Raw genomic sequence first — 115,788 nt, 5'->3', positions numbered from 1 at the left:
CGAGAAGTCATTTCAAGTTCCAAGATGCCGTAATTTCAGTGATTCTGCTATGCTATGTAAATAACGTTTGCATTGTTTGACGGACAACCCTTACTCGAATGAGATCTCAAGTCATCATTTCTCTTGTGACATTCAGTAGCTCAATATCAGTGATAAGTTTGTTTTAAGGTTTTTTTTAAATATCAATTTTTTAATTTATCATATTTATTTACTGATAGGCCTAGAGGAAATTTCTCACGCACGGGCAGTAGCCTATGTGAAAGGGATTTAATATTTATTGACTATGTCAGTATATTATTACATAACTATGGCATAACTTTAAAATTTGTACTGACAAGTATTGTAACACAGTATTTTACTTACTGAAATAAACATTATTTTGATTTTATTTGATAAACTACCTCCATGTGAAGTTGTATTTAGTGGTTCCCGTGCGATTAAGTAGTATACAAACACACATCCACCATCTCATATTTACATATTTAGATAATAAATTGAGAAATAAAGAAAAGATAAGTTAATTGATTATATTTGCTCTTAAAAAATGACAAGCTGTTTGCCCGTTCTACGTATGGGAATATTGTAGCATTAATTCTTTTTGTCTATGATTGTAGAAAGTTGAAACCGTATATTCAGAACAGGAGTTGGTTTGCATATTTAGTGTGCAATTTTCCAGATATGCTGGCAAAACTACTGTATAGGAATACATACAAACCTTCGCAAATACAATATCTGATAGTTTCAAAGCCAAAACGAATGCTTCGCAATTAAATGTCACCCGATCGTGTTAGTCCATATTTTATATCTATATATATATATATAATATATAATTCCGTAAGTCAAATTTTTGTAAAGAAATTGTGAGTGACTGGATGGCCGTAGAAGGATGGGAGGGGTCTTATTTTAAAGGTCTTGACGTGAATTTTGAGGGAAAACTATTCATTTTTCTTATTTTTTTACCATAAATTCGCAACAGAATAAAACTTTTCCCATTAAAACAACATGGGGTTTAATTTGTTTACATCTTTTGAAATTAAAACAGCTGTGCCACAGATTTGAAAACAGTGATCAATACACACATTTGGTTTACTTTTAGCCAGTCAACTATGAAATGAATACTATAATAAAACTGAAATATTGAAGATTAGTCGGAAAAACGTCTGCATTCTTTGTTTATATTTAAATCATATACTCAAGTTTCATTTTTTCATGCTTTTACGTTATTGTCGTGTTAAAGGAATAAACGACATAGAATAAATATTCTGTATAAATAATCAAAGAGTCGAAATTAAATCTAACTTCTGTTTTGTTTTTATTTTTAAATCATATGTTCAAGTTTATTTTAAATGATGTTGTTTTCTTTATATTTCTACACATTTTAAGGTTAAGGTTGTGTAAATATATACAACTAAAATAACCTATAAATGTTACTGGTTCTAAAATTGTGTATTTGCATTCCTTCGTAAGTAAATTTTTTTAGTGCAGTGAATATACAACGTAGAGTAATCATATTCGATCATACTTTTATAAAATCACCAGGGATTCAAGATGTTTTGGTATGTAGGCTGCTGGATATATATTCTTTTCATTATAAGTACTGTAATTATGAACGCCAGGGGAATACCACAAAGGCGGGGAACTGTTCATAGGAATGACAGTGCGCGTAAAAGAGCAAGAGTAGATAATGACGAACTTAATCAAGATATGTTACAACCCCTTTTTAGGAGACCCAGAGAGAAATGTAAATATTCATGATGCAGGATTACTGGACCAAGAGTGCATTCAATGTAGTGCTCTTCATTTTAGAGAAGAACTAACGAATAATCATTTTATTACATGTTGCCATAACGGACTTATTAACCTTCCTCAGTCAAAAACTAATGTAGAACTTAAAAGTTTGTTTGAAGAGAGCCCACAACTGTATAAATTCATTCGACAATGCAACAGTGCAATGGCTTTTGCTTATTTTTCAGCCAGTAAGAAAGATATTCCAGGAAAAGGACCATACTGTTTCAAAATTCAAGGACAGATTTATCGTTCAATCTCAGATTTGCTGCCTCAACATGATGAAGACCCCGTGTATGGCCAATTGTACATTATTGACACATCAATAGCAACAGAAATTCGTCAAAGGCGTCGAGAAAATAGTGACTTAAAACCTGAAATATTGTCAAAACTAGCTGAAATTCTATTAGAAAATCCATTTGCACAAATTTACAAAAGAGCTTCGGAAGAAATGGTTGTACAAGGTGACAGTGAATTAGAACTTAGGTTTGTAGACAGGATAAATATGGATCGTCGTAGGTATAATAAGCCTACTGCAGATGAAATTGCAGGCGTCTTCAATTCATCTGAAGGCGTACCTCCAATGAATTTTTAAAATTCCAAACAGGGAAGCTTTTATTTATCCTCATTAACCACAAGACCAAAGCTACCTTAGTAAACCAGTATTTATTCACAAACAATGATATGTTTGCTGCCTTTTCATGTTAAACCACTGGAGTGATTCAAATTATTTATTGAAAATGACATCAACTCGGGTTGAAAGTTTCAATAACAAAGGTGCTTTTGTCTTTTCCACGAACCACTGAGAAATAAGGACATTAATGCGTTACCAACAGACATACAAACAAAAATACAGAATTGGATTAGGGGATTTACTACGCTTTAACCAAAGCAAATTACAAACAAAATAATTATTAGAAAGTTTTGTAAGTGTCATCAAATGTTATGATAATCGTTTTTAGGCCTAATCAAACTGTAAAATTGGTGTAAATCCGTTTATATAGTCTATATCGTCTATAGTTATCCGTCTATATAGTACTTACGACCAATTCAAACTGTCCTTCTAATCAAACTGTATTATAGGTGGCAATCCAATCCGTTGGCAAATATATAAATAAATAAATACACAGGCTACAAAACATGAAACATGTAACGTTTACAATGTACATCTTTAAAAACTCACTATGGTTTGCTCAAAAAAAAAAACTTTCACTTTATGTGGTGCAGTACCGAGGCTATTAATCTCCCTAGATTTTTTTTAAGTTTTCGAAAATCAATGTTATTTCCCCTCAATAGCATTATTTGTAAGCAACTTTTAATGTTAACATATTAATGACAGTTTGAAGAAACCACCTTTACCCAAACAAAGGGTTCTTATTTAAAAGATTACGCATCTCTAAATGATAATCGGTACATATATCTAGCAAACATTCGGAGGAAATGTGACAAAAAACGCACAAATCTGGGGTTTTGGACGTTTGTAGTTTTACTTCCTAAGTAGGAAAAGTACCGATATTGTTGTCGAAATGTAAGTAAGTAAAACCAAGAGTGACACATTGGAAAAGCGAATTGCGAGTTTAGCTACATCTGTAAGTTAAGCCTCTGTTACGATCACAGCGAAATTAGTAAGATCTTCCAAGATCGCAGCAACATCCACGATCACCCACTGCAGTTGTGATTTTTTACTTTGCACTTTACACAACTGTCCTTGAAGCGCCGTCAATGAGTGGAATCCTTTTTTGTAAGCTATTGGTGACGATGATTAAAAAAATGTAAGTTTCCCAGCACTAAACAACACTGATTTCCCCGGTTATCAAAACTCAAGAACAATCGTTGCACTTGCGATTAATTAAACCGGTTAAGGCACAACGTTTTTAATCTCACTTGGTTTGGATGTGTCACGATTACTAGTTCTAGTAGTCGTGGGATGTGCTAACAAAACTTGATCGGAAATGGTTGCGGTATTTGTAAACAACTTTTAATGTAAACAAATCAGTGACAGCTAGAGGTAAGAACTAATCCAAACAGGTGATTGTTATTTCATAAAATGTAATAGTAAACATTGGGAGAAAATTTTACTAAATCGAACAAAATTGGGTTTTTGATGGTTCGTTGTTTTGTTTTCAAAGAATCGGGGCCATGTTTTTAGAGCCAAAGACACTCTCACCAATCCAGTAAATACAGAAAAAAAGATTAGAACCTTGATCAGTACTCTAGTTTTCTAGGAGTAGGCCGCATAAAATGACATTTTGGCGTCACAGACGGAATGACAGAGTGGACAAACAGACAGACAGACAGAAATTGAGATAGGACTCGTTTCGGCTTTCTTAGGTTATGAAATGTAAAAATAACAAAAAACTGCATGATTCTAGGCAATGTACAGACAAAAACTGTAATTCTAATTATATAGATACAAATTCAAGAAAATCTTTTTGATTAAGTTACCACACATAACTTGAGTCTATGCTAGCAGCTGGAAACTAGAGATGCTAAAATAGCTCTTTAGTCGAATATTGATCTTTTCCAGGTGGTACATATTACTATAACAAGAATAGGAATTGTTTATAAACCATTAACACCGATTTGAACAAAACATTGTAAAATCCATTATCAAACAATGGGTCGCTAGTGGCACTCACACTACTACCAGGGTCGCTTCTGGCACGATTTTTGCTGGGTCGCTTCTGGCACGGTCGCTTCCGGCACGTAATCGCCCAAACGGACGGGCAGGGTCATTATCGGCCGGTCCCGCCCGACCCTTTATAATCCGATTAGTGACACTTCCGTGAACGCTATAGTTCCATAATTGTCAATAACAAAGTTAAAAGCCGATGTATAAATTTAGTCTTTTACATTAATAACGTCGATTTAACAAACATTTCCGTTTTTGTCCCATCAAAATCGGACAATGTTTACGGTTTTTGGATTTTGGGATCTACACTACTTTGTTTTTTGTTTATAGCTCACAAACCGTAAACATTGTCCGATTTTGATGGGACAAAAACGGAAATGTTTGTTAAGTCGACGTTATTAATGTAAAAGACATCGGTTTTTAACTTTGTAAATGACAATTATGGAACTAGAGCGTTCACGGAAGTGTCACTAATCGGATTATAAAGGGTCGGGCGGGACCGGCCGATAATGACCCTGCCCGTCCGTCTGGGCTGCCTCAACTTAGGGTGGCGAGACCTATAGTTGTTGAAGTTTGAAGCATTGCAATTTTACTTATTTTCTCCCAATCCTTAAACTTCATTGGTCCGTTACTAGTGCTGTAAAATAAAAAATAAACAATACGGTAAAGTAAGTAAACAATGCGGCAATGTTTTCTATTCTAAGAACTGAATTGAAAAGGCTAGTTTTAAAAACGGGCGTAGGTAAAAGTAATTACTTATTAGTTAACAGCCAACAATCAATGTAAACAGCCAATGAGGTGTTAAAATTTGTATTTAGTTTATTTCATCGGCTTAGTTTAGTTAAACAACTAAGCCCGGTTTTGAAGTGCATTTATGTCATCTGTGTGTTTTTGTGTTGTGTGCGTGCATTATACCTGAGCACATTGATTATGAATAATTTTCTCAAATCATAGTTAGTGGTTAATTTTATAACTTACGCTTTATGTTATTGATTATTGAGTGGGGAACAAGTAGTAAAATTTTCAAATAGGTAAATTGTTCTAATTGTTCGTATTAGTTGACATTGAAATGAGAAAAATCGAAGACGTTACCGATCGTAAAAAACCCCAACATTTGCAACATTATTATTGCATGGATTAAAAATTAATAACTTAATATATGATTAAGTAACGAAATTACTGCCCTGCAGTCAGGAATAGGTACTTAAAAGAGCGAATTGTATGAGAATAAAACAGCGACTTATAAATACTTTGTTGATAAAAGTGGACGAATGTTGATCAAAGACTAAAGTTTGACAAACAAATATACTTAGTTTTAGTATTAATGGTTTTAAAAATGTTTAGATATATTTATTGTTGATCTGTGTGTTCCCAATTTTCTCTTCTACTCTAAATCCGTGTGTCTTAAGGGCAAAGGATGCAAAACTGATACAGAACATGTTTTGCCTACTCTTCCCCTTAGTTTCATGACAAAACTTGTGCTGAACTTCCTTTTAGATCTTACATTTTATCAGCAGAAGAACGATGGATAAATTATTTATTAGAAAACTATAACTTGTATTGTATTGCATAATACACAATACAATACCTTAGATCTACAAACGATTCTATACCGGACCTTTTATAATAATTCTTCTATTTAAAATCAAATGTTGAACAAAATAACATATTGCAACACTTATTCCATGTCCTTTCATTTAAATCACATAAACTATCTTTAGAGATTAATCGATCTTAACTGATCTCTTCTTTGTTTTAAATTATGATTCAGCTTATGTGTATTTCGACTGAAGTATCGATGAAAGATGAACGTTCTATGTTGATGTTACTTCTTAAGTTGTAGAAATATACAAATATCATATTACAAAAAAGCTTGATTTCACCCCAACCCTTCCTTGATTTCTTTGTCAGCCAACCTCTCAGGTTGTCATCGACCTTCCTCTTTTCCTAGTCCCCTGAGGGTTGCACCCGACTAATGGTGTAGTTTGGCCTTCTTAGCGTATGGCCAATCCAGCCAAACTTGCTTTTCTTTATGGCCTCTTTTACTGTACTTCGATTTGTAACTCTCGGAAATTCTTCGTTGGTAATTCTTTTGAGGCCAATGAATGTACGGAGCCAGATGGGTCCTGTTTTTCTTTATCAAGGTTGTTGCTCCTCTTCCCTATCACTTGCTAGATGGGCTTGCCACCGGCAAGAGTTGGGTGTACTGTACTAGAATTGGGAGAGTGTACTAGAGAAAACCAATCGGCGTAGCTTTCATACTGATTACGATCAGCTGTTTCTTCAGCTGTTTAAGCAATACCAAAATTATAAAAGTTCAATAATCAAGGATTGCTGGATTGCTAGGCCCACTTTCAATCTATCAAAAAGCTATTTCTCAGAATCGAGCCGGTGATCTTACGGTTGTCAGGTGAGCACATTTACTCAGCCATAACTACAGGCGGACCTTGTTAAGGATTACTGTAAAGCCCACGTGGTAGTTACACAGACGTTATGCTAATTTTATCGATTGTTCTGATTAATCTGATAAATAAATCGCCACAATTACTTTAACAATCTGTGGGCGGTGTGCTAAACCAGCTGAAACACGGTCTGAACCAACTTGAGATGTTACTGAAGCTATAACATGTTATCGTTAGAGTTGATCTGCCTGAACTGTGGAATGACTTTGGACAAAAGGAATTGCTTTAGGTTTAACCAATTCGTCGGTAGATGTTTGTAGATTGTTCTTTTGGATAAGGAATCTAAGTACCTATAAGCATTAAGCCATTATGAGATTATCTTCTACCCTCTAAGATTATGTAGCTTATTCGCTTATAAGCAGAACAACACAAATCGGTTTGAAATATGCATGCAATTGAGTGAATACCACGTTTAGTCTAGTAATTGTGGTGTAGGATGATTACACGTTTGAACAATGTTGCTAGCAACGATTTTTTAATACCTTTTGATTTCGTTTCGTTGTTTAAGCTTGGCTGACTTAAAAAGAGTTCACCGAGTCGACAAAAACTCAATTATCAACGCACTCTGCCGCTCATTCCAACAACGTCTTCTGTATTTCAATTCTAAAACTGTCAACATGTAAATAGAATACCTAGTTCTACCGATTCTAAATCCGTACACCCCTTCCTTTTTGACAGATAGTTTCATCTAATCGCTACATAGGATTTTTTTTAATTCAACTCGAAGCAGTTTCATTTTGTATTCGTTCCACGGTCGAATACAGTTTAATTATTAACGATCGGCGAGTGGCTGGGGCGTTTGTGGGCTGACTACTTTCCAAAATCAGCGGCGCCCCAAGCTCAAACACCCCCTTACATACACGGCCGTTGAACTGGTACACGGGGGCCGCCGGTCAAGGTTGAATTCCATCGGAATTACAATCTGAGAATACAAATTTATGAGTTTTGTGGTGTAGTTATAGAGTGTCTCTAATGTATTTCAATATTTTGGAACAAGTGTTCACAAATATTTCTCAAAATTGCAAAGGTTTGCAATGATTTCTCAAAACTCTAAGGATTTACAACGAATTCTCAAATGCAAAGATACGCAAAGATTCCTTAAAGCCAAAAGGATTTTCAACTATTACATGAAGAACATAAAAGGTATATTCTTGCTGCTTTAAAATTATACTTACAGAATAATACAGTTCTAAAACTTATCTTTTTATGAGATTTTGAATTATATAGGTAGTCATTTTTAAAGTGCATCAGCAGATTATAATGCAGTATGCAGTTTATGCTGTACAGTACTAGCGATAAGACAAGCTCATGTTGGAGTCTGTATAGTCTGGAGTTTTTGAAAGGACTGATGTAACAAACCCACAAAATAATCATGGTTGATTTCAAGCAAACAGGTATTCCAAGAAATCAAATTTTGTAACACGATAATTATTTATGCTTAATCAACATATTCCTGCTGCACTCTGATTGCTATTGTAACATCTGTGAGTGTTTTATATCCGTTACGCCCAGAGTGTTTATGCCCATAGCCACTTGCTCTCTTGTTTAATTATCAATTTAATGGATGGAGAGGTTTAATTGGTTGAAACTTAATACGATAGTCAAGAATTTACATCCCCCCACATTATTGTTCTTCAAGAATATGACGTGTTGATGTTAAATCTATAGTCATAAGTGGGAAATATGTGTTTTAGCTCAGTATTAAATGGTTTCAGTGACAGCGAACTCCATGTCACGCCCGCGCTATGAGTCAATACCGTTTGTTATTGTTTTGTTGTGTCGTTTTCGTGTTCAGATATTAGTCCAGTCATTGAGTAGTGGAGGTTCAACAAAATTAATTCAAAAGGTTTTTCAACGGATTTCATTAGATGTATACCTCCACACAACACAAAAAAAAGTCTACCAAAATCTGACTTGGGGAAGTACCTGAATTATGGTACTTAAATTAAAATAATAATTGCTCCGTGAAAAAAAACAGATAAAAATATTATTGCTATATATAGGGTGTAGTATATCGATTTTAACGTTTTGAAGGGTGGGGAAACTAAATATGCAACTTAAAATGTGATTTGACGTCATTTGACACCACAAAATGGCCGCCAAAAATTTTTCAAGGAGGAAAAACTAAAATAAAACTCACATTTAGATATAGGGTGCAGTATATCGAATTCAATGTTCACAAGGGTGGCAAAACCAAATATACAACTTAAAATATGATTGTATCTAATTTAAAAGCATAAGTTCGAAGTCACCAAAATATGCCCCATGGAGGAAAGTTGAAAAACCTACCTTTAGAAATAAATTTCTTGATCAGCATTGTACGTGTTATTAAATTTACGGAAAATTAATTAAAGAAATGTCGTTTGAAATAGCCTATCTTTAGAACTAGGTTTTAGTTTTCCATCATACTTCAATACTTTTATAAAATACCAGTAAACTAATATGCAACTTAAAATGAGATTTTACATTATGAGACGGTAAGACGGGGTACCGGGGCACATGGATTATTTTTACATAGGATACTGTATTAAAATAATGGTATAATAGTGTAGAAGTAATTTGATTTCAATGAACACACTGTTTAATATAAAAACTGCCGACAATTCATACTGCTAATAAAATACTGTTAAAATTCACAGAAGTGTTAAAAAATAGTCCCACATATCTATCATTTGTCACCTTTTTAGAAATTGTTACTTTGAAATAAATTACTCTGTTACTTATTTTCACTGAAATCAAGGGTTTGCCCATTTGTGCATGTGATGTGACCCCTTTACACTGACCACATGTAAATGCAGTGAATTCCTTAAGATCATGGTATTTGTTCATAACGGATAGTTTTCCTATTCCATAGGGTCTCCATTTGGTATTACATCCGCAAAGAGCGTGTATGAAGAGTAAGAGCGTCTAAGGTTAGGACCAAGTACCCTTTTTTCCCTTTTCAAACGTGTGTTCATTGAATTTGATTTTTTAATATTTTAAAATACCATTATTATTCCCTAAGTAAAAATAATCCATGTGCCCCGGTATGACATCTTACACCACCGTCTCATGATGTAAAATCTTATTTAATGTTGCATATTTACAGTAGTTTACTGGCAATTGTAAAAGTTAAAATCGCCTTACTACAACATATTTCTAAAGGCAAGTTTTTTTTACTTTTCCCTCCATGGAGCGTATTTTGATGATTTCCATCTTACGACCTTACATTTTATACAATCATATTTTAAGTCGTATATTTGGTTTTGCCACCCTTGTGAACATTGAATTCGATATACTGCACCCTATATCTAAATGTGAGTTTTATTTTAGTTTTTCCTCCTTGAAAAATATTTTGGCGGCCATTTTGTGGTGTCAAATGACGTCAAATCACATTTTAAGTTGCATATTTAGTTTCCCCACTCTTCAAAACGTTAAAAACGATATACTACACCCTATATGTAGCAATAATATTTTTATCTGTTTTTTTTTCACGGAGCAATTATTATTTTAATTTAAATACCATAATTCAGGTACTTCCCCAAGTCAGATTTTGGTAGACTTTTTTTTGTGTTGTGTGAAGGTATAAAACTAATGAAATCCGTTGAAAAACCTTTTGAATTAATTTTGTTGAACCTCCACTATATATTTCTCTTTAATTACCGGACTATATCTGTCAATGTCCTCAAAACCCATGAACCTACCGCAATGTAATATAAACAAGATTATTTACGAGTTTCGAACGACAACCCACTCGTGGTTGGCAGGCCTACCTAACGTTTGCAACACCGTGGACACAGGGCATGAAGATTGGTCTGTATTGTTTTATAACATCTGTCTCGCCAAATATATCAACGAGTAAAATTTGTTAGGATTACAGGTAATTCGTTAAAAAGGGTAATGTTTTCCGTCACTTAAAACACTTTACACTTTGAATAGTGCAAGTCTGAAATGAGACTTGTTGAAAAATTGTAAACACTTTATACGTATTTCAGTATAGTATCATTTGGAGTGCATACTGATGAGAAATTTTCTCTTCTTTAAGACCATTTTTACAATTTGGGTTTCATTATCTTAAAATTAGTTTGGCATTTAAAATGCCACCAGAGAACAACTACTTGATTGTATTTGTAATAAGATTGCTCTGTCTAGTTATAACAGTTTTAAAATAATTGGGAAAAAACAGAAAAAAGTAAAGTACAACTACCTCTTATCGGATGGAGCCAGCCTGTAAACCTGTTTAAACTCTTTCATAAGCATCATAAACCCAAAAGTATAGTTGATCTATAATTAATCACAACTCGTAAAATATGTCCTAAAAGAGACATTCAGTCAAAATCAGAGTACCTACTAGAACATCACCAACCACGAAACAGACATTTGATAATTTGAGGGCAACTTGATGAATAACGTAAAAACGACATTGTCTATTTTATTCTTAAGCCTGCGTCATATAAATTTCCGTTTATAAATAACTACACCTGAATCGATCTTTATCAATTTTTTACCAAAACTAATTGTTTAGAAATGTTGATAACTACACTGTTATGAAGTAAAACTGTACACAAAAAGTTAATTCTGTGTACTGCTAGGTACACAATTAGGTTACATTAATCGGGTAAATTAATTAATTCATTAGTATAGGTACAAACTTCTCTATTCTCACCCCACGCTGTAAATAAAACATGCGATTGGAATCTCTTCCATTTGTTTTGATTTTCTGTTTAGCCAATAATTCGATGTTATTTATTCACCAACATAGCAACCCATAAAAAGGCCCATGTTAATTTATTTGTGTTTTAAATTAATTCATTGGGTTTATTTTTGAGCCTATTTTAATTAAAGGGGTTCTGTACATATACAGGAAATGATTTTTCTAATTGTATGAGTAGATTTTCCCTGCTATGCACACGAGCGGAGGAAACCCGTTTTCAAAGAAGCATGTTTGCCTATTAATATTATTGGATAACCATAGTCATATCTTTCTTGTTTCTTCCATTGATGTATAACTACATCGATGGTACCTTCTGATTGTGTCTCTGATCAGCTGTCAATTTCTTATTTCTACACAATGTAATATGCGGTATTCTATCTTTTATCATAAAAATTTGTGTTTGTTACACCAAAATGTGGTTTCTTATTGGAGAATTTGAAATGGTGACAAGAATATGATGAATATACGAATACCGAAATTAGTACGTGTACAATATTCCGTGGACCTCTCCTCTCAAACGTTCAATATCTTATCAGATAACGCTGAGCTAACAGGATAATTTGACTCGTCCAGTAAATTAATCCTCGAGGTAATTGACTCACAGACGACCTTGACGACCTAATAGCCAGTCGATGTAAGGGACATTCCGACAAAATAGACTAAAAGTTCGCATTATTGAGCGATGTTTCGGCACAAAATCGGCCTTGTGACCGAAGGACGTGATCGTATCTTACACCAATTACACACTATTTCTTAACACTTTGTGCTCCAATTAACAGGTGCTTCCTGAACAGTTTATCAGGACATAAAGTATCATTATGTAAATTAGTCAACACCTCGGGCAAATATGTCTTTGTCACTGACTAAATTAGGTAGGCATTTTAATCTGCTGAGACATGTACATGAGAGAAACCAATGATTATGAGAACCTGCTTTTTTAATACATATAGGCCCGCAGAGATGTGGATCTAAGGTTCTCTTAAAAGATATGTATTTAGGTACAATTTGTTGAAATTTGGTTGCATATTTCAAGCTTAAAAGCAATAAATTTGGTTCCTTTCCGTTTTGCTGCTGCTAAAAGTATAAGTTTCTTATTTTTGTCTATTGTGGGTTGCACAGAGATGTTCTTTCGTGATGTTTAAAATGGTGATGGAGCTCATTGAGGCGTTCTAGAACTTTGACCTCTACAGCCTTAGATGTTTCTGGGAGTCTATTCATCGGCTGCTTCCTGAATTCGCGAATTTACGTGAGTGAAGCCCAAATTCCCGATTCTTCTAGATTCCTCCAAGGTAAAATTTGGTTTAGAAAGGCCAGCTGTGAAATGTATAAGCTGTATACCAACAGTTTCAACTTAAACACGAGAAAATCTTATTACCATAGATAAAATGATAAAACCTATATACTCCTTAAGTAGATTTCTCATCCTAATGGAACAGCTGGAGCCAATTTTATTGTAAGTCCTGCCTGGTGCACTGTAGGAATATTAGAGATCGACGACTGTAGGGGTCGTATATTGTTTACAAATTGTTTTTTGTTATTTCATCCATTTAAAACCTCATTTAGAAAAAAAATAAACAAAATAAACAACTCGTCCCCTTGTTATACAAACAAACAGCAAAGTACAAAATCATAAAATTAACCCTGAAATAATAGTAACAAAATTCCCTCAACACTATAGCTACCAGTGTCACTGGACATGAACTAGACACGATGAACGAGGTCAAATTACAATGGGATGAGAAGTCTACTTTTGTTGGTTAGTCTGTCTTTACTGAGCAAAGAATTTCACAATTGCTCTGGGTCGCATGAATTAACTAATAATATAAAGTTACTAAAGTAACTGGTAACCTATAACTAAGGTAACTAAGGTAACTTAAGGTAACTAATAATTTATGGCCTTTTGTCGGTCAAAACGATCAGTTTGGAGTACAACTACACCTGTTTGTATTGTTGTTGGAACAGGGCCGGATTTCCCAATAGGCCCGGTAGGCCCGGGCCTATGGGCTCGAGCTCCCAAAGGGCGCACGGCCGAGAGGAAAATCTTTTTGAATATCTAAAAATAAAAGTAAATAATTGATAAAAAAACTCTGGCTAATAAATCATTCTGATTCTTAAGTTTATAGGAAGAAATAATTGTTGGAGAATTTAAACTAATTTTCAGAATTATGCATCAATTTTATTACAACATTGGTAACGAACATTGGTTATACGAATAGGATGTAGGGTTGACGAGCGCCCGAGCGGTACCACAGAAAACATACTTCTGTGACGGTACGCATCGTTGCTACCAGGGCCGGGGATAGTAGCATTGACTATATAACACTACTAGTAGTGTTATATAGTCAATGATAGTAGCTAGTTGCTACTGCACTGCCACTATGCTGGCTCGGCGCTACTGATCGGAGTGAGGGGCGCATGCATGCTAGACACTGTTACCTCCCTCACCTCACAAAAAATTAACTAATCTTTTTATTAGTTAACATCAATCTGCAATATAAAGTTAAAATATATAATACGATGTGTTGAATATTAAAAAATAAACCATGAATGTATCTTTTAAATCAACGAAAAAATATTAATCTCAATTGGAATAGGTTTTAGAAAAAATCAATACCCTCCAAAGCACCATTAATGCTGTCATCTTATCCTCAGACCTAAGGATCGGTATGGTTGGCCGGAATATTGCACTGTTTTGCTTTGGAAATTTAACCTAGATGCAGTACCACCATAGATTAAATATAACTCAAGTAGACTTCTATCACATTGTTAATTCAAAAGTATTTTCATGTATAGTTCATGTTGGTGACACTGTACGTTAGTTTTGTTTGACGTAATTTTGTTTCTATTATTTTAGGGTTAGTTCTATGTATGTTTTAATTTCTTGTAATATAACCAGGAGACGATCTATTGTTTATGATTAGATCGTTTTATTTTGGATAAACTAGGTTTAAATAACAAGAATTGTTTTCAGCTAATCCATAATGATGACAAATCTACTAAAAGAGTATGTTTAATCTATGGTATTACGTACTGCATGGAGTTCATGTTTTTGGACCTGAAATTGGAATCAATGGCCATGTTTTTTGCAGTAATGCTCGGTCGGTTGAGTTTTTTGTTTTAGCCCCACAGGCCACAAACGTGAGCATTTACTTAAAGCATAAAACTGCTAAAGGTGTATAAGACGGCATTTTGTTAAGGCTAAACAAGTCAATTCTTCAAAAAACTTGCAATGATAAAATTCCGACGAGGAGTGGTATTCTTAGGCCTATGGGCATGATATAGTTTTTAATAAAGGTTTGAAGGAAAGTAGGCCTAACTGTGACCAGACTAGGGGGCGGAAAATTATTTGGGCCTAGGGGCGCCAAAATACTAGATCTGGCCCTGTGTTGGAAAACACCACACCATCAGGTTAGAATGACTTCCTGATTATCCCTCATGGGGAAATTCATAAGAAGATAATACAATAGGTACACGAAAACACATGACACAATAAACGCGCACATAATGAAACATTGTTTTACTGGTCGACCAGAGACTGACGTTTTAACACGAGACGCGAAACCGGTGGAAGGTAAGTCACGGAAAGTAAGTCACGATTAAATTGTTAAAAGTTCGTTTTGAAAGAAAGATATTGGTCTGGCACTGAGCAAAGGCTCCCTGCTCTTTGTGAACATTGCAAAAATATTTCAATAAATATCGTCGTACATAAAGTCATAGTCGGCCATTTATTAGAATTTTACGAGATTTCCTCCATTATACATTGCTGATTTTATAGTAACGGTGGGTCGCCGTTAAGGTGCCACCCCGAAAACCCCCACCAAACAAAATTTGAGTCGGCAGGTTGACGAGGGACTTAACCGTCTAGTTGCTGCCCCGACAACGTGCCACCACGTCAACCTGACCTGACATCGCGACAACCACACAAATCCATCCGAGGTGGCAGGTTGTCATTCTGCAGTTAATCTGCACATTCCCAACTAGGCGCCACCCCGACAACGAGCCACAACGAAAACCTGCCTCCGTCACTCCACCAGTTTTTTTTTGTTTTTCATCAGAGGTGGGTTGTTGCATATGGTTTATGGTAAATGGGTTTTGTGTCTACTCCAAAGTAGGCAACCGTCTCCCCACCACCACACACAGCAGCGTAAACTGCTAATAAATTACTGCAGGCATTCACGACAATATTTATTGAAATTTTTTTTGCATCGTCCTTAAAGAAAAATTATCTTTGTGCTCAATAATTACAGACCAATCTTTCTTTCATAGGAAATCCCCCTCACAAATATGTATAAATCCACGATTAATGATTGTGTTTAACTTCTTCAAACTTGATATAGACTTCAGAAATAATAATGAGAGAGCTATCTAGACCAAGTGCTACGCGGACTTTAAATTTTGCACGCTTCTTGGTGTTGGCCTTTCACGCCCTCCTCATGTTTTTTTATTGGAATAAGGTCAAACGTGGCTTACTGTACTTTGGTAGGTTAAATCTGAACTGTTTAGAAACGTGCTATAAACTTCTCTCGACGATTCTCTCAAACTTAACTTTGAAAGCTGGGGAACCTGTATGTTTACACAGCAATGACTATTATAGAATTTTACTTGTCAACACCAGAACAGGATGTAGATTATTTCCAACTAATGTATGGCAGTGTGCTACCACTGGCAAGTCCACCACAAAATTAGGTGTACCAATTTTGTTTTTAAGATTGCCTCGATTTTGTCGTAATTGTGCTAAAAATGTGTGGAATGTCTTCGCTTTTACATTAGAATACATATTTCTATTAATACTAATCATTCATTTTCTTATATACTTATTAGAAAATGAGGGAAATTTTTTGTGGGAAAAAATTAAGTTACCCTATTTTTTGTGGCAAACCTGTTGCATTAGTCATGTTTTCTTTCTGTCACGAGTGTCGTCTGTCGTCTGCTGTACTCTACAGACTATTATTCTAACTGACGCAAAATCTAAAAACATGCGTATTTAAAGACACTGTTTTTGTTTGAAATCAAATCTCCTCGAGTCTGATTCAATTCAAGGCCTTTGCCTTCACTACTCTTTCTAGGTTATCTGTATTACCAAATTGTAAATAATTGTTCTAATTATTTGTCAGTCAGTACCACGATTACTAGCAATTCTCTAATAGGTTAGATGGTTTAGTCCATGTTTAGCTGCTACTTATAAAAATGTATTTTCCAAATTCCAAGTTGTAATTTTTTTTGCTTATGTAAGAATGAAGTTGTTTATATTCACAAGTAAGTAAACATGTCATTTCTTTGTTTAGTTTTAATTTATCTTAGATAAACACTAAGATTTTGATGATACCTAAACAGCAATACTTACTTTTTAATGCTCTTGTAACATATCATAAATTTGTCATAAGATTAGGCTATCCTCGATTGTCTGAGTAGCTCTGCTATTCAGTTAAAGTTTGTAAGTTGCTTGTCTGATGTCTAAGGACCGATTAGGGGCGAGGTAACAACCCCAGGTTATGCGTGACTTTAACTGTCACTGAAGGAAGCCATCCTAGAACCATGCTTAGTATTTTTAGTTTTGAGTTAAATACCAGCATCGAACTTAACTATTAGATCCAATTGATGGCAGCGACCTAGCCTATAGATTGGTAGTGAAATCTTGTCTTGATTGTCAGTCAGGTCCGTATTTCCCCAACCGCGGACACGGTGTTTGGCGGGGCATCAAATGAATTTTTACTAGTGTACATGTTGCTCGAATTCGAGCAATTGCAACGTATTACAGGAGTTATTTTAAAACGAATAACAGTCATATTTACAATTAGTTTAAAAGAGTCAACTCAAAGATTACCGGTGTGTAACTCAGACCATGTTTATCTTCGTTATTGATAAACCTAAAGCATTCCGGCCGGTTTTCTCCTTCTCAAAATGCCTCGCTGTACAGGCAACACAGGTCATTGATAGAGGGCCAATTGAGAACGAAAAGTCGTTTTGGGATAGTGTTAGGGCGCATTTGTAACCCAATAGTTGAGATTGTCCAGGGTCAGGTGCTGACTGTGATGAGTTAAGCCTATTACGCACCACTGTTCAGTAGCTGCGGTCGCTATCACGATTACGCCTCCTGTCTATGTTTCGTTGTCGTCGCATCGAAGGCATTTAAAAGAAAAAACAACAAATAAACAAATTATAGCTACACAAAACAACAATACGGTAAATGCACAACTTTAAGTTACAATCGTGCTAACACGATCCGTCATAGCGACACAAAACAACGATAAATACACAAATTTAAGATACAACCATACTTAACACGATCCGTCTTGGGGGTTATGTTTACACAAAATCAAATAGTAAATAAATAAATAACAGCAATTAAATTATACAGCTGTTCAAAATGTAAACAATTATGTTCTTCATAAGGATTACATGGGAACTTTTAAAGCCACTGGGACAGAGCCCAAGGGACTTTTTCAAAAATGTAAGGCCAGTTTGCAAATCTACGCGACACGCTCTTTCCAATGAGACATCAATGGATAAAATCGGTTAAGAAATGGCGGAGGAGTTCAACCGGCAAAGTTTCATGTACCCTAGCGTATTAATTATATAGATTCCTGAAAAATTAACTCCAACAATAATATGTCAGAGTGTTTGATTTTTAAACTGAGCCTTTATTCTTGTATAATCGCCAAAAACGTTCGCGAAAATTCCACGACTGTAAATCACAACAGGTATGCTGCAATAGCTGCAGACCATGATAGAGATGTTCACAATTCCTCCGCGATCACAGAAAATTTCCACCATTTCACTGCTACCGCAGGAGACTACGATTTTATTGTGACTGAGTACGAATTCGTTCATATTAAATTAGACTATATATAAAAGTTTTGTGCCGATGATTTTGCCGTGGTTGCAGGAGTTGTTTCACAAAACGTAACAACAATTCATATTTTTTAAATAAATATTTTTGAAGAAAACCCTATTTTGATACAATTTGGTTTTGGCCAGAAGTCTGAAGTGAAGGTCAACAATTTCACCTGACTTGAAGTAAACAAGTTTGAACAATAGAAGCCTAATATTAGCCTACTATTGAAATATAATTATGGAATTATTTATTACCGTAGCTAGTCCCTTTAGGTCTATTTTCCAATTGAATCTTTGAATTCAAATGGTCGAGTTTAGCGAGATGAATCAATCACTTGTACATTTCTAAATCCTCTATGCTCAAAACACCAAAGAATTAGGCTAGTGGGGCCTGTTATGTGAGCTGCCGGGGCCTCGTTGATTCTAAAAACGGCCCTGTTGTCAGTTGTATATAGTCTGCAACTCACGACTTTACTTGTCTATAGCAGAACTATTGAAATAAAAGGGCCACCTAAGATATGAACAATGGACGTCTCATATGGATCATCTGTTCATTTCACCCTTGATCAGGCAGATTCAGGTGTTTTACTGCTTCCTGTTTATCCTCACTGTGTGTCCACCAGAAACGTTGATTATTTCATAAGTTGTGAGGGGTAAAAAATTGCAAAAATAAGTAGGCTAATAGTTTAGTAAAATAGTAGTTTAAAATATCTAGCCAGATACATTTAACTGCTTCCTTGGAATTGGTTATAGTCTGTGTGATTGAACCTGTCTCCTGTACCTTCCTCTATCTGGAACTGGCTTGGGTCTCTAGGCCAGCCCCAGGTAGAGAAATGATTACAAGATGTGTTCCATCCTACAGACTACAGGTTAGTTATCATTCAACGATACCTAAACCTGACCTGAAGTCAGCACAGAGTTTACGCTATGAAGTATTTCACAGAGAAATAGGTACGGAGGAAACTTGCTTATGGGACTACCGTGCGCTTTCAGCTCTGATATGTGGTGTGGGAAATATTATAGTTCGGCCGCTTAGAAAGCGACCTCCCCTACCATTGGTTAGCATTAACTTAGCGCGCAAGTCGCTTTCTAAGGGGCCAAAACTATAGGACACGCAAGGAAGAGCCGGAGCGGCAAGCACTGTGCAGAAATGCACTATCCTACAGGGCACAGGTTATTTATCCTTCCTCTATGGTGAGTGTTGTATAACATTAGGGTTAGAGGGGCGATGTCCTAGACACTAGTCGCTTGTGCTAGACACCACTTAATTGTACAATCGAATGTCTCCTATGTACCTTATTTCTTTATGAGTATTCCAATTGTTCAGTGGCATGCCTACCTTTATACAATCAGTAAACAAAAACATGCAAAAAAAAAACTTCTCACTATATAATGCGTCGAAACGTCGCCTCTGACCATTGAAAACACTGGCCAATCAATGTACAACCATGTTAAATTTTGGTTGTGTGCTGCGCTTACGAATAGTGGACTTTATCAGGCATGATTTAGTTACTCTACCATATTAAACAAGCTTTTAATACTGGCAATAATTTATTCTATAAGTTAGCTCTCATATTTGTTCATATAAATTTATCTCAAACACAATTGCTATTTATTACAGATTATTATTGATTTGAGAAAATGAACACGGACGACAGAGAGCAGTTGATTCCAAGGAGAAGATCGACCCGTACTGAGGGAATAAACGATGTGGTAAGCCAAACTTTTGCTTTGTTTTCGCTCCATTAAAATAGTTGGATTTTTACTGAAATTGGGTTCACCAAGATGAGCCGAGCTTTCGCTATCGTTATAGAAGAATGTGTTGACAAAGATATAGCAATCCAAAAACTCACACTCTTGCCACGATCACGGAAGACAATGATGATGTCTACAAAAACGTGGAAGATGTTCTAGATTTGGCTATGATCACAGAAGATTATGACATTTCCACACTTCTTGATCATACATCATATCAATTAGTTTTGTTTTTACTTTACAATTTTTTTCTTAGCTCTTGAAACTGCCCTAACGTTATGTTTCAATAATCAAATAATAAATTTAAATGTTTTCATTTAAACAAACTTATTTTAGCTGTGACAAGTGTCAAGTGTTTTATTGTGACAATTGTCAGCTGTTGTGTTTACCACTTCAATGGATTTTTTTAATGAATTATTTCATAGCTTAAGAGGGTTCCACCTGCCGGCTGGTTACCACGTAAACATGGTCCTACAAAAAAGAACCTCGTGGCATTATTAAAGTGTTTATCGAGTCGAAATAAACTGTAAAATATTCACAAAGATCCAAACTATGCCCTGGATAAACTAAAACTTTGTCATTTTTTTTACTATTTAAAAAAATCATATCATTTTGAAAATTTGTAATATAGTCTTTTTCGCAAGTGATTCAGCTTAATGGTTAAACATTAATTTATCCCCATCTATTGCAAGCTCTGGTATGTTAAGAGTACAAAAGCACACAATCATTGGAAACAAATTAGTTTTAGATTGTTAAAAGCTTGTACCGTAGAGGCATGTTTAGAATAATTAGCATGTTTAGCCATTATCTTCAATTTACCCCTCCTTATTTGATTTGTACTCCTTTTAAAGGCACTCAACACAGAAATATACAATAAATATACATTTTAGAGAAAAACAATGCTTTCTCTATAAATTTATTGTTTTGTCAACAACCCCACGACATACAATAGGCACTAAACTACTTTTTATATTTTTTTTATTTTCATGCAAGTACAATATTTAAGCAGTACCAACATTGTACAATTTATTTAGCAAATGTATTTAATGTAAATTTTTAACTTACTCACCTAATATGTAAAAACTGATTTGTAAACTAGATTATCTATTCAATAAGCTATAATGACTAAAAGTCAATAGTGTACCAAAATATAACAAAGGAATCAACAATGAATCATTGGAAATAATATTTGGATTTCTTGGTATTAGCTTTATTAGAGTACATCCTATCAATTATGTTTTAGAACGTTTGAAATAAGCTGGAAAGTTTATTTATTATTTACATTTGAAAATGTTTACTTCATTAAGTAATCAGTCAATTGCTTGATGGGTTTGAGTAGTTCTTAAGATTTCGTAAGAATGCATGATGTTAGTTGTGGCTGTCATTTGTGTCTTCATGATGATTGCAAGATTATTACGGTAAATACTTTCATTTTCGAGTTAATTGTTTTCAGTTGATTAGTAAAGTTTTATTTTAAATATTCAGCGTAGTTGGCATTCATATTTAATATGTTTTAATCATTGTATCTCAATATTTATAAACTGTAGAATTCCAATGATATATTTTTGAATGCTTTAATTTTGAGAGAAAGTATTTTTTCAAAGCAATTTATTAGTGTCATTCTCTTTTGAAAAGAGTTTATTTATTCCAGATATTTGTACCAATAAATTTTAATAGTAATTATTGCAAAAAAGTCCCTTCAACCAAAAAAACTTTTTTTATAAAAATACAAAGGATCTGTCTGCTGTCTAAAATCTTGATACAAAAACAGCAATGACATAGTAGGACTAAGTTACCCAAATGTACAAAATAAAATTTAACTGGCATTTCTCTGGTTCCTTTATGCTATACAATACTATGAAAATATTCATACTTTATCACAATAATATTTTTTTTCTTTCTACGCCAGTGGCATTTTACAGGAGAGGTCCCCGAATTGAACCCATCCCTCCCGCACCGAAGTCGGAGATGCTAACCACTATGCTAGCAACATAAACCTAAAAAAAATTGAATAATTAATTCATAACAGGATATTTAAACAAAGCTAAAATAAAATTCTCAATAGGAAGAATAAGTATGACAATAGGAAGTAAGTAAGACCAAGTAACATGCATAAATTATAGGCCTAATGTCTTAACTAGTCAAAAAACTAGTGATTTTCCACACTGTGAAAATTTATAGTCAGGATTTTTTCAAGTGTAAAATGGTTCTAATTGAAATTTACTTGTCATTTTTGCAAAACATTTTGACCTCAATTTCAAGTGAACACTTTAAAATAAGTGGACAAGCCAAAATTATATTGATATCATTTTTGAAAACAATGAGCATGTTATCCTTGATAAACCTGGTGATATTAGTTATTATTTGTTTTATTATCATATAGGGCCTATTTACTTTATCTTTTTTGCAAATCTAAATCTAAAAATCTAAATTTTGTGGTCAAATAACTGACAAATACAATATCAATATTTATTTTGTCTTCTATCTGAGACAAAAACTTTTTTCTGGTTATTACACCTATTAACATTTTGTAGAATTTTTTTCCTAACTTTTAAAATTGAATTAGGCTAACTAATTTCTAAAGTCTAAACATCACTGAAAATATTGTTAACTGGCAGGATTCTTTGTGAAATATTTGTATACCCTAGGAAAGAAACCTAAATACAAGTCTCAGAATCTAGTCATTTAGAAAAATAAAGTTAAATATTAGCAGACATTAAAATAATTTCTAAGCTAATAATTTAGCGGGGAGCGAGATGTCCGGGGGTAGAGCACAGGGCTTCAGAGCCCGAGGTCGTGGGTTCTTATCCCACCAATCACCAATATAATTTATCTATGTTATAATGCCACGACCCTCTAAGCCTGATGTACAGTAATGTGTGAAATACAGTAGTTACGGGCTGAAACCTATCATCCTAGGATGTGAAAGGGGGATAAAAAGCTATAATTCACTAAAGCTGGAACTAGTTAGTATGATATTTCAGTGTATCTAACAATTTTGTCAATTACAGAAAATGTATTCATATTTTTAAAATTTTTTTACACAGGTACAGTTAACCTTACATTTCTCGTCCGTCTTTGTGTGAATCGCCCAGCAAAGCAAGAGGTGTGCTGGTACAGTACTTTTTTCCTTTTTTCTCTTTACAGTACAGGAGTACAGGAGGTACAGTACTGGAGTGAACTGTACTGATAAAATGTAGTGGCAGGTACCGGTACCAGAATCCAAACCGACATCATCGCTGTTTTGGATCTGTCACGACACTAACTCACCTAACTAGATGAACTGCCTATTTCAGTGTTGAACACATCTCATTTTTGTTTCAGGATCCAGTAAGTTACCTCAAACAAAATGAAGGTGCCGTTCCTATCGGTTCACTTAACGTCCTCAGTTCTCAGTTTGAGGTAAGTACCAATGTTTTTGGTTGAAAATGTCTGCCGGGTTCAGCTAGTATATACATACTGTAAAGAAAAATAAAAAGAATATTTCCTATATTCTTTTTGTAACGAAAAATAAAAACAATAAAAGATAATAGCTCTTTACTTGTTACTTCATTTCATCAACCAAAATCACCTCACACCTTTATGTAATGCAATTTGGCTATTCCATACAGGTGTGAGTATAACAAAAAGTTGCCCCCTGGTGGGGTTTTAATGAATTTCATTTACACTTTTAATTGAACTACTGAGGACATTACAATCACAGAGCTGCGCAGTGGAAATAAAGATGTTAAGTGTGGGCCCTGTAATTAAATATCCCAGAAGTCCGATTTATGGACCGTGAGAGATCTGATATCTTGTCCTCCTTCACACCTTCTTCAGCTTAATTCTAACACTTCTTAAAACTAATAGATGTGTCTATTTGAACACTCCATGAATTGAAATGTGCTGTTCTGATGAAAGATTGTGATATGAATTGATACTCTGTAAAACTGTAAAAATGGCAAATAATAATATTGAAATATTGATTGAAAATATTTGTGAAACTGTTTGTTCAGGAAATATTTATCAAAAGTATGACTTCAAGATGATATATATATACTGGATTCGGTTAAGCCGATTACTCATGAATTCAACAACTTGATATTAAATATTATGAACTGAACTTATAAAAATTGCACTGTCAAAATATATTTACAAAATGTGATCGTCAACACTCATTGTGTATACTTTGTATACTTCTTTCAGTTAAGCCATTTACCTCTTTAATTTATACCAGATTGATACTAATAATACTAGCTGAAACACAGGTGAATGAAAAGATGGATTTTTGTAAAAATGCTGTATAATGAGATGATAATTGCAAATGAGCTGTGATACAATAATTAACAAAATTTATACAATGTGATAACCTTTTGTGTGCACAATTTAACAATATTTTGAAAGAGAGAGTGAGAGAGTTGATTGCAAGATTGAATGTTCAAATTGGCGGTTTGTTCATTTTTAAAACTGCAGAGTCTCGGGAAAACCTAGCCTTGATGATTTTATTTATTTGTTTTGGATCACCAGACTCCCCAAAGATGTTCGTAATTATCAAACTGGCCAGTTTACAATTTAATCAAACAGGGACTATTATGTAGGTTTGTGATCTACATCACTCCTTGCTGATCAGTGCAACGGGGCCAATCGACTGCTGAGTCGATTATTTGATAATTTTTTTATTTAGTATTTAATATTTATGAATTTAATGGGAGTCTATCCTCATGACCCTTTATCAACCCTAGCCTTCGACCGAGCACTCTGTTACCCCCATTTACGTTACACAATCAAACTCTCACTATTTAAAAAATGTAATACTGTTCAACAATTATTCTACACATGAAATACAAACGTTTTAAATAATAATACTGATGATGATAGAATCTGACTTTACATAGAATACAAAAATAATAATATCACAGACAAACATTGCTCTTTAAATTAATATGCCATTTCAATTCAATTTAATAAATAATTTTCATTTGACTAGGTTCACTATTATAACTTAAATTCTTTGTATGACATGACCAAATTTAATAAAACATTTTATCCTGAATCGTGACCATGTGCTCTAAGTAGACCAAATGAAACATGAAAATCTCAGACCAAACAAAACATGATTCATAACTTGTAAAACGAGTGGTACATGTGAAAAAATGTGGCAGATTGGCAAGACTATTTTAATACTAATACACAAATAACACAAACATTTACTTACGTACACATGTCGACACATACACATTCATTCCGACGAAGATTCACGCGTACCGAACATTTAAAAACTGACTCGTGGTAATTTGTGACTTTTTGTCTGACCGAGCGGAACATCACGACACGGTTTTTTCTGGTGTAGGACTTATTAATTCTTGTTTTTTCGAGCTGGCGTTTAATGATTCAATTGAAAATACCTTCACGACGACCCGCTATTCGCTAGAAACTGACATTTGCTATCGATATGATGCATGTACGAATTTTCATCACGAACGCGAACAATCAATCCGGCATCTCAACTGTCTCGACTTAATACTAATAAAACACACCCCCAAATGCAATTCGGCGAAATTTTGACAATTGCGATCGTTTGATGCACGTACAATTTCCGCCCGAACGCTAATTTCCGAGCTACGAATTAAGATATTAATAAATTCGTCCTACACCAGCGACAAAACGCGACTTCACATGTTGACTACGCGAGTACTGAGCCACGAGTGACGACGAGACGTTTGCACGCGACACGGTTCGAGTGTAGTGTTCCTCCGCGTTACGTCATGTTGGACTGACTTGTCCATTGCCTGGCGCGGATTTTAAATCTTTGAATTTTAAAATCGGCACAGAAATCTCCCCTGCCAAAAAAATTGGCCCGAGCGACCTTCAGGTCCGCACGAAGGCCTTTTCCATCCCGGGACAATTTCGACCCGGCGCGACGACGCTTGACGTGGCAACAGACGCTTCATTCATACGACACATTTTTTTGTTGATTTTTTTTCCATTGATTTACATTTAATACATTTAACACGAAACAATTTTACACATAAACATTTGAAATTTGAATAACAAAAATATAAACTCTGAAACTTTAACAATAATAAAAATTTTGCTTTGAGGTCGGTATTTGAGAAATAAAAATTGTTGTCAACTGACACCTTGCATCATAAACCAGACTGCATCAACCCATCAACAATTTGAATGGTGTAAACGCGCACGCTTAACACACTGTAGAATTATCTATCTAGCATTCAGCGTTGAGTAGATGTCAACAATCAGTTCATTGACCCGTAGCGCAGTCGACAGTCAGCTGTTGCCGATGGAGTGGGCGGGGGCGGGGGACATTGTTGTGGTGAACGGCCCGATGTCTGCCTGTCTGTGCGGGTAGGTTCTACTCTCGCCCCACCACAGCTGGAACGTGACCTCTGTTGGCCAGCCTTCATGTCGCTCACAGTGGTTACATAACATGACTCAGATGATTCATTGTTTCTCAAAATATGTAATTATGAAAATGTTTAAAACAATTGACCTCAGTTTGACTCTATTTACTCAAAATTGAAAACTATTGCACATGTAAATATAAATGTAAATATAAATATAAATAATCTCTGTACGAATATGACACAAATAAATAAACAAGTAAACAAACACAGAAATATCAATGTGGATCAATTGGATAATTGCCTTAGAGATAACAACTGATACCCTTATCAATGCCAACCTGCCTTGGTAGTAATGCCAATCTGCTTCCTTGTTACCAGACCTCTCAAATTAGTGCTACCACTTTTTGTAAAGAAAAATAAAAAGAATATTTCCTATATTCTTTTTGTAACGAAAAATAAAAACAATAAAAGATAATAGCTCTTTACTTGTTACTTCATTTCATCAACCAAAATCACCTCACACCTTTATGTAATGCAATTTGGCTATTCCATACAGGTGTGAGTATAACAAAAAGTTGCCCCCTGGTGGGGTTTTAATGAATTTCATTTACACTTTTAATTGAACTACTGAGGACATTACAATCACAGAGCTGCGCAGTGGAAATAAAGATGTTAAGTGTGGGCCCTGTAATTAAATATCCCAGAAGTCCGATTTATGGACCGTGAGAGATCTGATATCTTGTCCTCCTTCACACCTTCTTCAGCTTAATTCTAACACTTCTTAAAACTAATAGATGTGTCTATTTGAACACTCCATGAATTGAAATGTGCTGTTCTGATGAAAGATTGTGATATGAATTGATACTCTGTAAAACTGTAAAAATGGCAAATAATAATATTGAAATATTGATTGAAAATATTTGTGAAACTGTTTGTTCAGGAAATATTTATCAAAAGTATGACTTCAAGATGATATATATATACTGGATTCGGTTAAGCCGATTACTCATGAATTCAACAACTTGATATTAAATATTATGAACTGAACTTATAAAAATTGCACTGTCAAAATATATTTACAAAATGTGATCGTCAACACTCATTGTGTATACTTTGTATACTTCTTTCAGTTAAGCCATTTACCTCTTTAATTTATACCAGATTGATACTAATAATACTAGCTGAAACACAGGTGAATGAAAAGATGGATTTTTGTAAAAATGCTGTATAATGAGATGATAATTGCAAATGAGCTGTGATACAATAATTAACAAAATTTATACAATGTGATAACCTTTTGTGTGCACAATTTAACAATATTTTGAAAGAGAGAGTGAGAGAGTTGATTGCAAGATTGAATGTTCAAATTGGCGGTTTGTTCATTTTTAAAACTGCAGAGTCTCGGGAAAACCTAGCCTTGATGATTTTATTTATTTGTTTTGGATCACCAGACTCCCCAAAGATGTTCGTAATTATCAAACTGGCCAGTTTACAATTTAATCAAACAGGGACTATTATGTAGGTTTGTGATCTACATCACTCCTTGCTGATCAGTGCAACGGGGCCAATCGACTGCTGAGTCGATTATTTGATAATTTTTTTATTTAGTATTTAATATTTATGAATTTAATGGGAGTCTATCCTCATGACCCTTTATCAACCCTAGCCTTCGACCGAGCACTCTGTTACCCCCATTTACGTTACACAATCAAACTCTCACTATTTAAAAAATGTAATACTGTTCAACAATTATTCTACACATGAAATACAAACGTTTTAAATAATAATACTGATGATGATAGAATCTGACTTTACATAGAATACAAAAATAATAATATCACAGACAAACATTGCTCTTTAAATTAATATGCCATTTCAATTCAATTTAATAAATAATTTTCATTTGACTAGGTTCACTATTATAACTTAAATTCTTTGTATGACATGACCAAATTTAATAAAACATTTTATCCTGAATCGTGACCATGTGCTCTAAGTAGACCAAATGAAACATGAAAATCTCAGACCAAACAAAACATGATTCATAACTTGTAAAACGAGTGGTACATGTGAAAAAATGTGGCAGATTGGCAAGACTATTTTAATACTAATACACAAATAACACAAACATTTACTTACGTACACATGTCGACACATACACATTCATTCCGACGAAGATTCACGCGTACCGAACATTTAAAAACTGACTCGTGGTAATTTGTGACTTTTTGTCTGACCGAGCGGAACATCACGACACGGTTTTTTCTGGTGTAGGACTTATTAATTCTTGTTTTTTCGAGCTGGCGTTTAATGATTCAATTGAAAATACCTTCACGACGACCCGCTATTCGCTAGAAACTGACATTTGCTATCGATATGATGCATGTACGAATTTTCATCACGAACGCGAACAATCAATCCGGCATCTCAACTGTCTCGACTTAATACTAATAAAACACACCCCCAAATGCAATTCGGCGAAATTTTGACAATTGCGATCGTTTGATGCACGTACAATTTCCGCCCGAACGCTAATTTCCGAGCTACGAATTAAGATATTAATAAATTCGTCCTACACCAGCGACAAAACGCGACTTCACATGTTGACTACGCGAGTACTGAGCCACGAGTGACGACGAGACGTTTGCACGCGACACGGTTCGAGTGTAGTGTTCCTCCGCGTTACGTCATGTTGGACTGACTTGTCCATTGCCTGGCGCGGATTTTAAATCTTTGAATTTTAAAATCGGCACAATACAATTTGATTTACTGTACTCAAACGACTGAGTTAAATGAGATTTAAGCTATTAAGAAATTAATGCTCGTTAAAGATAGATTTTATGCTGTCAACGGCTTTTGTTACACTCTGACCAAGGGTGCCCCCCCCCCCCAAGGCTTATGATGCAAATTTCCCCCCAAAACTGGCTAAGACATAATCCCCCAAACCACAAAATCAGTCGTAGAGTTCTGGGTCCACCATCCTACCGTCCACCCCCGACTACCATACAATCTGTGAGTTGTTTTTTTGGTGATTTTTCAGCTTTTGACTCAATTTGTGTATTAATCATTTTATGTTTAGGTTGTTCTCATCTGATAACAGGACCTAATACCAAATGCTAAAATTGTCATAAAAACTTACTGTTTCCAATCATAATTGGAAACATCCATAATAATCATTCAAGTAACAAGAACAATATAATTTTATAACTTGTGGTCCACTTATGTTTTCAGAGCTTGGACTATGACATATGTGAGAACAAATTGTTGATGAACGAGGCTGTGGTTCGAGGCTATGCGTTTGTCACTCATAAAAGCCTCGCTCGATGGCTCATCTTCCTCATGATTGGTGTGTGCACTGCGTTCGTCGGGATCTTCATCAATATCTCCATTGAGCAGCTGTCAGACATCAAGTACTCTACGATTAAAAGCTGTATCCTTTCTGTGCAACGGTAGAATATGGTAGCAACAAGCTATCTCTCTGAGGAGTCACAGAGAAGTAAGGTACAGAGGAAACACACTTATTGGACAACTGTGCGCTTTCAGCATTTTTATGTGCTGGGAATACAGGGTGTTGAAAAAGTCTTGACACACCTCTCTTAATCATTTTTGGGCCTGTTAAGACTTTTTTAACACCCTGTATGCTTTTGACAAGCAAGTAAAGCCCAAGCGGCGAGCACTGTGTGGAAATTTCTATCACACAGGGCGCAGGGTCTTCCTCCATCTTGAGCGGTTGTGTTGGATTTAGCTCTGGACACTATGGAGTGTATCCTCTGTTCCTTACTTCTTTGTGGAGGAGTGTCATAGCTGAAACTATGAATATTGGAAATAATATGGAATAAATTTATGAAAAACCCAAGAGACGATGGTTAGGGATACTGGGCTGACCTACCTTAAAAAAATCCAGGCCTTGATAGAACTTTACAAAAAATACTTACTCTAAATCTCCAATATTAAAAAAAGTATGTTTATCTAATGATGGTTTCTTAATTCTTTACTTATTTTCTTTCTACTTCTTACTTCTTTCTACTTTCTACCCATGGTCAGGATTTTTTTGGTTGGACATATAGTCTTTGTATTTTTGTTATGTGCCGATAACAAGGTCAAGGTCATATTGCCCCAGGCATCTAGCTTTGCATACTATAAATAATTTTATTAAATTTTATTTAATACTTCTCTCATAGGAAAACTGCAGAAGATAATTCTTATTTATCGTTAATTACACTAATAACAATTCAAACTGATCGACAAAAGCAATATAATTGATCAAGCTCTAATGTACTAGAACATTATCATCCTTTCTGACGAGTTTGTAATCTCTTATCTCACATCCTGTGATGATTATAAATTCTTAGTCACCCATGAAAATGTGTCACCCAATGGACTTCAACAGGAAGGTTAAAATAAATGTTGTACGATAGTAACTGTGTTTGCATTAATCATCTACATTGAGCCAGCAGAGCTAAACAACAGTGAAAAAACTGTCCATTAAAATAATTACTTAAAAAATAAAACCGTCTAAAACATAGACTCTGTAGGGTAGAAATTTGAAAACGGACAATTTTTAGTGCACAAGTGTCTTATTTATTTTCAACTGAAGTATTGCATCACACACGGTAAAGATACGTATCAATTAGAGAAAATAATCTAATTGGTATGTATCTGTTTCCCTGCTCTACAGAACATTAAACAAATTACGATCTCAGATTATTAAAAAGTTGCTACTGTATTTGTTATTCATATGTCAATATTAGTCAGTGAATGAGAATGAGATTTTTATTTGCCAGTTAATATTCCATACAAATACTTTGGCACGTAAAATTAGTCATACATAACATGAATTGAGGGTGCGCTCTACCTCAGCTCGGAAATCTCAGCTCGGGCTTCAGTTGCTATGTTGCACCATTGGACAGCGCCACGAGAAGCGCTTGCAGAGGTTACCAAGATTCCTGTTTTCGAATTAACCAATAATGATAGCTACGCACTCCAAACGGCTTATAGTAGTTCAAAGACCAATCTATAGTTCTGCGTTTTTCAAATAATTTTTTTTAATAAGTTAGGGCTAGTTAAAATGACCTTTTTTGTCTTACAAATCAAGTTTATAAGGTGTGTATTTAAAATAACTGAAATAATGAAACACAAAACTATAGCAAATTTCTTCCTCTTTAATATGAGACCTTGAATTTGATTCTACCTTCATTGTAGCAGGTGAAAACAGATATCTTGCAAACACTTGCATTCGGCGGCGCGTCAGGGGTAAAGCTTAAAATCCAGTGGAGTCAGTGTCCTTGACATATAATCTTCTATTGAGTATAACGGCTGATTACAAAGATAGTTATTTATTTTAATCTCAAAATCCTTGTCACTAAGTAATCTTATGGCTATTGGTAACTTGTTATTCTTACTACTTAAAATTAATGGTCTTTTATCAGTCTTAGCAAGTCTAACATAAGGGAGACTTATTAGTCAGTGGTGATGTCTGATCGTAAAATGTCTTATTTCTACAAATATCTCATTTTTAATTAACAGCTACAGTTGAGTATTCCGTATAAAGAATGCACAAATTAAAAGTTAGTTCCTTAACACGAGACCAGTTTTAGATTCCTGCTCCGCCAAAGAATGCATGTACAAGCCATACTTTGTGTGGGTCGGGATCAATGCAGCATCTGTACTTGTTGGATCTCTTCTGGTCACTTTTTGTGAGGTTAGCAGCTCAGTTTGATATGTTCCTCACTATTGGTTTAAGTCCTTTCTTTTCTTAGTATAAAAGAGGTTAGTTTCATCTTGAATTTGTCTGTCCACATGGGTGTGCATTGAACATATTAACTAACCAAGAAGTGAGATGTACAGTTCAAGAATGAACCTCCCTAAACAGTTATTTTAATGTGGTGGCACCCATGTAATGGCCAGGAACCCATCCATGACATCGCTGCTTTAGATTTATGGTCAGTGGCACTACTGAGTGAGCCGCCACGCCAACTCGCCTAAAGTTGTATCTGTCGCTTTTCAGCAGTGTAGTCAAAACCAAAACACACGGTTAACAAATTGATACTGCATGATATCATTGAAGTATTCTTGTATTATAGATTTACAATTGGATTTGGCTTTAAAATATAAAAACTGCTAATTTATTATTTGATAAATGGCTACGTCAACGATTTGTAATCAAATTTTAAATAAAAGTCATATTAAAAATATTCTACTCACTTTTTTTAACAGATTTTAAATTCTTATAATACAATTTAGAGAAGGATGTAATTAAAAAATTACCCAATTTTCAAACATTTTTTTTAGCTGTTTATTTTTCTGCTTGTATTGTAAATGTGTGTGTTGCAGCCTATTGCACTGGGAAGCGGAATACCGCAAGTGAAATGTTACCTGAACGGAATAAAAATGCCACGGATCGTCAGAATAAAAACTCTATTTGTCAAAACGATTGGAGTAATTTCCACAGTGGTCGGAGGTCTGTGTGCAGGAAAGGTATGTAAAAACAATTAAACTAGGGTGGTCTACCGCTCCGTTACACTTTAGACGCATAAATGAGCGAAGCATTATTTAAAGACTGTCAATGGCTAAAGCAGCTAACAACCTACAATATGTTCCCTTTCAACAGATTCACCGTTTGTTTGCCCGATATTATTTAAGTTCTAAAAGAATGACAAATTTATCTGATAGTTCATTTAAGAATAATAATTGATAAAAGGTTATTAGACATATGTATTTGACATTTCGTTTAAACTGTCAAGAGCTTCATTCTTCTTTGCCCAAGATCCGTGTCTGTTAATTGACATCAATCGGTCTAGTGAAAATGGTGGATACAGAAGCAGGCCTTCAAATGTCTTAACTCTTGATAGGCCTACGTAGGACAAACCTAAGCCATATTCTGAAGATCCAATGTCCACAACAATCGATATGGCCAAAGACGCCTTGACGTTGGACAATGATGACTTTTAAGTTTTCGGGCAGTAATTTTAATTATAGGTTTTAATTGTAGGTAAGACAGATGCTATTTCATTAATATCTTGCTCAACATTAATGATGTTACCTTTGTAGTGAAACTGTCCATCCTGACCATTTGCTTGTACTTTGTAAATGCGCATAGCGGGATGTACTCGTGCAATCAACATTTTGTTCTACAATCGTCAAGTCAGTTAATTCGTTCGGGACACTTGCACTTGACACATCCATATTATTTAACGCCATGAATTTAATTGCATTTGAACGACAACGCGAACAAATCGGTGATTGGTTTGAAGCTGTTAGTTGTTGGCGATGACAGTTAGTGCAAGTGTCAAATTTTAGCGCATCTAATTCATGTTGGAATTGATTAGCTAACTGCCTATCATTATCAGCTTCTTCCGCCACTGCTTCATCTGGTTCTTCTTGTTCACGACGCCACTCTCTTACAATATTTGCATTATTGGTGCGACGACCAATATTACGACGTGGCCTTTGAGGCATGCTCAAAACAAATATAGCAAAACTGTTACTTCCATTGATAAACTGTTACATTCCAACATTACCCTAGGATGAAAGTAAACATTGAAATGTAAACAAAAGTTACAAACAATTAACATATGTTTATCTTATTTAAATGAAACGAGATAAACCCATATGTCATAAACCCAATATAATTTTTCTTTCAACTTACATTAAAATAACAAGCGAAATTGCGTGACCCGTAAAATAAAATCCAGAAGGAAATTTGCAAATATGTTTCACCAAAACATTTTGCTCAGTATTCTTTAGCTGTTGGCAAAATTTCATATCAATTGGTCAAGCCATTACATTCTAATGCTCTTACAAAGAAGTTACAGAAGTTAAAGAAGTGAGGGAAAGTGAGCTTCGCTCAATTTCGGGATAGCGATATGTCTTTTTTTGGTTTACGTTTACACTTATCGGCTCTAACTGAGTATTCGTTAGGAGCATCTAACCATGACTCTCCATGAGTAATCAGGTGCTATCTATTACAATATCCACCAACCCCTGAAGCCAGCATTATTGACCAGTGTTGAATGCACCTAAGGTCTTCCCTACATGTTCAAGGAACAACAGGAGAAGTTTCAAATGTTCTAATCATGATAGACTACATAATAGTTTATCTAAATTTTAGCATTTAACACATTGACTGCTGATGGTAATACTGCTGTTGGCTGTGGCCTGAAGTGGGAACAGGCTGTGTGAATGAGTGCGCAAAAATGTTCGGTTTCATTCAATAGAAGAGCCACAATATAAAATGCCTTACAGTGTTTGTAGACCTAGTTCTATAAGAAAATAACAAAAAGCAGTAATAAACAAAATTGCAAATAGGCTTTAAGTATTACCAAATTCAGATTAAATACCTATTTACAAGCCATTCACTAGTATAATTTTTAACCTCAAAATGCGAGCAGATCCTGTCCTTCTTTACTCCCTTCACAGAATTTAGGTGGTTTTAGGTGAAGAAATCTATTTCCTCCACATGATCCTACAAAAACAATCACTCAACATCTGAGGTTTGCCAAATTGTCTATCAGCTGCAATATATACATTAATAAAAAAGTAGCGGGGGAACTTCCCCTCAAACTGCCAAAATTTTGTGAACGTACCATAACATGGATGGCTAGGCCAAACTAATCGATAGAATTGTTATTGATCCGCCTGTCCCCAGTGGCGGGCCAGTATGGCTTGCTTGGCCAAGGCCTCCCAATTATCAATTAAATTGAGATGGGGACGCCACCTATGTGCATATTTTTTACCCAAATAGGAGTGTAGAATGGTGTTAGATGACCTGTGTAGCGTTGTTACCGACTAAGATCAGCTGTTTCATTATCCAGGATCATTTATTTAAAGCCCAATGATCAGGGACAGCTGGATCCAGTTTCGAACCATCCCACCAGAGACATTGGCGCAAAAAATGTGTTAATGAACATAATTCGTCTATTAAATAGGTTTTGGCACTTGGGAATTGATTTTAAAGGATTTAAAAGTCCTCACTTAAAGATTTAAGTCAGGATGTTGATCCGTCTCTCCCAGCAATGTATACAATACGCTATTAACAATTATTTTGCAAAGGTATAAAGTCCAAGTTTACCTAAGAGAATTTGAGTCCAGAGGCTAATAGAGATATACAATAAAAGATCATAAAACATAACATTGATATCTCCTGAAGAAAGGTGTGTTTTCTATTCATTAAAACCTCTTCAATCCTGTTCTGTTGAAGAAAAATGTTTATAGCCCTGGTTTAACAGGAAGGACCGATGATTCACTCTGGGGCTGTGGTGGCAGCAGGTATCTCTCAAGGCAAGAGCACTACCTTTAGCTTCCTCGACCTCTCCATCTTGACCTATTTCCGAGAGGACCATGAGAAGAGAGACTTTGTGTCAGGCGGGGCAGCTGCGGGAGTGGCCTCCGCCTTTGGGGCTCCAGTCGGAGGGGTTTTGTTCTCATTGGAGGAAGGTGCAAGTTTCTGGAACCAGAGTCTTACTTGGAGAATATTTTTCGCTTCCATTATTTCCACTTTCACTCTCAACATCGTTTTGAGTGCTTATCATGGGCATCCTGGTAAAACATAGTTTTAATTAGTGTCTATCACTTTTCCTATGACTTGCTTGCTAGATTTGATTTCAAAGATAAATTTTGTGCTAAATAAACAAAATACACATAGAATAATACATTTTAACTTTACCAATGTTTTTGTTATTTTTATTTTCTAATGAGACATTTTTTAGTTATGTTGGCATCGTCAGACACATCACAAAAACTGAAGGTTTGATTCTAACAAACAGAGAAATCACATGTTTTCAGTTAAAGAAGTCTTAAAATCCCCACAGTTTATAGACAATACATCTATGACTGCATACTAATTTCTAAAAATGAGGCAGTAAGTTCTAAATCTTCCATATGCTACAAGTACAATACAAGACATAAAAATGAAATAATCCCAAATCATCATAGATTAAAATTTTACGAGAAAAAACCAACATATTCAGGAAAGAAATTCTTTATGTATTTACCAAAAAATATAAAGTCTGAAAAGAATATTGAAAATTTTAAGAAGAAACTCAAAGAATTCATAATAAGCAAACCAATTTATTCTTTAGATGAGTTTTTCCACCTTTGTTCACAAAAGAACTAAAAGTATATTTCATGACAAATTATGTTAATAGTTAAGGTTCGGAGACTGATGTATTTTTAATGTAATTGTTTGACACTATTTATGTGTACCTATGTGCATGAAATAAATAAAGAATTTTTGATTTGATTTGAAGAGAATAACAGTAATGACAATGCTCTTATGAAAAAGACCACCTCTTTGAAATAAGTTTAAATTTAATCTCTTTAAATTCCTCAACAAATATTTTTAGTTTTGTTCTGACACTACATTAATATGGTGGATTGGAATTATTTTCTTCTCAATTTAAATTTCTATGTATGGAAAGATAATAAGAGTTTATTGCAAGGAGCTTAGAAAATCTCAATATAAACCTAAAGTAATGTTATTTAGAATATCTAGTTTGTGATCCTGACAAGAAGTGTTATTTCAGTTGATCACAAGCTGGCCTCCATGTTTAAGTGTTTCTTTTGCCCAAAGTTACATCAATTACAGAGATTTCATTGTGAATATACGAGTTTGTAACTTTCACACTATCATTATGTGTTTTCAGGGGACTTAACTTTTGCTGGTCTTCTCAACTTTGGGGAATTTACAAAGCTATCCTATGAAATATTTGAGCTGCCATTCTTTCTAATGATGGGAGCTTTTGGAGGACTTACAGGTGCCCTGTTTAACCACATAAACTACAAAATCACAGTGTTTAGAATGAGGTATAATTTTATTTATTTTTTATTGCATGTGGATTTTTTTTATACAATTTTAATAATATTTAATCCATTGTAACCATGTATTTTCCTTGAGATTGTTTTATTCAGTATTCAAGTACTGAAGTCCCATACGTTTTTAAATTTACTAATCTTTGTTTTGTTGCTTAGTTCTCCATATTTAAATCCCAAAGTACAAATGAACTTTTAATAAAACTACAAGTCACGCCCACATAAACAATATAGGCCCTACTTAAAATGTTCATCATGACGAGAAACCTTGCGCAAACTATCCATTATTTCATAAATTGTCCTTCAAGGTCGTAATTCCTTTCTAAAGGGAACTTTCCATATACCTAATGTTAAAAGTTAAAAGTACCTCAGCTGTACTTATTTGCAAGCTATTCTTTTATAATTTACTAGCTGTAACCCGCGGGCTTTGCCCCGTTTAACTTCTTAATTTTCAAGATGATCTCGTTCGCATGGCTCAATCACGTCCTGGTTGAAGTTCGTTCGCTACGCTCACTCACCTTTACGTTGGAGCTCGTTCGCTATGCTCACTCACCTTTAGGTTGGAGCTCGTTCGCTGCGCTCACTTGCCTTCAGGTTAGCTCGTTCGCTACGCTCACTTGCCTTCAGGTTAGCTCGTTCGCTACGCTAACTCGCCTCCAGGTTGAAGTTCGTTCGCTACGCTCACTCACCTTTTGGTTGCAAATTAGCTGTTGTCATAAATGTAAAAGAAATAATAGTGCTACACTCTGTTGGTAATCCTTGTAACTTTAATGCTATTGAACATCATAGAACAGAACCAACTTGTTTAATTGAAACAGCTGTTAATATTCATTAATTCCATTTCTCATAAGGTTAACATGGGAAACTCCAGAGCCACTGGGGCGGAGCCGATTGGACGGATCGCGAAATTGATGGTGTATAAACCTATTCCATGACATTCTACACGTATGTACCAAGTTTCGTGGCAATCGGTTCAGCGGTGTCTGAGTTTATCACTGCCAAACAAATATATATACAAACATCCTCTTTTATACTTATAGAAGACTAGCTATACCCGCGGGCTTTGCCCCGCTTAACTTCATAAGTATTCGCATGGCTCAATCACGTCCTGGTTGAAGTTCGTTCGCTAAGCTCACTCACCTTCAGGATGGAAATCGTTCGCTGCGCTCACTTGTTTTCAGGTTAGCTCGTTTGCTACGCTTACTCGCCTCCAGGTTGATGTTCGTTCGCTACGCTCACTCACCTTTTGGTTGCAAATTAGCTGTTGTCATACATTTAAAAAGTCATCCCTTTTATTGTTTATAATACAGTACTTTTTTAAAGGTTTTTATGTTTTAATATTTAACATTGGAGAATTTAAACGTTGTTAAGTGCACAGGTGTGCTTCGATTGGGGTTTAATACATTTGGACTTATTCAAAAGTAAAATAGTTTTCTGTGCTGCAATCTGTAGAAACACTGTGGCACTATTTCAAATCATGACTAATGCTAATACAGAATGTTGTAGTTATTCAAACGTACAAAACAGTTGGTGAAAGTAAACATCTGCTTTTAAATTATATTTATTTGTAAACATTCTAGATCAAAAAGTCTGACATTGGCCCACTTAAAACCCTCTGGGGCAGAGCCCTTTTGACGGATCTGCACCAAACTTCACTCGAACCATCCTTGAAAGATGCTTAATAATGCCTGAAAGTTTCATTACAATCTGTCGAGCGGTTTCGGAGTCCATAACGTATATACACATATATATACATACATTGTTCCTCTTTTATAGATAGTACCTGGGGACCGAGCTTTGCTCGGGGAAATCATTATTCCACTCTGAAAGCAGTCTTAGTACTGTATTGGAGACACATAGATCCATTCCCAAACTCCACACGGCTCGCCTTTACTACGTCCTACACCATTTCCTACGTCATGGACCTGTTTCCCTCCATTTCCATAGCACTTTAGGATTGTAGATACCTTAATCTAATCGTTATTAACAGTTCCCACACTCCGGACAGCTCGTCTTTACTACGTCCTACACCATTTCCTACGTCATTGACCTGTTTCCCTCCCTACCCATAGCATTTCAGAATTGCAGATACCTTAATCTAATCGTCATAAACAGTTCCCACACTACGGACAGCTCGCCTTGACTACTTCCTTCGCCACTTCCTACGTCGCGGACCTGTTTTCCTCCCTTCCCATAGCATTTTAGGATTATAGATACCTTAATCTAATCGTCATAAACAGTTCCCACACTCCGGACAGCTTGCCTTTGACTACATCCTTCACCACTTCCTACGTCGCGGACCTGTTTTCCTCCCTTCCCATAGCATTTTAGGATTGTAGAAACCTTAATCTAATCGTCATAAACAGTTACCACACTCCGGACTACTCGCCTTGACTACTTCCTTCACCACTCCCTACATCGCGGACCTGTTTTCCTCCCTTTCCATAGCATTTTTGGATTGCAAATACTTTAATCTAATCGTCATAAACCGTTCCCACACTCCGGACTACTCGCCTTGACTACTTCCTTCACCACTCCCTACATCGCGGACCTGTTTTCCTGCCTTTCCATAGCATTTTTGGATTGCAAATACTTTAATCTAATCGTCATAAACAGTTCCCACGCTCCAGACAGCTCACCTTGACTACTTCCTTCACCACTTCCTTCGTCACGGACCTGTTTCCCTCCCTTCCCATAGCATTTTAGGATTGCCCATACCCTTATCTAATCTTCATATACAGTTCCCACGCTCCGGACTACTCGCCTTGACTACTTCCTTCACCACTTCCTACGTCGCGGACCTGTTTTCCTCCCTTCCCATAGCATTTTAGGATTGTAGAAACCTTAATCTAATCGTCATAAACAGTTCCCACACTCCGGACAGCTCGCCTTGACTACTTCCTTCACCACTTCCTACGTCACGGACCTGTTTCCCTCCCTTCCCATAGCATTTTAGGATTGCCCATACCTTTATCTAATCGTCATAAACAGTTCCCACACTCCGGACTACTCGCCTTGACTACTTCCTTCACCACTTCCTACGTCGCGGACCTGTTTCCCTCCCTTCCCATAGCATTTTAGGATTGCAGATAACCTGATCTTATCGTAATAAACAGTCCCCACACTCCGGACTGCTCGCCTTTACTACTTCCTTCATCACTTCCTATGTCACGGACCTGTTTCCCTCCCTTCCCATAGCATTTTAGGATTGCCCATACCCTTATCCAATCATCATAAACAGTTCCCACACTCCGGACAGCTCGCCTTGACTACTTCCTTAACACCTTCCTTCGTCACGGACCTGTTTCCCTCCCTTCCCATAGCTATTTAGGATTGCCCATACCCTTATCTAATCGTCATGAACAGTTCCCACGCTCCGGACTACTCGCCTTGACTACTTCCTTCACCACTTCCTACGTCACGGACCTGTTTCCCTCCCTTCCCATAGCATTTTAGGATTGCCCATACCCTTATCTAATCGTCATAAACAGTTCCCACACTCCGGACCGCTCGCCTTGACTACTTCCTTCACCACTTCCTACGTCACGGACCTGTTTCCCTCCCTTCCCATCGCATTTTATAATTGCCCATACCCTTATCTAATCGTCATAAACAGATCCCAGACTTCTCACTGCTACCCTTGACTACAATATATCGAGTAATCTTCAGTATAATCTTTGCTAAATGATGTTTTTCCTTTTGTACTGTTATTTGTAATTTGCTAGTATACTGTGGGTAGTTGGCTTATTATGAACACATGCTACAACTTCAAGTCTTTTGTTTACTTTTTCCTTGTTATTTAATTCAGCCAACAAGGTTACCTAGCAACCCATAAGACTAATGTTAAAAAAATGTGATTTTCAGTTTCATTTTTCTACGTAATTAGATTTTTGTTGGCAGTTCTAACTGCAGTAAACTCGTTTTTAGGCCAGAATTAAACTATTTACAACATTGAAGAAAATCGTCGGAACCGTTTTCGAGATCTTTGTGCAAGCAAGCATACATACATACATACAAGCAAACATTGCTCGTATTAGAGTAAAGGATAGATTACCTTATTAAAATCAGGTGTGATTATTTATTTGTATTAGTGGTATTACTGTATTATGTTTGGTTTATTTCAGCTTAACCTAACCAATCAATAGTTTTATTAATACTTATGAATTCAAACGGGGTGAAGCCCCGTGGGTAATAGCTAGTTGAAGTACTGAAAGGTTTAATAGCTGATAAAAGGTATTTTAAATATTGGGTTTATTTGTAGAGTTTGTTAAATCTTATTTCCAATTGTATTTTTGTAACTACAGTAGATACTTACTAATCCAGCATCTTCGGGACTTTGGCGGTGCCGGATTATTGAAAATGCTGGATTATCATAAACTACATCTCCCTCTACTCCCATACTCCCATTGAACTGTTTGGAACACCCTGTATTATGATGTCCCCGCAGGGGGCTCACGCTTGCGTGGGTACGTGGCCTGGCGACCACGCGGACCCCAGCTCTCCAGTGGGGAGGCAATTGCCCGGTGTCAGAACTGGCACTTCAGGTAAACCATAGTTATGGCCGACTGGAAAGGCCAGCCCCCTTGAAAATTAATAAGGGGAGAGTCCCCAGTGACATTCCCTCCATTCAGGGTGGAGGGGTGTTTAGCTCTCAGTGATGCCGTTAATTCCGCCTCTCCTCACCTACCTGTAACTGTGGTTCTTGGGCTTGTCCTGCCTGTTGTGTTCGACTGACATTATGTGAGACATATCTTCGACTCTGGAAGTAGCCTCGTCCTGGGAGGTGAAAATCTAGACCCCAAAGGGGAGGCAACTGCTCGGTGTTGGTATCGGCATTTCAAGTAGGCCACAGTCATGGACGACTGGGCTGGTCCCAGTGACATTCCTCCATCCAGGATGGCGGGGTGTTTAGCTCTCGGAGAGATGGAAGTGCGCCATCAATCTCCCACCTACCTGTGTCTGTGGTTCTATGGGTTTCGGCCCGCTTGTTGTGTACGACCAGCATTCAGTGTGGCAAATCCTCGACTTTGGAAGTAGCCTTTCCTGGAGGTGAAATCGGGCGAGTACCCGTAGCTCACGGGGACACTCTAGGGGACGTAACTTTCCGCAGTGTGAGGGTAACGGTTGTAGGCACTTCTCCAGCCAATCCCTGTCTCTGAGCACGGAAGGTATGGTTATCTGGAGTGTGGGGGGTTCTCCCTGGAACCTCAATTGAGTTAAGGGTGTCGCCACCTTTGGTGGATAGGTTCATCCGGGTGGGTCCCACTTCTATACCTGCCTCCTTTTGGGAAACCTTGATGACTTGGCAGTGATGTTGGGTCTGATGGGCAAACGAAGTAGATCGGGTGCTGGGTCCGAGCCCGCCAGGGGTATACGGGGATCTATCGCTCTGGCTATCTCTGGTTTCCCAGCAACTGGGTAAGGCCTCGATCGGGTAGTGGTGTAAATGGGAGGTTGGGGTTCGCTGACGGTCCCCTTCCTTCTGATGGCGGGTTCTGCCTGTCAGGGATTAGATAGGTCCCGAGTGTTGCTTACACTATTGCACGTCCAGGGCACTCCTTTTAGTCCAAAGGGCTTTGGCCTTGTTGGAACTTAATTGGGGTGGGCGTGGGAATAAAGTAGCCGGTATCCCTGGTTAGGATTGAGGGGCAACCCTCTCTCCGATGGGTTATTTGCCGTCTGGCAGCCGGTGAGTGTGATGACCTTAAGTCATCCTCCGATGGTGTCGCGAAGGTTGGGGCGTTAGTTCCAATCGGCATCAGAGGTCCCGGGTTGAGTAATAGGTACCGGGTGTGTTGGGGAGTTTCGGCTCTTCTGACAAAGAACATAATGTAATGTATGTATGTATGTATGTAATGTATTATGATATTGGTGTGCAGGTATATCAGGCCTCGGTGGCTGAAGGTGATGGAGGCTCTGTCTGTCGCGGCTCTCAGTGCCACTGTAGCATTGCTGATGATGTTTTGGATCAGCGACTGTAAATCTCTGGGGACTGATCCAACAACCACACCAGTGCAGGTAGGGTGGAACTCGGGGAAGCAGAGGGGAAGTTGTAAGATAGGGGAAGGGACAGAGAAGAGGGAGGGGCAGAGTCGGGGAGGAGGCAGAGAGATTAAGGAATAAAGAGGGGAAGGGAAAGAGCGGAGAGAGAATATAATAGAGTAGAGAGGGTGGAGAGCAAGAGAGGAAAGGAGCTGAGAGGGGAAGGGAGCAGAGAGGGAATAGAGTGGAGAGGGAAAAGTGACAGATAGGAAGGGAGCAGAGAAGGGAAGGGGGCAGAGATGGTGTTAGGGAAATGAGAAGAATTTTTATATAGTTCCTTTAAAGGAGTTTGTTTAATCTATGATAGTGACTTTGTTGCTTTTCCTTCTGCAGTAGTGTCTAACACCTGACTTGTGTACACAGCTCTACTGTGGGGACGGAGAGTACAACACCATAGCCTCCCTGTGGCTCCAGGTGCCTGAAGCTACTGTCAGATCCCTCTTCCATGATCCCAACGGTGAGTTGATAGTCTTCTGCCATTCTAGAGAAAAACTAAACTTAAGTAAGTAAATTCTTAGTATAGAAACAGAAATCACTTCAATTTGATCACTCTGAAATTTTAAAGAACAATCAAAATACGCCTTAACATTTGTATGGTGTGTACATTAGACACTGAAGTAGACACTAAACTTGGACACATGTGTGGCAAATTCTTTTACTATGTAACCTGTAAATCTAGTTTATAGTGATATCTAAGGAACTCAATTCAACAGCCTTTACGCCATCAACATTCAATAATAAGATGAAAATCTACTTGCATATTTGCCAGACAATTCAAATATAGATAAGTTCAGGTAGAGTTTCTCCTACCTACACAAAATAATCTATGTAAAACGTCTGGTAAATACATGAGTAGATTTCCATTTTAGTATTGAATTGTCTATGTCTAGTTCAACCACATAATGCAGGGTTTTTTAGAGGAAGAAATCTATCCCCTCCATAACTTGATCCTACCATTAAAACATAGCTTAACAGCTGAGATTTGTCAAAACGTCAATCAGCTACAACATACATTAAGCAGAAAAACGTCGTGGGAGGACTTCCTCTCAAATTGCCTAAATATTTTGAACGGAGTATAGCTCAATCCATAGTTAAAGCTATCAACTTCCTCAAACATAAACTTACCACCACCAAAAAATTAACATAAAATAAATACGTTCAGATGCACTTTAGTTGGATACAAATATTTTGTGTTGAATGTTAGATTTTCCCGCAGGTGCCCACAATATGAGTTCCCTGGCCTACTTTGCCGTCGTCTACTATATCCTGTCTATCTGGACCTACGGTCTGAGTGTGTCTGGAGGGTTGTTCATCCCTTGCCTGGTCACGGGGGCTGCTTGGGGACGATTGGTTGGACTTAGTCTGGAAACGTTCTTCCCTGACTGCGTAAGTTAGAAAACCAGTGTTACATTTCCCAAAGATAATTTTACATTGGAACAATTTCCGTACTTATATGTTTTAAGGATGCAAATATGTACTGCACACTATTTAATTAGCCGATTGTTCCCAAAATGTGCAGTGGAAATTTGAATCAATGCGTGATGTTAAGACTTCACATCTTATGAATTAAGCTACTATTTTTAATCAACTTCGTTATGATGTACAAACTCGCCCAGTACTTTGTGTGAAACCTCATAGAAACAAACTTGGGAGACAAATACCAAACAATCAATTAAGAAATTTATTACACAATAATTACCAATACATAGCTTACAAAAGTGCAAAAACCATAAATGGTTTGTCTGCACTAAAAATATTGTTTCTTATATACAAGATGAAACCATTGACTTTTGGATACTGAAGTAGACATCCCATCTATATAGACCAGCTGTCACCAATTTGTGCTTTAGGTATGTTGTAATAAAGAAGTAAATAACGTAGTTGTGTCGTGTGAGCCAGTCACAGAATGTGGTAGAGGCTAAAATTCTATTTTCTACCTTATTTTTTGTTGCTGACCAAGTTAATGGGTCATAACAGTTGCTATAGTTCACAATAAGTCATTTCATTATTTTGACCTGGTAAAAAAGTTTGTGTATTCAACATAAATTAGTAATTTATACCAGCACAATCTGTCGGTAGCTCGTATCAATTATAACAGTTTTCATTAAAAAATAAAAACTGGTGACAACTCTAACATGGGGATAGAATTTATAGTTGTATCAATAGTCAAAGATTAAGGTCCTACAAAAAATGAATTAGACCTCCAAAATAATACAAGTTGTGCAGGACCAGTGATTAACTGCAGTGATCTCTCTTCATGCGTTTGGTAGTGAATCTCAGCAGTAAGTTTGTACTGGAGTTGGGTTCCTAATGTTATTCTCTTTGCATTATTCCAGTTTTATTTCATTAAACTCCACATTTCGGATTTAAACTTATGGGTTTTGAATTCAAATGTAATCTCAAAGTTATTCATTCTGTTGGTTGTGTGTTACAGTCATGGTGTATGGACCCAGGCAAGTACGCGCTGGTCGGTGCTGCGGCGCAACTCGGTGGAGTCGTCAGAATGACCATCAGTCTTACCGTCATCATGATAGAAGCCACAGGAAACATCAGCTTCGGCCTGCCTCTGATGATCACACTCATCATGGCTAAGTGGGTCGGCGACTACTTCAATGAGGTGTGCACTGGAATTTATTCATGACTGTATTCTAAGAATTGATTGAGGTAAAGTTCTGATGGTTCATGGTTGAATTTCAAAAAGTCACCATTGATCTATAGGAGTCCATAATTGAGTTCTAAGAATTCATGGTTAAATTCTAAGAGTAAAAAATATACAAGCTCATTATATTTCAGGATCTTTAGAGTTCACTTACCTTGATTTAGGTTCATAAAAGGTTTACCCTCTATCAATTCAATTCTGAGATTATACAATTGATAAACTGTCAGAAATCAATAGTCATAGAATTTTCAGAATATACTCACAGTATAATTTGTAGAATGTATCATCAATAAAATTAGTTTATTATTATTTTATATTTATTCCCGATGGCATATTTCCAACATACATGAAATTACAAAAAGTGCGATGATATAGTGAAGTGAACGTATTATAACATTAACCAGAGATAACAATAAATAACAAAGCTAGACATATCAAGATTTAACAAAAAACCTGGTAAATATTAAATAACAATAATTTAACTAACAATTCAGTGAGTTCAAAATCAATGGAAATCTGAGAACTTACTTTAGATATTGTCATGGATTTATTCTTATTACTCTTTGCCTTTTTAAAGTTTTGTTTGTTTAATTTGCTAAAAGTGTATTGAGAGTATCGTATAATCTTCAAATGTAGCTTAAAGATTCGCTTAACACAAGATCTTCATAGTCGATGTTTCTCTTTTTCTTGAAAACTCACCCTGAACACTACTTAAAAAATGGTTTGATCAATATTTAGGCTTTCTTTAATGTTTTATGATCACAATGTGAAAAATTGACAATATTTTAATTTTGACAGAAAACTATTGTAAAAATCCCTTTATTTAGTAAAAGTGAGACATACAAGCTATCTCTAACTTAGGTGCTAGGTAAAATAAAGTGACACCCTTGATTCGTAGAAAAGTTCTCCTACATAATTGTAGTTAGTTAGTTAGTTAACTGTTTAACCAAGCAAACTTAAGGTAAAATTTTTTGTAAATTATAGATATTTTCCACTTTTCCAGTCACATCAATATCATAGGAGGCCTATCAATAATTAAGGTAGAAATTGAACTTTGAAAACTGCAAACTCTTTGAGTGGTTCATTCAACTATGGTCTTTTGAATACAACTTTAACCCTAGTTGGTCCTTATAGACAGTCTCCTTTCCTTTAGTACCCAAAAAAGAACGCATAAGGACCCCCCTTCAAAGGCCTAGGGTGCTAGACCACAGCCCAGAACATTAAGGCCTGGCCTGGTAGGCAATGTCACAGCTAAATCCATTGGTAATTGACAGAATTTGGACCAGGAAACTCAGTGATTGTAGTCGCATTCTCCACCACTAGGTCAAGCTGCTGATAATTCCTAAAACCAATCATAATACTTTAAAATATCAATGCGTGTAACAATCCCGCAGGGTATCTACGACATTCACATCCAGTTGTCCGGTGTGCCACTTCTGGCGTGGGAACCTCCTCCGCTGAACTACCAGGTGCAGGCGAGCGCCATCATGAGCCACCCACCGTGTGTACTACGGACAGTGGAGAGTGTGCGGCACATCGTGAGCGTGCTACAGCGCGACACGTTCAACGGCTTCCCAGTCATCGACCCGCACTCCAAGAGCTCCAACACTATGGTGAGTTGAGATAACGTGTTGCAAAGTATGTGAAAGGGTGTATTTCGGGGATGGAAGGCTGGGCTTTACTTTAATTTTGTAGAAAGAATCAGTGAAAATCTAGTAGGGTATTTAGTTTTGAGATTAGTTAAGAACTGTTACGTAAACCAAGATGTTAGGAGGAGAAGTAGGAGGAAGGTGATGATAACATAAAGTGAGGAAGGATATCAAACCAAGAAGGTGTTTGAAGTAGGGGTGGAAAAGATAGTAATTTTAGTAATACAAAGAAAGGGTAACTAACTAGCCTAACCAACTTCGAGTCAGGGAAAAAGTGAATTTCAGCATCATGGGTGTAGGCTAATTAGTCTGCTAGTTTAGACAAACAACAATGGAAACTTAACCAATGGCTAGTGTGTAGAACCATCACAGTATTTGGTACTTCTATCAAAGTCAAAGGTAGTATTGAAAGTCTGATCTTACTTATTGGTACAAGCCAACCCAGCAGGGCGAATGAAAACCTCTACGCTGTATTATTTTTGCAGGACGGAATCAGATCTTCAGGCCGTCTAAGAGGATTGATTCTGCGATCACAACTGATCGTGCTTCTGCAAAACAAACTGTTCAACATCGCATCCAGTGATTGGGAGAATGGCAGAATCAGTATGAAAATATTCCGCAAGGCCTACCCAAGATATGGCACAATAGATGTGAGTATCTGTTGCTTACGCACAGTCTTTGTTGATGTTTGTGTAAAATATGTATGACAAGATGGTCTGGTAGTTATCATGTAGTTTTGTAGAGACAGTTCTTGAATTCAGAGAAATTTACCTGGCTTGAGAGACTGTTCTATGTTTTCTATTCTTAGATAAATGGACCTTATGGCAAAAAAATAGCAGTCTTGGCGTTAACACATATTTATAAGCTATTAGTCACATGTAGGATTTGATTAACCCTGTAGGCCTACTTCATATCAGGAGTTTAGATCTTTAACTAGACCAGCTGTGCTCCGAGGATAGTGGTGGTGTACTATTAAACAACCCACTTTGCAGTCATGGCAGCGAGTTCTCAGTCTAAGTGATTAATTTGACCTCTTCTAGTTCTTGTACTGCATTTTCTTTACAATTCCTATAACTTTTTTTCCGTTTAGGTCTGAATTCCATGTACGTTAGCCAACCTTTCTGTGAACATTGGAAAACTAACTCTGCACATCTAAAATACAATTATGAATATCTCGATAAGAGGGTAGCTGGCTAGACTCTACTTCATTATGACTTTAGTGAAATTACAAACAAACTACAGTAAACCATATTATGTTATTCTTTTGCAGGAAATAACGCTCACAGAAGAAGAACTAAGCTACACATTGGATCTGAGGCCATTTATGAACCCTTCTCCGTATACAATTCCTGTGGTAAGTACATTAAACAATTAATGAGCTTTTGCGACTTTAAAAGAGCTGTGGCTATAAAAAGGATAATCTGTAATTACTTTTGTGTAAGCATGCCTCACTAATGTGATTCATAAATAGCTTTTTCAAAGTTTTGACTTAATTATTATCACAGAAGTCTGATCTACAACTTATCTTGATTTAGAAAATTTTCTAACTGATCCTCCATTTCTAATTCAGACTGCCTCGCTGCCCCGTGTGTTCCGGTTGTTTAGAGCTTTGGGTTTACGTCATCTGATCGTTGTCAATGATTTCAACGAGGTAGGAATTTTAGATATCCTACATAATAATAATCCTACATAGTAATAAGTTTAGGTTTACCTAATTCTCAATGACAAACTATAATAATTGCAAACAACTGTAAGTTTCAAAACTGCTCCATTATATTTCATTTCCTTATAAAACGGGATTAGCCAAAATTTCCTGACAGTAAAACTGGTTTCTGCAGAATAATTTTGATATTGGCTGCTACCAATTCTTAAATCGCAATCACAAATACACAATAAAGAAAATTATAAGGTTCTTTGTATGTCAATGTAACCAAAATATTTTGACAAAATGAATGTATAATATGGAAAATAACTTATTCTTATAAAATGAGCCCCAACTAGGTAGGTACCGAGAACCAAGAGTCCACATTGGTCAGGAACTAGTATTGGTACCGAGTCCAGTACCGACACATGACTATTTGCTAGATATCAAACACCATTAGCTGGTAGGTTTTGTCCTCTGTTGGTACTTTCTAGGTCGTCATGCAGACCTTATACATTTTCAAAGCTGACGATAGCTCTGATTGTTAAGGTTAACTTAAAAAGTGTAACAAAACTATTTAAACCAATTTCCTACTTATTTATTTTTAGTTAACTGTATTGTTTATAATAAACATTATATATTGACTTATTTGATGATGATGATGCATTTCAGGTGGTAGGAATGGTTACCAGGAAAGATTTAGCGAGGTATCGTGTTTGGAGACACTTTGGCAGAACCGGAGTTGAGGAATTAAAAATCTCTTGAGACAAAAATCTCATTCATTAAGGTTACGCTCAATCGAGTTAGTTTTTACTTGAGTATTGTAAAGTTTGATTATAGCTGTGTGTATGTGTGTGCGCATACGCTTTACTATAAGCCTTGTTTGTCTTGCCGGTTGATATTTTATCAAATAAACTTTTGTACTTTTAGGTTAAGAAATTTAGTTTCAGATTTTTCTGAATTAAGTAAAAATTGGATATGGCACATCTTTTAACTTGTTGATGTTTCATATGGCTGTAAGAATAAATTTTATTGTAAGTTTTTAAACTCCCATTACGAGATAATAAACCACTGGCCTTTCTTATACACCTAATGCTCAGGTCAGAATATTAGAATGTTACGCTTGGTCTGTACAAAGGGTTTTGACTTAAGTACTGAAGCCAGTAAGTTGGCAAATTTACCTAACTATAACTAGAATTTTATTTTAAAAGTTTGCAATTTGACACAGTTGAGAATAAGCACTTCTTAAACAATTTATGGAATGAATATCTCTACCAAACAATGTTGTAAATGACAAACTTAGAGGTTGAGATTTTTAATTAACAATAAACAAATAAAATTTTCAACTGCATGGAGTTTCTCGTTTTAAAAAATTTCTTGGGTTGGCGATTGAATGTGCAGAAAACTGGCTGTGTTGGCATCGGCCCGGCCAAAAACTTTTAGATTAATGGGGCATTTTCCATTGTTGGTGAGTGAAACACAATTTTAACAACTTTTCACAATCTGGAATCTGACTCTGTCTTCAGATGGAAAGGAGCATAGAACATAAAGACTGTAGTTATTAATATAGAGTCCATAACCTGAAGTGTCATATAACTTGTGTGTATAATAATGAAAGATGTCCGAAATGATCCTGTTCACAACAGATTCTTAATAGTTTTTCAAATTGTCTAGTGTATTTCAATGTATTTATCTGTGTTGTTTTACATTCCAATCATCACTCGTATATTTTATAAAACTATTGTGCTGTTACTCATATTATCTTCATTGTGGATGTAGCCTCCGGATTGCCAAATAATATTAAAAAGGTTTAAATACCTGCTATTAAGCAATCCATTTAATTGCAGTTGCAACTAGTTTCGACTCCTATGTGGAGTCATCATCAGGCGGTACAAGGACTTCTTCTTTCTTCATATGAAGAGCGTCATATTTAACAAGTAAAAATAAATAAACATTTACACACGACACAAAACACGTTACGGACACGAAACATTTACTGATCAGTTACGACAACAGACGACGCTAACCCGACGGAGTTTAAGTCCAGACTAGTATTAGTAGTTTAAGTTTCGACAGTACTAGGTATATTTAATTATTTAGGTGCCTTAATTGTTATGGTGTTTGTTTAAAAAAAAAAAATAAGTATTGAATATATTGATTAATTGTTTATCAAGGAAAATATTTTTCTAAAGAATCATACACCCCTAGTCTGGACTTAAACTCCGTCGGGTTAGCGTCGTCTGTTGTCGTAACTGATCAGTAAATGTTTCGTGTCCGTAACGTGTTTTGTGTCGTGTGTAAATGTTTATTTATTTTTACTTGTTAAATATGACGCTCTTCATATGAAGAAAGAAGAAGTCCTTGTACCGCCTGATGATGACTCCACATAGGAGTCGAAACTAGTTGCAACTGCAATTAAATGGATTGCTTAATAGCAGGTATTTAAACCTTTTTAATACTCATATTATGTTTCGACAGTACTAGGTATATTTAATTATTTAGGTGCCTTAATTGTTATGGTGTTTGTTTAAAAAAAAAAAAATAAGTATTGAATATATATTGATTAATTGTTTATCAAGGAAAATATTTTTCTAAAGAATCATACACCCCTAGTTTTATCACCACAAAGCTGTGATAATTATCATAACATGAATCACATATTCTATTACTCAAACAGTAATGTTAAAATATTAGTATATTTTATATTGTAAAGTGTATTTTTGCATGTAAAATATGTTAATAATAAAATTATTTTATTTATTTGATGAAAAGGTGGTTTACTTTTAGACTACCCTTGAAACCTTGAATGCAACCACTAGAAACCGTGGACTAAGAAGTAGTTCTTAATTGACAGTTTCTATAGTGGTTGCATTCACCAGCTATCAATTCTGTCCTGTACGTGTACAGTAAGCGCAAGCAGTCTGGGCCACGGTTCCATCTCCACTAGCCCTCTTGTGTACATGCAAGGCCCCATAGCTTGGTACATGTCACCCATCCCCTCCACCTCGCCTAGCAATGAAGACAGCTGAACAAGCCCAGAGCCAAGTGGGCCAGATGTTTTTGGAAATGAGCAATAAACACTCCCCCCTACACCCCAGGCTCTAGCGCGGCCATGCCCAGACTAAATTGTAACTACTGTACATTATACTGATCAAAAATTGATCAAATGTCAGAATCTGGTTTTGGGCATTTATGTTGAGTAAGGTTCTGAATTTAAAAAATAAAAAGGTCCATTTTCAACAGAACAAAAATCTTAACATTTTTACCGTTTAAAATTTGTTTCCAACTTCCAACCCAACAATCAAAATCTCCCCTGCTTACTGGTAAGCCTACTTATGTTCTTGTAAGATAATTCAAGATTTATTTAGCCGTTCATTATTATTTACAATAGGCCAAGTCACTAAAACTAACAAAAAAAGTTGCCATTCCTTTTGACTCTCAAGCTTAAGTCCATCATAAAGCACACCAGAAAGCCCAAAAGCACACCACTAAATAAATGGAATTGCCACTACAATGAATGATAAGGTAACATTATATCGTTACAATATTTTCCCTTATTATAATAATGCCTGCAGATTTTGAATATATTAATATGTTGTATCCCATTATTTAATAAAATGTAGAGAGGCGTATGGAATTGTTGGAGGATACCATTTAATAATAGCAATATATTTTTTTATCAAATAAGCAACTTGATATGTCAATTTAATTCACTCAATGTTTGTTTTAGATTAACTAAAATCTATGCTCCGTTTGATAAAAATCCAAATTATTGTTATGTTAGCTTTTTGGTGGTTAGTGATGGTTAAATGCTGCGAGCAGCCCCCAGAAATTAAGAAACGTGTTTTACGAGAAAAACACAGTGATTATTTTTTTTTTCTTCTAAATGTCACAAATGTGATGGCCTTGATTAGAATTCATGAGGCCCCAATGTTCACTTTTTGTGGTTGTCCGTCTTTTTCTTAGTTTATTTGATATTAATCAGGAGAATGGTGTTGACACTTTAATTTTGTTATTTACATACATAAATGTTGACAATGAGCTATGATTTGTTCTGATATTTTTGTTAATAATAAAGAAAGGATCTCTTTAAGGAAAATAACACAGTGATTTAATGAATTAAAGTGCCAATGAACTAAATAAGTAATCACGGCCACCTTTATAAAGGTAGCCGTGACTAAGTACTATGTAAAGGTCGACAACCAAATGGTTGTTACAGTCAAATAAATAAATAAAAAAAACCCCATCGATGAAATGCAAAAGCTGCATGTTCAATCAACTTGAGTGCCTGAACGCGCCCTATAAGAAAACCGATGAACGAAACGGCTCACGGAAGATTTCTCAGGTGCCGTTTGACGTCACTAACTGCTGACGTCACTTTGAGGGAACACAAATACCGCAACTATACGCTTTAGGCTGCGTTTACATTGGAGGCACGCTTGGGCAAGTAAAATGGTGGCGCACGCTTGGCCAAGCTTGCCCTTTGAAACAAAATTGTAGCAGATTACTGGAAACCGGTGGCGACTTGACCAGTGGTGGTTACAGTGCTCGCCACTAGCAAGCGCACGCTGGGACAAGCTTGCGCTTCTCAAATCACGAAACAAAAATATTTGTTTCTACAAGCAAGCGTGCCTCAGTTTGTTGTGGTTCACCGACACAGTAGCATCGGTTGTGTCTGTTGGTAAAGTGTTTATAGTTGTTCAGCATGGATACGGAGGTGTTGATTGATGCTGTTCGCGCAAGAAGACCAATTATATAGGATAAATTAGTTTCAGGCTACAACCAGGGGTTCCCATTGCCTAATTAATGATTGTAATCCATGTATTTTTCCACCAGATTTTAGTGATTAATTTGATTTCTTGAACAGTGGAAAATAACACAGTTATAGTTTGTTTTTATTCACAACATAATGTAATAACACACACCCTGGTTTTAATCATAAAGAAAAATAATTTCAATTACTTTATGACTTGTAATGCAATTATCTGTCAAAATTAAATTGTTTTCTCCTAAACTTAATTGCCTTCATTATGTACTACAATATACCCTACCAATAAGGTAAATAATTCATTAACAATAATGGTAGCACGAGTGTAAATATATTTGATTAAATTACGCAAGTCGTAGGCTTATTTGAATTGTTAGCAATAACTACTACAATAATACTGTACATATAATGCTTTTCAATATTTGGTGTTATTCTCTCTAAAATTTAGTAAAATGTTTCTGGCATCATTCTAAAATATTCATAAAACTTATCTGGCTGTTGCAGAAGATCAACAAAAATCCGGGCATACTCCCTTCCTTCTTCTTGATCCATAAAAAAATTATTTACCCATTCCCCCCTTACTCGTTCAGAGTCTAATAATAAAAACTTTAAAACTCCATTCTCTAGCACAATATCCTCATCGTCTGACATGTCAATTTTGACTGTACTGTCCTGCTGAGACTAGTGGCACTTGCGCTTGGTTGCTCGTAGTATAACCACAACTTCGGGCACGGCACGCTTGCGCAAGCGTGCGCTACCATTTTACTTGCCCAAGCGTGCTTCCAATGTAAACGCAGCCTTAGAGCCACCGGCCTCAGTGGTGCAGTGGATAGCGTGGCGGGCTGACAATCCGAATGTACCGGGTTCGAATCCCGCCGTTAGCACTAACTCTTTGTCAACAATTTTTTTCATATCAGCAAGTTTGGTTGGTTTGGTTAGGTTATGACAGTTTAATTTTATAATTTAAAAATTATAAAATTGAATTTTAGGCATTTATAATTTTATTTTATGAACAAAACTATTTTTTTGATTAGTAAACCTTCATTCGATTTTTCCATTATTAGCACGTTTGGTTAGTTTGGTTAGGTTATCACAGTTTAATTTAATAATAGAAAAATTATAAAATTGTCTGTTTCTTCAGACGCAGCAGTTGGTGACGTCAGCAGTTAGTGACATCAAACGGCACCTGAGAAATCTTCCGTGTGCCCCACCGAACAAATGAACAGCATAGTGAAAGTGAGCCGGCCGGCTGATTTTTACTTTTTTTTTTATTTGAGGCTATGTTTGATTGTTTACATATCTTCATTGTTTACAGTTAATTTTTTTTTTTTTTTTTTTTTTTTTTTTTTTTTTTTTTAAGATTTTATTAACCGATCAGCATTACATTGCTATACAGGTTAGGTATAATACAAGAAAGACAAAAATAACATTATTAATTACATTAACATAGGTAGAGGTCAGCTATGGCTAGCCCCTCAGGCACTTATTGTCACTGTTTTAGCGGGTCGGACTGTAAAGGCACTGTCCACCAATGAAACACAAATGGAAAAAAAATGGTTATAACAAAACATCTTGAGGCAATCTGGGTTTTAGTCGGAGTCTCTGGATTTCAGAAGGTTGGCCTGTGTTATAAAAACCAATGCTGCTGGTTAATGGAAGTTTTGTAAATAATTTTGATGTAAATTTCTTGATGAAATCTTCTATAGGTTTTATTCCCAGTTCTAAATGTATTTGGCGGGTTCGAAAATACCAGGGACATTTTAGAATTATCCTTAAAACTTTATTTTGAAATGTTTGCAGTTTCCGAATCAGTGCCGGATTTACCACTAGGCCGATTAGGCCGCGGCCTAGGGCCGCAAGCAAGAGGGGGCCGCAGAAGATTGCACAACAATTTTTTTAGATAAACAAATAATTTTTTTAACCATTAGTTTGCCGCGATCACAGGTGACCATAATAATGTTTCCATGATTGCGGCCCACAGAAGATGTTCACGATTTTGCCGCGGCCGTGGGTGTCGATGATGATGTCCCTGTGATTGCGGCCCGCGGGAGATGTTCACGATTTTGCCGCGGCCGTGGGTGTCGATGATGATGTCCCCGTGATTGCGGCATGCGGGAGATGTTAACGATTTTGCCGCAGCCGTGGGTGTTGATGATGATGTCCCTGTGATTGCGGCCCACGGGAGATGTTAAGGGGATACGCCACTATCTCTGGGCCATATTTTTTATTTATTTTACATTTTCCAAAAGTTGCATTTTTAGATAGGTTATTTAGTTGTGAACATTTACCTAAAAAATGTTTCCAATCTGACAACTCCTAGTATAAAATAAATAAAATATAAAACGCCGCAACCAGTAATTTGAAAAAAATATGGACTATTTATTTTTTTTGTTCCTGATATTTACATTTTTGATTTTGTATCATAATTATGTATTATGAAGGTTTAAAGTAGGGTACATTTATTTAAAACAAAATAAGTACTTTGGTATTTTTATATATAATATAAAATAATAAACTAGTGTTGTCATGGGGATTTTAGTTCTGCCAATCACCTGTTACATCACCTGCGATTATCTCAATACCGTGTTTTTTAGGTTGTTATTGTACAAAAGTTAGAATAACTCCGTTAGTACTATACTTATAGTATTCAAATTTTCACCAGACCTTCTTTATAAAGTAATAAGGGATTGTGTGTATAAAAACCCCTATAGCATTACATTTACTAAAACTATTTATGTTTACGCTTAATTTTTAAATTTTTTTAGCTTTTTTATATTTTGAATAAAGTGTCCTATAAATCTTGTTTTGTTAGTTACCATAACGATTATACACAGAATGACTCATTATTTAATCCTGAATCAGGAAATAAATAGAATATGTCATTCAGTTCAGTAGTTAAAAAGTTATTCTCAATACCGAATCCCTAAAAATTTGGGTGAAAAAAACTAAAACCGCATATACATTTAGTAAATAAGTCATAAATTCAATTTTTTTGGACCTAAATCTTCTAAATAAGTCGAGTATAAACAAAATATACTAATTAGGTTGACAAAAAAAAAAAAAAATAAAGTAGGAGATAATGGCGTATCCCCTTAACGATTTTACTGCGGTCACGGGTGACGGTGATAATATCCCTTTGTTGCAGCCCGTGGGGATGTTCATGATTTTGCCACGCTCTCGTATACCTATGATTGCTTTGACTTGATTTAGGAGAGATGTCCACGATTTCATCCACGATCACGGGTGTCAATGATGATGTCCCCTTGATGCATAAGAGATATTCACGATTATTTCCGCGATTGCAAGGAATTTCCACCACAGGGGGAGGGGGAGGGCCGCTCAAGTAATTTGGCCTAGGGCCTCAAGTACCCTAAATCCGGCACTGTTCCGAATCGAGCTTGATGAAGCAGTTCCCCATACTGGGCAGGCGTATAACAATAGTGGACGTAGAAGTGTTTTGTATAAAAGGGTTCCATTCTTCATAGACATAAATGATTTTTTGTTGATTAAAGGAAATAATTTTGATAATCTGCCAATACAGTTTACAGTTTACAGTTTACAGTTTTGTTTACAGTTAATAATTTTATTGTTTTGGTTTTGTGTAGTTTATTAATACTTATATTGCAAACGCACTAAGGCTAACGCCAAAGCTTGAGGAATTCTATTTTATAGGAAATCACAGCTTACTTATTTCGAGAAAGTCCAAGGATTAGGCCTATGAGATGATGTTAGTTCTATGTGAATGTTTACCTTGCAAAGTTTATAAATAAAATACTAAGTTTAAGTTGTACTAATTAATTTTTTACTATTTTGTTATTATTCATGGTCAACAGAGATGAACCTTTAGTTCTAGGGTAGTTAATTTACTTTGGGTTACGGTTACTTAATCAAGAAAAATAAATTTAGAAATGCATCTTCAAGGAAACACTGGAAGTTTGGAGGTGAGAATTAGGCTTATTTGTTTTTACATTAAGTTTGTTAGGCTTATAAAAATTTGTCGGAAGTTGAAGTGGGCAGACTTTTGTATCTGTTGGCACAAACAACCGAATGAAAATATTGATTGTTTCATTCGATATATCAATCGATATTTTCATTCAGTTGTTTGTGCCAACAGACAGAAGTCTACCTGTTGAAGCCATCCTTTACTTTGCTGTTAAATTCCTTAAAAATTGTATTTACAGTATTCAAGTACCGGTAGGAATTTGTAATTCGTTAATAGCCTACTAAGTTAAAAATCCTTGAGTCTACAGGTCTATGTTTAGTAAGGCCTATAAGCTTAACCTCTTCCCAGACTATTGGCGGATACATCTGCTAATATTTTGTGCGTAGCGGATGGTAGGCGGCGGTCTATTTGGGCTCCGTGGACACATTTTATGAATATAGCTTATTAAGACAGTTAACGTATACTTAAGTTAGCCGATTGTCTATTACAACATTAACTTAAAATCTTCATAACAATTTCCATTTATTTTGTAGCCTATAGGCTATCCTTACTTTCCTGTTAAGGGGAACAATCATTATTATAGATGATTTCTTTTCGATAGGCTATCAATATTTTTGTTTTCCTTTACGATCCATATTCCATCTGTTTTAATATCTTCGAACGCATTTAAATTACAGATATAGGCCCTAGGCCTACAGACAAACAGACATAGCAAATATGTCTAAGTTATACTTGGTTCAATAACCGAGTTATTGAGTAGCCTATAAGCTTGTATAAGAGAATAGGATTAAGAACTAACTTATTCTGGTTTAGGCAAAAATAATATTTATTTCTGAGGTGTTGCCTTCCCGATTACTTAACAATTTTTAATTTAACCTCTAGATTAAAAAAAATAATAGCCTATATATTGGATTAAGAAATGAAACTATTCTAAACTAACCTAACATAACTAATTACCCTAACAAACTTGCTGTAGGCTTGGTTACCGTTTCAAAATTCCGTTTGATAACAGAAGAGGCATATGGGGAATAGGCTATCAAACGGAATTTTGAAATGTTACAGCAAGTTTGGTTAGTTTAGAACAGTTTTATTTCAACGTAGGGTAATTTTTTTTAATTGTTTGCTGATACTGAACAAAATTTATTTGCCGTATTCGTCAGCTAATAAGTTTCAATTTTGTAATATCAATATAGGCCTACGGTAGGCCTATCGAATAAAAAAATAAAATATCAATATCTCGAAACTAAATCATCAATAATAATGAATGTTCCCTTTTACAGGAAAGTACCGGCTATCTTCAACCAGTGTATGGTATACTAACTTAGGAATGTTTTCCTTTAAGAATGAATAATTATTTTCTTTTCCCTGCTGGCAGCACTGTTTGACTGAGTCTCTCAGCTACAAAAGGTGTTTCTCGTCGTATTTGTGGCAATTGCACTCCAAGTTGACCATACCCGCTATAACACTGTATATTGAATTTTGTGTTTACAGTTTTTCTTTTCTGTGATTATAAAGATAAGCCCTAAGTAAGATAATTGCTATATGCCTACTATTTTGTTACGATTTCATGGTTGATATACAGATAGTGACTTAGGTAGGTAACTTATATTTCTGCAATGTGCTCTGTTGATAGGCGGATATATCCGCAAAACATATTTTTTTGGCCCTCTGGGAATGATTTTCACTAAATGTTACCGATGTTTTAGCAACTTCAGAAACAGACAGTGATTATTATCCACCCAGGGTCGTTGTATGTTAGGATCGGAAGAGCGTCTGATTCTAGTCCGCATACAGAGGTTCATGCAATAGCTCGAAAAAGATATCCAGAAGGATTGAGACACCATGACCCAATGCTTCCTCCGTTAGCTCCATTGGTAAGTAGAAGCCTGTAAGTATCTACCATCTACTTTAAGGAGGTCACAACCCAATGTTTCAAGCAAATAAAATTACTACGCTAAGTAATGTAATGATTATAGTTTTTATTTTTAAAAAAAGTTGAATAACATCGAGTTGGATATGTTAAAGTTAAGTTAAAAGCGACAACCTTTTTTTACAACACTGCTCGTAAACTAAGTTAGCCCTGTACCTATAGACCTAACTTACTTGCCACCCTGGCTTGATATTAAAAAAACTGTGAACAAATTTACTTTCCTGGCGACTTTTCATACCACCTACCGTTGCTTGTTCACAATCAATAACTAGGAATAGTCTTCATGATGTTGAATGAATTTGTTAAGTTATGAAAAAGAGTTACATAGAAAAATTTGAAACAGAAAAAGGAATGTAAGGTATAGGTGACTTCTATCCATGGGAAGGAACACACAGTGAATATGACCTTAGCATCAAATTCATTAGCCCTGTGTCAATATTTCTTTGTCATTCAGAAACACACTCATATGTCAGCTTCATGGTAAATCTGTTTGTATCTACAGTAGACCCACTCTTACCCGGACTCTTTGGGACCAAGGCCAGTGAGGATAGCGGTTTTCCACCCCCTAAATTTTTTTGAATCTCTCAATAACCAACTGAAATATTTTACTTAAAAGTGCATTGTATTTCGAAACTTATCAATCCCAGGTCTCCTATTTTCCCACAAAAAATTTGTTTCATTACCACCCACTTGCTGCCGATTCAGTCCGGATTAACCGATGTGCTGGTAAAAATTGTCCCATTTAAATATATGTCACTTCTGCCCAGTGTAGTGCAGTTAAAAGATGACTGGATAAGAAAGAGGATACTGTATATGATATTTTGTCTGAATCATCGGTGAAAGTTCATTTTTGAAGGGAAAAAGCAACTTTGCTTTAGAATTTGTTAAGGAGAAAGGAAGACACAACTAACCTACTTGAATAAAGAGTCCCAGGAGGTTAAAAGAACAAAGTAGGTAACACAATTTAACTGATATTTCGCCCCTTTCAGGGGCTTCTTCAGAGGTAGGATGATGAATAATCAGTTAAATTGTGTTACTTTTCTGTGTTTTTAACCTCCTGGAAATTTATTCAGAGGAGTTAGTTGTGTATCCTTCCTTTCTCCATAACAAGGTCAAAATTTATATAATTTCATATAGTTGTGTGGTTAAGTATAATGGTCATCAGTGGCCTGGTGATCAGAAAGTCACCGATTAGATTCTGGAAATGTCAGATGTTTTTTGATGGCTCTAACTGGACCTAGCTGGTATTGGTCATGGGCTTTCATTAAATAAATGGTACTGGATAAAGAACCAACTAATTTTAGTGAGTAATAAAGCTGTAATTTTATTCATTCAACACTCGATATAAATCTAATCTAACCAGTCAAAACCTAAATGTGATCCACTAGATTTGTTTACTTCCTGTCATACCTAGCTAATAAGTTCATAATCATTACTTCCTATGATCAATATTCTGCAGTCCATGGAGGTGCTGCAGGAGATGGAGGAGTGTCGTCTGCAAGTGTCACACACTCTGCAGTCTTGTCTACAGTCTGACGGAAGGAGAAGGTACGCAACTCCTCCACAGCAGATTGCTGCGTTCAACCGCAGAGCCAAGCCTGAAGTGGGCAACTCCGTTCCTGGCACAGAGCTGACTCAGAGCGAGGCCAATACCGTCATCGGTAATGAGGTAAGGTTTACTGCAGTGTTTAAATTGTGAATAAGAAATTTTGGACCTTTTCCGTTAATTCACTACCACTTTGTTTTTCCACATCTGAAATTTTATAGACTAATTATCTCCACATATCCTCTTTTGGGTTAGTTTTGTTGGGTTAAGTTGGATTAGGTTAGGTTAGTGAATCATAACCTAAACCTGAGATTGAGTATTGTTTCGTAAACTTATAGGTAACAGTAACTACAGAAAAGGTGCAAATGCTTTTTCCTCTAAGTCAAGCATACGTTAAGAGGAAAATCTATGCCTATCTCTACTACACTTACTTTGGAATTCAATGCCTAAGTTTTTTATCAGGACACAAATAGGCTATCATTTTTTAATTACAAATTATCAAAAACACTAAAAACTTGTATTCGAGTAGATTGTTTTCTGAAAGTTTTCTTGAAAGCAACCTAACAGTGCCAGTGTCAGGCCTATCTATTTGATATTCCTGGATAGCGATTTAACTTGCATACTTTACCTGTGGACATCTCAATGGAAACTCTAAAATATAACTTCTGGCCTAATAGAACATTTTCTGTATTGGGGAACTCTCTCCAATAAAAGCTGTCAACTATGATTAGCTATACCAGTACTCAGTTAGTGCAGCCATTAACTTCATAGTGAGGAGAGAGCTGATCTAGTGGTAGAACATGGGACTTCGGTCCCCGATGTCTCAGGTCCAAGTCCTGCCAATGACCTAAATGATCTAAGTCAATGACATAGTTTTGATCTAAGTGATGATGTCACGACCCTCTATTAAACCTTTTTAAGATGAATTGTTTGTTTAGTATGGTTGTTTTTGGCTGTGTCTAAATTCCTTGTTAATCACATTTGACTGGTTTTCAGGTTCTTCGTTTAAACCCATCTCTAGACTACAACATCCACTTCCCTATTAGGAGGGGGGAGTTGAACATCCATGGAGGGGTTGGGGGATCTCTGTCGTCCGTTCTAACTGACCTTCAGGAAATATGGAGCTGGGTTATCATCCATAAACTGAACATACCTCTCACAAATCTCAAGGTACGTACCCTGAATGTTGGTAGTGGATTGCAAACAATGAATCTTGCTTGATGCAAACAATTTATATGGCAAGGCAATATCTCTGTGTTTGTTTCTAGATGCAAACAATTTATATGGCAAGGCAATGTCTCTGTGGCCTTGCTTATAGTCATCATATAAGTCTAAAACTTCAAAAACATAGTCTATCCAACAAATTTTGATATTTAACAGATAGGGTCGGATATCAAATTTGGGCAACCGAATCCGACCCGATTTTTCGGATATCCGCACACCTCTAGTTTTTCTCACAATCAAAAAATATACTTCTATAACACAAATTGTTGTGCTATGTTCAGCAAGATAAATCAAAGATAGATTTTTCAATGGAGCTTGAGACCAGCTAAGGATTGTGATTTTCAATGTGAATGTAGGAAATCTCTCAGACTTTTCAAACATGTTACTGAGAGTGCAGTTTGTTAGGTGTGGAAATGATCATATTACGAGAGGACATTTACTACAGAATTTGAAACAGAATTTAGAGGTTCTACCTCAAATGAAGCTGGATAAAAAGCATAATACTAAACTAAAATCATAAAATTTGTTGGTACTAACTAACTTTATTAATTACTTTTGTAGGGTTTATTATTTTTCAATTTTGACGATAACGCATATTATAATATTTCCAATTTTTCATGTTTCCTATTTTTAGTCCTGTATTATTATTACTTGATTTAAGTTCAAATATTATATTGATGTCGACAATTAGTGATATTTGGTACATTTTCATTTCTGTTTACCACATTGTATTTCTTTGTTTCATGTAGCATTACCGGGCAGTGTTAGTAGTACCTGACATTTACAATCGCCTCTACCTTAGGGAACTGATGACGTTGCTTCTGAATAAAATGGGCTTTGGAAGCTGTTTTCTTCTACAGGTATGTGATACCATATACTGTACATTAAGGATGTGTGGTTTCCATTTTTTTATGGCTTAACCGGTTCAGTTCTTGGCCAAAAACTGTTCCGGTAATAATAAATTACTAAGAACGCATTTGCAAAGGAAACGCAACCACAACACGCTCATTTATTGAGGGTGTTGCAGAGACTTTCTGAAGGCGCTTTTTTACTGTGTACACCTCCAAAATTGGTAAAATCGGTTTATCCTCATTTATCCATTATGATCCTGGTCCTATCTATACCAGATTTATACAGTTGTAAAATGGAGATATCCGTTGGAATAAGTAAATAAATAAATAATAGTTTAATAAATAAAAGTTTTTTGATGGTTTGAAATTGGTCCATAATTAGACATTTAATAGTCAATATTTTTATTTCACATAAGCGTAGCCGCTTAATCAATCAAAATTGTTTGTTAAATAGTCCTGGGCCCCGCTGTTCCTGATCATTGGGCTTTCAATAAATAATCCTGACTGATGAACCAGCTGATCGTAGTCAGTAACAAAGCTACACAGATCATCTCACAACACTCTACACTCATCCTTCACTCATGTTTGGGTTAATATACGCACGCAGGTGGTGTCTCTAACAATTTATAATTGATATAACACCTGATCTTTGTCAGTTTGAACCTATAGCTCATCCATACCTCTAGACAGTAGAGGAACAGCTGTATGTTTAATATATTTTTTACAGAAACTAATATTCCTTGAATTTTTCTGTGGTGTTCAGGACCATGTGGCCGCTACGTTCGGTGCAGGCTTACCTTGTGCTTGTGTCATTGATTGTGGACATCAGAAAACGTCAGTATCCTGTGTGGAAGATGGAATCTGCCATCCTGCTACCAGGTGTGCTGTTAGATTTCAGATTGTGATTTTACTAAAACTGTGTTAGGTTATTTTTGCTTATCAATTGATTACCTTTGGTAATGGTAATACTAAGGGGAGGGAGGGGGTAGGAGTGTGTGAACCAAGGAAGACGAGGGGCAAACCTCCGAAATATGCTGGGGGAGGTGGAAGCGGAATGAAATTTAATGAAAATCATTAACATCATCAAAAGAATAGAAATAAATATAACAGCTGATTATAAACAAACAAACACCAAAGAGGTTTTTAATTTATGACTGGAGGACAATTAGATGCTATCGTTACAACTAGAGTTAGAGTGTAATTGTAAACCGTCGACACTGTTGATTTTATTGGGTTGGAAAGCCGAGTAAAGCTCGGTCATTTCATAAAGTATACAGGAATTGTCCATTCTAATAAAAATATTCGACCGTCTTAATATTCTACTACAGTAGACTCCCTCTTATCTGGACTCCTCGGGACCAAGGTCATTCTGGATAAAGTTTTTCCCGGTTGAACCAACGACCCCAAAAACAGTATTTGACTTAAAATTAGGAGAGCATTGTATTTAGACACGTAATCACTGGTCTCAAATCTTTCCCATGAGAACAGTCGTTTCAGTACCACCCACTTCCTGCCGATCTAGTCTGGTTAAACCGATGTGCTGATAAAAATTCTCCGGTTAAAGAGATGCCATTTCTGCCGAGTGTAGTCCGGTTAAAAGGTGTTCGGATAAGAGGGAGTCTACTGTACTACCTTTTTGCCACTACTCTCTTAATCTAAATTTACATTGTAGCTTACATTTGAATATAAATAGTACTCTATTTTCAGGGTCAGGATAGGCTACGGAGGAGGAGACATTACGCAGCTGTTTCACTGGTTGCTGCAGAAATGTGCGTTCCCATACAAGGGATGCGACCCGGCCACCAACCCACTGGACGCAGCATTGCTGCAGAACTTGAAGCACGACGCTTGTCATGTCAATCTGGATGTGTGTGGATGTACTGAGCGACAGTTTGTAATACCTCCAGGTCTCTCTTACACCATTCAGGTACACGTTGTGTTTTATGTCTAGAAACTAGATGTAGATAAAGCCCAACTACCCACTAAAAGTTTTTTTTTTTTTTACAGTATACATTCCTGTAGATTAAGTAGTGGTTTTTGTTACTTCCCATCCATCCTAGGACCCTAGGCTTTAGCTTAGAACCGTTTTACATATTACTTCAGGCTAGGCCTAGTTGGTTGCTGAACTAGTATATTGCTAAAAACCATTGCCGATTGACAGAATTAAAACCCAAGACCCATTCTCTACTACTAGATGAACTCGCTCCCCGTTAAGTAGATTGATTAATTAGTAATACGGTACCGGTAGCGGATTAAAGTTATTCTTATTAAACCTATTTCTTACTGTCAAATGCCATCTCTGATTTCTGACCATAGTCTTGTAACTAAAATTAAGCATGTTTTTTTTATCAAGAACCATGTAAAGCCAATGATTATAGTCAGCAGTTGGGATCCAACAGACAACCTGGTTACTAAATGAGCAGTATAGTCAGACACTCAATACGAATACACTATGTTATATGACAGCCATGTTATAGATGGCAGATGAGTGTTTGATCGCTCCACTGGGTATGTTCTCACCGGAGCTGCTCGGAGTCACAGGTCCAAAGTCAATAGTCACACAGAAGCGCTCTTACGGAGACCCACACGATCCTCATGATGCTGAATACCTCCGAGAGACAAGCGTAAGTGTACATGTTTAAACTGGAGCTGCAGCAAATTTAGACTTTACAATTTTCTTATATTTGGTCATCTGTTTTGATCTGTGTTTTGTTGTTCTTAAACAAGTGTATAAGCACTAAGCAGCTTGATTTTCAAGCCTTGTCTAAAAAGTTGACTAATTTAGTACTAAGTTAAAAATTGAGCCGAGTTGAGCTTTTATTTTCATGACGTTAACATGAGTGCAGAAAGCATCTGTAAATTTTGTGCAATCGATAATTGCTGATAATTATGCCCCTTAAATTTTTGCAAAGGATCTTGGACATCAACTTTTTATATGGGAGAAAACTTGCCTCAATCAAATAACTTATGTCAACCTCTCTAGATATCAATGATTTTCTAACAAAAGAAAATTAACCTTAGTAATCAAATTTAGTCATGAAATCATATTTAAGCTATGTATTGCTGCTTCAATTGTGAATTGTGAATCACTCTTAACGAGTCTCTTCATCTTAATCGATTGTTCTCTTGTAGCGTCGAGGAGCCAAGGAAGTGCTGGAGGGGGTTGTGTCTCAGGAAGGAGCAGTGGTGGGGGAGAGTGTAGGGGGAGGCGGAGGAGAAGAAGACATCGTAGTAGACGCCATGTTGGAAGGTCCACAAGGCCAACCGTCGCAACCTACAGAGTTCGTACTTGGTCCTGGACAACTGCTGGGACTGGACCAGGCGATACTCCAGTCCATTGATAGATGCGGTTAGTTTCACTTGACAATACATCTTAAGATATGTCAGATAATATATCTACAGAAAGACCTCGTTATGTCTGCTGCCTTAAAATCAAATTTTTTGATAACCCAGACCGGTTTGTGATAGGCCTAATAAACATATAAAATGTTTTTATACAAGTGCATAATCGATCGTAGTTGTGTATCCAGTGTATTCCGACGACTGTTTTTTCTCTCTCTGAGACCGTGTTAATAGTGATGCCTGGCTTTACAATGCCGTACTTGTGTGGTGAGTCATCTTGTTTTTGTTTAGTTGTATTTGCAAATGTTATGAAACTATGTTGCTTTGTTATAAAGGAAATTATTGTGTGCATATTTTCATTTTTTTATTATATTGTTTTCTGATGTTTCTTCGTCTAACATACACCTGTGTCGGTTTAGCCTTGGTCCTAGCTAGTTGAACTTGACAATGTTTTACTGTTTTAGTACTTTTTCCCTTTAATTGACTGTCCGTATCAACATAACCCTGTATCCATTTTAAATTAGATAGCTTTAACTGTTGTCTGTTACTTCGACTATCTATTGTCTAATTATACCTTTGGTAGTGAAATAAGAATGTGTTGTGCAACTCTCTTTGAAATATTAAGTTTAATATGTTAAAGTTTAATATGTTTTGATTATTTGATTAATATGTAAAAACTACAACATATTAATATGTTTTTTTTTTAACTTCCTGATAATTATCTTAGATTAATTACATATGTATTCTACGTTCCTTCTCCCTAGCATCTAATAAAATATCCTAAAACTTTTTGTTTTTGCAGGTACAGATGACTTGAAACGGAAAATGTACTCTTCTATTTTGGTTGTTGGTGGAGGAATGAAGTTTCAAGGCATCAGTACTTGGCTGCAAAATCGGATAGCTTTGCAAATTCCGTACATGCTGAGATCAGGTGATTTTCACATTTTAAGATATGGTTTACAACTTATTCATTAACTAAATAACTTCATTAAATTCATTACCTGAATTGATACTATTTTGAAGACACGACTTACTATTACTATTTTTATTTTTATTGAAACAAGACATACAAAATGTTTTTGTGCTTTGGTGCACAAAGGAGAAAAGTGTTGATGAGGTAGATCACATGTGGTTCTTGGCATAAAATTTCATGGTTGACTGGTTTTATGGTCTTAAATCCAATCATCAGAGGCAAACTTAAATAATTGTTGGTTTGTTGATCTAAAAGAATTCATTGATTGAATGTTTCTTGAGCTCAGGTCTAGTTGGCGAAAATCTCCATTAAAAAGTAAGAGAAATCCAGAGTCAGAGTTCCCTAAACTCAAGAGAAAAGAAAGTTTAGATTCACTTTTGAAGCAAAAACTATTGTTGAGAAAAATGAGAAATAACAAAATGAGTTAGACAAAATGTGAATCATAAAAAAATAAGTCTCAAAAGTTCTAAATTTAGAATTCCAACTTAAAAACTAAAATTTGAGTTGTTTTTTTTAAATATTTTCTTATTTTTTAGAACAAATGGACATAGTCACCTCACCTAAAGAAATGGATCCGCAAATAACAACATGGATCGGTGCATCAATACTCTGTGGGTTAGAATCAGCCCAAGAACTTTGGATTCATCCTCAGGAGTGGGAGAAAAGTAGTGTGAAGATCCTACGGGAAAGAGCTCCATTCATGTGGTGAAATCGGATAGTTTCATGTATGTACTTTTGTAAATTTTTATACCAATAAATTATACTAATTTATAGTTTGCAGTTGAAACAACATCCAAGATACCCCTAGGTGCGAATTTGTCAGTTATTTTCTCTACGGTTTATAGGAAAGTGAGTTAGAAGATGAATAATCTTAAAACGTTGTTCATACTCTATCAATTTTTGTTAAATTGTTGAATACATTTTATAATAAATTCTCTCTATGCCTATACTTAACTTTTATGTATTTTTCCAATTAAAATAAATATGTTTCTAGGGCTGTTAGCACCCAATTTACATTCATGGGGTTTATCCATATTTTTTGTATATATATAATTCATATTTTTAAGATCTCATAGACCTACCCAAGTCATGTGCCATAAATACTAGATCAATATAAAATTAATTTAATACTCAAGTCTTTTCCTAATACAAGATAGATTCTGTCCTATTTCCACATGGGAATTGCGAAATATGAGGTTAGGTAAATATGAAATACACACAATGATGTATTATTGTTTACATTAATTATCTTTATCATCATATTGTTCAGTCATCTCAGGTAGTTTTCCAGTCTTAATCATCTTTTTAAAATAATCGGCGGAAATTCTTTTCTGCCTCGGTCTGTCAGGGTCGGTAAAGTTGACTTCGAAAAGACCAAATCGCTCTCTGAAAAGACAGAAAATGATTTATTTATATCCAATGTACTAATTCTTTTCTATGAGTGCAAATAAGTTTATAAAATTATTCAAAATACAATATTTTTTAATTTCTTCGGGTATTTCTTCACTTTTTCAGGAATCAGTCTGTTTTCTCTTTTTATTGGTCCTTATGCTATTCTGGTTTGTGATTTCAAAATCAAAATAAAAAATCTTTATTGCCTTATTTTACACGATTACATGCATGACATCGTCGACAATACATAGTATAATTTACTTGTACATAATTCTATCGTCTGAAGGCTGGTAAGATAGTCAGTGCATATGATGTAAATGATTTTGTAGTATCAAATTTTAAAAGAGATTATTTCATATCCTAAAGCATTTTGTTTGAAAAATGAACAACTTTGTTTACTCACGTGTATCCGTTGCCCCACTCAAAGTTGTCAAGGATACTCCAAGCAGTATAGCCGATGACGTTGCAATCGTCCTCATGAATGGCTAGGAGCATTTGGTATAGGTAGTCCTGAAATAAATGTATAAATATTTGATTGTTTGAGAATGTTGTTCAATTTTAAATTCATGTTCTTTGTCATTTTATCAAGTTAAGTTATAGATTTAACATGTGCCCCCTTATAGTTTATTCCTTGTGATTCTCTAAAGATAATGTAAGGTATATTTATGTTTCTGAATTATGCAGAGTAAGTTCAATGTTTGCTAGGCCATATATTTTATTTTTATTTTATTTAGCTTCAAAACTATTTTAGCGGAAAAAAAATTAAAGCAAAGTCTAGATTTTTAATTACAAACCCATTTCATTTAAGTTTATATCAGAATATCATACAAAATTTAAAATATTATAAAGTTCATAATTCCTTTTTCAGTTTAACACGTTTGCTGGGTTCATTGAAGTTGCAAAATGATGCCCGCAACGTGGGGCCTGAATTAGTTATTTCATTGCATTGGTTTATGTTAGATTGAGGGTCTAGAAGGGACAAGTTTCATTGTGTTACCTCGATCTTCACTGTTTATTAGATTTGATATAATTTATTTGGAGTCTTAGTGTCTGTGAACCTCCTTTGTACTGTTACTCAACTCAATTTTGTTGATCAATATGAATTGCTACCATTTAAGAAAATCTGAAGTGGCCTATGAATTGAAAATCAGGGGACAACCCGCAACGGGAACAGCGGATGAGCTAAGGAAACGGCTCAACCAATGCTTAATGACCAATACAGCTATTGTTGAGAAGGTTATGAATAATATGGATGTAGTTAAGGAATTGACTGAATGTGAGGTAACAATTGCTGATATCGAGAAAATGGTGGATAATTATGAGCGAAATGGCAAGGACAATGAGTACAACCGACTCCTGGCAAGGCTAAACCACTTGGATAAGCGTATTGAGAGAATCCCGATATTGCTATTGCAGGACGATGAATCACAAAAAACCAAAGATGCCCTACTCAAGAGGACTAGAGATGCTGTTAACGCCCTGTCAAAAGAACGCCAAGAAGATGTACCAAAGGGAGATAGGAAGGTGATAGAAGATAACGGCCAACACCAAGAAGACCTCAGCATTCTAGAAACCAAGGGAGCAATCGCGCCTACAGTAGTACCACAGCAGTTTGTGAGGCTGCAAAATGGCCCAAGTTCATTCGTTTTTAAAACGTTCCCTGGCATCGTGTGATAGCCGGCAGCTGCCTGGATGAGTGTACAAAAATGTTTAAATTTAGTTTCATCCAATAGGAGAGGCATATTATAACATGTACTTCGTCGTTGTGGGTGTAGTTTTACGAGAACCCAACAGATAGCAGCACTAAAAATCAGGCTCTCAGTAATGCCAAATGGAGGGAAAAAGCAGGGACAAAAATCCGGATACACCAACAAAAAATAAAATATTGCAGAAAGGCATCAAGCACAATTAATTGTGAGGTTAGGTTCCTTCTACAATTCTAAACTCACATGGAAATACTGTATTCTCTCTTGATCGTCAATGCCACCATCAGTACTGTAGCCATTCTCCGTAATAAACACAGGCACATTGTTGTACTGGTCTTTGATGTAGTTAAGAACACCTCGAAGACCATAAGGCACAACCTGTTAAAAAATTTGTCAACATTATATAGAAATTGAGGTTAAAATGAATTTTCTTAGTTTTTTTATCAATTCAGTTCTACCATGTATTCTTATTTAGATGCAGATGTAGCATCTTCAGGAATATATTATGATAATTTATTTCTTCACAGTTACAATTAACGATAACGGGAAATTATGATAACATTTCTCAGTTAAAAAGATAAAGATAGGCTTAAAAGAGAACATCAGTTTCAGTTATAAAATGGTCAACTATTGATTGTCCTTGAAATTTTGTGGGCTTCAGGGTAGTGTACTTTTTGTAAGTTCTGTGTATGTGGGCCTACCACATGTTTACATTATCCCTCAAAGTCTCTCTAAAATAGGGCTTTTCATCATTTGTTTAGTTGCTGCTCCTGATTATTGTCCTACAAGAAAATGTTCACATCTTAAATAGCATTTTGTACTGCTCTTAACTTCTAAGTACTTATTTAAATACAATTACGAAATGGTCAACAATGGAATACACTTTTAAACAGTCTACATGTAATTTAATGACATTCGTCTTAGTATCTAGCAAATTTTTACCATCATTCCAAAATTGCTAAACATTTGAAGGACTGTCTACTAGTTGCTGTTCTGACCCTACTTCCTTACCTGTTCAAATTAATTTTTATCGTCTTTAATTATATTTAACATTCTATAATATAAACAATTAAAAATATACCTTCAACCAGGCAGACCTTGCTGTTGGCCAGTTAGGATCGTATCCGAGGACAGCCCCGGTGTCCCGCATGAAGGATGGGTTAGCACCTTCCTCCGCAGCTGATACGAGGCTGGACGTGTAGTGGTTGAGGCCGAAGAAGTCATAACTACCTTTGTTCAACAAACATAAGAAAGGTTAAAGATTTCATAATTATAAACTCTTTGAATTCTGGAAGTTAACATTACTTATTTATTACTCCTATGGAAGTAGGAAATTGGTCACCAACATATTGCCTCAAACTTCCTTAGTTCTCAGCTTCAATTGGTTCTTGACCTCTACTTCCTAACATCAAGATTGCTCAGGTCTGATGCTTCAAAGTTTGGGTAATCCTTCTTGTTCCCTTTCTACAAGATTTCCCAATCGATCAGTTTTGCTTCTATACAAATGACCCAACCAATGTATTCTAATACTTTTAATTATCCTTGCAACATCTTATTTGTATACTTCTGGAAACTTTCTTTTCTTCCCTATCTTCAAAGCGCTATTACCAGACTGGCACATATATTTTTTATTAAAAAAACCTCATTGAATTACAATATCTCTTGGGATGTCAAGGAGATTACTCTGAGACTTTTTTCTGAGCAAAAACTTGAGGTATGCTAAGCTTCAAACCACCAAGTCAACAGCATTATCAGATTGATAATTACTATTAATAATTTGTTGGATCAAACCTATGTCTCAAGAAAAGAGATCTCTCACACAAATCTTTTTTGGACATGAAAACATTTGATAAGTTACAAATACAATCTTTCTATTGTAGTTTACAGTCGGGCATATCATCAATTCAAATTTTGCTAAATACACCACAAACTGTACCTCTGATCTGTTTAATTTCCTCAGTTGTAAACCTAGGAAGCCGTGAAGTAGCTCGTCCTTCCTTTGAACTGTGCGAGTCGACACGCTCCTTGACAAGCCTCGGATAGTCACCTCTCCTGGAGAATATCGGATGTGCAAATACTCCAATCTAGAAATAACAAATTTGAAAATACGGTTAAACAAATTTAAACAATCCTAAAGTATTCTGTATATTATTTTTTACAAAATGTAATAATCACGTTTTGAAACATGACAACAAATTTCACAAAGTTTGTGTGATATCAAAGTTCAAAAACTCTTTTAGTCAAAAGTACTCTATTTCACTCCTAACAAAGTTTCCGCTGATGTGGATAAAAATACTGTATAGGTTGGTAAAAAAACTTAAGTCAGGATTTTTACACTAAACAAAATTGTTTTAAAGGAGAAATTGATGTTACTGTTGATTTTAATGAATTTTATTTTTTCTAATAAGTTTTCCATCTAATAAGCTAGTTTTCTCTAATAAACTTAAAACCAACTTGAATGACTAATGGCTGGAACTAATTGAGTAAATTAGTGCCAATCTGATGTTAAATACATAAAAAAGTAAATGTAATTGGTTTTATAGGAATTAACCTGAATTAAGGTGATCACATGTCTAAATACAGTAGAGTCCCGCAAACTCAGCGTAATGTGGACTGGAAGGGTGCCGAGTTTGCGAAATGCCGGGTTATCGGGAACTAGGGTTAAAAATAAGAACGATACAATTTTTAAGCTAATTAACTATATCTTCTATTTATATTTATATTTCAAGTTAGTATTAAGTCATCAGATAAAGTACAACAAATCATTTGTACGAGCTGAGAATGATTGGACTTGAGCTGACTTGAGTCCATGTTTAACTCGGACTCAAAAAATCACTAATTTTCTGAGCCAGGTGATGGCCAAGTTATCCAGACTGCCGGGTTATCGAGTGCCGAGTTTGCGGGACTATACTGTACAATGCTCTCCTAAATTTAAGTCAAATATTTGGATTACATAACAAGTTTTTGGGGACGTTGGTTTAACTGGAAAAACCGTTATCCGGACTGGCCTCGGCCTAGAGGAGTCCGGATAAAAGGGAGTCTACTGCAATATCATACGAGATAGTTATTTCTTAATATCTCTAGCCCAAACACCCTGTATAGTAAACCTGCCAAATCTAGAAGAAATGCTATTAGCTAGTTTCCTAAACCAGTGTCCATCGTAATTCCTTACCAGCTTTTTTAATGCTTAAATAGCCTTCAAAAACTTCAAAAAAATAGTTTAAAAAAAGGAAATCATCAGGATTGACACTCGTGTTGATTATCAGACTTTTAAGTCTATAATGCTAAGAAAATAGTTTTTAAATCATGTTAATACCGTTAGGCCTACCTCAAACTCACTTGCTCTAATTGTTGCCATTCTGTCTTCCCAAGTGACTGAATGAGGTTCGTAGTACCTGCAGTCTAATGTGATAGAAATTTTGCCTGTAAACATGGTAAGAAAGTAAAAATATAATTTGAAAGGTTTATAAAATATTTTACTTTTACAAAACCAGGATTTCACGTTAAGCTTATTAATTGATTTTTCCTTAGGAAGGAGATATTCTCCTTACGAGTAAAAAATTTCCACCATAAAACAGATTTATACCTTACTATTATATTATAACTATGATAGCCCTTTTCCATCTAAAAGCTGTTTGTGGCCAGTTTTGGTAGTTGAGTTGATCCACCAACAAATGTGTTTTTACAAATTTTTAAAAAAAAACAATACATTCTCCATTATGTATACTGTATAGGGAGAAAAGTTTAAAGGAGAATAGCTGTTTGTGTATTAAGAGAGCAAAGTAGGCCTACATCATTGCTGCTAAAGAACTGTTGATGGCCGCATGAAGCTTTAGGAGTACAGCCATACATTTTGAGAGCGGCAATAACTGTTTGTGCTCGTAATACACATAAGATTCTTCATACCACCACAATTAAATGATCATAACACACAGATTAACTCTTGAGTTGAATATAAAATGTCCTTCAGATCATGTTTGTTTTTTAGGTTATGCTATTTGCTTACTGGGTTTTAGTGTTTTAAAGAAACGCCAACAGTGAAATCAGCTAATTTAATGACCAAGAATTCAATAAAAAGGAATAAGGCTATTTGTGTACTGTTAACAGGGGTGGTAATAGGCAATGTAATCATGTCCATGCAGTGGTAAGAAAAATATAATTTTGAGTTTTGATAGTAGCAGACTCTGACCACTATTTGAATAAAAAAAATTGCTACTGCTGTTTGATGGATGAGTTGTCTACGTTTGTATTAAAAAGTCAATATGATAATAAATGTTCCTACTTCCTACCGTTTTGTGATCTCCTGAACTCCTTGTCGTAAAGTCTGTAAGCTTTAGCATGAGCTCGTAAGAGAGTGTGAGCTGCTAGATAGTCTCCGATTCCTGCCTGGAAGATCATCGGAGCCAGGAAATTGATGTCAGTTTTTGCTGGACCGTACCCTCGAATTATGTTCCTAGGCTCGTTAATGGTTATCCACCATTTCACCTGGAATTTCAATTGGTTAGGAATTTTGTGAAGGTGTTTTGTGTGTTATGTAATGTAATAGAGCTGTTTGTTTTCCCATCAAGCTATAACTACCAGTCAATTAGCTGAAACTTTACACAAAGATTCTAGGCCTACTACTGTACCAAAAATTACTATAGGCCTATTTTCCCGTTTAGACCTTGGACTCTGCTCCTTGGACTTTCTGAGGTGAAGCTTTTGGCAAGCAAGCAAGATTGATATCGACAAAGACAAAAATATTGACATTTTCTGTGTTCGCATTTAAAAAAAAATTCTATCAATTTTATATTTTAACAGCAGATTCAAAATAAAAATACACATTTTGTAAAAGTAAGTAGTATATTTTTACTTTGGAGATACAATTGATTTCAATAAAGTTTTTCAAATCTGCTCATACACTGTAGTATGTTGTGAAACCAATATCAAAACACAACCAGAAGCTCACCAAACAATCTGAGGTTTGAACAGAAAAATTGTATTGAAGTAATATTTTTGTTTTTTACTTACCTTAGGGCCGAGCTCTCTAAATATTACTCTGGAGTAATCTTCAAAATAATCAGCCATGAGAGGGTTAGTCCAGCCTCCAAGATCTTGGAGGGGTTGAGGAAGGTCCCAGTGGTATAGGGTAACCTGTGCATTTTTGAAGATTATAACATATAGGCCTAGGGATATAGTCATTACATGTATATATATTATTAATATACAGGGTGAATAAAAAGTCAAGACCCCCCCTCTCTAATATTTTTCCAAGTAAATATACAGAGATATCCTTTTGGTGATCGAGCAATCTTAGCAGGAAGTTTCATTTTATCATTTTAAAATTTTTGAGTGTCCCCCCAAAAGGGGGGATTTGGGGGGCAACTCAAATATTTTAAATGTAAACCCCCTTCAAGTGACACCTCATTTTGAAGTGTTTACAAAAACTTAAAGAATGGTGAAAACTAGAGGTCACTATCTCTTCTCTATCCAAAATGGTAGCCCGTCAAATGTTGTGAAAAATCAATGGACAAATTGTTAATATTGGCTGCCATTTTGGATAGAGAAGAGATATCGAGCTCTAGTTTTCACCATTCTTTAAGTTTTTTTTAAACACTTCAAAATGAGGTGTCACTTGATAGGAGTTGTCCCCCGAATCCCCCCTTTTGGGGGACACTCAAATTTTTGTAATGTAAACCCCCTTCAAGTGACACATAATTTTGAAGTGTTTACAAAAACTTAAAGAATGGTGAAAACCAGAGCTCGCTATCTCTTCTCTATCCAAAATGGCAGCCAAAATTAACAATTTTACCGTTGATTTTCCACAACATTTGACGGGCTACCATTTTGGATAGAGAAGAGATAGCGACCTATAGTTTTCACCATTCTTTAAGTTTTTGTAAACACTTCAAAATGAGGTGTCACTTGAAGGGGGTTTACATTTAAAATAGGCTATTTGAGTTCCCCCCAAATCCCCCCTTTTGGGGGGACACTCAAAAATTTCAAAATGATAAAATGAAACTTTTTGCTAAGATTGCTCAACTACCAAAAGGATATCTCTGTATATTTACTTGGAAAAATAATAGAGGGGGGGGGGGGGTCTTTACTTTTTATTCACCCTGTATAGCAAAATTATAGGCCAAACTTTTGGGCTGAAACCTTAGAATTCACAGGAAAGTGAATGGAGCCAAATTTAAGTTGGAGAAAGGGCTATCAAGAGTACAAAAGTGTGGTTTATAGAGTTAGGAATACATCAAAAGATAGTTTAAATGCAGATTAAGCCATGCATAAAGATGGGTTGTACTTGTAGATGTTAGAAGGAAGGATTCTCTCAGAAATGGAATCTTTAGCAATTGAGGAAAGAAGACCAATTGAAGACATTATGAAGGTGGATGTTAGAAGAAAGGCTTACCTGAAGAATGGAGTTGGCGATAAGAGGAAAGACGACCAAGTGGAAGACATTATGAAGGTGGATGTTAGAATAAAGGCTTACCTGAAGAATGGAGTTGGCGATAAGAGGAAAGAAGACCAAGTGGAAGACATTATGAAGGTGGATGTTAGAATAAAGGCTTACCTGAAGAATGGAGTTGGCGATAAGAGGAAAGAAGACCAAGTGGAAGACATTATGAAGGTGGATGTTAGAATAAAGGCTTACCTGAAGAATGGAGTTGGCGATAGAGGAAAGAAGACCAAGTGAAGACGTAGAAAAAGGTGGATGGATGAGGTGCAGAGGAATTTGGAGAAGAGAGGAAAAATAATTATGGGGATAGAGAAGACGGAAAGGCCTAGTCGACAAATAGACAAGGGAGTAACTCAAAGGAGATATGTGATAAGCACACTTCTGTTAGCTCAATACTGATTAAACCTAACTGCAGAGGAAGGATAAAAGAACACTTTCAATGGTGAAATCGGTTTTGTAACCAACACACATTGTGTCTGCTCATGGAGAGAGTACCATCGAAACTACCCCTTCCATCTTCCTCATCCATAAAAACAGTATTAATAGCTATCTACCATCTACCGACTATTCTAACTATGACAAAATCTAATCTTAACTTATATTGTTCAGTTTCCTAGCTAACGGTTTTCCCTAATAGTCAAGATTAATAAGCTCACTAACCATTGGCTCTATACCGTTTGCAAGTAGTTCGTCAATAAGGTTGTGGTAGTAGTCAAGCCCAGCTTGGTTGATGTAGTCATCATGGCCGTTGGGCAGAACTCTACTCCAGGAAATGGAGAAACGGTAGTGATTGAACTGTTGAGAAAAAGATTAATCATTCAGTGACTGCTTTAGTACCTATGTTATTTGAAAGTTAACACATTAGAACAGTATTATTTACAGTAGTATTTATCATGGTATTTGAGTATTAAAAAATATTACAAAATAATGTTTACTATCATAGTTGTTGTATGGTAACAATAATTGTATTCTAGATGATTCCAACGTTTTAATTAAAGAATCAAGTACCGTAGGCCTAAAAGATGTGATTTTTCACCAAGCAAATTTAATGTGCAAAAATGATTCTGTTCTGATTAGGAAAAAGCTGGACCATTTAAGGTAGTGAATTAGAGTTACCATTTGAGAATTCGATACATCTCAAATTCCTGCAAAAAATTAACAGTTATGACTAACAAAAATAATAACAATTAATAAATTGCAGCCCAGGAGCAATGGCCTTTTTCATGAGCAGGAGAATCTTTAATGAATACAATTATTACACGTATTGCAATTATAAGGATATTTTTATTTAATTTTTTTTAAGAGGCTGACGGCCTCTTTTAACCTTGCATTTGCCCGTCCACATAGACTAAGCGCCCGTGCGTGGATCGTTTACAGCAAAGCAAGGAGTGAGCCGGTACAGTACAAAGGTGAACTGTACTGATAAAATGTTATCGGCAGTGACCAGGATCCGAACCCACGACATCGCTGCCTTAGGCCCGAAGTCCGCGACGCTACCAACTGAGCCACCGACTCACTTTGCTATTATATTGCTATCTGGCACAAATTTACCAAAGGAAAGCTCATCACAATGTCCTCTGTATTGGGTCAATTTAAAACAAAAGTTATTTATTTGAAGTTTGACATGTCCATGTCTGTCCAAAAGGGCCAGCTTATCTAATCTGTAGTCTCTAGTTTTACAAACACTAACTGACCCCGACTTGTTTGATAAGCTGCACATCCTCCTTGTATTTGTGGTACGAGTCACACGCAATGTCTCCAGTGTCGTTGTTCTTAACAATACTCGGTGACATGTGGACCAGACGATCCCAGATGTTTTCTCCTTTACCTTGAAAAGAACACAAGAGATTGCTTAGAAATTAATAATATAAAATAGTGAAGAAATTGTTTAATTTCTTTTTTAAACAGATAATACTATTTGATCCCTCATCTAACTTGAAGTTTGAAATCACTTCAGGTTGCATGAAAGTAAAAAATAGAAGTAGAGCAAAGAATGTGAATCATATCTAATATAAATTCTCCAGTACGGTATCTTAAATTTATATAAGGTTGTCCAGGAATTTAAAACTAAAAATAGCGGAGAAATCATGTAATTTATTGTCAACCAGAACAGTGGTGGTTCTAGGACCTTGGCAAGGGAGGTGTTCCACTCCAGGAGCGGGTCTAAACATTTTCAAAGCAGTTTGGTGTCTTTTAAAGCCATTTTAACGTCTAGAACTATGTCCAAAAACCTCAGTTACATTTTTATGGCAAAATGTATGTTTAAATTATATTTCCAGGGTCCAATGGGGGGAGGCTTTAGCCCCTATAGCACCCTCTCGTTGGAACTGCCACTAAACCTGAACAATTCAACATATTCCTCATTTACCTAAAACATACCGCAGCTTATCAAAATCAAAAATAGAACAGAGCTGGGAAATTATAAAAGTTATTTTGTATTTAAAAAAGAATCAGGTTTCTTATGAGTTGATAAATAATCATGTATCAACGCTATGTTAGTTTCTTTTATTACCATATAAATTTATTGACATTGTTTCAAATTCCAATACAACGATTATTTTGTCCCATAAATTTATTAAGGACTTTTCAACATTTTAGTGAAAAAACTTAGTAAAAACATATTTTTTCTTTTAATAACTTTTCAGAACAATTGTGTGAGGATATTCTAAGGTAAATTACATATTATCAATAACAATATCTAACCATCAGCATCCCAAGCTCCTTCAATCTGGTAAGAAGAAGAAGCACAGCCGATATAGAAGCCAGGTGGGAAGACATTCTCTTGGTCCGGAGACAATCTTTGATGTGGCCAAGTTGGTTTGTTAGAAGCCTGCAACGTTTGTTATCAAATTTATAAACAATCAATTCTTTGGGACAGTGACACACACTTGGGTGTGTATTTTAAGCTGAGTATGAATAAACTGAGTGCAGAATGGAGTGAGATGATCTGTGTGGCTTTATTACTGACTAATATCGGCTGTTTCATTAGTCAGGATCACTGAGCTTAAAATACAAAACTGGAGATAGCACTGGCGCACGGCAACTGTGCTAGAAAACCGACTTTCTGTAAAATGTTGTTATGTTGGTACCAACTAAAAGAATCAACCAGCTCACTGACTCACTGGCTTTATCACAATCTCCTATTCAGCCCATAGTTCTAATCTTCTAAGTACAATGACAAAATGTACTATGCCCCCAGTACATCGGTCAACGTCTCAATTCTCTCATCCAGTGCTACCTCTTCTATCTCTAGCTCAGTGGTCAGGATAATTTATTAAAAGCACATTGATCAAGGACAGGTAGAAACTGTTTTGAACTGTCAAAAAGCTACAGATTTTCCTCAGGTTACAAGCAAAATAAAATTTTATTACCGGTTTTATTGTTGTTAGCTATAGTAGTATTTGATTTGGTAGTTGGGATTGGTATTCATTTATGTTCTTGCATTTCATGGTTTTCATTACTAATTTTCTTGTCTAACTCAGTTAGTAACAAATTATCAATATTAATTAGGTTAAGAAAGTATTTAAGTAAATGAGTCGTTTTGGGATAAGATGGTGATTATGTGTGAGGCAGAACTAACTTTGAAAAACACTGTAAAGCATGCAAATGGGTGTTTTGTTATGAGTACCTAGTGATAAATGATTTTCATTATAGTATGATGATAGTAAACACACCCAGCAACTAAGGGACCTACAGTTTAGTGGATTCCGAACCACATTTTTGTCTTGGTATATACGAATTGGTCTAATTATCTGGATAGTACTGCGGATAGTGGTAGTACTCACTCGTGCGGACAGGGAATAAACTATTACCTTTGTCTCATGGTAAGACCTAAACCCAGAACCGATTTACTTTTTTGTTTTGATGTCCCCTGAGACCAAAAACACTATCCGTTCAAATTCATATATTTTCATATAAAGTCTGTTAGATTTGTAATTCTCTGACCTGCATCGGACATTTTTTCGTAAATTTTACTGCTGTAAGCCAGTGAAGTTAAATAGCACTTTTACAGTACTGATTTTATATTGGGCTGCCTTATCGTCTTGAACTTTCCAAATTTGAACTGTGTATTTTGGTAATACAGTAGAACCTCGATAATTCAAAAACCTCCATAACTAGTAGTGTTTGTTCCCGTCAGAAAGCCTCTAAAATTTGAAAAATAATATACCGATAATTCAAAGTGATTTTGGCTCTTAATGCAGCCTCTACAATTCGAATTTGCACATAGGTACTGGAGCGTCTACAATTCAAATTCTGTTGCCATAATTCAAACTGTTGTCTCCAAAATTTGAAGTCAACCTCTAAAACTCGAACTGTTTACCAAAAGCCTCTGTAATTCGAAATCAGCACAAAAAATATGCCTGTTGAAACATATACTGACGCTTCAATGTGTTTCCACAATGTGTTCATAAGTCTTTGTTTGTTTTCTTTGCAAAGTTGACATCTTTAATGGTCAGTCAGCAAGAGTGAAGTGAGCAAGAATAGATGTATTTAAATTTGTAACTTTGCGAGAAAAACTTAATAATAATTAATGAAGGGAAAATTGGTGAATAACGTAAAAAAGGTATAGCTGAAGAGTATAGTATCCCAATACAATTCTAAAAAAGGAGTTAGTCAGGCAATGAATGGGGGGTAATTCAAACAATACGAGAAATCCAAATTTCCTTAAGTGGAGAAACGCTTGATAAAATGGTTCAAACAATGTAGGGACCATAACGTAAGTGTACGGAGGCCAATCCTCAAAGAAAAAGCTGAAGATTTTGTCATATTATTAGGTCATGTTAATTTTAGAGCAAGTAATGGTTAGTTGGAGAAAAGAAATTACATTTTGTTTTTCGTATTTTGTGTAAGAGATTTGTTTGAAGTACATTATTCTGTTTAGCTTTTAAAAAATAAACCTGGACCTCTATAGTTATAGCTTTATTTATTTTGACCTCTATAATTCAAACTCCCTATTCTTAAAACTGGGACCTCCATAATTCACATTTTATTTAATCTGACCTCTATAGTTCAAACTCTCTATATTTCAAACTTCCCATTTAGTTCTAAATATAATGTCTTTCCTCTGAAATTAGAATTAACGAGGTTACACAGTAATTAGCAATTAGCTTATTTATTTCTGATGTCGAGATACAGTTAGAATTTTTATATTTTTAGAATTAATTATTTGGTTGACACATCCTATCATTTAATTCTTTCTAACCCTATTTTATAACATTGAACATCAATACTTACCCGCCAAAATGCATACCCAAAGCAGAACAATCCAAATGTAAAACAAGCTAGTAAGTACAACACAAAAGGCCACATTTTCAAGTAACTCGGCTTTTTAGAAGTGTCCATATCCTGGTAGCCATGATGATTATTGTTGATTCCGTCCAGTGAAATCATTCTGAAATGCATTTCCTAACTGACAGAAGCAAGTACCTATCAACACTGACCCTTGGGTCTTTAGAGTAGATAAGACTTCAAAATTGACATACAAACAGAGTAAAGACAAGGATTGTGTTTTCTTAACTTTGTTTATGTAAACCTGAAATCTTTCCCATTCAGGAAAAACACTTAGAGACACGACTTATTATTGATTAATAGTATTGAGTAAATTCAACAATGTTATGAATGGTTCTATTTGATAATAATTATAGTAGGTACTCAATCCAAACAACACCATTATCTGGCTAAGACATTATTTTAGTATCTAGTACAAAAAGAGATGCTAACAAGTAAAAAAATTTTACATTGTACAATTAATGAAAATAATGATTAATTATTCATCAATTATTCATCCTCAAAAAAATATTATAAGTTGAAAAGAATCTATAATCACAATAATTATTAAATTTGGTTCCAATCCTAAACTTATACTGTTGACACACAGAATATATATTTTTTATTTACAATACATTGGTAAAACGCATTGGGAGTTAAAATAAAAATAAAATAATAACATTCAGTCCAACCAAGGAAACAATGTCTTTGACAGGGTTGTTACGGTCAGGGAAAACCTGGAAAAGTCAGGGAATTTGGTTGGTCTGGGAATTATGAAAAATTCTGGAATTTCTCCTGAAAGACTACTTTTTTACAGATATGGTACATTCTGCACCTAAACATGTTTTTACCAGGGTGATGACTAATGGCAAAAAGAACGACATAAACACTGACACACTGATGCACATTTTTATATCGGTACGGGGGAGGAATCGATATGTACATAGTTTGAAACAAGTTTTGTATTCGAGAGTGATTAAATAAGTTAAATATTTACATTTTAAAAATATTTCTTGATTTTGATTGGTCAATATCGACTTGCGGTATACCTGAAAAAAGTATAATATCAGTATGGAAAATCTGAAAATGTCAGGGAATTTTGTTTCCCAAATTTAGTACCAACCCTGTTTGAGCAGTATATAGCATATTTTTTACAAAAAAAAAATATATATTTATCCAAACTATATATACAAACATATTTTAAAACTCCTACATATTTTTCTTGTTCAAAACCAGTATAAACTACATTTGAATTTTTCAGGTGTTATAGTTTACTGTGCTTTTCAATGAACAAAATTTTAATAGGTTAGAAAAAACTATATTTTTATTTAAAAATTACCAGATATAAAACTTAATTCAAGTACAAGACACTTTATTCAATCTTGGAAGTTGGATAAGTGTTTTATTGATTGTTTAAGAGTTGTGATGGATGGGAGTGTTTATACAAACATAGATTCTATAATCAGACAACCTGTGCCCAATCCTGTCCTATTTCAGAAGTGAAAGTGGCTGTGAAGACTTTCATACTACTGTAGTGCGTGTGTAATTGTGTCTAGTAAACTGTAAGCTAGACTTTGATGCTGGTAAACGAGTTTGAATGTTGAAGATTAGGTAAACTAAGTGTAATCTTGAGTAAGTATTTGAGAATAACCTTTACACTTTAGAAATAACTTAAATTCCCTGTCGTGAGATAAAATCACAAATTGAAATTGTTGGCACAAAATACCATGTAGCGACAAATATAATCACATTTGTAATTTACAATAATTTGTATAAACTCTTACAATTTAATTTCTTATTTTAATTGTGGTTCAAATCAAATCGGCAATTACTGTAGTCTTCAACAAATATACTTAGTGAATCTGTATCTGTAGTGTACTGTATCTTATCATATAAAACTCTGTTAATGTTATTGTGTGAATTTTGTTTTTGAATGTGTGTGTTTTATGATATTAAATGTTCCATAGAAAGGCCATAAAGTAGTTACATATTTGTATGATAAGGGGAATTGATTAAGCTAATGACATTTTGTTGAATATATCAAAATTTTCGTTTGGATTAGTATTTACATTTAATGAATATATGACTCTTTCAATAAAGTTAAATAAGTGTAACTTTTATAATCTGTGCATTGACTATTGGATACTAGAAGGTAATATGCATTATACCGGTGTGAAGACTGGTTGGTTCTGTTTTCCAAGTTAAAGAAATTAAGTTTAATCGGATGTTATAAAATAAAAGTAGATTTACTACTTTGGCCTGTACATTTATTAAAAAAATTGCTACCACACAAACATTGTAGTAAGTAAATCGGTTTTGCAATACAATTAACTATAAAAACCAACTTACTCAATTAGAGTGCAATTAACATAATTCGCCGACAGGCATAGACTACAGATTATTTAAAAATTTGTTCTAAATTTAAAACATTCAGGACAACATAAAATCGAACTATAAAATTCACTGCTACTCGGGACACTTCTGTGACGGAAGTTAGAAAAGATGCAGGCATCAATTACCATTACTCCCATTAAACAGCTGATCACAACAGAGGTAATAGTTTTGTCAGCTGAGCAGTCACTTCAATGCCTCTATTCTGTACTGCATTGTCATAGTGCAATACGCTGAATTTTATTTCAGGATTAGTTTTGCCAAAAGTGTCCCACCCGTGGCACTACATTTTTGTCTTGGATTTTTTCATTATCAATAAGTTTGGTTGGTTTGGTCTGGTTATGACAGTTTAATTTTATAATTAAAAATTATATAAAATCAAACTATATAAAATTGAATTTTAGGCATTTATAAGGTAATTCTGAGCGATTACTTGGTCAACCCCAATTTTTTTCATATTTTACTACGGTCATCAGGAGGTTCTCAGAAAGCAAGAAACATATAATTCAAGCCCCGCAAGGTTAAGTTAGGTTAGGTTAAGTTAGGTTATTAATTAACCTAACCTAACCTAACGTAACCTAACCTAACGGTACTGTTACAATTGGCCTTAGAGATGTATTTGAGACTAAAAAATATAATAAGTTAGGTTAGGTTAAGTTAGGTTATTTCAAGTTAGGTAACGTGTTTTCACACCCGTCACATAGAAAAGGATTGTCGGAGGAACCACTAGCCATAGCCATAACGGTACTGTCACAACTGGCCGTCCGCGCGTCTCCCGCAAGCCACTGTTATCGCTTGGACTTTGAACATTCTTATCGCTCGGCAACCTGTACGATGGCCTTGCGGGCCTTGAATTATATGTTTCTTGCTTTCTGAGAACATCCTGATGACCGTAGTAAAATATGAAAAAAAATTGGGGTTGACCAAGTAATTGCTCAGGATTACCATTTATAATTTTATTTTATGAACAAAAACTAATTGTTCAATTAGTGAACGTAAACCTTCATTATAGTCAATCAGAAGCCACCAAATGACACTGATGGCAAAACCTATCCTGAAATAAAAATTGTGCGCCAATAACAACCAGTAACCAAAGAAATGGACAATGGTCATTCACAGAGAACGTTGTAGTATCATGGGTAAAAACTCCCAGAATGCCTTTTTAGCAATGAGAAAAAACAATGAAATGTCACTCTCGAGTTCTGTCTGAGCTAGTGAGCTGAGTGGTTTTGTTTGTTGTTGTTCACTACTGTTAGTGTTAAGTTGTGTTATCTATGATGTGAAAAATTGTGATTGTTTTTTTACTTTACTAACATAACATAACTGGTAAAAACAAAAACTACCTACCTACCAAAGTTGGGTTGCTTAAAACGAGTGCGTTTCATTTAAATATTCTCTTTGTCACTAGGCATTTTATTTGTGGCTTAGACTATTCTTGAAAAAATGAAACGTTCTAAATATTATGTTCATATGTGTGTGTTTTAGTTATGGCATGTCATGAGAAATGGAACCTATTTAAGAAATTATGTTGTATGTGTTGCTTCAAGACCAAGACAAGTTCAAGTGCGCTTAGTGTTCAAAAAGGACACAAAGAGCACCAGTATTGTGGGTGTTCAGAATCAAATAAACGAAAAAAGTTGAGGATGCCAACACCTGATATTGACACAAGTTCTCTAGTTGACAATGAAGTGTTCGAGGCTCTTGAATATGAATACCATGCTGAAGATCCTGGAGATGTTCTAGATGAAGGAGCAGTAAGTATACCTACTTGAATGGGTAGGTAATTTGGTATATATTATCCGGAGGCCACTTATTTTACAGCATGCTGCAGCGGTTATGTTATTTTGGGTTAGGCCTATCATCATAAATATGTTTGTAGGACTTTCCTCGTTTTGTTATGAATCGAACGATACCAAACTTACTTAAATGAGTCATATCGTAGGTCTACTTACTTTCTATTCACCCACTGCTTTCTATTCATAACCGCCGCAGCACGTTGTATAAAGGTGACCTCCGTATAAGACCAAAGTAGGCCCTACCCTTAACTTAAATGGGCTGCACTTTACTTTAAGTTAGGTCCTTGTAGTGTACTGAATCAGCTGATACAATTTAAATGTGTTTTCAATACTTTGTTTACATTGTTGTTTGTTTACGTTTGACATAACAACAGAGTTACTTGGTGTTTCAAATATAACTTTTCTTACGAAAATGTCTTGTTACTTTACATAATTAACTCACAGTACTACAAATGGCGCAGTCTACTAAACGGACCGACGATTTACGTATAGATGCTTTTGATGGTCATTCTGAAGAATGGACTTACTGGCTCGAACGTTTCAAGATTGCATTACGAAACAGAGGAATCAAGAATGAGGATACAAAACGAGACTTGTTGCTAGGGAACCTTGGACCTCAACCCTTCAAGCTAGTATTTGACCACGCACGACCTGATCCCGTCAGTAATCTTCACTTTACAGGAGTTATTGATATACTTAAGAAATACTACACACAAAAATCCGCACCACTATCACAGCGGGTTATCTTTAGTCGCCGTTTCAGACATGAAGGTGAATCTGTTAGTCATTTCGAATTTGCTTTACGCGAAATTGCAGGTCTCTGTGACTTTAGTGACAACTTAGACGAACGGCTGAGAGATCAGTTTGTTCTGGGCATCAACAATGATCGCTGGCAACTTGAACTTTTGCGCTTACATGCTACGACAGATACTACATTTGAACAAGTCACAAACACCGCTACTTTATTGGAAAATGTTGACAATCAACAGTCACAATTCCGTAATACACGTTCAGTCAACAGAATAAGCAACAGGAACAAGAAGAATGCTTTCGAAACGATACCGTTGAAACAAGAAACAAAAGGAAACACTTCGAAACAAAACATCTTACATCTTAACAAGAGAACTGACTGCATTCGGTGTGGTTACAAGAAACATACACAAGGAACGAGCTGTCCCGCTGTCGATGCCACTTGCAACGCCTGTGGAGGACTGAATCATTTTGCACGCACTTGTCTTAAAGTGGGTAATGCAGTCATTATCAAAGGTAAGCGACTTAACATGTTAGAGGCAAAAAACTCGTCTTGTAACTCTAGTGTTAAATCTTTTTCTGATACAGATCAAATCCAAGCGATTAATAAAGGGTCGAAAGTAATGCTTTCAGTCAAGTTAAACAATCATACAATTTCAATGTTGTATGACCCAGGTGCAGCGTTCAGTATCATTAGCAGAAACATATGGCGAGATCTAGGAACTCCTAAACTATTTCCCACAGAAAATCTTAATGCATATACAGGAGTTCTAATTGAAACTATGGGTAAAACGTATGTTTCAGTTGAAGCTTTTGGTTCCAAACGTAAGTTACCGGTAATTGTTGTTAAGAAAAACGATATACCTTTGTTCGGCCTAGACTGGGTTCTTGATTTTAACTTACCACTGCCACCTGGGGCTCAAATATGTACATTGTCCAAACAGCAAACAGAACAAGTAAGTGAACAGATTGTTAATGACATTGTTAACGGTTTTCCAGAAGTTTTCAGTCCCTCTTTAGGTACGATTAAAAATCACAAGGTATCTTTTCACATCCGGCTTCAAATGCAGCTCCTGTAGTTTCAAAACCACGGCCAGTTCCTTTTGCTTTACGGGAACCTGTGGAAAATGAAATTCAACGATTAGTAGACAGTGGAGTTTTAGAACCAGTCGATGCCAGGAATGAACCTATCATTTGGGCTTCGCCCATAGTAATAGTGGTAAAACCGTCTGGAGCTATCCGCATATGCGCGGATTTCAAAAATACTATAAACAAACATATGCTCCCCGATAAATATCCTATGCCTACATTCGACGAGATCACCTCAAAACTTACAGGTGGCCAGGAATTCTCCGTCATAGATCTCAAAGATGCATATCTGCAGATGGAGGTCGAACCATCGGCACAACAGTACCTGATTATTTCTACTCACAAAGGATTTTTCAAGTACAAACGCTTACCCTTCGGAATCAAAATTGCCACCGGGGTTTTTCAATGCAAGATGGATCAAGTACTGGCAGGCTTACATGGAGTCGCTTGTCTCCTTGACGACGTCATAGTCACAGCCCCAACGAGAGAGGAACATATCGAACGTGTCAAAGAAGTGTTAAGACGTTTTCAAGAATCTGGAATTCGTGTCCAGACATCAAAATGTAAATGGTTTCAAGATTCCGTTAACTATTTGGGTCACAGAATTGATAGAGCTGGTATACATCCAACGACAGAACATCTGGAAGCAGTGAAAAACATGCAATCACCGAAAAATGTGAAAGAGTTAAGATCATTTCTTGGGTCGATCAATTACTACAGTAAATTTATTCCCCACTAGTGTACATGTTGCTCGAATTCGAGCAATTGCAAAGTATTACAGGAGTTATTTAAAAACTCCAAAAATGCTTTTTGTTACTTCATCTCAAACTTTCATATTGTAATTGTATCATCAGCATGTCAACCCTGTAAAAATAGTGTAACAGTAAATAAATAAAACGAATAACAGTCATATTTACAATGAGTTTAAAAGAGACAACTCAAAGATTACCGGTGTGAAACTCAGACCATGTTTATCCTCTTTGTTGATAAACCTAAACCATTCCGGCGTGTTTTCTCCTTCTCTAAATGCCTCGCTGTACAGGCAACACAGGTCATTGATAGAGGGCCAATTGAGAACTAAATGTCGTTTTGGGGTAGTGTTAGGGCGCATTTGTAACCTAATAGTTGAGATTGTCCAGGATCAGGTGCTGCCTGTGATGAGTTAAGCCTATTACGCGCCACTGTTCTGTAGCTGCGGTCGTTATCACGATTACGCCTCCTGTCTACGTTTTGTTGTCGTCGCATTGGAGGCATTTAAAAGAAAAAAACAACAAATAAACAAATTATAGCTACACAAAACCTTTTTTTAGTTAAATAAATGCACAAATTTAAGTTACAATCATGGTAACACGATCCGTCATAACGACACAAAACAACGATTAATAGGCTACACAAATTTAAGATACAACCATAGTAATACGATCCGTCTTGGGGGTTATGTTTACACAAACTCAAATAGTAAATAAATGTACTCAATGTGTTTCATTGAATTGAAAAATAAATAACAGCAATTAAATTATACAGCTGATCAAAATGTAAACAATTATATTCTTCATAAGGATAACATGGGAACTTTCAAAGCCACTGGGGCAGAGCCCAAGGGACTTTTTCAAAAATGTAAGGCCAGTTTGCAAATCTATGTGACACGCTCTTTCCAAAGAGACGTCAATGGATAAAATCGGTTAAGAAATGGCGGAGGAGTTCAACCGACAAAGTTTCATGTAGCGTATTAATTATATAGATTTACAGTCCTTGTGTGTTCCATTACACAAACTGCTAAAGAAAGGCGTGAAATGGCATTGGAACGAAAACCATGAACAGGTAGCAGCAAAATTGAGGCATCTTCTTACTACAACAGACACGTTGGCTCACTATGACGAATCCCTACCTCTCATCCTCGCAACTGATGCGAGTGATATTGGTGTTGGAGCTGCTCTTTTCCAAAAGTATCCTGATGGGACTGAAAAACCTTTAGCTTTTGCGTCAAGGCGCCTTGATCATGCTGAGTGCCGATACAGCGTGATAGAAAAGGAGGCGTTAGGTTTGGTTTTTGGAGTAACTCGTTTTGAACAGTACCTTTATGGTAGACATTTCGAAGTTCGAACGGACCATAAAGCATTGGTTAAAGTCTTCGGTGAACATGATTCAATTCCGAAGGTAGTTTCAAATCGAATCGCTAGATGGGCATTAACACTGAGTGCCTATGACTACTCGATCAACTATCAACAGGGCAAAGATAACAAAACAGCCGATCTATTATCAAGATTTCCCTTGCAAAATACGATAAAATCTACAGAGGAAGACCAGGGTGGCAGTAACAAAGCACACCTTTTCCATTTGCGTTCACAGGATCTACCAATATCGACAAAGTGTTTGCAAGAAGCGACAAAAACTGATCCAATACTTTCAAAAGTAGTAAACTATTTAAAAAGGGGTTGTTGGCCTTTGGAAAATAATGAAGACACTAACCTACAACCGTACTACAGCAAACGTGAAGAACTTTCCTTTGAGAATGGAATTCTACTTTGGTTTGGGAGATTGGTCATACCTGCGAAACTTAGATCAAGAGTGATGGAAATACTACATGAGGGACATCCAGGTATTGTAGCTATGAAAGGGAAGGCACGTTTTCAAGTCTGGTGGCCTAAACTGGACAAGGACTTGGAAGAACACACTAGACATTGCAATGGATGTCAAGAAAACAGAAGCAAAGATCCTGAAATGCCGTTATTCTCATGGCCTGTTCCTGGAGAAGTTTGGTCACGGATCCACATCGATTTTGCCGGACCCTTCATGGGGAAAATGTGGTTGATTGTAGTAGATGCTCGGTCAAAATGGCTTGAAGTATTCCCGATGTCGTCAACTTCAACAAAGTCAACGATCAAAGCTTTAGAAGAGTTATTTTCAAGATTTGGCTATCCAAGGGTAATTGTAAGCGATAATGGACCACAGCTAACATCCTACGAGTTTCAAACCTTTTGTAAGAGCCTAAACATTAAACATGCTCGAATCACCCCCTATCACCCAAAAAGCAATGGGTTAGCGGAACGATGTGTTCGTACATTCAAAGAACGCATGAATGCTTCAAAAGGAAATGCTGGGACTTTCCAAGAAAAACTCAACAGCTTTTTATTTGCTTACAGAACGTCACTGAGAAGATCTACTGGAAAAACTCCAGCATTTATGATGTTTGGTCGCGAATTACGCTCCAAATTAGACATGTTGTTTCCTGACGTTGAGCAGAAAAACGACGAAGAGTTGGTTCAACAGCGGCTACAAAAACCTGGATCGAAAGAAAAAGTTTTTAAAGAGGACGACAATGTATGGGTACTAGACAAATCTGGAGCTGGGTTCAAGAAAGGAACGATTGTGAAAGTGAATGGTCCTTACTCATATGTAGTAAATACAAATGGACTAAATAGACGATGCCACGCAGATCAACTTCGTCTGGCTTAACTCTTAGAAGAAGGGGGGACGATGTAGTGTACTGAATCAGCTGATACAATTTAAATGTGTTTTCAATACTTTGTTTACATTGTTGTTTGTTTACGTTTGACATAACAACAGAGTTACTTGGTGTTTCAAATATAACTTTTCTTACGAAAATGTCTTGTTACTTTACATAATTAACTCACAGTACTACAGTCCTACACAAACAACCGAATGAAAATATTGATTATTCGATTGTTTCATTCGATATATCGTTTGGTTAGTTAGGCCTAGGTTAAGTTAACCTTACCTAACTAACCAAACGATATATCGAACAATCGATATATCAATCGATATTTTCATTCGAATGAGTGTAGGACCTAAAGTAAAGTGCAGCCCTTAAATGTTTTAATAAAGGCTTTGTTCTTAAAATAGGCTATTTCACAGGCGTAAAAAGTTTTTTTGGGGTATTTATTCCGTATACGGTAAGTTAAGTTAGGTGCCTCCAAACAATTTTTTTATTTTGATATCTTACTTTAGGCCTAAAACTTATAGTTTTTTACCTCCCGAATTCAAATAGGCCTATAGCCTTGGCTACCATTATTTTTCACCGTTGATGAATATTTCTCAAGATATCGCCGTAAAAACATACAACATTACAATAAACAAGGTATTTAGGATAGGATGCATAACATTTACAAGTGGAATGAACTGTGGGTAAGGTAACTAAGCCTTCAGCTGACTGTTTTCAACCACACGACAAGCAACTGGAAGTAACAACTTTTGAACTTTATTAACTCACCCTGATTCTATCATCGGTATTACAGTATGCCTAGTGACGTCATTTTACTTCACTACAACTAGAACTCAAAACAAAAATACTCATACGTGCTGTGTAGTGCTAGTCTGCTACGCCTTTACAAGTCCAGGTTAAGTGAAGAGAGTAACATGGTTGATGAGAAGAAGAAAGTTGTTGATTAAACATGATATCATTATTGTAGAAACATTTCAAGTGATTCTGTAGTCAATAATGTTTTTTATAATAGGAATTTCGTCACATTATGGAGATATAGATGGTCTGGTGGACTAATTAGGCCTACATGTAGTTCTTATTTAGGCATGTCAGGGTTGAGGTCGTGCTGTAAGTTAGGTTTAGATTAGGAAGGTAAAGTTTAGGTTATAATGTAGGCCTATCAAGTTGTTAGTTTATATGTCGCCTGCAGACTATTTTTGTAAAATTAAAATCCTGAGAAAAACACTTCAAATTATGTTTTTTTCTGGCAACATCTCAAGTACAATTCGGAGAAACAAACGCCCCCAACCCATCCACACTCCTGACACTGTCGGTCAAAACGATTCTGTTGTGCATTGTGATGGAAGTGAACCTCCCTTCTGGTGGAAGATGGAACTCTCGACCCGCACCTGTTGCCATCGCGCCACACTACCACGTTTATTAGTGATGTGAAAAAACACTCAAGTGATTGAGTGTTAACTGGTGTTTCACAAACATTTGTAAAAAGTAAAATGTAGTTTTATATTTTAGTAGGTACAACCATAAAGATGCCGGCAAAATATGAATAAATATAAACTTTGAGATTTTCAATCAGCTCTGGTCAAAACAAAGCAAGCTGCAAGCAACAAAACCTGTGCAAAAGCTGTACAGTAGAACGTCGCTAATTCAAATTTCAGAGGAAAGACAATATATTTCGAATTAAATGAAGTTTGAAATATAAAGAGTTTGAATTATAGAGGTCAGAATAAATAAAATTTGAATTATGGAGGTCCTAGTTTTAAGTGTAAATAGTTTGAGCGAACGGAAACTATTGAACACATTGTGGAACATCAATAAGAGCGTCAGTTCATGTTTCAACAGGCATATTTTTTGTTCTAAATTCGAATTACAGAGGCTTACGATGAAGCAGTTCGAATTGTAGAGGTTGACTTCGAATTTTGGAGGTAACAATTTGAATTATGGTAACAAAATTTGAATTGTAGAGGCTAAAGTATGTACAAATTCGAATTGTAGAGGCAGCAATAATAAAAAAAAAACACTTTGAATTATCGGTAGCCTATATTATTTTTCGAATTTTAGAGGTTTTCTGAGGGTAACAGACAAACATTACTAATTATAGAGGTTTTTTAATTATCGAGGTTTGAATTAGTGAGGTTCTACTGTATTTGTTTTCACCAACCACTATTCTAACTGATTTTCATGTTGTAATGCTCAGTTTTCTTGTAGTGGGCCTTCAATGGACTGGCAATAATAAAAGTGTAAAATCAACACTCCTTCCTCCAATTAGGCCTATATGAATTGCTATCCATGGGTGATTGAAGGGGAGGGGGCATTTTGCAGGCCAGACACCTTTGATGCGATTGATTTTCGTGTTTTAGGGGTGAACCCTTTATTAAATCCATTGCTAATTGACGGATTTGTTTGGAGAAACGTGGATGTATGTAAAAAGTATAATAGTTATCGAGCAATTTTGAGAAGGAAGAAGGATGTACACAGCAAGATAAAGACTAGGATACTATTTATTTTAAGCTGATTTTATCAAGCTTATCATCCATGTCTGTATCTCCCATGATAAGATGCCTTTTATAAATTTTTGTATCAAGCATTTCTTGATGGTACATTGATGTTCGAGTCAAATAATTTGTTAACTTTAAGGATGAAAAATGTCCCTATAGTTCATGTAAAGCTTGCTTCACAAGTCTATAAATCTTTTTCATCTGAGCCAGTTTCCTATGGTTTATCCTTTCTGTTCCAGTTATCTTATGCGTGTTTTAATACACTTCTCTTTTTAGGCTTATAGGATTTTGAACAAGCCAGTTTGGTAATAAAACAGTAGATTTTAATCCAGCCACCGTACACTAGTCCTGTTAAAATTGCCGGTAACTTCAGAGTCTTGTTTGTTAATGAAAATTCTATATGAATAAATAAATTTAAAGTAGGTTTAAAATTTGGTATTTTTTTGGAATAATGTAATAGAGGTAGACCTACTCTACAAGAGGTTAATTACCTTGTTGCCAAAGTAGTTTTTGGTCTTCTGAATGGTGACCGTTTTTTGACACTATTCACTATTTGTCATTATCAAGCCCTAGATGTGAGGTTGTCACTCCTAGGAAGTCGTCAGAAAATCTTCAAACACAAACATTAAAAAAAAACAAAAAAAAACACTGCATGGCTATATAACTAATAGTCTAATTACGGCATGGCTGCGGATTCAGTGTGTATGTCTTCTAGAAAAAAAAAACATACCTAGTAAAGTTATTAACTCAGTTTATTTTTATGTATATTATGCATTCACATTTTTACAATTAAGTATGAAGAAATAATTAATTGTAGTAAAATTAATAATTAATAACAATCTAAAACTAATAAATTTGTTCACATAGGCTATCTTTTATTTTATAACTGTATTTACATCTATATTTTACTTATTGTTACAGTTAAAATCTTAACTACTTATATTAAAACTTAATAACCTTTATATTAAAATTTAATAACCTCCGTAAATTTAAACTAGATATTTATACGCTCTAAAAATTAATGGTGAAAAATTATTGCATGTACGTTAATAAATTTTTGATAATATAATAAATTCTTAGTAAAAACTAAAAGTGTAGATTTCTGAAACCTTGGATTGTACAACACATTATTGTTTTATGCTTTGCAATAAATCTGATCACAGTATGGTACTAAATGGTTATTTCCCCCAAAATAGCTAAGAGTAGTAACAGTGCCTGATCCTTATCAGTCAGGAAAATAACAGGAGTACAATGTTTGTCAAATGTTTGTGAAGACATGTTCAAATTTCATCTTCATAGTCACTCAAAGAAGCCCAATCCAGATATAGCATTTGGTTTAACATCATTCAAATCTGATAAACCTACGGTATTTTTAGATGTATTATAATATTATCTTATATTCTATTAATAATAAGTAGAGGCTTCTTTCCCTATAAACTGATAATATGGTTTTAAATACTAGGGACATAGTCTCATTTGAGGTTAAGTTTTAAACTTAAGGTAAGGGGTTTTTTTTTTGCTATTTACACAATTGTGTTTTTTAATGTTTTGAAAGGGAATTGGTTTTAGAGAATGAATCAATCCAAATCGCTCATAGTATTTGGACGAGATTTAATTTAAATACCGGTGAAATTTAATTATATTCTTACTTGATTAAAATAATTTAGATTTTAAATACCTAGCTTTATTTTTTATAATTGGAAAAATAAATCTATTTCCTTACTGTTATCCAAAGGTATCGTTTGAACTTTAATCAGACTAGTTGTTACCCACTGGCTTCACCCGGTTTGACTTCATAAGTATTAATAAAACTATTGATTGGTTAAGTTAAGCTGAAATAAACATAATAGAATACAGTAATACAATCAAATAATCACACCTGATTTTAATAAGGTAATCAATTGAAAGAATAACATCCAAATAAGTACAGCCTGAGGTATTTTAAATATTAGGTGTATGGAAAGTTCCCTTTGGAAAGCAATTACGACCTTATAGGGCAATTTAAGAAATAATGGATAGTTTTGCGCAAGGTTTCTCGTCATGACGAACATTTTAAGTAGGCCTATATGGTTTACGGGGGTGTGACTGGTAGTTTTCTCAAAAATTCAAAAGTTCATGGGTACTTTTGGCTTTAAAAGATGTCAAAAAGCGCAATATAGAAATTAATTTAATGGGAAAAAATACTGGCGCAATTAATACAATTTATTGTTGGCATTCAATTTAATTTAATTTCTGTTGTTTTTTGCCTCCTGATCACAAATTTTAATTAATCTAGAGGTTACCTTTGATCCGACATATGATCACACTAACAGATTAAAGGTATTTTAACCTCTTGATTAATTCAATTTAATTTCATCGTGATTTAGCCTCCGGATAACCAATATTTCAATAAAAAGGTTCAAATACCTGCATAAAAGTTACCCAAAATGTTGCTCACGGCAACCGGTTTCAATCCACAATAGGGATCTTCATCAGGCCGATCAGGATGTCAAAACATTTTTATCTTCTTGCGAAGGTCGTCAAAAGGCGTAAAAAACATGCACACATAGTTACAAATACGAAACACAGACATTTAACACTAAAGACACGGCTGAAATTATTGCGACGACTCATCCCCGGCGAAGGTATAGTCTAGACTGCCGGTGGTCAGTAGAATCCAGTCGTCCAATCCTTATCAGCTGTTTCATTCAGGCCTACCATCCTCACCCTTCAATACCTTGATTGCAGTGTCATAAATTGTAATTAGATGAAAATGACAGCTTGTCGTTCAGGACGTTCTGATGATCTGATTTTACAGCTTTATATATTTCAAATTCTTCTAATGTGCTTGTCTGAGATCTGTCTTTTGAGGAGTGTAAAATATAATGCATATTTCTGTGTGTATCTGAATAATGATGGTTATTTGAAACGAGGTGGTCGGCAAAAGCAGATGTCTGGGTCATGGTTTTTTAAGGCAAATGTTCCTTGAATCTCTTTTTAAAGGGGGGATGAGTCGTCGCAATAATTTCGGTCGTGTCTTTAGTGTTAAATGTCCGTGCTTCGTATTTGTAACAATGTGTGCATTTTTTTACGCCTTTTGACAACCTTCACAAGAAGATAAAAATGTTTTGACATCCTGATCGGCCTGATGAAGATCCCTATTGTGGATTGAAACCGGTTGCCGTGAGCAAAATTTTGGATAACTTTTATGCAGGTATTTAAACCACTTTATTCAATTTAATTTGTATTCTTAAAACATTTTTTGTCATCTTACTGCAGCAAAAACAGCAGTTTAGATCACATGTGTGCGGGTCTCAAGTAGAATTTTTACTCCCCATGGATTAAAAAGCCTTTTTAGTTCCTAGGGGAGGCTATCTTTACATTCAATTCAATTCAAAACCACTTTATTCATTTCCTGTACATAATACATTGAATAGTACATGAAAATTTTTTAAATTTTCAAGCTTAGTTTTTTAGTTAATGTTGAAGTTGAAATATAACAAAAAATATAGTTCAGCACACGGCCAAAAGTGTTGTTTTGACAAGAAACGTCTGTATCACTCAGCTTTGCCGCGATCGTTAAACTTAAGCTCGGGTCGAAAAGAGTCAATTATTTATGCCCTAGTGATGAAACTATAATTCCCTACCTAAAAATCAAGCATGCAGTCAGTAAATTGGTGAAAAGCAGTAGAAGTTCTGTTATAATCGAGTTTAACAAATTGTTTACAAGTTATTTGTGGCGTATAAGAAATTCAATCATTGATGAGTGTATTTAAACCCAGATATGAGTGAAGGATGAGTGTAGAATGGTGTGAGAACTGTGTAGCTTTGTTACTTACTAAGATCAGCTGTTTCATTAGCCACGATCATTTATTTTAAGCCAAATGATCAGGAACAGCTGGGTCCTGTTTCGAACCAGCAAAAAGCTACTGACTTTTCTCCGGATAGAACCAGCTACCTTTTGATTGTTAGGCGAACACTTTAAAGCACTCCGCTACCCTGCCCTAACATATTGTGAGCTATAGGAACTGTTATGTCCCATAAACTAACAATAAATAAGAAGGAAAACAGTATTTTATACTCCAGCGCATTCTTTAATGGATCATACAGCTAAATTATGTTTAATAAAAAATTAGCGACAGCTGGCCGGTCCATATAGATGGGATGTCCAGCACTTGTCTTGAAGTGTTCTTGAATTAATTTCCCTGTACTACATCATTAAGATCAGCTGATTTAATAGGTGCAAATACTAGGTATCAAGAAGTTAAAAGATTTATTAATTCATGTATATTTATATTCCAGTCTGCGCCGTTCAATCATATACTTCAGACCACACTTCGACCACAGGCGGACATCTTTGTACAAGGAACTCTGAGGGATAATGCCATCAGGTGTGGTAAGAAACAACTATCTCCTTCAATATCTTTCTCAATTTATAAGTTTTCAACTCTTGAGTTGTGATATTTATTTGACTTGCATGTAGTTAGACATTGCATGTTTTAGTTTGAATTATATTTGTTGCATTGTAAACATAGATGATTTATTTTTATTTATAGAGCTGTCGTCAGTTTCGCAGAATGTGTTGCTTTCCTGATGATTCCAAATGCATGTAAATGTTCAAAGAATATGTTATAGGCCAGTAGGCCCAAAGTTCTGTTTATGCATTACTATTTATGTTGTAACATCAATAGGGTCGTAATTCCCAGATTAGGGTTGGTCACCAGTTTTCCTACAAATGTACTTTTGTCCAGAAAACAGCTCCTGGGGTAAATTGTCTCAGATAAAAAAATTAACATAGCCAATTGAGTTAATAACAAATTATACATTGTTATGTAACCTTAAATATTAGTAACAAATTTATACATTAAATTGCATCAGTAAAAATAAATTGAGAATTTTTGGAGGAATAAAATCAAAATTAATGCCTAGCCTATATACTTTTAGTTTTATAATAAGCTCTCAATGAAGAGAGACTGATTTCACTCTCCCCTCCTCCAAATCAGGAGGTTGTTTGGTTTACCCTAAGCATTATTGAATTTTCTATTTATAACATACTAGCTGTGTGCCCGTTCTACGCACGGGGATCTTGTAGTCAGTTGAAACCTTCGTATATTCAGAACAGCAGTTGGTTTGCATATTTCCAGATATGCTGGCGAAACAATTATAGGTCATTTTATAAACCTTCGCAAATACAGTATCTGACAGTTTCCAGCCAAAAAAATGCTTCGCAATTAAATGTCACTCGGATCGTGTTGGTCCATGTTATATCCAATGATTAAACTAAATAATGCTTTATAGATCTATGTGGCATAGCCCTGGTAGGCCTATAATTGAAAGTTACTTTCTACACTGGTTAAAAGTAGTTAAAATACTACCTTAACCTCACCATTGAACAATTTATTCCGGTTGACATTTTCATTAATAAAGGTGCTCTTGTCTTTTCCGTGAAACACTGAGAAATAAGGACAGGTTGGGTTTTTGGACGTTTTCAATTTTATTTCCTAAGTAGGTAGGCCATGTATTCTAGGGAAAAGTACCGGTATCAAGGATCGTCGTCGAAAATTTGTTATGAATAATTGGTTAAGCCAAGAGAAGGGCAATTCGCCTATTGGCTGTATGGTCCAGCGATTGCAGCACATAGCGGTGAGTAGACACATTGGAAAAGCGAGTTGAGCATAATCCGTAAACCTCTGTTACAATCACCCACTGCAGTTGTGATTATTTACTTTACACTTTACACAACCGCCATTGAAGCTCCGTCAATGAGTAGAAACCTTTTTTGTAAGCTATTGGCGACGCTGATAAAAAATGTAAGTTTCCCAGCTATATGCAACACTGATTCAAGGTCTTTTTTCCAAATATCAAAACTCAAGAACAATTTGATACACGAAGAGTTTCCTGTTCCTGACCTAGATGATGCCTTTCATTTACGTTTAAACACATTATTGCACTAATTAAATCTGTTATGTAAGGAAAAACGTTTTTAATCTCACTTGGTTTGGATTTGCTTTCAAAACGTGATCAGAAATGGTTGCGTTATTTGTAAACAACATTTAATGTAAACATGTCAATGACAGCTAGAAAAAATAATTTTGATCCAAATAGCTGTTCATTATTTGATAGATGACATAAATGTGAATGTGGTTTTGAACGTCCGTCATTTTATTTACAAAGTAAGGAGGCCATATTTTAATGGCTAAAGACATTCTCGCCAATCCAGTAAATACATTAAAATGATTTGAATCTTTATAGGCAATCTCGTTTTTCAGGGGAAGGCCGCGTAAAATGCCTTCTGAGCCGCGACAGACAGAAAGAAATTGAGATAAGACCTGTTTCAGATTCTTTATTTATAAAACGTAAAAATTACCAAAAAATATATAATTCTGAGCAATGTACAGACAAAACTCTAATTTTATTTATATAGAAGATTAGTGACATGAGGTGGTTTGTGACATGGACATAAATCCTGATATTTATAAAAGTAGTTTGATTAACTAAGTAAGCTTGCTGCATAAAATCCTTTTTTCTCTCTTAGTACAGACTATTGCTGTAATTAGTAAAACACACCATTACACCAGACCAAGCCTTAATGGTTTAACATTCTGTATCAGCAATGAATACTTGTATTCATTAGTATCAGTCACCAGATAAGATTGTTTATCTTGTTTAAAAGTTTAAATTGGGACAGGTTGATATCAGTTACAACCAATCAAAAATGGGATGTGTCTGATAGGAACCTTATAAAGGGCGAACAACTTAACTATGCCACCATGATTGGTATCTCATAAAATATTAGATTACAGAAAGTAATAAATGGAGAACTTCAACTATTTTCTTATGACATAAAAAAATATGAATTCTACTTTTTGAAAAATGGCCACTATTTTTCCAATATGGCGACTAACTTTAAAATTTACTATAGAACTCCTTACATTTTATGATTGTTTTAGAATCTAAATCTAAAAACGATTTATTCATTTGATTTTCCTAAAGCTCATTTGACTTTGTACTACTTTTTTCTTAACAAGGGGTCTGGGCTTAATGTTAGGGGCCCATATATTCTTTTTACAATATATTATGTCAGAAAATAGCCTTTTCAATTGAAACCATTCCAAAAAATATCATGAATCAATTTGCAGTGAATAGGTATGTTTTCTGAAGGAAGTCATATGTGTTAACCAAAAAAATTATATTGTCTCTACATAAATTTTGTTGTTCATATTTTGTGTTTGTTTCAGATTTTCTATCAATTTGGTTGTTGCTCATGACACAAAGGAAGATATTGCCTTCCACTTCAATCCTCGACTCGACCAGGAGTACACGGCTCTTAACACCCGGGTAAATGGCAAGTGGGGAAAAGAAGAATGCAATAGTCAAATAAAGTTCCCCTTTCAGCGGGGAAAACCCTTTTTCATTGAGATCTTCCTTACCCACTCTGCATTCTTGGTAGGTATCGAAATTTATAATTGTGTTTAGTGAAATATGTCATTCAAGTTAGTTTGTATGCTGATTGATTTTAATTTTTCAGATCAGTTTAGCGTTATCGTCTTAAACCTCATAGTTGAACTGACTTTAGCTTTATTGTCTACTAGCTGTACCCACGGGCTTTGCCCCGTTTAACTTCATAAGTATTCGCATGGCTCAATCACGTCCCGGTTGAAGTTCGTTCGTTACGCTCACTCACCTTTAGGTTGGAGCTCGTTCGCTACGCTAACTCGCCTCCAGGTTGATGTTCGTTCGCTACGCTCACTCACCTTTTGGTTGCAAATTAGCTGTTGTCATAAATTTTAAAAAATCATCCCTTTTATTGTTTATAATACTTTGATAAAGGTTTTTATGTTTTAATATTTAACATTGGAGAATTTAAACGTTGTTTAGTGCACAGGTGTGCTGCGATTGGGGTTTAATACATTTGGTCTTATTCAAAAGTAAAATAGTTTTCTGTGCTGCACTCTGTAGAAACACTGTGGCACTATTTCAAATCATGACTAATGCTAAACAGAATGTTGTAATTATTCAATCCTACAAAACAGTTGGTGAAAGTAAACATCTGCTTTTAAATTATATTTATTTGTAAACATTGTAGATCAAAAAGTCTGACATTGGCCCACTTAAAACCCTCTGGGGCAGAGCCCTTTTGACAGATCTGCACCAAACTTCACTCGAACCATCCTTGAAAGATGCTTAATGCCTGAAAGTTTCATTACAATCTGTCGAGCGGTTTCGGAGTCCATAACGTATATACATATATATATACACACACACACATACATAGTTCCTCTTTTATAGATATAAATTTCTTGCATCTTAAAATACGTCCACTTTAATTCAAATCCAAACATTGAGAGTTTAATCAGCAATGAGTACGAAGAGGCAACATAATACACACACCTTTGCCCATTTCACAGAATAATTTACTGGAAAACATTTAAAAAATTAGGTTTCTTACCCGATAGAGTCAATTTCCTTTGATATGCCTATTGGATCAATGAAATTATGTCATTTGACGGCATGAGTTGCGCCTTGAAATTATGTAGATTTAATGAGTCGGATTGAACAAAAGTGATTCATTGATTTTAACTTTAACATGATGACCTTGAATCGCCATTTTTAGATCACAAGTCTTTGGAGATGTGATTTATTATATTCCCAATGGTACAATGTGTAAAATGTTCTCAAAGTTATTTAATATGAAAGATTATTGTTATAGTTTAACATAACTTTGCTCACAGGTGGCTGTAGAAGGAATCCACTACTGTTCGTACCAGTATCGCACATTTCTGACGGACATTTCCAGCCTACAGATCTGTGGGGGTGTTAACCTGACGAGGGTTCAAGTGACTGATAGTGCCTCGTATCCTGCAGCACTGCCTAAAACTGTCACCCCTAGTGTGCATGTTGTGCCTCTTAGTGTTCCTGGTGTCACAAAGCTTGAAACACAGGTAATCCACCTACATTGTTAGTCCTGTTGAAGTGTTTAAACTATGTGCAATACAAATTAAATAAAAGACCAAAAAAGGTTTCAAAGTTATTGATAAAGGTTTATAATAGATTTAACCATCGTCATATGATAGTGTAGGCCTATGTATAATACACCGTACCCAAAACAATACAATATTTTATGTTTTTTTTTTTTAGTTAAACTTGGTTAAAAAGTTGCTATAAAAATAAGTTAGCATTTTTGAATTAATATACCAGACAAATCAAACTTGCTACAAGCTTGAAACTCCACTTGTCACTAGCAAGACATATAAGAGTGTAAGCACATATCATATTATTTAGACTCCTTCATCTTGCAAACGTTATATAAAAGGACGCGTTGCAGAAAGTCAACAGTCCCGGAAGGTCAAATAATTTATACCTGTGCCACTAGGTCAAAAACTACAATGTTTGCAGTGTCTGTAGATCAAAAATCCCAGTAAGTCAAATAGTACAGTCCGGGCTAAAAACGTAGTCTATGTTAAAGCAATTGACTTATTGGGAATTTGACCTAATGCAACAGCAGTTTTAATAAAACGAAATAAGATAAAATATAAGTTCAGTTTCGCTGAGTCAACAGTGCCGGAAGGTCAAAAGTATAGTCTGTTAAAAACAACGATAGTCCTCTCGACGCATGACTTCAATAATTTCGTGTTTTGGTGTACTTAAAGTTGTACTAAGATTTTGAAAATTGGCACAGAGCTTCTTGGTTAGTCCTACTCAATGACTATTTTGTTGGAACTTTAAACTATTTACCGATATAATTAATAAAAATTGATATGTATGGTGAAATAGTTTTAAATCGTGATTTCTAACATGAAAAAGTTAGCATGCGAGATTTTTGTTTGTTTTTGGGTTAGAGAGGTTTTGTCTGTGCCAAAGTTGTAGCCAAAAGTGTGATGCGTAAAATATATTTTTTTGAATTTTTTACAATCAGTGGTTCAATAGATAACTTGGGTTGAAGAGGATGGCAAATTTAGCATTTCGCAACGCATGGAAAGAACTACATCGTACGATGCGACTGCTGAGTGGACTTTTAATTTACAGTTCTAAGGACAAGAAAAAGATGAATATACAGATTACCAGTACATTCATATTATTTATAAAACATCTTTCTGTATTACCAGCTTACATTTTTCACTTATATTAATAAGAATACATCACAAACAAGGTATTAAAAATAAGCGGAGAGACACTTTACCTAGTAATTCCTTGGGTCAAAATAAACAGAAAATGAACGATAACATTTTTTCCAAAATCGTTTCGTTAACCAGATATCCGCCATTTTGTATTTTTTACATACAAATATTTATCTTTACACTTTTCCAACCGATGTTTATGAAACTTGGTATGTATGTTAAGGTAGGAGAGACCCATGTTATAAAAAAAGATTCATCTCGATTCATCCTAAAATTTCGAAATTTAACACTTAACTACATACTTTACTATACCACAATATTTACGTATCACCATAAATCTTTAATAAAATAAAACGTCCACTTTTTAAAATCCAAAGTAAATCAATTTAATCTTCCTTTTTTGAAAAATATAGTAAAAAAAATTAAGCGATGTTAAAATAACGACAGGCGAGTTTCGATCTGGGTGTTTAAGGTTTGAACCTAGGAGGATTTAACATTAACTAACATTAATGTTTAATCCTCCTAGGTTTGAAGTGATTGAGAGGAATACATGAAACCGAAGGGGGGAGGTAGCAACAAGTGCACTGGTACTTACTAGTGTCCAATTACAATTTCAATTGTAATTGGGATATCGGATACGGTAAGAATTAGAGAAAACTTTAAATGGGGGACATTCCTTTATTTCTTGGGGCAGTTAAAAATATGATTTTAGTTTTTTTGAAATTCAGCCGCCATTTTCCAAAATGGCGGCCAAATTTGAAATTTCTTATGGAACACCCTATATTTTATCATGTTTTCGGGTAGAATATGCAATTTAAAAACTTTTTTATAATTGACATTTTTTCGATAAACCGACTCGTTTAGGAGTTATAGCCTATGGAAATATGACTTCCGGTGTACATTTTACATCATGTAGCTCCTAAACAAGTAAGTTTATAGCAAAAATGGGAAGAGTAAAAAAGTCTTACAATTGCATCCACATTCCTAAAAGACCATAAAATTCATTAAAAATATGAATTATATTATTTAAAAAAATGGCGGCAAACTTGAAAAGTGGAAAACTTTTTATTTTATAGTCTTAAAGGAATGTAGATGCAATTCTAAGACTGATTTACTTTTTGCAATTTTGCTCTAAACTTACTCGTTTAGGAGCTACATGATGTAAAATGTAAACCGGAAGTCATTTTTCCATAGGCTGTAATCCTAAACGAGTGGGTTCATCAAAAAAATGTCAAAGCTAACAAAGTTTTTAAATTGCATATTCTATCCGAAAACATGATAAAAAACTAAAATCATATTTTAACTGCCACAAAAATTAAAGGTATGTGCCCCATTTAAAGTTTTCTCTAATTCTTACCGTTTCCGATTTCCCAATGGTGGACTCCTTGAGTTGATCACCCTGTATATATGAATTTGAACGGATGGTGTTTTTGGCCTCTAGGGACCTCAAAACGAAAAATTAAATCGGTCCCGCGGGTCCAGGTGTTACCATAAGTACTACGGTAATAGCTTATTCCCTATATGGGATATTCGCCAAAAACGTAATAGTTATATAGAACAATATTACATTCAACCAGCTGTTAGTTAAAACAAATTATATGGGACTAAAACAAATCAATGATTATAAAGATTCCTTTAAAAATAATTTGAACATCCTACAATTTTACTATGCATATTTAATTAATCTGCCATCCTCATACCTAAGAATTGAATGGATCAATGGTCAGCATTACACATAGTATAACTATGTCAACTCTAAATATGTCTTTAAATTTGTTTCCAAATGCTGAATGTTTACAGCTGTTATGTTAAGCAAATTATATTGTACTAAAAGCTAGCTTAGAAGGTAAGCGTCGGCTGCTAGACTTTTTAAAAATTGAAACTTAATTTCTAAAAAACTGGGACCCTTAATTATAATTATGGCTTTGACATTCCCTAGTTCTCAAAATTATCTTTCTTTCAACATAAAAATAATGAAAATCCGTCGACTGGTTGATTCAGAATGTGAAAAACCTCATTTACGTTTTAATAATATATATGATAGTTTGGACAGGTTTCAACCCTTCCGAGGCGTAATACATTTACACAGTTTATGTGTAGACTACATTATAACTCATAAAATAGTTCTACAATTAAATGGATCTCCTTTTACAAACGTATATAATAACCAGAAATTTTCAGATCGTCCTTGCGTGTATTTTATGCCACAAATTTTGACGAAAGGCTTTTCATTACATAAACTATACCTATTTACAGTGTTGACCAAACAGTTGGCAAGAAGCATTAATAGATAAGCTATGTACCAAATATGATAATTTTAGCTTTATTCTAATTATGACAAAACACGAAGTAACTAAAAGCGAGTTTTGTTGGTGTAGTAAGCGTTGCTGGAGGTCTACTTTACACTGAATCGACGTTCACTTTTATTGCTTTTGATCTTCCGGCACTGTTGACTCAGCGAAACTGAACTTGTATTTTACCGTATTTCGTTATATTAAAACTGCTGTTGCATTAGGTCAAATTCCCAATAAGTCAATTGCTTTAACATAGACCACGTTTTTAGCTCGGACTGTACTATTTGACTTACTGGGATTTTTGATCTACAGACACTGCAAACATTGTAGTTTTTGACCTAGCGGCACAGGTATAAATTATTTGATCTTCCGGGACTGTTGACTTTCAGCAACATTCCCATATAAAAGACCATCTCGAGTCCTACTTGATCTCGAATGAAGTCCTACCAATCAGAATTGAATGGGGGATTGTTAAATTAATTTTATCTACTCAACCATTTCAGGCAGAATAAAATGGTTTGTCTTCAACATTTTTAAGGTCTGGTTCAAGAAAAGGGGTGCAATTGTTATTGATTTGAAAATATTAGAAAGTAAATGTAGCCTATTTAGTTTGTACAATTTGATAGAGATCTTCAACCCTCCAGATTTTAAATACTGAATAGTGTAATCAAATGAAAGAGAACTTTATAAAAATTTTGTTTGTTTTAGAAAACCCCAATATATGGAGTTCTTAGTAGCAAACTAAAAGATAAATGTAGAATTGAAATAAATGGAAGATTGGAACTACTGCCTCATTCGTAAGTATTTTTTTCTACTATGCATTATGTGTTCTGTTTTTTTCTTCTCCAACCTAGCCTCTAGAGAACTCCTATTGATATTTTGCAATTTCTTACTGTGTATCTATTAGCTCCTGGATTCTCATTTTCTCGGGTAAACAGCTTAACTCTATCCATAAGTAAAAACATTTTAAGTGAATATGCACAGATATACAAAGCAGGACCATTATTTTGGTAGAAAAGGTGATATCTTTGAATTTGCTGCAGTGATGTTTGAAGTTTTGCTGTGGATGTTTCAGGCTCCACATCAATCTCCAGGAAGGCACAAAAACATGGCCTCACCCAGAAGTTCCTCTACAAGTGAGCGTCAGGTTCAACCAGCGGGAAGTTAACCAGGTCGTTATGTTGAACTCTTGGCACAACGACAGCTGGGATGACAAGGCAGAAAAACTGCCACCAGAAAAGTTCTTACTCACCCCTGGGTAAGATTATCACATAGTTAACGTCTAATTGTCAAGTATATCTTAACAAGGATGTGCCTAGTCAAATCTTGCTCAAGAAACACAAAAAGCGTTCTAATCTTTTGTGTATGGTGTAGTTTTGTGTAACTTGTGCCAGATCGGACACTTTCCTATTCAGGGAAGGCCTGCAGCTGTTCCCAAAATAAAATCTTAGTTTAAAAGTAGGCTAAATTTCAATAAAAAAATAGTAATTATAAATTATCCTCTACATAAGCAAATGGTTTAACACCTTTAAATAACCTTCCGCTGATCCATAAGGGGTATAAAAAGGAGTAAGTTATATCAATCAATCAATCTTTATTTGCCATAAGGATACATTTACATATCATTGACAAAGTCTATTTGCAGTTTCCAAACCAAGTCTTAAAATAAACAACAAAATACTCTTACAGGCCAAATATTACAATTAACATTAAACTCCATTCACATTCTTAACTGAAATTAAAACCAAACTAAAGGACAATTTCTCCCAGTTTAAAATAATCATCCAGACTATAAAAAGGGTAAAAAATTTCTGGCCAAATTTCTGGCACATAAGTTTAGAGTTTACATAGTTTTGTGATTGAGGCCTACCAAATTTCTTCCGAAACACAACTGCTACACCAGCAGACATATTTTTGTTGTGATCTAAGTCGCTTGAAATGGTGTGAGCAAATGCTGCAGATGGATCATTTCTATATACATCAATGGCATTCCACATGTTGGTTTCAACAACATTTATAACATTCGGCTTAATAGAATTCTTAAGATTATTTACAGGATTGGACTTGAAGTTGCTAGTTTTGAATGACCTATCTTTATTTTTAAGCATCTGCTTATTTGGATGAGGTCCCTTATTAGACTTTTTTCCATTTGAATCAAAACAGGAATTTTTACTAGCAGTATTATTTATAAATTCAATGATCATAAAAGCCAGTTTTTTTTTTACCCTTATAGTTCAAATATCATTGGTCCCAGCTATCAGTATGAGAGGTTTTAGAGGACATTTTTCTGCTTGGCTGTATACTTGTGTTATGTCAGCACCAGACTTAACCATTCCGTTAACCAAGACTTGGTTACCACTGCACAGGCCAACAATCTGTGGAAGTCCTTTTCCTTGGCTATCTGCAAAGAGTTCCACTCGGACTGGGTCTCCATACAAAGTATTTTTAAAGCTCAGACCATTCATCACTCTAGTAGACTCCCCAACCTTTCCAGTAAATGTATTATTCACTTCTTGGGCCTGGTGCAGTTGTTCCTGAGAAAGTAAGTTGTAGCTGTTGTTTAAGGATATAGGCCTACTATAACTACAATTCTTTTTACTAGTCACTTTTCTGGGGATTTGCCATATTTCTTGTGTTTGACAGTATTTATCTTGGTGCAGTATGTGTGAATGATTCTTATTGTTTCCATACTCAGGTAGTTGAAACATCATATCAAAGATAACATCACATGATAAATGTTGAAAAGTGTGCCACAGAGAGGCCAACTGAGCTCTCTTTGTAACAATGTGAGATTGTTTTATTGTACAAGGAATTGTACTGCCCTCAACTCCCAATCCTTCCAATGTATTATGTTTTATCATCTGAACTATTACGTCAGTGAAGATTGTCAGATAAACACCACAATCAGCAGTGTTTGATTGTTGAGGAACATTCACAACTTGGAAGGGAAGTTCAGTACTAATTTTTAAAAAAATACTCACTTTCTTAGCAACTTGTTGTGCATGGACTAAATTATAAGTTCCACAAGAGTCAAAATAGAAGAACTTCTTCAGGGTTTTAGTAAACAACAATAAGCTCCAGTGTGAACCACTTTTTCTGTACTGATTTTGAGCATCATTTGTATTAGTTTCAAACTGAACATCATTGATGGGGAAAAGGATATATGTCTTATCATTTAAGTCCAGAGGAGACAGGAGGTCATCTACATCTTGAAGGCATTTAATTGCTTGAGTAACTACTGCGTTCATTAGCAATATTTTCTCTGTAGTGTGCAAAACCGAAAGGGTGAGTCTATTATAGTAGAGCAAGATTGTGTCGTCAGTAACCCACTCATTTTTCAGTAATGACAGACTGATCAAATTGTTTTTGTCGGCAATAACTTGATGTGATACATCAGTTTGAACTGATTGTGAGTTACATTTTTTAAGAGTTGATTTAGTATTTGAAGTAGGAGTTTTGCTGCTTTTAACATAATTTTTATTTAGTGAGGTCTTTGAATGATGCTACCTAACAAATGGTCAACGTTATAGGGGCTTGACCTAAGTTTGGAGCATTGTCTTACAAAAATAATATTGTAATTTTCATAATATTACTCTTACTCCCATGGCCATGGATACTCTAGGTGGGATTTGGCCTTGCCAACAAGTTGCCTCCATCCCCCCCCCCCTGTCTTCCGAATCTTCTTGCCTTGCTCTCAACTTTTGTAAATCTTTCTCCTTTAGGTCTTCTTCCCCCTGGGTTTGGCCTCCAAACTTCTTTAATTAGTATCCCATCTTCCCTCCTAAATGGCCAGCCCCTCCAGTTTTCTGTTCTTTGCTTCTTCTACAATGTCTGGATAATGGAACATTTAAATCTGATTTGGTTGTGGTGCCTACTTCTTGCTCTCCAACAGGTCCAAATATTTTTTAAATAAAACAAATACTCTAACCAAACAAATCTTCTTGCTAATAACTGAATGAATTGCAGATGTCCATTCAAAGTGGTGATCGAATGCCAGAGTGATGTCTTTGTCATCAAGATTGGCGAGAGAACACTCAGTACCTTCAGCCATCGAGTGCCTTCAAGCATAGTAAATACAATTTATATCAAGGGTGACGTTTTTATACATGATATTAGTCTCTCTTTATAGTATTTTACGCTTATATCGATTATTAGTGTTTTATATGCATTTGTTATTATATCATCACTGTACTTAGTTTTATGTATACATTCCAGCATTATTTATTAAAGGATTGTTAGTTTTGTACCCACAACTTTGATTGCTCCTGTAAACAGCATGTGTGGATTCACTTTTTGAGTAGTTTGTTTATGATAATTGTATATGCAACTGGTTATAGTTACCAAACAGAAAACCATCAACAGTCGCAGAATGTGACGATTAATAACCCATCGAAATAAAATAATTGCAATGGGTTTGAGTTTCCCTGAGTAAAAAGTGTTTCATAATATTGTAATAGTGTATTTCATTACCAGGGATAAAGTGATTCTTATCAACACAAGCTCAGGTTTAACAAATAAGGCGAAAACCAAATTCAAAAAGAAGCAACGGACAATAAGTTCATTGCCGGAAACCGTGTCCCAAAATGTTCATCCGCTACAAAATGGCAGCTGTCCAAATATCTTGTGGAAAATGCCTGCGCAGCCCTTAATATTGGTTAATACTCGTAGTCAACATAGCAAGAGAGCTGAAACTGACTCCTAATAGTCCGTCCCCCCATCGGAGATTGAAATTCAACTAGCTCATAGACTAATATTACTCAATATTCAAAACTAATTAACCGGGTTTCAGCTCTCTAGCTAACGTTGACTACAAGTATTTACCAATACTAAGGACTGTGCAGGTAGTTAAAAAAGCCTGCCCAGGTATTTCCGCAAGAACTTTGGACAGCTGCCATTTTGTAACGAATGAACCTTTTGAGACGCGGTTTCCGGCAACAAACTCCACTTGACCAGCCCTTTAAAATGATATGCTTATGCTTACATGAAAGATTATGTACCTACTCATCATGGGTCGTCCCCTGGTAAAGGTTAAAAAATGTTAATGCTTGCAAAAAGTAGTTTTCGTACATAAAGTTGGTGTGAAAGGTTACAATTTTTTAAAGGATTTAGTTAAAAAGATATTAATCCGCTTCCTGACTCTTTTGTCGTCCTATGTGTGTGTGTATATATATACCTATATTATATAATAAAATACCTAATAATAGAATAAAACTATCTAATAATAAACAATATCTCATCCCCTAGTTATAGAACCAAACAGTAAAGCAACCCTAAAATAATAGATACAACATTTTGTTGACACTAGCGATCAGTGTTACCAACGTGAACTAGATACAAAAAACGAGCATCAAAATTTACAGTAGGATGAGATATCTTCTTATGTTGGTTGGTTTATGATTCTATTCACAGTAACCAATGAATTTATTAGGTTTGGATCATTTTCCATATCTGAAGGTATATCTAAACAATGTGTCTAAATAAAGTGGAAATGGAATACTCAGTAACGAGAATACCTTCATAAAAAATAGTACCATCACAAGGGCATTAAGTGATTCTTTTGACACAAGCTCCAAGTTTAAGCCTCAGTCCGAAAATGAATGAGGGTTAAAAAAATATACTTTTGCCCATGTGATGAACTATATTTTTGTCAGTGTGATGAACTATATTTTTGTCAGTGTGATGAACTATATTTTTGTCAGTGTGATGAACTATATTTTTTGTCAAATTGCACCATTTTTTAAACAAACCAAGAGACAAAACTAAAATACTTTCCATTTGAAGATAAGCTCCCAACATACAACCATCTTGTTTTCAATTTCGCTGTTGTGAACAAGCAACTTTTTTGTTTAGTTTCTAATTATTTCCTAGCTTACAATTTGGAGTTTTGTGTCTATAGACAGATATGTATTTGTTGAACCATTGATGTACCAATAGTTTTCTTGAATTTCTTGGGCTTCCAGTGCAAACTGTTTCCCCATGTCAACCATCTTCCACCATGACAAAGTGAACCAACCATTCAATGTAAATTTGAATGCAGTTGAAAACAATGGAATAAATAATGGTTTAATTAAAACAATGACAACAGATGCTTAAAAAAATATAAAATCATAAATTTTGATAAAACTGATTGATTATAATAATTTAAGTAATTTTATTAAGCTTTATGTGATGAATTTGTTTGTGTATGTGTCAGTAAAAAAAAAAAAAATAACACTGACATGTTGTCAAGCTTGTATTGAAAAACTGCCCCTCTTTTTGACATGGTTGAAGCACTACCATTAGGCCACTCACCAAAGTAGTGATCACTAAATGTTTAGCTTAATATGAGGGTGTCTACCAGTACACTAAAAGTAAAATTGGGATTTTGGTGACCTAATTTTCAAAATTGGTGACCTCCGGACTGCATACAGTACAGTATTTGATTTTTTACAAACTAGTGGTCGAAAACTCGACCAAAAATATCTAATGTATAGACTTCTCTATTTTCACCCCGCTGTAAATAAAAATATAAATGTGATTGGAAATTTGTTTGATTTTCTGTTTATATTTGGTTATTTCGTCACCAGCATGGCAACTCGTAAGGCCCATGTTAATTTTTTTTTTATTTAAAATTAATTTGTGTGCTTATTTTTTAGCCTACAGTATTTTAATTTTTAAAGGGATTCTGCACATCTACAGGAAAATATCTTTCTAACAGTATGCGTAGATTTTCCCCGCGATACACACGAGCTGGGAAAAAAAAAGGTTTTCAAGAAACATGCTTGCCTGTTAATAAAATTTATCAATTCAATTATCAATCATTAAGATGGGGACGCCACTTAGGTGCGTATTTTAACCCAAATATGAGTGAAGGATGAGTGTAGAATGGTGTGAGATGATCTGTGTTGCTTTGTTACTGACTAAGATCAGCTGTTTCATTAGCCAGGATCATTTATTTAAAGCCCAATGATCAGGAACAGCTGGGTCCAGTTTCGAACCATCAAAAAGCTACTGACTTTTCTCAGGATCGAACCGGCGACCTTTTGATTAGTAGGCGAGCACTATAACCACTCAGCTACCCAGCCAGTTTACCCATGAGTACCTAATTATATAAACCCCCTGGAATATAAATCATTTAAACCTAACAACTAATTCAAACCGGCAATCCTTGTGTGTTGTACATAATATATTGTGTCAACATAAAGATATTGTGTTGAATAATACTAACTAAAAAACATAAAAAGAGAGAATCAATTCAATTACCAATTATTTAAGATGGGGACGCCACTATGTGCATTTTTTAACCCAAATATGAGTGAAGGATGAGTGTAGGATGAGTGGCGCGATCTTGTAGTCTTGTTAGTGACTAAGGCCGACATGTTCCTTAGGCACAGCTGTTAATTAATAGCCCATACAGCTAATGGCAACTAAGGGACCTCAGTTTATAGTGGAATCCGAACCACATTTTTTCCTTGTAATTTACGAATTGGTCTAGTTATTGGGATAGTACTGCGGATCCACACCAGGGAGCATCGGACCTACAGACAGTGCATCCCTATAAATATCCACAATTCGTGACCTCCTAGTAGCTGGATTACAGGACGACGCCACCCGTCCCAGTTAGTACCTATATGGATATTGCCCATCAAAGGTATTAATTATTCAGTGACCTTAGTCAGTAAACTATTGGTGACATCCCGTGACCGGTAGAAACCCTAAAACCTGATGTAGGTATTGGTATTGTTTATCTCTGTAACTAGGCTTGTATGCAGATAACCTGTACTAACCCGGAACAAAGGCGTGTGAGCAGTTATTTAGAATAATTCCATTCAAACATACCTTCATCTACAACTAAGGTTGCCTTCACACTAGGTCACTGTGACCAGACAAATTTTAAAGCATAGAAAATGTAGCCCTTCGCACTATAGGTCACTGTTGCTTGGCAAGGAAACAGTGACTCAAAGAGTGCCCCAGCTCGGTCACCGACTGGGGTCACTTGTTGTGTGACTCGTCAGGCTCGCCACATTACTTCAAATGGAACAGTTCACATTGGGACACTCCGACTAGGAATACTGTCTGCGCAGCGCGCGCACATTGTTCTGAACAAGTGAAGTTTTTGTAGAAGCAGTTTGTTGATTGTTTGTTGTTAGATTGAGAATTATTAAGTAACATCAAACTCACCTTTAAGTTATAACCAGCTTCTCCTCGGGTGGAATACGTAATGTCATTCCTTATGTAGGTCAGTAATTCCTTGAATGAAGGTAACGCCATGGTTGAAGAACTACCTTTCATTAGCACAAAGGTCATCAAACAATGTATCGTACAAACCCTTTTCCATATGAGAACTTAACATAGGGTGGACCCATATCTCCCTCGTTCTTGATCGTCTTTATTTTTAAATTAGTAACACGAACAACAATAACTCCTAATCACTAGCAGGTGCTATATTTGACTGGCGGCCCAACAGTACTTGTGTAATGCAAAACCCGAACAGAATTGCCAGTAATTTTTTAGTGACGGACTCAGTGACCGTGGATGAAACAACATGGGTCACTTCCTGGTCACAGTGACCTAGTGTGAAGGCGGTCTAATGACAGAGTACAACCACTGACTCATGGATACTGAAGTAGACGCCAATCTGTTACTAAAACGAACTTCTTTAAGCCAACCACAGGTTGCGCTAGTGCCCTATTTTCATCCCAATTCTTGGTTACTGCCATGGGGGGCGGGCGTAACAGATGCTATA

General features: G+C 35.5%; 4 protein-coding genes across 6 annotated transcripts; 3 read left to right on the top strand and 1 right to left on the bottom strand.

The window, feature by feature from the left end:
• The first annotated feature begins 16,505 nt into the window (after window positions 1–16,505).
• Window positions 16,506–51,249, top strand: LOC128985980 (H(+)/Cl(-) exchange transporter 7-like). Its single transcript, XM_054406009.1, has 17 exons — window positions 16,506–16,828; window positions 20,028–20,119; window positions 23,486–23,563; window positions 29,737–29,935; window positions 32,097–32,206; window positions 32,839–32,982; window positions 35,733–36,045; window positions 37,149–37,308; window positions 43,194–43,332; window positions 43,720–43,813; window positions 44,573–44,742; window positions 45,791–45,973; window positions 47,410–47,628; window positions 48,150–48,314; window positions 48,935–49,018; window positions 49,235–49,315; window positions 49,979–51,249. Exons 2-17 carry the CDS (start codon window positions 20,048–20,050, stop codon window positions 50,069–50,071), a joined length of 2,304 nt encoding a protein of 767 aa, XP_054261984.1. The 5' UTR covers window positions 16,506–16,828; window positions 20,028–20,047; the 3' UTR covers window positions 50,072–51,249.
• Window positions 51,250–57,225: 5,976 nt separating this feature from the next.
• On the top strand, window positions 57,226–68,697 carry LOC128985737 (actin-related protein 8). Of its 2 annotated transcripts, none has more exons than XM_054405562.1 (11): window positions 57,226–58,015; window positions 59,724–59,891; window positions 61,407–61,616; window positions 62,490–62,663; window positions 63,467–63,577; window positions 64,332–64,447; window positions 65,276–65,495; window positions 66,046–66,192; window positions 66,701–66,917; window positions 67,719–67,841; window positions 68,420–68,697. In XM_054405562.1, the coding sequence occupies exons 1-11, from the start codon at window positions 57,983–57,985 to the stop codon at window positions 68,590–68,592; spliced, it is 1,692 nt and encodes a 563-aa protein (XP_054261537.1). In that variant the 5' UTR covers window positions 57,226–57,982; the 3' UTR covers window positions 68,593–68,697. The 2 variants fall into 2 exon arrangements, with proteins under 2 accessions (XP_054261537.1, XP_054261536.1); XM_054405561.1 differs by having other exon boundaries at window positions 67,713–67,841; window positions 68,420–68,695.
• A 408-nt stretch (window positions 68,698–69,105) lies between these two features.
• LOC128985667 (myrosinase 1-like) lies at window positions 69,106–82,822 on the bottom strand. The gene is made up of 12 exons (XM_054405429.1): window positions 82,656–82,822; window positions 80,124–80,250; window positions 79,115–79,248; window positions 78,081–78,215; window positions 75,992–76,114; window positions 75,271–75,466; window positions 74,310–74,404; window positions 72,918–73,065; window positions 72,063–72,211; window positions 71,225–71,359; window positions 69,679–69,785; window positions 69,106–69,269 (listed from the first exon to the last, which is right to left on the bottom strand). Exons 1-12 carry the CDS (start codon window positions 82,809–82,811, stop codon window positions 69,125–69,127), a joined length of 1,650 nt encoding a protein of 549 aa, XP_054261404.1. The 5' UTR covers window positions 82,812–82,822; the 3' UTR covers window positions 69,106–69,124.
• Window positions 82,823–86,275: 3,453 nt separating this feature from the next.
• Window positions 86,276–111,309, top strand: LOC128987424 (galectin-9-like). 2 transcript variants are annotated; one of them, XM_054408262.1, is made up of 8 exons: window positions 86,279–86,405; window positions 86,565–86,833; window positions 98,954–99,042; window positions 101,890–102,097; window positions 103,384–103,593; window positions 107,772–107,860; window positions 108,139–108,321; window positions 111,030–111,309. In XM_054408262.1, the coding sequence occupies exons 2-8, from the start codon at window positions 86,567–86,569 to the stop codon at window positions 111,190–111,192; spliced, it is 1,209 nt and encodes a 402-aa protein (XP_054264237.1). In that variant the 5' UTR covers window positions 86,279–86,405; window positions 86,565–86,566; the 3' UTR covers window positions 111,193–111,309. The 2 variants fall into 2 exon arrangements, with proteins under 2 accessions (XP_054264236.1, XP_054264237.1); XM_054408261.1 differs by having other exon boundaries at window positions 86,276–86,833.
• Window positions 111,310–115,788: the final 4,479 nt, after the last annotated feature.

The sequence above is a fragment of the Macrosteles quadrilineatus genome, unplaced genomic scaffold (assembly GCF_028750875.1).
Source record: "Macrosteles quadrilineatus isolate MER2022 unplaced genomic scaffold, UCM_ALF_1.0 Scaffold_2__2_contigs__length_208266976, whole genome shotgun sequence".
NCBI classification, from domain to species: Eukaryota; Metazoa; Arthropoda; class Insecta; order Hemiptera; family Cicadellidae; genus Macrosteles; species Macrosteles quadrilineatus.
Note: the sequence above shows the minus strand (reverse complement) of the source record. Positions and strands in the feature narration are given on the sequence as shown.

Bases quoted from the DNA above. Each gene is read 5' to 3' on its own strand.
- LOC128985980 (XM_054406009.1), top strand. From the start codon at position 20,048: ATGAACACGGACGACAGAGAGCAGTTGATTCCAAGGAGAAGATCGACC. The intron at 29,936-32,096 runs GTATCCTTTCTG...ACACGAGACCAG, and splicing joins GTACTCTACGATTAAAAGCT to TTTTAGATTCCTGCTCCGCC. The intron at 45,974-47,409 runs GTGTGCACTGGA...ACAATCCCGCAG, and splicing joins TCGGCGACTACTTCAATGAG to GGTATCTACGACATTCACAT.
- LOC128985737 (XM_054405561.1), top strand. From the start codon at position 57,983: ATGCATCTTCAAGGAAACACTGGAAGTTTGGAG. The intron at 64,448-65,275 runs GTGTGCTGTTAG...CTCTATTTTCAG, and splicing joins ATCTGCCATCCTGCTACCAG to GGTCAGGATAGGCTACGGAG. The intron at 66,918-67,712 runs GTTAGTTTCACT...TTGTTTTTGCAG, and splicing joins CCAGTCCATTGATAGATGCG to GTACAGATGACTTGAAACGG.
- LOC128985667 (XM_054405429.1), bottom strand. From the start codon at position 82,811: ATGATTTCACTGGACGGAATCAACAATAATCATCATGGCTACCAGGAT. The intron at 75,467-75,991 runs GTAAGTAAAAAA...TTGAAATTCCAG, and splicing joins TTAGAGAGCTCGGCCCTAAG to GTGAAATGGTGGATAACCAT. The intron at 73,066-74,309 runs GTAGGCCTAACG...TGTTATTTCTAG, and splicing joins TTAGAGCAAGTGAGTTTGAG to ATTGGAGTATTTGCACATCC.
- LOC128987424 (XM_054408261.1), top strand. From the start codon at position 86,567: ATGGCATGTCATGAGAAATGGAACCTATTTAAGAAATTATGTTGTATG. The intron at 107,861-108,138 runs GTAAGTATTTTT...TGGATGTTTCAG, and splicing joins TTGGAACTACTGCCTCATTC to GCTCCACATCAATCTCCAGG. The intron at 108,322-111,029 runs GTAAGATTATCA...AATGAATTGCAG, and splicing joins AAGTTCTTACTCACCCCTGG to ATGTCCATTCAAAGTGGTGA.